The sequence below is a fragment of the Ixodes scapularis genome, unplaced genomic scaffold (genome assembly GCF_016920785.2).
Source record: "Ixodes scapularis isolate PalLabHiFi unplaced genomic scaffold, ASM1692078v2 PGA_scaffold2__306_contigs__length_199485367, whole genome shotgun sequence".
In the NCBI taxonomy this organism is placed as follows: domain Eukaryota; kingdom Metazoa; phylum Arthropoda; class Arachnida; order Ixodida; family Ixodidae; genus Ixodes; species Ixodes scapularis.
In genome coordinates, this window is record NW_024609857.1 from 74,977,247 (window position 1) to 75,121,425 (window position 144,179).

Here is a 144,179-nt window from a genome sequence, read left to right on the forward strand (position 1 = left end):
GTGACGTCATAGCGCCGTGGCAGACGCACTGGCGCCGCCGCGTGCCCAGCTGTGCGCCTCCGTTGCGCAGTAGCCAAGTATGACGCTGCACCGGAGCCGCTTGATAGCGCCTCTCATTAGGGAGTTTTGAATAACGTACGCAATTTTAGCGCACGCTAGCGCTAAATTTAGCGCTTGTATTAGCGCCCGCGACGCAAGAGAGTTTTAGAATAGCGTTTCTCCGTCGCGACGTAAAAGCCCAAGCATCTCGCACTTGCGACGCCACCAAGATACAGTTGCAATTTTTATTTCACACACGAAATGCTGTAACTTTAGAAAGAAACAAGTTTTTTGGTCCAGAGTACCGTTTTAGATTTGTTTAAACACGAGAATGCTACGCGAGCGGTTGACCGGTCGTGCCCGCTTGCGTCACTTGCGTCGCCTCGGCAAGAGAGGTCTCGTGTACTGACCTTCGCACATCGTACCTTCGCCGAGAAGTGTTCGCGCGTCGCAAGCATCATGTTGCCGGTGATTGTTGCCAAACCGAGTACAATTTCGTCTCGCATTGAAAATCGCAGGCGCGAGGATGCCGCCGACGTCGCACTCACGACGCCGCCAAAGCAGCCGCCGACATAATCCTGGAAGCCGCCATTTTTGCTTAACTCTGCTCGTCTTGGCTTTAGCCAACTTCTCATTATGAATCCTCCTTGGAGAAGCGCAAAGGCTCTTTGCGTACGCACGCTATTTCCGAGAAATAGCGCACGCTAAAATTGCGCACGCGAAGCGCAAAACCTGGTTTGCGTTCGGAGCATGCGCAGTCGCGACGACGCTATTCTTTGCGTGCGCAAAGCTTTAGCGTGCGCTATTCTAAAACTCCCTATTTTGTGCGCATAAGCTCACGCTACGTATATCCTGGCATAGCCGAGCTAAGCCACCGCAATTTTTTCTAGATTACTCCTATTTGCTTTTATCATCTACAATACAGATTCTTCAATAACAGCGTTTGCAATCTCAACGAAAACGACGCATTTTTATTGGTCACATGTCCTGGCTGCGAACAATGTTGCTCCCATCGCCGGAGATGATCTAGCTGTGTACGATCTTTGATTGCTTTTTTAATAGAAAAATTGGCCGCGCGTTGTTATGATTTATAGACGCTTTGCAGCAGCTGTGCATGGGCGCCGCCATAACTGACCTTCAATTTTTGTTTCCTTTTATTCCGTTCGCTTCACTTCACCATTGCCACAGCAGGCCAGGTTATTGTCACTTTAAGTGCTGCTGTGTCCTTCTCCCCAGCATAGGCCCTTGTGGAGACTCGTCAACGCCCGCTTCAGTGGCTCGGCACCTCGGTAAGACAAGAGAAGGGCGGCTATGGCGGCTCAATTTGGCGCGTGTGTAAAGCGTCTATAGATTTCTAGGATGCTTAGAGGCCGGCACAGTGAGCTATCGCCATATTTAGGCGATCTCAGAAATCTCCTCAGGGCACCTTTAATACTGCGACGCCAAGTTGTGCCAATCACGGGTCTTTTAGGCGACCTACCGCACTTTGCGAAAACATTTTGCTCCCTCTGCTAAACAAAGGGATGCTGAGTCATATAAACACGACGTTTTGTATGTTGATGTAGGTTTTCGTTTACCGTTGTGTCGAAACTAAATAACAGAATTTAATTCTTTGGTACCGGTAAGTAAAGTGGATCGTACAAACGATAGAAAAAAAAACGATATCGTTAATCGTTTCACGGCCTAAATTGTGCTATAGTGCCAGGACTACGCGGAATATATATTCTTAATTTAGCGGTTTATTTATTTTGGCTCCCCGGAACTGAAGCGGAACTGAACTAAAAGATGTGAACTTGAACTCGAACCCGAGCCGAACCCATAGAAACTTCGGTTGGACACTCTGATCGCAGCACATACGCATAACGCGAAAGAAATTACACCCAAAAGCCGCGTGCTCTTCCCACCGTTTCTTGCTCCTCGCAAACAACCCTACAATGAACTCCCGAGATGAAGTATTGACCGCATTTTTAGCTTCGAGTCTTCAACGACCCCTCCCCTCCTGCACCTACATAACCAACACCTCCTGTCACTGCAAGGCTGGAGGGCTGAAGGTTTTACGTCATCCGAAGAGGCAAACGCGGAGCACGTTTTGGACACTAGGGTTGCGTAAGAGTTCGGCTCGGACTCGTGTCTCATCAGAGACGACACGAGCCCCAGCCGAACGTGGACGCAGTACTCGTGTCCAAACCGCTCTTTGCGCTGGCCCCTTGATGGTGGCGTTGAAAGTTCAGCCCTCCGGTCTTGTTATCCATAGACAGTTCCACTGAGGGCTCCCTGGGCGGCGCCATTTTGTTCGACTGCAGCGCCTCCACATACATCCTGGCATTCAACTGATTTTGCAGGGTGAGAGAGAAAGGGCACGCAGGTGACTAGCCCAACTAGCCGGCTATTCTCCATGGGCATTTCAACCATTCAGCTGGTAAGAGAAGGAGAGGCCGCTCGCCGGTTCTCATCGTTTAGCAAATCGGAACTACCCAAACAAAGTTGGCTCAAACATGGAGGCCCATTTCCCACTCTCCTCTCACCCTAGTAGTATTACGGTGCCTGAACGCGTCTTCGACTGGTGTGTTTAGCGTCATATTCCGTCCATGCACCGAAAGTGGTCCGGAAGTGGCAACAAATGACGTCACAAAAGCCGGAGTGTCACACTGTCGGATATCGCGATCCTGGCGGTTGGTCGTAGAAATGCTGGCGAAAAGCACGAGCAAACGCGAGTGCAGCTGTCGACACGGCGTCCCAACTGCTGGCTGCCGAAGCTTCCGTGGACTGTCAAGCTGGACAGATATACCTGCAGCAGAACAGGCGTCTGCCACATCCACCACCGCTGCTGGGACGTCGTCGGGATCGCGGCCGGCAACAGCGTGACACTCCTATGACGTCATCAGGCGGAAATTGAGGGACCCATTCTTTGGACGCGGTAAACACACCAGTCGAAGACGCGTTCCAGACACCATAGTAGAAGGATGGTCCCCACCTCCGATACACCGCGGTAGGGACCACGTGTCACGGACATCGTCGATTACAATGAGTCGATGACCGCCAGCTTCACAATCTCACACGGGGTTCCGAAAATAAGCGATACTTCACACGCGCGGCCAAAAAAAAAACACGGGTCAGGGGTCGAACACTAATGGGCGAGCAGCAGTTTCCTGGGCGCTTTCTCCGGGACGGCGTGCCTTTCCCTCCGACACCGCGTGCGTAAACAGACTCGATCAGTTGTATTTCCCCGCCTCGTGGACAACTATAGAAGCGCGTCCGTCCAGCCCTAGCCCGTTCCTCCAGCCACTCCAGCGTCATCAAGCGGAGAAGAGCGAGGGAGCGTTGTCGGCGAGCCAAAAGGGACGCCCCATCGGTACGCAGAACGAGTCTCTGATGACATCAAGCTCGCGCGTCATTTCCCCCGGCCGGAGGCTTCCGGTTTGAGAAAGGGGGAAGAAGTGGGGTGTAACTGAGCGGCGCGTCCGTATAAAAACCGGCTCGCTCCGTTCCATTCCAATCTCTCGGTCGATGTGACATCGGGCAAGCGCGGCAAGACACAACCGTGATCATCTTTTCTGTGGCTACGATTCCTCCCGAGTTTGTTTTCTGACGCCAGGATCTTACCTGTAAAAGTTTCCGTTCTCCGAAAGGAGCCTGTCGTGCTCAGTTCGTTGTTGACAGTTCAAAGAGGCCCAAGATGACAACGACAAGGCCATCGTCTGCTAAGGTCATCTTCGCCCTGGCATGTGTGATATTGTCGCAGAACTTCGGCACAGTCCGGTGTTCTACGGACAACAACATCTACGACGTGCTCAGACTCATCTACAGGCTATGCGGTGAGTGGATTTTTCTCCCGCCATTCGCAACTCTCTCGTGCACGCTTTCGTCATCGATTGGCACCTCGCAGCGTGGAACCGAGTTCTCTGCAGCGAGTAGACCAACTCAAAACGTTTTACTGATAAAACCAAAATTCTGAAAGCGTCCGCTAAACATTGCATGCAAGTACAGATGCTCTATAATTGCATGTATGATTTCCGCGCGCTTCTCCATTCACAAAAAGAAAATTAATTTTCTTGCTTTCCAATGGGGATACGGTGTGCAAGCTTGAAACGGTCGCTTCGTCCAGCGAAGGCGTCAAACTCGGGGTTTTTAACCAGGCGCAGTGTTCTCTAACGGTTTTTTTTTTTTTTCAAAGCGTGTTCACGTGAGAAGGGCAGGCTTCACTGCACTGCCTGCCACGTGACCTGGGCATCCTGTGTAGCAGCGGGCTCCTTTAAAGAGCCGAATCGGTCTGCGCTAAAAGTGGATCAAAACATAGCTTGGTTTCAAAACCTTTCAATGCGTACTGACGGGTTCCTCGACATGAGTACTAACATTTCGCACCTATTCTCTGAAAATTATACATCACACTATCTGAAGAGTTCTCTTCAGCTGTGAGGAGTAGGAACGGATGTGAACTCGTTGCTTTTTTTTGTTTTTTTTCTTGCGTCAGTACTTGTGCGAGCGTAGCATTTTGGCGGAGCGATGTCACGCCACTGTCCATCTCAATCTAGACAGATGCATGCAGTGTAGTTCCATCATCAAATCACAACACTGTGCCCGACACCATTGGCCGAATTCCTCTTTAATCTGTATAGGAAAAAGAAATCGAGCATTTTAAGGTTCTGTGGCTATGGGGTCTCCAATGACCGAGGATAGAAGAAATCGCGACAAGACATGCCGTTGCACATTTCCATTCAAACATGCTCGAGGTCAGAATGTCGTATCGACGCACCACCTCAAACTTTGTATGTAGCGCTCATTTAGAGAACGCATTCCTAGGAAGTTGTAGCAGTGTTGTGTAATCACTACACTTGGGGAGAACTTTCTGAATCTGTGCAGTCAAAGCTACGTGCATACGTTAGCTCGTGCACCCTCAGCGCCGATCAAAGTTATACGCACGCGCACTCTTCACTTATTACGTCATCTCGCGGACTTGGAACAAGAAAGACACTACATATGAAAGCTCAGACAGGTAGCAGCGGAGGTTTCTTTTGTTTTCTTTGTCCGAATTTATCTATCCCGGAGTATCCCATGAGAAATTTAAAACAGCATTGTGCAAACTACTCCTTGGGATCGGTGACGACGTTGTGTATGGTGAGAACATTCCTAGTTTGCGACACACACGCACACACACAGATGTAGGATAAAGTAAAGAGAGGCGACTGCGCGATTGCTGCGCAGCATTGCTTTCCATAATGTCGAGAATCGTGTCAGTATCACGCGTGTTACGAGGCGCGGCTTACCGCATCCAGCGTGACCGCATTTATGAGCGTAGTGCGCCGAGGCGGAAAGCTGCCAAGATGCACGGGGACTGCCGCATCCGACGGCGTGATAGGTATGCCAGGAAACGAGGAAAGGAATGGAAAAGAAGGAAAAACGGAAAGCGCGGAAGACGCCTCGCCATTCCGGAAGACGGAGGGCGGGAGAAAAAAAATCGGGGGGATATTCCTACGGTTTGAAGTGCCAAAGCGACTACGAAAGGAAGCCGGTGTGGAGTGCAAGTAAGTTATGCCAGTGAGGCTTGGCGGAAAGGAAGTTCTCTCATCACTACTGGCCGGACATTCTCACTATCGTACGTCCAGGAAAAGAAAAATACTTCGGAGCAACGTATACTTATATGGTATTACTACCTGCAGGGGGGCTCACGATACCAACGACAGATATAAATTTGCCTACGCGCAGTATGAAATATACTGGTTGCAGATGTTGCTGGCGCTTCTGAGATTTTCTTGTATCGAACCGTAGTTGACAACAGAGTGAAGAAAATTCAATATGATTTAAATCGTGGCTTAAATCAGACCTGTTTTACAATGATGATTTAAATAGAGCCTTTGCCGCAAAAATCGTCGTGAAAATATTATTTTTATTTATCATATTTCTATAATTTGATGCTTCCTATGTGCATTTTGTTTTGTATTTAAAGCAATAAATCATCAAGCAGGGAAGAGTTATATAAGGCTGAACATAAACAAAAAGGAGTGCTCCATTCTGGACAAATCGGAGCGTCGGGCTTGATTTCTACCTTCCACTTCGTCAGTTGCGTAACATCGTCCTGCAACAAAATCAAAACACAAAACAAACAAAAACTAGAGAAAAGTAATGTCTTATCGTGAGAAGTCAGAACGCGAAATAAACATCATATATGAAGTTTCAGCTAACCAGAAAATGCATCAGTTTTTATTCTAGCATGGCAGGGATTTCACCAATAATAAATTGTTAATTAAGCTTTACATTTGCAGTAATTATTTATTCCGCAATGTTATCAGTGATCAGACGAGGTGATCAATCTGTCTGCAGTGTTGACAAATACATCTAGGGGTAAAAATTCCTATTTTCGAGCTACAGTGATTTAAATAAGATCAACGTCATTTAAATCCAATAAATCTGATTTATTTGATGTTTTTATTGTTATGATTTTTATCCATCCACCCTGGTTGACAATGAACGGGATATTTTCTTCAATATCGATGGGGACATCACAGTGTTTTCAGCATACTACATTGAGCTTTGGGTACTGATGACCGATTATTATTTTTCTATCAGTACAATATATTTTAAATTTTCGACAATTCTGTACAAATTTTTGTTCAGTAAACAAAGAAGTCAGATAACAAAGAAGGAACACGAAAGCAAAAGCATATAGTTTAATCTTTAAGTGATTTGCAAGTTCCCCCTCATCCCCCTCTTCAACCGCACAAAAAAAAAAAAAAAACACTATGCAAGCTAGGTGTACTAAAATCAGTGCCGATTCAACGATAACTCCCGTAATTACTGTACCATTCACTCTCCGACAGTTACAGCTTAAGTCCTATCTGCGCCCCTGTCGCCGACACGATCAAACCAAGGTCAAACACAAATTGGCACTCATCGAATAAACATGCGGCAAAGTAACCACCTCGCAGGAAGGCTTCTCAAAGCCTTAGCGCTCACACACAAGGCAGGCGCAGAACCTGTTCGGCGACAATGAGGCTTCACTAATCGTATAAACTTGATAGGGTGACCGCACGCGTATCGGTCCTCGATGCGATCTGATCCCGAGTTGACCAGTACAAACTGGAACTCCGTCGATGAAACCATCGACGGCTTGTGGGGCTCTCCCATACACGCATCTCGAAGTCATCGGGGGAGGATCTCCCAAAACAGGATGTCCCCGATATCGGGCGCGCGGATGCGAGGGGGACCTTGACCGCATGCCAGAGTCACGCGGCACGTCCTCGCGCTGTGAACTAGATTCGGTTCAAGGGCCACCATCGAAAACGAGAGAGGATTGGGAAGAAGCCGCGGGGCTGGAGCTTTCTTTCGGTGCTTCCATTTCGATCGCTTCAACGACCCCCCGCCCGCGCGCGCGACGTCGCAGAATAGACACGAGGAAGCGACGTTTCTGAAGGACCTGTCGGTGTCGGGAGGTTGCGACACTCTTGACCTCGTCCTCGCGGCTTTGAACAACGTTTGTGCCGAGCGCACGCGTCTTTCTAAATATAGAATAAATAATAAAAAAAAAAATCTAACTTTTTATTGGACAGGATGTCGGTTTGTGTGGCGGAAGGAAGGCGCGCGTCAGATGTGCTTCTGAGCTCAATAACGGAACCTGTCTGTTTTAACGGGCGTCGCGGTGGCTGAGGTTAACACACCAATTTGATTTCGGTTCTTGTTTCTTTTTGTGTGTGCGTGTGTGTGCTCTTGGCAAAGTAGGTAGGGATTACTAATATAATCCATCGACCAAAAAACATGACAAACAAAAATTTAGAAAAAAAAATAAAATAAAAATAGGCGGAGGCATTGCGGATGCGGAAGAGAGGATATCGGTGTCAACGTGGTATTGCTAACGTGCGGTTCCTTCTCGTCGAGTCGATGACCTAGATTTCCGATTCAGCTGCCGAAATTGACTCGCGACAAGGTCTCGACGTTTATGGCGCGCGCCGCCCCCGAAAACGAAAATGTCTTCATTTCTCGTGGTGTTCCTTCCTGTTGCTAAGGTGCCTACATGTCTGTCTGTCTCAGGGTGAAGACATCCATTGTTGCCCCGAATGTGCCAGCGCGTGACGCTCTCGCGCACTCGGTGCGTGACTTGGGCGGTAAAATGGCGTCTATGCATTAGCCAAAGCTACGCGCTCGAGCTGAGTGACACCGGATTGCGCGCACTTCATAATGCACAAAAAAACGATTGGGCGGAAAAATGGCTGAGATGTCACCACTCAAGCAAAAGCGCGCGTGTGTATGAAGGAACTCTACCTGTTGCTGTCTTCTTCTTTTTTTTTTTTTTTTTTTTGTGGAAGTTGGTCTTTTATTCATTGGTGCTTTCTCCAATGTGCATACAGGTCCACAGATGAATCCAGAGTTTCTTATAAAATATGCTTTTCCCTGCCTTCCACGACTGGGTGTCTCATACCGGACGCTCATTTTTGAGTCGACAGATAACTGAAAAAGCAGTTATAGAGTCGATAGATAACTGAAAATGTAGTTCTTGTGGCGTGTCCGTTCTTTGCTATAATGATCATTCATCTCCTCTCGGCATCCTCCAAGTTCTCTAAGCTTTGAAGAAAAAAAGGGCACGAGTGCGTGGCTTCCGACATTGCTCTCCTTACGCTCGTGCCTACATAAACAGAGCACTGTGTAAAGCTGCGTTCGAGAGCCTGCGCCTTTGCTGGTGCTTCACGCAACTATCGAGATAGGCAGGCGGAACCTTTGCGACAGAGGCCCGGATTCGTTGATCAGTCCTCGCCTGTGTCGCAGTACCGGGAGTTGCTTTGCGATGACAGTTCACAAGGGTGCCATTGATGTTTTACGAGTTTCGTCTTGATTTTTTTTTTTTTTTTGTACTCGCAGCTTCTGAACATGATGACATGCAAGTTGGCGTCAAGTGCCTGGACCACTACATGGGCGGAAATGGCGGCGAAGTAAGTTGGACTCGGTGACTCCATCCCAGATCTGTCAAGCTATCTGGGACGCGTACAGGAAAGCCGGGAGAGAGGGCTCGTCCTCCTAACCGAGGCATGCTTGCTAACAAGCGCCGAAGACGAAGTGAGGATGCCAGCGTTGTTGTCTAAACTTAATGTGCGGTAAAAAAAAAAAAAAAAAGGAAGCCCTCAGTACAAGAACGAGGTCGTTGTTTCATTCGCTTTTGGAGAACGAGGATTTATTTGATTCATTTTGTCTAAGCCGATTAAAATCGCTTCAATGTCATTAGCAAGCATGTAGGTTAGTGATGGTCGCTCGACAAGCCGTACAACCACTAACTTTTATCTTATCACTAAAAATAAACTATCAAATTTTTATATTACGCGGAGTTATCCTAATTCGGTGAGGCGGTGAACGGGAGTAACATTAGGGAGTTTTCGTAGACCGCGGTTCCCCTCCGCTATGCCCTTCGCAACGAAGAAGCCGCTACTGCGCCTGCGCGCCGATGGCCTTGACTGTAAAGTTCCGGGTATCGTAGCGGGTTGCGGAGAGCGTTGCGGGACGGCGAAAACGATCTACGAAAACTCCCCATTACTGGCGAGAATCTATCGAAATCTCTAGATGGCCCGTACGATAGTGAGAAATTGCGTAAAACTGCAAGACTATACTTCATATGCACACACAAAGTAAACTTTCGAGTCAGCCTAGGTTCATCACATGTCCACGTCCACGAACCACACAGACGTCGACAAAGTCTCACGAATTCATTTCTTCCATGCATATGCAGATGGCCGACTCGGCTAAAAGATGCATGCAACTCAGGGAAGGCGACTCCCCAGACCCGGTGTCCGAGATGTGTTCCCGATACACCGACATCAGCGAATGGCAAGCCAAGAACAAGCTCCCTCCTCCTTCTCTCACTGGGGTAAGCATCCCTTGAAACAAAAGACTCGAAGTACACCTAAGTACTTCGTATGCGTTGTGAATGCGAAAGCATGAATGTCGTTCCTCGCGCCGCGGCCGCTTCTGATCCTCTCGCCTCGGCGGCCACATAATGTGATCCTCTCGGCGCCTCGGCCGTTTCTGCTCCGGCGCGGACATGCAGCGCCATGGGGTGGCGCTAATTGAAACTGACGCGCGTCGGCTTCATATCATTGCCGTTTCGCGTGGCTTTTTGCGCGGTTTCAAAGCTGGGATGCCTCAGATCGCGGCTTCGGGAATTTATCTGCCGTTTGGCGCGGTGGATGACGTCGGCTCGCTCCATGGGACAGTTAATGCTATCGCATTAACAATCGATAGTACAACATGAGAACTACTCCCAAACTTTGTTTTCGATGGCTCTTCAGCTCTGCGCTCACAATGCCTCTATACTCCCTTCGCCCCTAAACTGACAGTGCGGTGAGAGCTAAACAATCGCCGGACCAATCAACCACCTTCCTCTCATCCCGTGACCCTGCTTTCCGCGCGTACGCCTGAGGCGGGGGCGTAATCACGTAACGAAAGTTAACCGTGCAATTGGTTCAACGAGTACGAAACTTTCATCGCACTGTGAGCTTAGAGCGAACAGAGCATTGTGCCTTTAATAGTGGCGACGATATATGTGGCTTGTATTGAAGTCGCATCAGCGGCCATTGTGGTGGTCTCGCCGTTGAGCATGCACATTTTACGGATTCGCACCACCGAAATTGTTCTCCTCGGCAAGAGAACAAGTAAGAATTGCTACCAGCGTGGCGAGATTACGTTACGTACATGCCACTTTGATGACTGAACTGTACTATCGCGGACAATATAAGCTGCAACACTCCTTCATCTTTTTTTTTTCTATATGTTGGTTTTTAAAAGAAATTTTTGGTTCAGACTGTTTGATATAAGGTAAAACTTGGGTTCCATTTTTTTAAAACTTATCTTTATGATAAACTGACAGATAATGGAAAGTTGTAGGGACTGCAGACGCAGAAGGCTGGGTTGGGTGTTGCAACTCATTGTCCACGGGGGCGCCCTCCCAGTCGTTAATTTGGCGGTTCAAAACCATGACAGCCTCCCCGACATTTTAATGGTAGATCAATAGCAGACGCCCTCATTCAATTTAGTTATGCCCAGTCTTAAGTTACACGTGTCCGTACGTAGGGTCAGACGACAAGTTAACAACTCCACGTGAGCGGGCGTCCTTTTTTAGAGTGCTTGACTGGTAGCTTGCGCTCGAACTAGTGCTGACGTCACGGGCTCGTCTACCTGAAGCAAACGGGAGAAGCCCATCAACACAAACTACCATTTATGAAAAAAAACAGTTAAAGTACAGGTGAGTTGGTGGATGTTTACCATGATGCAACTTGGCCTGAGACTGAGGTAAAAATAGAAGCTTAAAATAGAAGGGAGAGAAAAAGGGAATAGAACATCTCGATAGTGCTTCTGCTTTTAAGTTTCTATTTCATACCCCAGTGACCAGTCTCCGTTGCATCATGATACATCAGTCTCTGTTTACCATGATGCAAGTTCCATCATGGTAAACTACCGTTATAACTTCTGTATGCGTCAACGTAGCGTAAATAAAAGGAGGGAGAGGATTTCGGAAAGGCGAGCCAGTGTTGGGCGAGCGCGGCGGTGCGGCGAACACTCGTGCAAAAATCTTTTAAAAAAAAGGTTTTTTTTTTTTTCAGAGGGGGGGGGGGGGGGGGGGGGAAGGAAGGCAGTTCTTTGCTCTTTTATATATATTTTTTTCGCTCTTGATTAGTGTTTTATGAGTGCCTACCGTTCGTGACCTCGTGAATTCTTCCTTCCTTTCACTCAGACAACTTTGGCTCTGTCGTTTGTGTTGATACCCTGTTTCACATGGGCAAGCCGGTGACGTCAACACTAGTTTGTACGCAAGCCACCAGTCAAGCGCTCCTCAGAAAAATACGCCTGGTCGCGTGGAATTGTCAGCTTCTTGCCTGACTTTACCTGACCGTGGGAACACTGTCCGTTTTTGTAAAGGAAAGCTTCGTTTAAGTTCGCTCTGACCTACCCCGGGAGCGCGATGTTGGTAACCACGCTGAAGGCCGAGGCAGCGCAAATCTGAAGACAAGGGCGTGCGGCTCTCGAAAGATAAAATCACAGTATCCGACAATGCGGGCTCACCATGCGGGCTCGCCTTTCAGTAGGTAGGGACATAGTCCTCATTATCGCAGTCCGTCGACAGGGAATCTTGATCAACGTGATGACAAAACGCTACACCATATATGCAGACAAGCTCACACAATCTACAGTCGTGCGATCAAATAACGTTATTAGTAAACACGTACGACGAGAAACAATTTTGCAACCTCCGACGCCGTAATTCACCACCAAAGTATACGACTATGTGGTGCATTTGTTTTTGTTGAAATATATCGAAGCAAAAAGTTACATGCAAAAGTTAAAACAAAAAAAGAAAAACCTTTCAAAGCGGCGATAATGATTCCTGGAGACGGGGACCAAAGGACAAACACAATTCTCCAAACACAACTAGATGACTAGTGGCCGAAAAAAAACAAAAATCCGCCTGGTCCTGGTATCTATTCTTGTCCAGCTCGCTTGCACCTCTGCATTAATTGCATTATCATCATAGACTAAAAGCGTTTTTCGCGGGACAAAACAGGGAACGAAAGCGAAACCAGAACTTCTTCGCTATTGTTTTTGTACTCGTTAAACGGTTAAATCAAACGTCCCAAACGACCATACGGTCTTTTTGTTCACAATGGAACAAAAATAGCTGAACTTCCTGTTGGCCCGCTGGGACAATGTTTATAGTTGTCACTTTTGATTGCGGCAGGTTTGCTCTTTGGTGCTTATAAAACGCAAACGCACAACCTAGCCGCACGTTCGTGATAAATCACAACGTCGGAGCTTGCGAAACATATATTTTGAGCTTTATTTAGGGCATGTTAGATTTATTGTACGCTCGCTGTGCAGAGGCAATATATATATATGTATGTATGTATGTGTATGTGTGTGTGTGTGGACGTTCCACACCTTTCCTAGGGCCTGCGAAAGGAAAGGGACCCACGAAACGTTTTTGTACACGATTAACTTGAAAAGTGGCCGCGACACCAAGTGTGCGTTTAACCTTGGCGATGGCCGACAGACTGCCAAAATTCTTCAACATGCCCCATTCCCCGCGTCTTGTGCACAGTCTCCTCCACTTGTGGCGCTGCTAAGTTCCACGGCCAACCTTGCTTCCTTCCTTGCAGGTCATCAGTCTATCTGGACTCACGAAGATGATGTGCGTCATGGGCGACCTCAAGGTGCCCATTCCCACATGGCAGACGGCATTCTCCGTAAGTGGAGATTCTTGTCCGTTCCACACGTACGAGAAACCGCATCACTTGGGTGCTCTGCTAGACTACCAAACAGGAAATGGTCTTTCGCGGCAAAACACTTCACGTGTTCACGCCGTGAGAAATGTTACTCGAAGGTCGATCGGGCCGTGCTCCATTTGCTCCCCATGAGTCGCATTGCAAAACAAGCACGGCCAGTGTTTACTCCACAAGGAACCTTGACGACTTCCTTCGTGAAGTTGTGCTGGTTGTCCATACCGACAGCCTTGAGGACATGCAGTGCCAGCCGGAAAGGGCACGTTCTCTCCGCGCCGGGAGAACGCAAGGTCGCCACGAACGTCAATTTTTGTTTTTGACGGCACCAACTCGTCTTGACAGCACAGCCCTCCCCCCTCCCCACCAAAAAAAAAAAAAAAAAAACTTTTCTTGTTGGTGCGTTTTAAACATTTAGAAAGTGGAGACATAAGGGACGATTTTAGTGTAAATGTTGGCCTCCAGCTGTTGCGAAGCCCCAAAAGCGCGTGCTCACGGTATTCAATCTGGAGCTCAAGGACAAGTTGCAAGGCTTAGGCGGGAGGGCATCATTGAATCATTACGTTTGCACGAGCACTTGAGCAACAGATACGGTTTCTTAGACCACGCACTCAAGACCACGCCTCTAAAAACGCTGCACAGAACCCTTCACATAGTCCAGCCTACGATCTGGTTATTTTCCGCCCAAAAACTGAGAAAAAGAAAAAAAAAAACGATTTAGTTTTTAGTAATGAAATGCAAGGCATTTCATTACTAAAAATGTTCTCCTCGTTTTATCTCAAGTGTTCCCTGAAGGCATAACTTCAAATAGTTCCTTGTGCCAGTGCAAGTCCAAAAAAAGCGCTGTGCATTGCTGCGTTCTCATGCTCACGCCTTTCGTAAAGCTGCACACTGAAGTATTTCGCGAACTTGCCGACATTCACAATACTTCGCCGATTATGAGCTCAGAGTAGCATGCCCAGGGCTAAACGAGCAGTAGTTGCTGCCAAGTGCACGGAGGACTTGCTGAACTGCCAGTATGCAGTAGAATCCGATGGACAATTTGTCAGGGACTCTACTTCAACTTGTTTCTGTCCTCGTGTTTTCCAGAAATGCTTCCCCAGACACCAAGACTGGCTCGCATCACGGAAAGCACTGTAAGTTGTCATTAGCCAAAACTTGTTCATTATTAGCCTTGTTAAAAGAGACACCCGGCCATTATAAGAAAAAAAGTTCAATTGTATCGGAACATACATTTACCATGGAAATGAGGCGGCTTCTACAATTATGCTTTTTTTTATTTTTTGCAGGTGGTTCATTACAAGATACCTATTGTCCAAGTCGTGAGGTCAGCTCAAGTTGCCTGTTAGCACCAGCTTCTGACACACAAGGGTGCGTTAACTTTCTTTGCCTAATACACCAGAGTAGTTCCATGTGAAGCTGAACAGTGCTCACAGAAAAGCTCTGCTTAAGTACCCAACTATGTTCCCCTTTTAGCAGTTCATTAATATTTTCATCTGTGAAGATGGCCACCCAGACTAAGTTCATACTGTCTCTTCTAACGAGGTTAAGACGAGCATGAGCAAGCACTTTCTCTTGCATCATGCTTGCTGTCGTGACCTTGACATTGTTGCCAACTTGGTGAGGGGTGAGAGGGGTCAACTATAGAAGTCTTGAAGATGACAGGATAGGCTCGCACTGTGCAAATGCAAGCGTGAGCTTCTCCTGGCATTTCGAAAACTCCTCGAAAAGAGCAAGTCCCCCAAACCCCAACAACACACGGGCAACCCGCACGGGTCCATTTCTTCTCATGTGCTACCTGGGAAGGGTTGGACATTCCTGTTGCAATGGCAGAATTAGCACTGTGAATTGTGAATAATCAGGCTGTACCATCAATCAAAGAACCCAAAGTTTCACTATTGCATACAACATTTATTTCATTGTGTCAAACTGAAATCAAATATGTAGCTGTTTGCATAAATTCTGACTTCTCCTTGGCCGCTCGAAGGCACGCCTGTGTACAAATAACCGGCTAAAAGCAACAACCAAGAAGTATTTCAGGCACTCCTAGCTCCTCCCCCGAGCTTCGAGGAGTCTCGAGTGCCCGCGGGTAGGTGACTAGCCAGCTAACATCCATCTCTTCTCTTCTGTTCTTCCTACAGCTCCAAGAGAAAAGCCTGAGTCAAGTCTCAAGGACCTACAAGTGACAAACATGCCAAAAAAGTGAATGGATAGGATGCCACCCTCACCTGTAAATACCCATCGAGCCACATGTACTAATTTAATATTTATGCGAGGGCACTGTTAAACCTTGCATGCAGACTGTGTAGTTGCCAATAGAAAATGTTTCAAACAAAGTGACTCCATGTCTGTCCAGTTCTTTAGTCCCCAGTGGAGATTAATGACCACCAATATGACCAGTGGCGAACTCGTGACTTCACAACGATGTTTACACATTCTCTGCACATGACTGATGGACAGGACATGCAAGATCCTGGTGAAAAGCCTCCTTAAAGGACACATGCAAAGGAAAAAAACATTTTTTGTTTTAGACAGCTTAGATGGAAAAAGGATGTCATAAAACGATTTTACAACGAAGAAACAAAATTTTTAGAGCTATATTTACGGCGCTATATGAATTTGTAGTTGGCGCTCGCGGGAGCCTCCGCTGGTCACGTGGTAGGCCCGCACGCCGCCGCGCTGCGTCGCCGCCGCACGCTGAGCGTTGTGCGAACGCCGCTTCAACGCGTTTCTCCACGCCGCCGTCGCCGCACAAGTTCGTCTACTTCGGGGCGCCGCCGCCGTCGTCTGACCGGCGCACAGGTCTATCACGTCTGCTTGCGCTTTTTCAGGAGTTTCCTTTGGGCTCTAAAAGTTACTTATTCGTCTTGGCTTTTTGTTATACTTCAATACAAAGATGAATAAGTTACTTTTAGAGGCCATAGGAAGCTTCCGAAAGAGCGCAAGCACCACGTGATAAATAAGGACCAGTCACGTGACAAATACGGACCACTTTTCTGCGGTGCCCGCGGGCGCCAACTACAAATTCGTTTTGCGCCGTAAATATAGCTCTAAAAATTTTTTTTCTTCGTTGTAAAATCGTTTTATGGTGTCCTTTTTCCAACTAAGCCATTTAAAAAAAATGTTTTTTCCTTTGCATGTGTCCTTTAATGATAACAGCAACTTCCCTCAGTCGTCGATCCTGCAACAACTGGAAAGGGTGGCCTTCCCAGAGGGCCGACTTCGACATGCCGACGCTTCAAAACGAATGGCACAACTCTTCTTATTGCACAACCAATGTAAGGCTCCTGGCTGACTGATATAGAACATGTAACACTTATATAACCTCATGCTTCCTGAAGCTATGCTGTAAAAATATACTCTGTGCTTTCTCTTCTCCTCCAACAAGACACTGCTCTTGCACTGTCAACTTCAATCGCTATGTACACAAATGGGACACTATTTACAAAGAAGGGCTATGTACAACAAAGGTAATGCAGACAGCTTGCCATAGACTGCTGGACCAATCTCTAATAGCATCTAAGCTCATCAAGCCCAGATTTTTACTGACCAGAACTGGACAAACTTTCTGACCAAAAGAAAGGTTATCACAAAATGAATAGGGTACATATAGCCACTAGCAAGATAACCACTATGTAACAAGCTATGGCACAAAGGCACGGTTTAACACGGGCCGATTCTAAGCTCCCGTTAACTGCCGTAGAAACTAAATACCGACGCAACAAAACATTGTTCTCGAACATCAGTCTATGCCTTTCCAATGTCTATGGAGGCCATCCGTAAACTAATCGAATGCTAATGCATTCCAACAACAGCAAAACAGCTTCCTTTTGCCCCTTAAGGGTAAGAAAGGCTACACGAATGAAAAATGAGCTTGCTGTCAATGTGGATGGTCAAACTGCCCTGTAAGACAGACAAAGATTGCAACACACCAATTGTAACCTTCTGAGGATTTTGATGATGTTTGAATAAGCTTTGGCTCTGGAGAGAAGCATCTTTAGCACATCTCTCAGCGCTGTGTCCTCGTTCGAGAAAGAATGCTGCCTTCTTCCTAGAAACCGGAGACCCCTCGGAAGTAAAACACAAAGGGGGAAGCATGAAAGAGGGTAAGAAACCCAAAAATGGAAATGAACAATGATGCCCGTGCAACTAGACAAAAAAAACACCTTGAGCATGCAGCGGGGCAAGTCACTCGCTGCCCCAATCGAGCTATGGCTGTTGAAAGCGCTACTCTCGTGACTTAGGAAGACCAGTCCTGTCTCACCAACAGGCTCATAAGAGATCAGGCCGACAGAAAATGCCCCTTCGTCACCCGCCACAGGAACCAACCTATGTCAAGTCTATATGGACTCATAAAAAAAAAAAAAAAATGCCCCGTCGGAAAAACTTGCTTTTAAACCACTCGCACTTCCACAATTCAGAGGCGCGCCGCAAGCATGCAAGCAAATGCACACCCCCTCGCCCCAGTCGTGGCACCCGGGAACAGATAGCACATTGAACTAGACAAACTTTGAGGTTAAGCGTGCAACATGACTCCCGCCAGAGCCCTCGCAAGCTCATGCCCACACCTCATGGAAACCTTGCATTGTTCTTTCGATTTCTGGCGGAATCTTCGCACAATCCGCACACAACCCCTTTGCATCAACGTCCTCCGGGTAGTCCTCGCAAAGCCCGAGCACGGGAAAGGCGAGTGCTGCACCGCGTTGCCCGCAGCAGCGGGGGGTTCGCGAAGCGTGGCGCCCATGGAGACGAAGCACCGGGCCGAGGGGTCGAGGGGTGGCCTGGCGCCCCCCGTCTCGGCTATCCATGGTAGTCCATGGTGGTCGGGGAGTTCACGTGGGAGGAGGACAACAGGGGGTCGTTCGGGCATGCCAGGGGGTCGTTGGGGCATGTCACGGAGTCGTCGTCCATAATGTCCTCGTAGTGTCCCAGGGCGTGGCCGGGACTAGCGCTGGGCGCCGAGCTGAGGCCTGAGCTGGGGCTCTGGGATGGGCTGGGGGCCTCCGCCTTGATGCTGAAGTCCTCGAGCAGCTCGTTCAGCACCGCCTGTTCGGAGCCCAGAAGGGCGCTCAGCTGGGTGTCTGACGTGGGCTGCCACGTCTGGCTCGACAGGGAGATGCCGTGCATCCGAATCGTGTGCTCCAGCTCCTGCAAACGTGCACAAACGTAAATGCCACGTGCAGTTCCCTCGGGAAACATGGTCGCTATCAGTAACGGAGGCACGACCATGGAAAAGTGATGGTTAATGGCTATATGGAAATAGTAGTGCTCTTGTGCTGGTGGATATCAGCCTCAGCAAGCTCGCAATGTCCTCACAGTCAGCAAGGCTGTGTATTGAGCACCGTTTGGGATTACTTCTCCAAGTTGTTTCCACGTCAGGGGATACCCAGTGCCGTCTAAGCCTGATCGACAAAACCTTTAACATCCGCTATCCCGTTAAGCATCAGTCTTCAATGCTCACAACTCTATCTACAACGTCTATCTTCATTACAAAAGCACTATTCATGTCTAATTATATATATGAGAAGAAATTCAGCAAAAATATAAAACTGTCCGCCAATCACCGAGCGAGTGCTTCAGGCATCCAGCTCTTACTTTAACACCATGCTCGCTCACTTATTACCATAATTAATTGGCACCAGGAATAAAACTGTAGTTCACTAAATTGTAAAGCTAGATGAACTTTCTCCCGTTGAACTTCTGTGTCACCAATAAATAGCATGCTAGTGGGAGCACTTTTAAATATAGAGTCAAAAGCCTTCAGAATATTCCTGGCTCCCCTAGGACCTTCCACAACGCAAAAAAAAGTTTAACTACGAGGAGCAGAGGCACAAACCAGACTGAAACTTCAGCTTTAACTTATGGAAGGCAAGTATGCAACAGAAGCGAGTATGGCTGTGAGTTCAACGGCTACATCACTTTCCCGTTGCTTTTAGTTCCGACACTAACAAAGAAATAGCTTAGGGCATGTACTTCATACTCCATCTTGATGCCTCTCTTCGAGATTGTTCCCCCCTCCGAAAACCCACTCTAAACAAGCGCAACCTGCGACAAGAGGGGAGCCAGTTGGCAGTGAGGCATGGCACGCGGCCCACTCGCCTGTATCCTGAGCAGCAGCTCCTTGTTCTGCTGCTCGAGCACCCGTTGCCTCTCCTCCACCACGCTGATTTTCTCCGTCTCCTTCTTGAGGGTGCGCACATAGTCCACCGTCGCCTTCAGGATCGTGCCCTTGTTCTGGCGGAGGTCCCGCACCAGCTCGTAATGCCTGCAAGGAGACCCACCAGTCAATCTCAAGACTGGTCCTCGCCGTCCAGCTGTTTCCGCAGCACATCCGGCCGTTCAAATTGGTCCTTTCGTCGTAGGAATATGACGCCATTTACCGTATAGTTAGGAGACCCGCAGCAGAAGCAATTTTACCGTCTTCACCAGACCCGCAGCCTTTGCATCTGCCCCCAAGCACCGCCCGCAGATGGTTGCATCGGTCATACCTTCGTCCAATTTGCATCCATACGCCTTGCCACCAGTGGCATCACAAGGGGGTGCGGGGGAAGGGTGCCACCCCGGGTGCAGTGCTCAGGGGGGTGTCGCGGCAGGCCGCGAGAGCAGAGGGGGGGGGGGGGGGTGTCGCGGCTGGGCTATTGCCTCGCGTGCCGCTGACCCTCGTGACGCCACTGCTTGCCACCACCGCAAACACCCCCAATGGCACACGTTAAGTGCGCATCCAATCGGCAACCCACACACGAAGTTTACGTTAGACTTTTAGGCCTCGAGAACGACGTAACGGCTCTCCGAGGATCAAGGCCGAGGATAAAGGCCCATTTGCACACTTGCGCTTGCATGGGACTGAGCTCTTGCAATCTTACGAGAGGGCACGCCGAGACCCTGGAACTGCAATCCACTAGAGCGAAGGTTTTGGCGTATTTGCAAGATCAAATGTATGTATTGGGTGTTTTCACATGACGTTAATCCGCCATATTGTTGTTAGTTTGCTTTTTCAAGAAATTTACTGATTTTAAGGATTACGTCAGCGTGCTGAGACTTGTAAGTTTCTGTACTCCACAAATTTAGGGTGTCATAATTCCTTGGAATTCTCGCCTTCGGCACAACTACAACAACTCACAACAACAAAAAGGTGGGTGAAATTACATCAGCAAAAACAGCGCATACTATCTATCAGATATTATTATTTTATTATTTATAACTAGGGTTCAGAGTTTTCGGTTTAAACCGATAAAAACCGATAAAAGTAAGCGGAATTCATTTTTGGAAATTCGGTTTTAACCAAAAAAGATCAGTTTGTAAGTATGCTTGGGAGAAGAGCGTGTTGGTTTAAGTGATGGATGAAGAAAGAATAAAACAATTAAAACTGGGACAAAATAATCCTGTGAAAGATCTGGTTGTGTTGCCCCAGTTTTAATTGTTTTCTTCTTTCTTCATCCATCAGTTTGTAGGTTCGGCGTTTTCGGTTTAAATTGATAAAAGTATGTCTCTCTTTTCTAAAATTCATTTTTAACCGAAAAAGGTTAGTTTTCTAGGGCAGTGTCGAGGTGGGTGGGTGTTGGAGGGGGAGGGGAGAGAGGGCTTTGCAAGGTTCAACATTGTGCGACGTCTTTGTGATTCCCCTCTTGCAAGGTTCAACATGCAACAAAAGAGGTCTTGGATTGGCCTTCGCGGGACATTTGTGTCCTTTCTGTGATCTGGCTTAGTTTGTCAAGTTCCTGGTCCTAAAAAAAAAGTTTGGGTGTCATGCACTTCAGAGGACATCGAAGAAAGCCTTTAATACCTTTCTTAAAGGACACATGCAGAGGAGAAACTTTTTTTTTAAACAGCCGGGTTGGGAAAAGGAAGTCATAAAACAAACTTACAACGAAAAATAAAAATTTTTAGAGCTATATTTACGGCGCTACAGTCTAAGCTCGTTATAACAGACCTTGATTTTGTCCAAGATTCCGGTCTGTTAAAAAGAGTATGTTGTATGCAGATATGAAGTTGAGTCAATGGTATGTAGAGGAAAACCAACCGAACTTCACAAATTGGTATGTTAAATACAAATGTCTGTTGTAACCAGGTCTGTTATAATGAGCTTAGACTGTATACGAATTTGTAGTTGGCGCCCACGGGCGCCGCGGAAAAGTGGCCTATATTTATCACGTGACTGGCCCCTATTTGTCATGTGGTACTTCCACTCTTTCAGAAGCTTCCTATGGTCTTGAAAAGTTACTTATTCATCTTTGTTTGAAGCGCAACAAAAAACAAAGATTAATAAGTAACTTTTAGAGCCCAAAGTAAGCTTCTGAAACAACGCGAGCAGAAGTGATAGACCTGTGCGCCGGTCAGATGACGGCGGCGGTGCCCCGAAGCAGACGAACTTGCGCGGCGGCTCCTGCGGGCACCAACTACAAATTCGTTTTGCGCCGTAAATATAGCTCTAAAAATTTTCTTTCTTCTTTGTAAATTCGTTTTATAACATACCTTTTCCATCTAGGCTGTTTAAAAAAAATTTTTTTTTCCTTTGCATGTGTCTTTTAACACCCTCTCTCAAACTTCCCCGTGGTTAAAAACGTAAATACAATGGATTCTTTTTTTTTGCCATTCCGCTGGTTTTTGTATTTTCATCTCCTTAGAAGGCCATGTCGTCAGAATGGGAAGGAAAAAAGCTCGAGGTACACCTAAGCACTTCTTACGAGTTGTGAATATGAATGCGAAAGCATGCAAGCCGCTCGTCCACTCCCTTTTTCGTCTGCTGCATACTTTTCGTCGCTGGTCAGCGCGCGTCCCCCCCTGGGCACGCTGACCTTGGACGCTCCGTGTTAACGGCACGCCGATGGACATGGAGCGCCATGGGGGGAGTGTTGTGATTAAAATTTACCGTATCGCGTATGTGGGCGGCGAGCTCGTGATACGAGCCGCCCATCCTTTGCATGGGATACGAGATAAAAAGAAAGACGAAGCAGTCTTCTTCCGAGCCCGACTGAGAAAGATGTCGTTTCCTTCACCGGCGGGTCCCAGCTTTGAAATTACGCCATGACCCACGCGAGGCAGCCCAAGCACGTAAGTCCTCATCAGACGAGGCGGCCACAACCAGCCCAGGCCTCCGAGACACAACAGTGAGCAGTCGTGAAAACAGACGAGCGCAGCGGCCAATGGGAGCCCCGTTGATGCGCGCCAGCCAGTGGCACCGAAGGCGAAATCACGAAAACTAGGTGCCAGTTTCAAGCTTCAAACTGATCACGTCAGCTCGCTCCATGGGACCCAGTTAATGCTTTCGCATTAAAAAAAGCGCGCTCAAAATCATGCCCGCGAATTCCGCGATTTTGAGGTGCGTCCTGACGGAAGTTGTAGCGGAGACCACGTATGTATCTGTGCCGTTATTCTTTGAGTTATCACAAATATATCACAGCTACAAGGATCATCTGATCTGGTGCCCGATAGTGTTTCTTTAATATTCACCGAAAAAAACTGGTAAACGTTTTTGTGAATAAATATACACCAAAAAAAAAAAAAACGAAAATTTAATTTAAAAATAAACATTGAAAAAAGTATGCTGATTTTTGAAAAAATAAAAACCGAAAACGCAGAAGCTTATTTATAACTTTGGCAAAAAATTTGAGCCAAAAAAGAAAAAATCATGCGTGAAAAAAATGGTGAATGTATGGGAACTTGGAGTTCAACGTTCACCCCACAGATGGTGCCAGAGGTCTTAAGGCCCACAATCGTAAGTAGTCGCGAGTGCGGGAACCAGTCCTCTAGCCACATTTCACAGGCACTGGCACCAGACGTAAACACGGTAGCTATCACTGCAAGCATCGGGCAGATCAAACCAGTGGCTGAATGAAAACCTTCGCAGAGTGCTCGTCGTCTGCGAGGGACCAATGGGAGCAACCAGAAGATGGCGTGCTGTCCCAGAATGGCATTCCATCTTAGAGCATTAGAGCCTTTAGGGTTCACAAACTTGCGGCCCGGTTCAACGAGATAATTGGAGCAGAAAAGATATGTTTGCATTAAGCGTAGCGAGACGAACTTGCAATGCATGTCAAGCCAAAAGAGTCTGCTGCTACGTGCTGCACCGCACTGCCATTTCCCGACGTCGTGTCTGGACAAAAAGTTGTCACAGTTGGCTTTTAAATGCGATTTCGCGGAACGAGCAGAAGCTGGCTCGCAGTTGTCGCCTTCGCTGCGTTGTCAGCTAGAAGCTTCCCGAAATTAAGTCACAGTAACAACTATTGCAAACTCTTTCCACCAGGAAAAGGAGCAAACGCTGGTACAGCCCAGGTGGGAGCATCTGCGTCGCAAGTTATGGAGGCACTGCATGTCGTGGCTTTCCGCTGCGTTTGAACACACAACATGATGACTACTACTCTCCAAGAATATAAGAGGGTGATTACGTGTCTTTCTGGGTAATAAAAGGTGGGAGTTCTGAGCATGCCCGTGTTTACCAGGTGCCAAATGGGACCCTTTTTTTTTTTTAGATTAACTTGTTCCAACTTCGTTTAGTTCAAACCATTTTAGGATCCCCAAAAAATTTGAATTTACGAGCTTTTTCTGCATCTAGCTAAGGCTCTTCTGCATTGCCATGAAATAAAGCCCTTCCGAGAAGAAAAGTGATCGCCCTAGAAGCTTTTTGACATGTATGGTAGGGTATGAAGACTTTGAGGCACGCCTTGGCCGGTTCTCATGGTACCCTGACAAACCAGCACAGATGATGACATCAAAAAAAGATCTAAACTCCAAGCTCTCGAGGGAATGACGAGTCAGTTCTTTGTTCCCTCGAGAGCTCCAAGTGCAGGATTTTTTCGCACTCAAACGGGGCAGGCCGCCATGACCAACCAATTTCACATGCATATAGACCACATTTCCAGTTTGCAGGCACGTTTCAAATCTGTACCTGGGTAATGCAGTAGCTATAAAAAAGTAATAAGCTAAAACTTAGGAAAAAAAAAAGCCTTTGTTTTTAATTTAACACATTTTTTTGTATTTAACCAAATAATTTGTTGTTACCCTCAACCTTCTTGCAAACCTGAGCTCCTTGGCATTTATTGTCACATATAAAATTAGATGAATTAAAAAACTGAAACAAAACATTTATTAAGGCAAACTTGCACCCGCAACAAGAATCGACTAGAACTTTCCAGAATAACAATGATCGGTAAAAGAAAGAACCGGATCGAGCAGGGTACTAATCCCCATTCCTCTGCATAATGGCCACGTGGGTTGCCAATTCTGCCACTTGCGTGGCAATGTAACACTGTAGTGATCGCAAGAATGCGAGCCAGCACAACACCCATCCTGCAAGCACCACGGGTACCGGCACGACCCAGGAATGGAACTTGCCACGTACGAATCTGTGCAAGCTTTCACTCCACATGACGACAAGCTGCAGTTTGCAAACGCACTCAAGTCCCAAGTCTTGCCTGAAACATGTCAATGTGTGCCTGCAACAATTCTCAAAAAAGGAATGGGTGTACCTGTCGTTTGTCCTCGGAAGCAAGGTCCCCAGCTCCTTGATGCGATCGTTGATGTTGAACCTTCTCCGCCTCTCAACTGTTGAAAGAATAAACACCATGATGTGAACAAGCCATTTCAAAAATGCTACCCCAATAAATTCCCATGTATGAGGGAAGCGGCACTAATGCTTACTTTATGTGGGTCAACTCCTCCTATTATTAGTCACACAAAAAAAAAAAATCCGCAATAAGAATTTCAAAGGCACCACAGTAATTTTAAATCTGTTTAGAAATATTTGCGGAAACTAAATGTTTACAAACCTGTCATCATGCTGCACAAGCATACTTATCAAATTTACATTGTTTTAGGGGTGAAAGCAAATAAAGTCAATCACACGACTGCGCCAGTCCATATCTGTGCATGGCAGCCACTTCAAACTCTCAAGAACTCAAAACAAGCATGAAAAACAGGCAACTGGTGCAGCGACAATAAAGGGGGCTAAGAAAAGTAAACTTTGTCATTCAAACTTTTGTGCTCTTTCTTGATGTTACCCTTTAAGAATTATCAAACAATTTCCTGCTAATCAGACTAATCACATCAATATCCACGTATGCCGGTAACTATGGGTCGTCGTAGTATTATGACAGGCTTCCGCTCACCCATGCGAAATAACTGAATGCAGATTAGCAACTTCCACTTCACCTTCCGAATATCATGCACAAAACACTAAGTGTTTAATTTCACTGCAGGGCCCACCAAAGATTTAGCACTGCTTAATAAATTCAAATTCATTCATTAATTTTTATGTCCATTTATTTTCAGTGTCCCGGAACAAATTCGACATCTCTGTTCACAATCTTTGCAGCCTATAAAACTACAAGCGTGACAAAAAAAAGAAAGAAGATAACTTGCGACAGACTGGTGCTTTTCTCGTATTTAATTTCTCAATGACGCACTTTCACAGCTGCAAAGCTAGAAAGGAACACTGAGAAAACATTTGTCCTGCAATCACACTCGCTCATCACATACCAACTTTCAGAGAAAAACAGCAGCCTGCACAGAATGTGTTTTGTTTGCAAGATAACACATGCAAACTATGGCCCAGGTGTGGTGAAAGTGTATGCAGTAGGCATATAGCACTCATCTCACGTTTTTCCACATTTTCAAACTGGGTTCTTAGGAGTTCCCTAAGGTCCCATTACGGGTTTTCCAAGCTCTTCCTCAACTGCCCCTTACCCAAAGTTCAGCATTTTTGCAGTTTAAGTACTATTCAAGCAGATACAAGCCATCCATTGCTGCCTAACTATGTGCCACACCCCTATTTTGTGCACTATTGTTTGGAAGGTCTGTAGTCAGTATAATTTTTGTAGTAGCACTCTGACGGAATGTAGTGCATAGTCCAGTTTTTCATAGTAATGCCCTATACACCAACTCATGTTTACAAACAAACCGGAGCGCCCCTAGCGGACGCCACCGGCGCCGCGCATGCGCGATGGGGGTGTGGGCAAGAAGCTTGCCGTCGCCCATAAACAAACCTTTGAAATGCGATGTTGTCGGCGTCAGTGTGAGTCCCGCTGCTCTTTTTCGCATTCGAATTGTTGATTCTACGTCTTCCTGGCGATGCCTGACTACTTGAGCGGCGTCAGCGAAATTAACGAGGCTTGTTACACCGCAAAACTTCGCGTGAATAATGTGACATATCGCGATTCATTCCGCGTGGACGCCGCAGTATGTACGCTAAAACCTGATCCGCATGATGAGATTTCGCTCGCAATTTTCAGCCGCGACGCCGCTCGGGCTGCAAAAGCGTGAACCGTAGCTGAGATAGTCGACGTCGATACTGAAAATCGCAAGCAGAATCGGACCAAGTCAATTAGGCATAGCAAGTCAGTGACGGTCACTCGGAACAATGATCAACATCTCCTTGTATTTACCGTTTACATCGAGCCTGCTTACCAACCTTCAAACTTAAGTCTTTTGAGGCCTGCACTTACTTCGTATAGCAAGTACCGGGCCAACATTTGATCTACGGGCCGGCGTCGTCTAAGAGAGCAGACGACAAGCAGAAACGTTTGAAAGAGCAGACGACATTTCGAACGATCAGGCAGCCGTTTGAACTTGAAGACGCACTGAACGTAGTCCGCAGGTGGTCTGCACAACTTGATGGTTTTCTGGCGTTCATGTTGGAATAAAACAAATAAATCTGGTGACCACAAGTATCCCTGAATTCAACTCAAAGTGCTTCCCGCCCAAGCAATCGTCGTCCGTCGGCGTCTGCTTTTCCCTTTTCACGGCGCATATCCAGATTCTTGGATGAACCGAGCACGTGAAAACTGACCTTCAAATCTTTCTCGACTCTTTTGGTACAGCCCCAGTCCCAGGATTTTAACGAGAAGGCAGGTTTTTGTCTGGTTCCCTTCAAAACAACGCAAGAATACACATCAGGCATGGGGACTTCTGCCCACAGCCCCAGACCGGAAGTGTGACCGACACGCCACCACCGCGCCGTGATGTCACAGAGATGAGTTGGTGTATACTGTGTGAAAGTGAAACTGTTCAATGTTCTAATGTATTGGGTTAATGCTCTGGATTATATTTCTTCAATGTTCCAATATGAAGGCTTATATATGGCAGTTTTTGGACACTACTGTCAAGACCAGTTATAGCGAAGTCAACGGGAATCGGAAATTACTTCACTATATACACTATTTCGTTATAACCGACTTCGTTTAACGAAGTGCAAAAGGGAATGTGAAATTGTGATCGCTTCACTGTAGCCGCTATTTCGTTATAACCAACTTCATTATAACCAGTCTCGACAGAACTAGAAAGATTAAGTATTATGATTATTATTATTAATAATTTCATCATAGCCAAATGAGAGGGGTTCCTCAGTTGCTATGGCAGATAGGGTTCCTCGAGATCAAAACTTTTGAGACACCCTAGTCTACAGAAATAATGTGGCTTTCCTACTAGCATTGCCACTATTCAGTGGGAGGATTGAACAGTGACGCTCCTCTGGTCTGCCAATCTTAAAAAAAAACCAAAGGTGGTCAGTGGGGCAAAGCTCAAAGTTCTCTGAGCATGGCCAAAATCCTTGTTCCATTTAGGGGAGACAAATGTGGCCCAAGTCACATGCCAGAAACATGGTTTCAAAGCTACATCAGTAAAGGTACTGTGCAATTAGTCTATTTATAAAGCATGTTCTATAAACTAAATTTCTTTTTTTTTTTTTTTTTTACGTTGCCAGGCTATACTGTGAATTAAGAGTTGCACGGCCCAAAACGGCATGCCGGAAAAGAAGCATCCACATCCCTACATTGAAACAGTAATTCAGCTGACAGATGCTCAGACTTCATAGCGCTTCGTAGGGCAGGTGTCGTAATAAAAAAAGAAAAGACTGCATGCTACCCTAAGGACGGCAAGGATAGTTCCTTACCTCTCCCTGACACAAAGAAAAATCAGTCAACATTCTGAGATTCACCCACAACTACTTCTTCACTTTAAACATCCAACCACCTCAGAGTTACTTCAGACATATTTGAATGCATTACCCACATCAAAATGTTAATGCAAGCTGCTTTTATGCTTCTCATTATGTGCAACAAAGAGAAGCACATAAAAAATATTGAATCAATCTCTTCCCGTATGGTAGCCAATTGGTCCAACTGCCAGCTTCTGAATCTGCATTTATGTCCGAAACAAGCAGGCCCTCTGACTTCACCCCCCCCCCCCCCCCCCCCCATTCCCTCCCCCCCATTTAAAATAATGATACCACACCCAAAATCGCAAGATTATGGAAGTGGACAGTTGCTCAATTTGTCTTATACTCGTTTTATGTGCTGGGTGTCTGGGAAAAAAGATCACAGTGTACTTTCACTGAAAATTTAGACTATGCATTGCCGAAAGCTCAGTCTTTGCCCAAACGTAGCGCTAGCAGTTCAGACCAACTGCCAATGTTTTAGAACGTGCCATTATCTCATTTTTTTTTTAAATTTTTAGAAATTTTCAATGAGAAAGTGGTGATCAACGAAGCTCATAAATAGATGGAGGTGAATGGTGCCAGCTGCTTGGAACATAGTAAATTCCCAAAACTTGCTTTTAACCCTTTAGCAGTCTTGGGCGAGCTTAGCACTTCAACAAGAATGCGTCCCTAAACCGTTCAGGACGAGTATAGCTCTTCTGTCTTCTCCGGTTCATGCACTCAATCGTTTTAGACGATCGAGGCTCGCTCATAGCTTAGTTCGTGGCTCTGCCAAAAGATGGCAGCACCGACTTTTTCATCTTGCTACCATTCCGTTTATGGCTAGAAATATGATTTGGAAGGCTCCAAACACCATTATGAAGACAACATCCCCCAAACAAAAAAGGGTTAAGAGGTTAATTTTCGAAACGGGTGACAGCAAGCTCTGAAACTAAGGCACCTGGCCTGGACCGGTCGTCCTATGTGTGGGTGGAGACGGAGTGCTCGGCGAAGGGCAGCTTATTTTTGCGGTGACGAACATGCCAAACTATTTTGCCCAGATACCCTGTACTGTGGCCCATTCTGAAGTTACATCGGAAAGCAACACCGGCAGTGCTCCACAGCCGGCCGAGCAGGAGGCAGAAGAGGAGAAAGAAAGCCTCACTCATGTTGTGGTTGTCCTTCTTCTGGCGGTCCTTGGCCAGTGCCCTAAGGTCGTTGTCGAACAGCGGGAGGTCTTCCTCCTTGACCAAGGCCAGGTCGGGGGGACAGGACGATGACACATTGTTCTTGCCCGCACCCGGCCAGACGTCCTCGAACTCCACCATGGAGCCCGGAACTGTGGCATGGCCGCCCAGTGTGGTCAGGAAGTCATCGTTCTCGAAGTGCGAGATGTCGTCGAAGGCGTCGTCAAACTGAGCCAAAAGAGAGTGAGAGATCTTGTTACTCACCTGGCCAGCCCAACTAAAACTCCTTCAACACAAAAAAAAACAAAAAAACTTTGTTTATTGTTCAATTAAGCTCAAATTACACTCAACTCTCAAAGAAGCTCAGATACAGTATAAACCCCATCTAGTCATCAACAGTTTAGGAAACACAGGGTGCGGCAAGTCCCGAGAATCTCCTCATCGCTCCTGAGACAATGAAACTGCGGCATTATCTGGCAAGCATGCTGAAGAATGAATCACGAAGCAAGGATTGCGAATGTAAGAAGCCACGCCCTGCAACTCAAGCTGTCGGTGAGGCAGGCTTTTCTTCGGCACCGAAAAGGCTCAACCACCCCTTTGACAGTGTCCAAACAGAGCGGTAACTCAATCGTTACTGTCTAGTGTAATTCGCGCATAAGTGCTCTCACTTCGAAGTCGCACATGTGCTGTTCTGTTCCCCCATCTTAGTCGCACCTTGGCGCCATTTTGTGGGGATGTGATTACGTTTGCAGTTTACGCTTTGCAATAATCCTGTGCAAGTAATAGAATGGCCTGCCGACCTCAAAGCCTGGTCTCTGGCAAGATTTTTTTAATGCATAGGACAAATGCCGGACCAGGCAGACAATAAAGGGTCCATTGCCAAATTTTAAAAATTTACTGTTTGTTACACGCAATGGGCAAAGTAATGATGTGGAAATGGGTTTGAATATTTAACAAGGCGTAACAATTTATTAAAGCTGCATTGTGGAGCAGCATTGTGAAGCGGCAAACCATTTCTGGTCACTGACGACCTGATGGGGCAAGCGAAAGAATTCTTCTAATCTCGCAACATGCGTCCCCAAAGTTTAGAAATCATTACTTTACAAAATGATTACTAAGCGCTTCAGTTGCATGAATTGTTTTCACAATGGATACAAAAGATGGGGGCTGCTGAAATGGAAAACTTCTACGAGGGAGGTAATAAAAACTTGTGCTGTGATTTGACAAATCCCTTTACATTGAAGAGGATTACGTCGGTAGATTAAGGTATGCAGAATTAATTGAGCATTATCCTGCACATGTCATCCCGCTCTGAAGAAGTGTTTTTCCCAAACATACGGCTGCACAGTGGTGAAGCAAGATACACAAAATCGCAGTGTCTGCTCAGCGAGTCACCCTCGTCATTATGCACCAGTGCCCAGTGTGAAGCAGACTCAATGAAGCTAAATACTAGCCAGCTCAAACAGACCTCAAACAATGAGCAATATTAGGAAACCCGAGTACTCTCGGTGTTTGATATAAATGTCAAACCGAATGGTACTCTATTCAAATCAATAATCTAAAACATTTCAAGAATTATTAAGTGCCTACCACAATGCCCCACCAGTACAGCGGGAACAGAGTTATGGCTTTAGTATTGAGTCCTCAAAAACCATTATTTTGGGTATTGACGTTTGCTGCAAGGCTGGCACAAATTGCGCACATATTAGGAAATGCTGTCAGAATGTAATACGATGAGGAGTTTGGTGAAGCATTCGCATCACTGCATTGAATTCCTCAGATTTTAGCAAGAAACAAATTTCGCAGAACTATCACAATGCAAAGGTCCATAGTGGTAGTTCTGCAAAATTTGTTTTTTTGCTCAAATCTGGGGAATTAAATGCAGTGATGCATTCCAAAAGGTACACAAGGCATTAAATGCATTCCAAAAGGTACACAAGGCCATAAAAAGTTTTTAAGCTTTTGGCAATCTGCACACACACAGGTACAATCTCAAAATTAGTAAACAGTACTTGCAAATAAAAAAGCAGACACTGGGAGCGTTAAATAGCATCTCTCTCAACTCTAAACGGAGTAACTCAAATCCGAGTTCTTAGAGCATCTACTGAACGACAAAAAAGCAGAGCTCTTCAGCTACTTCTATGCAGTTTCCACTTCGTCCCCCATGGCAGACAGTCTCCGATTAAAATAGAACCCAACAAAGCCGAGCACGATGCTTTTATTTGACGCCAGTATCAAAAGAAGCCTCGACAAGGTCGTTAGAGAAAAAGCGAGTGACTGTAGACTGTAGCGAGTGACTGCGCCGCTGTTCGAAGCGTTCAGAGAGACCCAAAGCAATCAACCTTTCGCAGTGCGGTGCAAAAGGTGCTACTGTTACAAAAACCGTCAAAAACATTGTCAACACACACAAAATATGGAGCTTGGCAGATCTACGCCACCAAGCACGATACTTTGATATGGCCATATGTTTGTTCTGCACTTCTTTACAACTTCCTATAAAATGTATACATATGTACACGGGAAGTCGGCCGCGATTGGCGATCAAGGTTTTGTTGGCTGAAGCGAGCATCGGCCGTCTCTCGGGTTAATCGGGACGAAGTTTTGCGCAAGGTGCCCAGCCGCGCAACAGTCACATTCACACTCTGCCTCGCTCTGTTCAGCACGGATGGGACTATCGGCGATAATCACAGAGTTTCCGTGAAACGCGTTGATAAAAACACGGCATCAAATAAACATTAAAGTGGTTTATTAGCATATCCAAAACAAACGAAATATGCTCCAGGGCATTTTCTAAAAACAGCCCGAGTAGGAAACAAAATTCGAACGCATTATTCGTTTTAACTTGAGCACTTTTCATTACCAAAAAAAAGCAAGCAAACCGCAGACCCATGCCGTAGCTGACGCAGCTTATCCCGCCATATCGCTTGTTTTTTTTTTCTTTTTCGGCACCGGAACTTTTGTCAGCGATTTAGGAAGTCGCTTTTTGCCGTCAAGTGCAAGGAGCGCGAGCTCCTCGACTTTCGGAGCCGCTAATGAATGCACCCACTGCGAGCCAACAGCAAGCATCAAAGCTCATTTTACTAGTCAACTACCGTAAAATCCCGAGAGATGCCCCTCCCCCAAAAGGTAACCCACCCTATTGTTGGCTTGATTCGCTATTTTCTTTTTAACACCGAAAGATAGCCCACTCCTAGTAATCGTAGTGCTGGGATCAATGATGGCCTCGGCATAAATGCATCTATTTAGCTATGGCAGGATATAAGTGAACGTTGCTGACTGGGAAGTACAGTCATCTTTGCTTTATTGCCCCGCCGCGATAACAAGTTTGGCAGGGACACATGACCTTAAAATAGCATTTTTTTAAGACTTTTCAGCCCCACTCCTTATTTTCACCCCATTTTCTCTCAATTTTAGGTTGGCTATTGCGATATTACGGTATGCTTTATGTGGGTGAAGGGCAAGCTTGAATGCATTACTGTCCAATGCCGACTGCAGCCATGCTCCTCACACGTGTTCATACCGCAGCTCACAACGTAAACGTCATGTCCCAGGCACGAATAGGTGCTATCAAACCCATTACAAGACAGGCAGCCAGTCAAACGTGCCGGGGACATTTTGCTCTCGTTCCGGCAACCCTGTATATTCATTTACGATGCGAGACATCTTTCAAAATGGCATTCCGTCGCCAGCTCCCCCTTTACGACGGCCATCGGGCAGAAAGTGCTGCGTTTGGATCACGACGTCCAGGAGCCCGCAATCTCAAATGAGTGCCAATAAAAAAATATGCGCAAGGCGTCGCCGACCCAATTTGACCCGCCAGTCGCTTGACCTTGCACCTAAGCTTCGCCCGATAAAAAGAAGTTTCTCGTGGACCAGACTTCTTTTGCTTACCCAACACCTCAATAATCCAAAACATAAGTACAATTTAGAGACTACGAAATAGTACCCACAAGCAAAAAAAAAAGTCCCGTACAAACATTGTGCAACATTGTGCAAAGTGATATAGCTGCGTACACACGCGAAACACTTGCACAATCAGAATTCTGTTTCTCGATGGAAAACAAAAATCTGCCACTCAAGAAACATACAAACTGAAACGTATGCACAGGCAATGGAAACCAAAAACCAGGAAGCCGGGACATGGTACCCAAGATTTATTTAGCTTCATTACGATGCAGGAAGGTTGTATCATATGTATTCTCGACATCGCTAATGTTTGCCCCCGCGTGAGGGAAAGCAAGGCTGCGATAGACGAACCATGCAATGGAGCGAGCATGCGAGCCTTCCGGGCTCAATGGCGTCTTCTCTCTCCCCAGATAAAACAAGGCTGCCCTCGACATCTTTCCCTTTGTGCGTAAGAGCACATTGGCGAGATGCCTGCATCAAGCGTTATCTCACCGGGCAGTCCTGCCTTAAATCAAGCCCTCGCAGCAAGATGCCATCTTCCTAGCTAACTAACTTCGCTTTACCTTTACATCTAATGCGTCAAAGGCCAGGGTGCATGGACACATACCAGCACAGAGATTGTTGAAGTATAACAGCTTCCAAATTCTTCATTGGTTCAGTTGGCAAGAGTGCCTCTGCATAAATGTATGCAAAACTGCAAATTTCACAAAATTGTGACATTTAGTTGGCTACAACACTTCACACTGCTGCTTCTGCTGTGAAATGAAATCACGGTGTCTGCGAGAAAAGCGAACAGTGCTTTCAAGCTGGAAAAAAAAATGTTCCTTTTTCAAATTAGACAAGGGTAGGTCCTGAATCCTTGGTGTCTTATTCCAACCACTGGCATCAGGTTTGAGCAGAGACTGAGCCCTCGGTAGAGCACGGTTTATTTTTGGGGTGAGAAAAACACCGTTCTTTCCTCAAATACACCTAGCAAAGTGCTTGTGCTCATTTGCATATACATCCTTCTAAAAAATATTTGTAGAACTACAAATTCTCATTTGTAAAAAAAATTAATGGCTTCAACCGATTACTACTTCATAAACATGTAACATTCTTAAAAGGTCATGCAGTGGCAAATTTCAGGAAAATTTCTGCTACATTTACGTTTTGACATTAATTTGGGGTCAGAATTCTGGTAGACTTTAGATGTGCCGCAAGTATGCACTTCATGGCCCTATACTGACAAGGACAGAAAACCCACCCTCCTTAGAGTGCCACAGGAGGTTTCCTCAAAACAAAATTTGGGATAGCAACACATTTTTGCTGTCTTACTTAAGGGACAAAATATTAATTATGCCACAATCGTATCACAGAAAGGCATCTCATAAAAGAAGTTCACCAAAACAACCTTAGGATGCTTGTTCCTTACACTCTTCACAGATTGGAGTTTGCTTTGTTTAAGGTGCTGCATCTAAAACAAACTTTTTTGGAAGATAAAGGAAGCATTTAATCTATATACTCATTTCCTAAACCTTTAGGAAAACAACTGCTCCAAACTTGGATAGCCTACCACAACACAAACTCTCACACATACAAACACACACACACACAAAAAAAAGAGGCTTTAGACAGGAAATAAAAGTGGCCAGTCTTGTGAAACTAGATTATCCTTTGGGATCTCAAAATAGTTTTACTAGATAGTTCCGATAACACAGATAATGGTACCCGACAATCCGCCGACACCTTTCCTCATGCATTGTATTGTTATCGGAATGATCTACAAAAGCTCCCTAATAACCAATCTAAAAAAAATTGTCTGTTCCTTACAGCAACTTTTAAATCAACTGAGCCGAGAGCCGTGGCACTTTACACTCCGCTGTCCACATACACTCTCTCTCAGGCACCACTCGAAATTTTGCAAAGGTGCAAAGATTACATTGTCACATTACACCACTATTTCCTTGCTAAATTTAGCGGGGAGACTCCTCACCCAACGTCACAGTGTCAGGTGATGTCATGTGATGTCGTACAGGACGTCTGCCAAAACGACTTTTCCGAATACCCAGACGTTTCCGAGTTTTCCTTGACTATTCCATCAAAATTCACTAACCAATTCCTAAGGGGACAGGACATGTCTGAAGTGCAGTAAAAACGCTGGTATATCTAATGATCAATGGCATCACGGCACCACCGTCGCGCCGCAGTCACAGCATGCAATGTCTTGTACCTCGGCACAACCCCTGCTCCTCATCTCGATATGCGCAGCCTATGCTCCATTTCAGAATAATTTGGCAAACTGAGGAGGACGTGGCCCCCGCGACCCAATAAGATCACTGGAGCAAGGCACGTGATAACGGTCCATGGTTGAGGTCACAGGGGCTTTGTTACTGCAACAGCAACAGCACCGCCAGCGACAAAAACTAGTTGTAGGCTTCTTTTTTGTTTAACGGCAATTGAACTTGAGCAATTTCATCTCTATCAGGAAGATATTAAAAATAAAGAATAAATTTTCACAAATTTCTTAGTTTCAACTATATTTAAACCAAAACAGTGACGCCACATCCAATTCCACTCCCGATTTTTTTCTCCTCGTAGCGCTGTGGCCGTTGGCGATCACAGTCGTTTAATCGACCGCTTCTGCTCAAAACATTGCACTGGGCACTAGCCCCTGTCATTTGCGGATAAATTGAGCGTAGGGTAGTCTCATGAACTGTTCCCAAAGAGCTTGCTGCTTAAACGGACAGAAAAGTTGCGGAGGTGGACGTTCATCCAAAGCTAGTTGGTTTCGCAGGAGGCAACTCTTGGCCAGCACATGACAGACGGTTTCTCCAGGCCTCGCATTTGGCACATTTAGACACATGCCCCTAGTGTCACATGCTTCGCACCGAAGCTCCTATTGGGTCGCAGTGCCGTAGCCTCCACAGTTCGCTCAGTTATCATGACACAGAGTATAGAACCCTACGCTTCCACGGTAGCTTGAACTTCAAGATCATCTCACTCAAGCAGCAGCATCTGCGGGTGACCATCTTACCTATAGAAACAGTCTGTTTAGAAGTAAATGGAGACGCTCGAAAGACAAGCTCTTGAGTCGTGAAGCCATTCAGCGGAGGTGTCATTTTGTTTTGATGCTAATCTCTGGCTTCCACAACGTACTAGCTTGGGAGCCGAGATTTTAATTGGCACGGTGGCCGAGTCACTTGCAATGTGTGTCGTAACACGCACGCGTCTTTTGCTGTGTAGCTCAGTTTCCCCGACTGATGCCGACTGGGGTGGAAATTCTGCAACTTTTCCCAGCTTTTCAAGACTCTCCCAATTTCTAGGTTGGTAGACACACTGGACAAATTCGCGATTTCCCTGCTAAATTTAGCGGGCCATGACTCTGCACCAAATACACGCCGGAATCGACTGCGAAACCTCATTAAAATTTAACTGTAGCCGTAAAAAAGAAAGGAAGCTAATTTTGTTTTGTTTTTTACGAGGGAAATTACGAGGTAAATTAAGCTTTTGATGGCATTTCCTTGACTATGCGGACTCCCAGACGGACGATTATGTTGGAACGTCCCTCCAACCAAACTGCCAACTGCAGATTGCAAACGACAGCCGATATGCGAAAGGGTCCAGCCAACGTTATCTGTCTCCGACAGCCTTCCTTCGTGAGCCGGCCACACGTTCTATATCAGACCATTGTGAAGGCCACAAAGGCAGACAATGAAGCGTGTCCGCGAAGTGGATTACGACAGAAAGTATCGACGTGTGGGCACACGCACGACAATGTACGGAACTGGTCTCCAGCTGCCGTTAAAGAGTGTAATCTAGCACAATTATTAAATACTCATGCACGCCAAAAGTTGTGGCGCCCAACCCGATTAACCTCCCCTGCGAAGATAAGGTTCGTGATATGCTCGCCGTCTCCGAGAAGATAATCACTATTGCTAATAATTATAAGAGCAAAAAAAAAAGACTACAGAAAGTAAGAAGAACCTTGTATAGCACTTAACCTAGGCCTAATCAAACAAGCAGGTACAAGAACCATTAAAGAAAGAATTCGGTTCATTATGTCCACGGTATTTTCTGTTCTCAGCCAAAGACTAATTGAGTGTAACCAACTTGATTACTTGGAGGGTTCCTTAGACAGAAAGGCATGTGGTAAGGTGCAAGGGGTATGGACAATAAAGATAAAGCCATTTTGCTCCTTAAAGGGCAACTCCGCTTAATTTCAAAATTTTTGAGATAGTGGCCGATTTTGCTTTTTGAAGCACTCAAAAACAATACCCAATCTTTTGATTCGCGAAAAATAAAATATTTTTCGTGTAATTTTACTCTAGCCATGATCACAAACTGAAACCGAAACGGTGGCAAAGCCGGACAACATTGTATATTCGGCATCACTAAGCATGTACACCCACGTCCCACGTGATATACAAGGGGAAGAAGGAGCTCCCCTCTTATCAGGATCCTCCTTTGTGCCTCCTGGATTAGCACAGGCGTCGCTATTCTCCTCCCAGAAGATTATAGAAGATTAACCTGTCACTCAAAATTCTTACAAAAGCAGCTTCACTCTCCTCCTTCTACTTGGTGTTGAAAAGTATGCGATGTAACACAAGCCGCGCTCAACGAGGCGATCGGCTTATCAGTAGTATCAATAGTCGAGCGCCGGGCCGGCCGAGCGCGTCACTCACGTCTTTCACGGCGCTGGCGCCACCCGTGCTCTCCCCGGGAAAGAAAACAAAATTGAAAAAAAAAAGTAAAGAAGCTGTACATGCTTGATGACGTCGCGGACGTGCCGGGAGAAGGAATTTGGAGAAAGCGGAAATGCAGCCGGGCAGTGTTGTCTGGCCCGCACGTCTCATCCAAAACCAGCGGATTCGTGCTTGTCAAACTTTGCCAGCGATTTTAATAAACTTCTAGGCGGAATTCCGTCGTAATATTTGCCATGGGGGTTTTGTAGATGATAACAAAGAGAACTGTATAGTTTTGCACTACTGGAAAAGAAGCGGAGTTGCCCTTTAAACAAAATAGCTTCATCTGCTCTTCTTTCTTCACATTAATAATAAATATTTGCACATTGTCTTCGCACATATGTGTTACTAAAGATAACCAGATTTTGATTTTCTCCCGATAGGAAATACAAATACTTCACTAAAAAACCCATGTATTCTATTTTTGGAAAAAAAAAACACTAATTAATTTTCCTAAGATTCGATAAAATATTTGTCAACTACAATCAGTTCTTCCTCAAAAACAGTCCCTGGATTAAAGCAAAATGGGAAGAATATTCCAAATACTTCGAAATATGTCTGAAAATAGCTCTAAGATCTAGCGGCGGCATTTAGAAGCACCTGTCGTCCCATGGTTTCTCTGTCTCCTTTGCGCACCCTATTAAAGGATCTCAAGGGGAAAAAAAGCAACAGACTACTGCAGAGTACCCGTTTAAAAATGGCGACAACAAAAACAAACTGCATCATGAGTACGGCAGAAACAAAACTGATATGGGTCTCGCGATTGTTTTCTGCCACAAAGTATCTCCAAAACCAAGAATGCTCCACCCCGCGCATCATAACAAGACGCGTGCGTCACAGACATTGTCTCTAAAATCGCTGAATGGAGCGCATTAGAGCCACTAAATAGGCTACACTGAAGCTTCGACTAACGATGCTTCAGCCATCGTGGTGCTTAAAACCATTCTTGCGAGTCGTTCAAAGCCTCATACGAAATTACTAGAAATGCTTTTCCGTCCTCCAGAAATGTTAGGACACTCCAAGTCAAAGATGTAGCAAGGAGACATTGCCCCATCTTCCCGACACCGTACCTAAAGACGAAAAAATCACAATTTCAAATCATAACGATCACCGATTGCGTTCGCTCTGCACTCCGCACCAAAAGAAAGTGCCGATACTTAAGTGTAGCTTATTCTGTGGCTCTAGTGCACATTGCACCCAGCCCGACGCCAATGTCTAAGTCTAACCGTCGCAACGATTCGCGACCCACATTTTCAGATGGAAAACTCTCAGCTCGCTCCAAAGGCAAAACAAACCCCAGATGGACGGCACCTGCCACGGTTCGTCGTCCCCCGTGAACTGTTTTCGGTTCGCCAACGTACCATGTACACACCCCAAGAGTATGAAGTGTGAATACGAGGTCGCGTTTCTCAGTGGTCGTTGTCTTTACCTCACGCAAAGGAGGCGGCAGCGGCACGCAGCGAATGTCGGAGTGAAGGCTGATGTCACACATCTTTCAGTCGCACCAGCTCGTAGGCGTCGACGGTGCCTCACCTGAGCGCTTCATCGAAGCCCAGTCTGGTAACACTGGTCAGTATAGATGCTATTAGGCTATAATAGCCAAATTAGTAGAGCCCTGCATATCCGCGGATATTTGGAGTAAACTGGCGGATTCGGATAAAAATGAATCAATTTGGCGGATTGTGGATCGGATGCGGATGACAGGGGCAGCGGATGCGAATCGGATATCTGCGGGTCCGGATCCGTTTTTGCTGAGGCGGCCTATAAACGTGTGCGACCGTACAGTGTAGGGTGACTGAGTGAGTGATACTATGAAGTGCATCATCTAATGTATTGCAAATGCAAACTACTCTCTTAGATTTAAGGTGCCAATCGGGGAGAAAATTGTTCTTTACGCCAATAAAGATTTGCTTCTCCCTAAAGATTGCTTTAGGTGCCAAAAAATACTGTCCCTAGAAAAAGCAAAGAATGCAGGAGCATCGGTCGTCCCGGGAAGAGTGTTCCTTGCCAGGAAAGAGCGGAAAACGTTCTTTGGGCAAAGAAAGCTAAAACGTACAAGCAACAAGAAAGCAGAAGAAGCCTGCAAGTGGCTTCTTTGCCTACAAGTATATGTTGAGGAGACTGAATTCGATCCTCTAGAGTGGTGGAACTTCCGCCAGCACGAGTTTCCGTACCTCATTCTTGTAGCGCAGTTTGTGCATACCATCCCAGCATCAAGTGCACCAACAAAGAAAGACTTCTCGCTAGCGAGTATTAATTTAAGAGAGGCGGGCCAATCTGAATCCGTCTGAGTTGGCGATATTCTGTTTCTTCTACACAACGACCTCGACAAGTGAAATGTTGCGTGTGTGCGCGTTTTCTTTTTCTCGACAGTTGGCAGTGAATTATTTTTAAGTATATGGTTCTGAGCACGCAGTTGAGAGTTTGCATTTAAAACTGTAACCAATAGGAGGTGTTGCCATTATTGAATATTGTGATATTTTCCCAGTAGTGTACTCGCGCCTTTTCACATATACACAAGTATTTTGCTGCTGCGAGTGAGCACCTTTCCTCCCACTTTTTTACTGTTTTAACTTAAAAAAGATGACACAATGTTATTAGTCTGTCCTTTGACAATCTTCATGCTTATAAAATATCTGTCTGCTTGAAGTGGGCTCTACAAAGCAAAAAGGAAAACAAATTTAAATAATCTGTCTTCGAGCACATATACTGGACAGAGCGTGAGTGCCACGGACTCCCAAGAACTGCGATCATCCTTCAAACGATGCGAATGGTCTTTGGGAGGATGATCATTTCTTTTATAAATATGATCAAACAAAACACGATAAAATGACTTTCACTGTATTCTTACACGAAGAGTTCTTGTATAAAGGTAAGCAGACGGCTTATAGGATACCATCCAGATTTTTTTATTTTTTTAAGGTTTATTAACGCTTGATTTTATTATGTAGAATGGATGCGCAGATTGAGAGTCGGATACATTTCCGAATTTTGCGGATGCGGTTCGGGTACGGATACAAAGTCTGCGGATGGCGGATCGGATGCAGATACAATTATTTAAGAACAATGAGGATGCGAAGTCTGCAGATACGGATTGGATGCAGATGATCAAATTGTTATCCGCGCAGGGCACTACAAATTAGGTTAGTGTCTTGTTGTAGTTGGCATGGAACTTGCTAGGTGAATGGGGGGGGGGGGGGGGGGGGGGAAAGGAAAAGTAACGACGAGACCTACTTTTTCTCACAGTGCATTCTGGAGGGCAGTGGATGGATGATTTATCCTCCAAATGCCACGAGATTTTTTTTTTTCTCTTTTTTTTTCTTTCCTTTTCTGACATTGACCTTTCAAGCTCCGATTGAACCACAAACCATACTTGGATAGCAATCTAATTACTTCTGGGGTTGTTAGCAATTGTAATTAGTTACTTTTGACTCAAAGTAATAGTAGTTGCAATTGGGCCACAGCAATTGCAAAATTTCAATTGCAATCTCAATCACCGGGCGATTCAGATATCATACGAAGGGTGGCTGGCTGCAATTTCAAAATCATTCATTATTTTAAAATCTCTAGAGTATAAACGAAGGCATGAATATTTTGCCCCCCCCCCCAAAAAAAAAAAAAAATAAATAACACAAAAATCTATGGACACAATACACTGTAGAACCTGAAAGGTAGGGGGAGTAGCATTTATGCTCACCAACAGCATTGTCATATTTGGTAGTAAATGACAATATTATCAGAAAAAGTCCAATAAGCTTGAGAAGCAATGTGTGTGTGTGTAGGCAAATAGTCCTACATATTATTAGTCGGAAATTACATTGCACATATTTTATAAAAATTCTCAAACTTGGCACGGGACCGAAGGTACGAGCAAACAAGTCCATACCAAAATCCCACCCTTTTCCCATTTTCTTTTTTCATGTTTACAAAGTTTGTTTTTGATTTAAACCCAGGGACCACCCCCAGTTCGGTCGCGCACCAGTCATCTAGCTGTGTTTGGAGTTTTGCGTTCGTCATTTGTCCCCCTTGATCCCTTTCTGCAGGGATTATTTTAGTCATTCTTGTCCAGCTGGCTGTCACCTTTGCCTTATTTGCATTATTCTCTCAACTCGTTTGCCATGCCGGGGACGCATCAATGTAATCAGTAATCCGCTTGGAAAAATTACACAAATTAACCTCTCTCAAAAAAAAAAAAAAAAACTCAAAATTAGACAAGAATATGAAATAATGCAGGACAAAAAGAAAACGAGGTTTTATTTTTAGTTTTACATTATAATGGAGCGCGGAGGAAGCTACGAGCCACCAAAGCCAATCCAATGATATTTGAATAAACGCTTCCTCTTTCGCATTGAGTGCCTCGCGAGTGTCACGCGATCTTCGGGAGCGCGCGGGGCCACCTGGTCGCCTGACACGTCCCCCACCCTCTTCCCCCCGAGCGCTGGCTCGGCTGGGATGGCTCGTGGCACCCGCCGAGGTCCATAGGAAAAAAACAATCGCGGTCGCAAGTTGAGCGTTTTCTTTCTCCCGACAGCGCAACGGGGGCTCCACGGAGGCGTTGCCGGGAAAACGAGGGACGGCGGCAGACCGCGATGTCCCCCAGTCCACAGCACCAGCTGCGCCGAAACGACATCGCCAGAAGATTGGCGGCCTGGATTCCGTGGGCTCGGGCTTTGGCGGCCCGGCAGCGCCACACTCCAGCCACTTCGCTGTCGGAGCGGCGCGAGCTACGCACTCGCCGGACCAATCAACCGCCTTCCATTTTTCGGCACCCGAACCCCGCTCGTTGGGTATGGAGAAGGGAGCGTGATCACGTGGTCAAAGACAGCCGTGGGACCAGTCCTAACGAGCACCTGGCTTCCACTGCACTGTCAGCTCAGGAAGCGTGGATGATCGCACTGCGGCCGCTTCACTCGAACCTCGACAGTAGTGAAACGTGGCAGTCCACGCCAGTACAGCGCAGCCGAATTAAGGGAGCCGAAGAACGACATTCATGCTTTCACATTCGCAACTCATAAATGCTCAAATGTCCTTTTTTTTTTTCTTTTTTTTTTTTTTTGTAGCGTTTGAATTATGCACGCAAAATTCATGACGTCACGGAATGGTCATGCTCTTTCCACCTCAACAAGATGGTCATGCACTCTCTCCACCTCAACGTGATGGCCACAGCTTCTCCTCTACGCGCCCGAAGTACCGAGAAAATAAGTGGAAAGGAGGTAACTACCTACTAAATTGCGTCTCGCGCTGTCAATATTGCTCTCATTTTTTTTTTTCGCCTATAATTAATTTTTTGACCCGCGTGTCCCAATCAAACTGTTACTTTTTTTTTTTTTCAAAGAGCACATGCAAAGGAAAAAATATTTTTTTAAACAGCTTAGATGGGAAAATGATATCAGAAAACGATTATACAACGAAGAAAAACAATTTTAGAACTATATTTACGGCGCTTTTATCACGTCACTGGTCCATATTTGTCACGTGCTGCTTGCGCTCTTTCGGAAGCTTCCTATGGCCTCCAAGAGTAAATTATTCTCCTTTGTTTGGAGTATAACAAAAAACTAAGATTAATAAGTAACTTTTACAGCCCAAAGGAAACTCCTGAAAAAACGCGAGCAGAAGTGATAGACCTGTGCGCCGGTCAGATGACGGCGGCGGCGCCCCGAAACAGACGAACTTGCGCGGCGACGGCGGCGTGGAGAAACGCGTTGAAGCGGCGTTCGTACAATGCTCAGCGTGCGGCGGCCGCGTGACTTTGCGGCGGCGGCGACGGAGCGCACAGGCCTACCACGTGAGCAGAGGCGGCTCCCGCGACCGCTAACTACAAATTCGTACAGTGCCGTAAATATAGCTCTATATTTTTTTTTTCTTCGTTGTAAAATCGTTTTATGGTATCCTCTTTCCATCTAAACTGTATAAAAAAAAATTTTTTTTTTTTCTTTGCATGTACACGAGCGAGGAAAACGGGCGCCGTGCAGCCGTGCGGTGATTTGGGCGGGAGATCCAACTATGGGGGGCGCTCTATCGAGCTTCTTGTTACTTCTCGTCCAACACAACCCAGTGTTTACTAACCTGGAATAACGAAGAAATTGAGCCTCGTCATCTCCGATTTCTCTGATCAAAAACAAACAAGAAAATTCTGTTTCTTGTCCAAACAGCTCAAGCGCACCGCTCGAGGCGTGACTGTGACGTGGACCTATCAGAAGCCGCCACGTCATAATGTCTGCGTAAGTTGAAATGAAAACTCCTGCAAGGCGCTCATTTTTGTCGCCCAAGGCTCCGTTACTAAGTATAAAAAGCACGTAAGTGATTTGGCGAGAGACGAGACAAGAGACGGCGACCCGCTTCGCTGTCGCTCGGTCAGTCAAGCGACGACGCAGACCGCATGAAAGCGACGGGAGCGAGCAACCAAAGCAATGAAGACGTTTTCTGTAAAAAAAAAAAAAAAAAAAAAAAAAACGAGCGATGCGACGAGCGACAGCGAGAAACCTCCGTCGCTCGCCACTGACTCTCGTCGATGTCGCTCGTTCTACGGCGCTGGCGAGCAGGAACTCGATATCTGCGACCAATCAGTGTCTTGCGCAGCGCTGTACGCCGCGTTTCCTGCGCTCGACGTCGGAATATAACAAAACCACAAACCCAATAAAAAAAAAAGCTTTTTTTTTTTTTTTTTTTTTTTTTTAACAATTTGGGGTGGACAAGCGTGTCAACAAATAAATTTTACGCGAAAAAAAAAAATTTGGAGCAATATTGACGGCTAGAGATTCAGTTGAAATCCTGCGCGCAGTCCATGACGTCACGAAATGGTCATTCGCTCAACGAGATGGTAATTCGCTCAACGAGATGGTAATTCGCTCGTTCCACCTCAACGTGATGGCCAAGCCGATCCACCTCTTTTCCACGCGCCCGAAATGACGAGAGAAAACAAGCGGAAAGGAGGTTACACCAACTAAACCGCGTCTCGCGCCGTGAATATTGCTCTAAATTTTGTTTTGTTGTTCACGTAAAATCAATTTTTTTTAACACGTTTGTCCCGAGCAAACTGTTTAAAAAAAACACTTTTTTTTTCTTTAAGGCGGCGCGTCGGGCAACACCCGGATAAAGTAATTTGATACGTTCGTGTTTGCAAGCAGCGTCAAATGTGCACGTGCAGCCCTCGGAAGCAAATGGCGCCGGTGTACTGAAACGAGCGGCCCCTGGAAGCGGACGGCGGTGGAGCACTCGCTCGTGACACGCGCCTTGCGCCTTCCCACAAAAATGGTCGGCGGTATTTCTAAGAAACAGCAAGCGTGATTTTTAACGAGGGGCTTTACACCCTGAACCTTCGGGCGTCCTCCCCGGTCATCAAAACAATTTGCACACAGAAAGCAAAAAAAAAAAAAAGAATACGGTTGCGCTTGTCGCGTCGAGTGCGCTATCGCCCATCCCATCAGGTATACACATTTTATTAGGTGCAGACCTCGTTCCCCGCACAGCGGCACAAGGGAGCGACGGGGACAACGTTCTCGGTGAGCATACCCCCAGGGTCGACGCCGCGCCTGCTGCCCTGTCGACTGGCGCGGAAACGACGCGGGTCTCGTAAAAGGGTTCCGATGGAACTCAACGCGAGGTGCCCGAGCGGGGAAAGCGCGTTGCACGTACATTGCCCTTGCAGCTCCCCCACAACATAGCGAAAGCCTGGGATGCCTCGCACAATGTATATCACTGTAAAAAAAGATTAATGTTTATATATAACCGGAAATACACGAAAAAGATCGGTCAAAATAAAAAAAAAAAAAAAACGGTTCTGCTAGATTAATATAGACAAGCTTATCGGTAGAAAAAAAAAACAGGGCTTATGTTATTTGTCAAGAACGCAAGTTTTCGCTAAATAAACACTCCAAAGATAGCTGTATTATCGGTAAAAGCAATCGATATTAGGGAGTTTTAGAATAGCGCACGCTAAAGCTTTGCGTGCGCAAAGAATAGCGTCGTCGCCACTGCGCATGCTCCGAACGCAAACCAGGTTTCGCGCTTTGCGTGCGCAATTTTTGCGTGCGCTATTTCTCGGAAATAGCGTGCGTACGCAAAGAGTCTTTGGTTGCGCTTCTCCAAGGAGGATTCGTGATGAGAAGTTGGCTTAAGCCAAGACGAGCAGAGTTAAAAAAAATGGCGGCTTCCAGGATGATGTCGGCGGCTGCTTTGGCGGCGTCGTGAGTGCGACGTCGGCGGCATTCTCGAGACTGCAATTTTCAATACGGGACGGCAATGTACTCGGTTTGGCAGCGATCACCGGCAACTTGATGCTTGCGACGCGCGAACATTTCACGGCGAAGGAACGATGTGCGAAGGTCAGTACACGAGACCTCTCTTGCCGAGGCGACGCAAGCGGACACGACCGGTCAACCGCTCGCGTCGCGTTCTCATGTTTAAACAAATTAAAATGCTACTCTGGACCAAAAAAACTCGTTTTCTTCTGAAGTTACATCACTTCGTGTGTGAAATAAAATTTTTTACTGTATCTTGGTGGCGTCGCAAGCGCGAGATGCTTGGGCTTTTGCGTCGCGGCGGAGAAACGCTATTCTAAAACTCTCTCGCGCCGCGTGCGCTAATACAAGCGCTAAATTTAGCGCTAGCGTGCGCTAAAATTGCGTACGTTATTCTAAAACTCCCTATTATTACACTAAAAACGTCGTTTTTCCTCAGCTCTACAATAACGTCTCGTTGTCTGTAAGAAAACAGCCTATGCTATCCCTACATGTCAAACATTTTTGGTGAATAAACGAGGTAAACAAAGTTAGATTGACAATAATAATCCCCGGAGCAGGGGAACAAAGGACAAACACGAATCTCCAAAAACAGCTCTGTGGCTGGTGCGCGACCGAAAAAATCCGCCTGGTCCTGGATCGAACCGATCTCGTTTCTTGAGCTTCTCGGCGTTGCCGCTACGCGGCGTCGATTTCGCTGGAGTCGCCATTACGGCAAAGAACGCTCCTGGAGGCACCGCACAAAGCACTGGGTTTTCGCACAAGTACCCCGTGACAGCGGCGAAGCTGATCGAGCGACGTGGAGGCAATCAGCTCCAAAAAGTTCCCATATATATTGCCAGCGGACAACCAAAATACCGAAATTAAAGTTTAAAAAATAAAACGAAAAATAAAAAAATAAAAAAAAACTTCACTTTTTTTTACATTTATTGTCCGAGAACTTTTTTTCGTCGTCGTCGCAGCATACGACGGAATGCCAACACACGCCTTTACCGCCTTTCCGGTAAGGAATGCACGCCAGCGGTGCATTCCTTACCACTTTTTCTTTCTATAACGACTCTTTCAGCTGTCTGACCGAACTAAACTAGAACTGGCCCAAACACCGCAGCCAACCAACAAAACAAAAGAAAGAAGGGCAGAAAACGAGGGGACTGAAGGCCAGAGTCAGACCATCGCCCTCCACCCTCCCTCTCCTTTCTGCCAGCCTCTCAACTCGAGCCCCTGTGTCAGAATAGTTCACCCAGGGAATAAGGACTGTCGTCGCGCCGTGCCACCGCCTCGAATGTTCGCTTATCGTGGTCTGCTCGGAGCCAGGCAGCGTGCACTAACCACCTTTAGAACGAGCTGACGATTGGCTGATGACTTAATGCGACCGAGGGTCACATAAAAAATGAAGTCCTACAAGCAGCGCATTGCTTCTTTTGCTAAAGAGCGCTCCGATGGCCACCAGAGAAGAGGGGAAGGAGAAGCTCCCCTCTTACAGGGACCCCCGTTTGTGTCTTCCAGATTTGCCCAGCCGTCGCTAGTCTTCCCAGAAGATTAACCCGTCATTCGAAATTCCTTCAAGAGCAACTTCCCTCTCTCTCTCCTTCATTGTGGTCGAAAGTACGCGATTTGACGTTATACATGGGTTGCACGTGACGCCAGGGGCGGATGCAGGAATTTCCTGAGGGGGTGTCAGGTGTTTGTCAGCGTACCATATGTTTAGGAACCTCCTCCCCTCTCCCTTGTTTTACGCCCTAAATTTTACACATGTAAAAATCAAGAGGGGGGTCAGGACATCCGGACCCCCCCCCCCCCCCCCCCCCCTAAATCCGCCCCTGCGTGACGCCATTCAAAGACCGCTCCGATGACCACCAGAAAAGAGGGGAAGAAGGAGTTCCCCTCTTATCAGGACCCCCTTTTGTGCCTCCCGGATTTGCACAGGCCGTCGCTATTCTCCTCCCAGAAGATTATAGAAGATTAACCCGTCACTCAAAATTCTTGCAAAAGCAGCTTCCCTCTCCTCCTCTTACATGGTGGTCAAAAGTATACATAGGTTGCACTGACGTCACGTCGCATATTTTTGGCCTCCATGTAAGAGGAGGAGAGGGAAACTGCTTTTGTAAGAATTTTGAGTGACGGGCTAATCTTCTCTAATCTTCTGGGGGGAGAATAGCGACGACTGGGCAGATCCGGGCGGCACAAAAGGGGGCCCTGATAAGAGCGGAGCTTCTTCTCGCCCTCCTCTCTGGTGGTCATCGGAGCGCCCTTTGAATGACGTCACGTGCAAGCCATGTATGCGATGTGACGTCCGTCATGTTGGTGGTCATTTCTACTTGTTCTTGCCGAGGTGCGAAATGCGGCACACTTCGGCAAGAAGGTACGCGCTCAGAAGCAAGGTGACCTCAATGGCCGCTGGCGTGACGTAGGTGCGGGCCATGTCTTCGCCACTTTCACGACTTACAGGGGTCGCCCCGGAGCATAACCACAAATGGCTGTCATCTGGATTATGAACATTGAAAGGCAATACGAGGTTAGCTCTGTGACGCGAATGCAATTCCAGCTACAGTAGATACGAGCAATTTATTTACATTACCTTAACATTGCGTGTCAGGAAGGCCCAAGAAAGCGTCTTTATAATGAAGTTTATCAGTCACGAACTCGGGGAGCGCGATTATGACACCGCGGTACCGCTGAAAGATACGAACGGCGGCCAGCGGGAACCAGTCTACCTGGAACTGCGTGGCGCCTCCCATCCGGGCTGGGAGGGAACCGTCGAAAAATCCCCGGCACAATATTCTTCGGCAGAGAGAGAGGGAGAGCACAGCTGGCGCCCGCGACGCAGTACAGTAGTACTAGGCGGACGTGGGGCAGACCTCATTTCATCGAAACACTGCAACCTGATCCCCAGACCCGCACTCGCATGGCGTCACCATTGACGTAGTACGAGCGCGCCCTCGTATACGTTGCAGCCCATTTTTAGATAGCAGGATTTCTTTTTGTTGTCCTCGCAGGAAAATGCCGATAAATGGCAAACCAGAAGCAAGGGCATATCAGTTGCACTTTAAAAAGTCGCTGAAAAAGAAAAAAAAAAAAGCTTTTTAACAATTCAATTAAGACACAAATGACAAAAAAAAAATCTTACGCAAAAAAAAAAAAAGAAGCAATATTGACGGCGAGAGATTTGTTTGAAATTCTGCCTGCAAAGTCTATGATATCACGGAACGGTCATTCGCTCGACGAGATGGTCATTCGCTCTTTCCACCTCAGCGTGAAGGCGAAGCCGATCCATCTCTCCTCCACGCGCCCGAAATGCCGCGAGAAAACAAGTCAGCACTTTTTTTTTTATTATTTATTTCCCCGTAAAATTATTATTATTATTATTATTATTTTGACAAGCGTGTTTCTGCGCCATTGTTTAAAAAAAAAATGTTTTCTCTCTCTCTCTTTAGGGCATCTTAGTGAGCAGATATAGGGGTCTGAATTTCGTAAAAGTTTTTTTCAAAGGAATAAAGACCTTTTCATTTCAGTAGTTGCCTGACCGGCGGGTAGAGGGCGCTGGCGCACTCGCCGCCATTAGGTTGCTTCAATTTGGTCGGTTTCGGTTTCAACGTGCACGCGATTGTGATGCTGTTTCATGTCACTTTCGATTATTTTGCGATATGAATTTCTTTCTAGTAGCACACAGCGAATAAAACAATAGTATTGAGCCACTTGGCAAACCACGAAGTGGTTTCGAGCCTAAATTGCGATCTTTTTTTACGAACACTATATGCGTCTGATTCCGTCCATCGTTAATTTCGGCGCCACTCATTGGACCTGTGTAGAAAGCTGTTTACTGATTTGAAGCGATGCGCTTTGCACATTTTGACGTCGCCAGCTACTGAAAGTAAATCCCTATTCGCCGCCGACAACCGGCTGCACTCGGGTGATTTTCATACAGAACGATTCTTTTCGGCGTAGCATTTTGTGAATCATAGGCACTATCAAGCTGTCTGTGACAGTTTCTTACGCGGGAAGTTCAAATATTTGTGTTGAAATAAATTAACTGAAACTGCATGGTTATATTAAAAAAATGACTCAAGCAACTGAAAGACTATGAACATGGGACCAAGCACGATATACAATTCCGTGGAATTCTTAAATAAACCGATAAAGCGAATGCTTATATCACACATGCGATTAAGAACGTAAAACAGATATAGGTGTGATATTGCGAACAAACAAGTTGCCTAATGTTAAGGTGCCATTATTCCTAGCATAAAAAATAATTCAAACTAAATGTTTGTTCCCGCGTCTTGTCCACAAGTTCCCTAGTGTAATCAAAAGAAGCTGTTTTCGATCTGTTGTAACTACAAAACACCATGTTTGAGGAAAAACACATGGCTAATTACGCTGGGTGTTTTTATTAACTTCCTTGAAACCAATGCGCACGCATATATATAAGAACATTGGGTTTCCTATTGCAAATGTTCCGCCCTTATTAGTAACCAAACCTCAGTTCTCATAAGTTATTGATATTTGAACCCTCGAGGCTCTCTTCAAGTCATATATGTATTCAATGTGCGCAAGTGCTAACGCTGATTCCTGTTCCTATAAAATTTTTTCACACGTATCCCGCACGCCGACGGTAAAAAATATTCAAAACGTGTTACGAAATCAACTACAGAAGTTGCGCGCATAATGATGTAATGCGATTGCATGGTAAGTATAAGCATCGGAAGACACTTTACGGAGTAAAGCAACTTGCAAGAGACGCGGTGAAACGCGACGAAAAACACGAATTCAACGCATCCGCCAAGGCGCGGACGGGAGAGCGGAGCAACAAGTTGAAGCAACCTAATGGCGGCCGCATCACGTGATTCCAAGATGGCAGCGCCCATGCGGCGGAGGCTGAAAAGGTCTATAGTCGGTCACAGGCTAAGACTAGAGTGGACGCTCCTCCCACCTCTTTTCACTTTAGCAGAGCAAACGCTGGGGTCGCCTGGTCTCCAGCGTTCGCTCTGCTAAAGTGGCAAGGGGTGGGAGGAGCTTCCACTTCACTCTTCACCTGGGACCACGACACGATTTCCTATCGCACCTTCTTGAATTGAGGTCCAGGGAAGGGAGTGAAAGGGAGGGGGGGGGGGGGGGCGAAATTTTCAAAATTTTTATTTCAGAACATTAAGCTCCGACTAAAATAATTCGTGAGTAGACTCAAAGCTAGCTGTATTTGTCTCCACTCACTCTTCGACCGCGTTCGAATGCCGAACGCCGGTGTCCACGCTAGAACAGTGAGTCTCGACAAAGACAGAAACGATATTGAACAAACAAAGGTATCTGGTCCCGTTAAATGCATAGAATGAAAAGCCTAGGTTTGCTACAAACACTGATTCAAATACACAGAAGTGTTTCATAGTCGTATGGTGCTTACTTAGTCAGCATTGCAAAATAAGAACAGCAGGAGGGAGTGAAGAAACAGGGCAGTGTGTGTTCACTCGTTTAATCTGAAGAGAAGTTCAACGGAAACTGGGAAACTGTACGAGTGTGTGTTGTGCGCGCGCAATAAAGTGAGAGGCTACGCTAATCGTTCCGTTTGACGACCATTCTCTCTCTCAAGCACTTTTTTTTTTTTTTCGTGCGACTTTGTGCAGCATTTGGAGTCATCGGGGTTTTTGAGGGACGCACTATTTAGTGAAGTGAAGAAATTCTTGTATGTTATTAAATTTTTGAGTAGGCCTCTCATTAAAAATGAAGCTTTCTTTTAGTAGCAACTTTATTTTCAATATTTCCACGTTGTTTTATCATTTTTACCTCCTGCATAAATCCGGCCCGTAGAACCCCACGACTCCAGACATAAAGACGCCCTAGGACACCATTGCGGTGCCGAGTTCCGTTCAGGGCACATACGAGGATTCTCGCAGCAGCGAGGACGACATTAGAGTTTTTTTTAGTAGAGCCCGCCGATAACTCCGATAATAAGACCCAATACTCCGACGATGCCCTTGCACATGCATCGTATCGTTATCAAGTATCGTTATCAAGCATCATTAACGGAGTTATCGGTACAATCTACCAAAACCCTCTATTAGAGTGTCCCCTGTACCAATCCGCATGGCAATATGCAGCTCCAGATTTCGATCGCTGCACAATCATGAGCGAAGACGTGTCTCTGTTATCCGGGTTCGCAACCTAACGCCAACAGTCGATAAGAGTTCAGAACTTGAAGACACGCAATAGCGCCCGCGACTATCTCACTCGCGTTAGAGCAAAAAAAGAAAAAGTAAAATTTGGGGGTTTGCATTTGGCACGCCCCAGCGTAGTACTGGGGATTAATTTCGATTACCCAATCTTTCGACGTACAAGGAGGGAGAGGGGAAAAAAAGGGGGGGGGGGGGGTCAATAATTTATATACGAGTATAAAATAAAGTAGGAATCGTGTTCAAACAAGTATGGGCATGTTGTGACACGTTTAAGGCACAGTCGCCGTTCAGTGCGAGTCTAACATCCCAAGAGAGATGTGATCAGGAGGGTCCTCGTGTGAATCAACAAGTGCAACATTTGAAGCGACGTTTAGTGAATGAATTTCTCACGAAGACGGGAAACGGCCAAGCGAAATCCATAAACGCGTGGGGAGTCTGCCAGCATCATATTAACGAGTAAAATTTTGGGTTGAGAGACTATTGAGGATGACCCTAACCCTGGACGGTCTCTGGAAGCAACTTCCCCAGAATTGTGCGAGAAAGTCGAGCATTGAATTTTGTGAGACGGAAGAATTTACGCTTCCTGCATAGCTCAAATTTTAAAATTCTAATTTCGGCAGATTCAGTTGGAAAAATCATCCGTCAAAGTTGGGCATGCCAAAGGCACGATGGATTTCAACAATGCTGACGCCATGTCAGAAGGCACACTCTAGTGCTGTTGGTAGAACTTGGAGAGGCTCCGTGAAGACCAAGTGAGTATGTTTTCATCGTTTGGTGAATGGAAATGAGACTTGTGTCTATCACGCAAACCCGAAAAAAAAAAAAAAAATCTCCCACTCCCCTTTTTCCCCCTTCCCCCCCCCCCCCCCCCCCCAAAAAAAAAAGAAAAAAAAAGAAAGAAAAGGAAGCTCAAGACGGAACAGTTTGTAGGCAAAGTCACGGCAACTGTTTTCTCGTATGTTAAAGGACTTTTGCTCCTCAAGTTCGTGTCACAAAAGACAGCCATCACCGGGAAGAGTTAGGCTAACGCGCTGATCGCTGTATCGGAACGCAAAGATGCGCTCCGATAGGAAGCGTTGTTTTTTTATTTGTTTCCTAGAACGCCGTAAAATGCTGCCCGTGTTTTACCACGCTAAAATGAGTTGATCCGGTTGTTTTCGATGATGCTTAGCAAGTTTCGCATTGGTACCACGTGTTAACTTCACTAATTAAATTAATTATTTACCTCATTAGTATGCTTTCTAGCAATCCTTGACGTCCGCCGTGGCTAGCAATTCGTAGGCCGAAAAGGTTTTTATTATTATTATTATTATTATTATTACTTAATTTGTTTTTTGTTTTTTTAACTCGCGCGAAATTGGTGTTTTGCGCAGAAATGATCGCGTCTTCAGCGTCTCTGCGAACACCCGAAAGGAGGAGCAGTCCTCGCCGTCGTAACCGTGGGCCCATGTGCGTCTCTCTCTAGCGACAGGAAGAGGGGACAAAAAAAAGAGCGAAAGAGAGCAGGTGCAAGTCATCCGTTGCGCGTGTTCCTCGTTGCCTCGACATCGGAGAGGCGGCAAGCTTGCAACACGGCAAAGGCGCATTTCGGATCTCAGCATAGAGGCTTTCGAAGGAACGGACGCCTCTGCACAGCACGCGTTTGATGTCAACACGCACGTACTGGGCAGCTTTAGAGAAGCATACTGGGTTTCACCTAGGGAGCCTTCATGTGCGCTTTGCTAGGGTGATGCCACCCTTTGTAATACCACTCGCCGACAAACCAGCAGCCATTTTGTTCCTCGGTGATAATCCGTGGGACTTATAACCCTCCCGGAAACAAGCACCTTATCTCAGAAGTTCGGAGCAGTATTGTGGAACCCACGGAGGGAAGATTAGCATTTTCCCCCTCGGATGGGATTACCGATGGACACAATAGCCACTTTCCGGCGCACGGGGAAACAATGAGAGAAACAAAATGGCGGTGGAAGAGGGTGTGGGAAAGGGAAACAGGCAGTTGGCATCACTCTATGCGAAGCGCACATGAAGGCACTCTAGTTTCACCCAAAGTCGGAGCGCAGCCGACGATCAATCAGTCCGTCAAGCAGCACCAAGAGCACCACGGCCTTTGTCATCTTTCCACGCTCATCGGCTAAACCAATCGAGTGCAGTGAATGCTTCGTGGCCTCGCGTCGAGTGCGCGCGTTCGCGTTATGTTCTCTTTGACTGACTGACTGACTGATGATCCCAGACCCCCGATGAAATCGCAAATAGGAGCGCAGCAATCCTACCCAGGTGGGGGAGGCACCTGGCGCCCGACGACGCTCTGCCTCTACGCGAGACAACCCCACCCCCTCGCGCCGTATCAGCCGTTCCGCGACCCGTTCCTCCCGATTCAAGAACTCTGGAAACAAAGGCCGCTACAGATCGGTAAACTTGAGAGATGAGATATCGGAAACCGCTATCCGGACGGAGGCTGCAAGATGACGTCACGGACAGAGAGCGGGCCCACCAACAAACACTGCACGCAGTCTTGTCGACTAAACTCAATGCACCGCAGAGGACGCTCTGAGTCATCTCAGTCCATCACCGGGACGAGCAGCTGGCATAGAGATCGTACATACTAACTCTAGAGGAAAAGGTCCGCCATTTTTATATGCATTCTGGCTGCCGCAAGCGGCGAAGCATGCAGGCAGGCCCTCGGGGTCCCACACATTGTTACCAACTGCCTTCGATTTCCCGAATATAATTATATCGTCAGAGCATTTTCATGAACTTCAACAATCCGCGAACTTACTGATGGAAAGATATTCGCGTTTCTTTCGAAGCTTTCTTTTTGCATAGCGCGCAGATGTACGGCCTCGCATCAACGCTAAACTAAACCAGATAACTGTCCTCGTGGGCAAGGCGCGAGTGGGCGCGCCCCAGGAATACGAAACCGAGCTAACACCAGATTTCCGAGATTTTAACAGAAGGGAAGTTAATGCAGCGTAATGAGTATACCGCTTTTTGTAAGCGTTAGAATGGCTCAGAATTCAGTTTACAACGTTACATTATCACTGTTTATATTGCTGAGAGTTTTCAGTCTTCGCGATTACCATTGCGACTGCCGTCCTTCAGCTGGTAACATTGGTTTCTTTCTCTCGTGTTCTGTCGCTCTCTTTCGCGATCTTTCACTCGGGACCCAGGATGTCGGCGCGCGGGATTTGCCTAGGGAGCCTTCATAAGCGCACATGAAGGCACTGTAGATTTGCCACTCCTCCTCACCCACCTTTACCCCCCTGGCAGCTAGGCCCCACGGGGAGAGCACATGACACTCAAAAATAAAAAAAACTGGGTTGTGTAGAACTTGGTCTGCCTCACAGGGGCGACGAGTCTCCCAGCTGTAGATGAGAAATTTAGCCAGTGCGGTACAGCCGCTAGCCTGGGGTCTTTAACGTGCATCACGCAGTAGTGATACACGACCGCACGCCGGTACGATGCTCATCCAGATCGAAACGGGCAGGGGTGGGGCTCGAACCCAGGATCCCTGGGTTCTGCAGCGCGAGCTTTCGCTCGACGTGCTCCGAGCTGGTGTGCGCTAGACCACTCGACCACCGAACCCCCCCGTGACACTCAATCTGCGTTGGATTGGCTCGGATGCCCCGTAGCGTGCGCTGCAGTCCGTTGTAAGATGAAACGGGATACGGTGCACCTTGTTGGCGAGTCCGTTCCAGGCTTCAACGCCACCAACTGGAGCCCCACCTAGGGTGCCTTCATGTGCGCACTTGAAGGCTCCCTAGCCCCACCCACCCACTTGTATACATACATACACGACAGACACACGCACACATGCAGACACACACAAAAAAAGGGGGAAAAAAGGATGCATTGTGAAAGATTCTTCGGGGGTGGCCAAAAGGGCTCGTTTCGTTTCGCTGATGGATAAAAGTCTGCAGAGCTTGTGGACGAAAAAAAAACATAATGAGATACGACCTGCCCGAATGGGCCGGACGTACATTCGATAACAAAAGCCGGCCTTTCGTCAAAACGCGGGGACTGCCATCAATGAGACACTCCCACAGGGACATCGCGATGTCATCAGAACCACCCGCTTTACATGCGACCAATCGAATGCAACCGAACGCACGAGAACGCTATATTCCTGTATTCCCGATTTCTTCTTTCTTTCTCTCACTACACAACGTGCAGTTTTTATGACTTCTTATCGCCTCATAAACATTCAAACTCGAGCCCCACATGGCTCTAAGAGCAGAGTTCATCGAAGAAGAGCGATCGACCTTACCGGGAGGCGTTGGCCTCCGAAGTTTGCGCGTGACAAACACAAAGGCACGAGACAACCAAAATTAGTACCCGACGAATCGCGGTCGAGTGTGTTAGCACATATCGCAGCTCGCAGCACGTGGAGCGAAAGCTACCGCCGCAGAACCCAAGGGTCCTGGGTTTCATCCCCAACCCTACCAATTTCGATCTGGATGAACATCGGCGTGCGGTCGTGTATCATCGATGCGCGCTAAAGACACCAGGCCAGCGGTCGCACTGCACTGTCTAGATATATATTCAATACAAGTACAAATAACCCCCCACTCTGTCTCCAAGCGGAAATCCAGGGGCCTCAATGGAACACGAACCAAGTCTACCGATACAAACCGGGAAGAAACAGGAAAAAAAAAAAAAAAAAAAAAGAGCGCCATTTCGAACGGAAGTTCAGGTGGTCGGCCGAAAAACCGCGCTATGAGCACAAGTTGCATTCACGGGTCCGCATTGTCAAGCTATCTATCGGGGATTCCCGTAATAGTCCGCAGTTCTTATCTCAGGAACCGCCGGAGAGGTCAATGGCCGATTGGGAGCTTCCCCCGAAACGCCGCATGCCGAGCGTCGCTCCCGCAGCGGGCAAACTCCCGTGACGGAGCGCACGGTATCCCCCCTCCGAATAGACCCCTTCTCAAAATCCAGTCTGGCAGCATTGATCACTATCCTCATCTCCGTGCACGGCATCTGTGCCAAACTACTGGCCGCTCTCTTGAGGCTGACGAGGGAAGAGGAGGCGTGTTCGTTCGAGACGTCGATACAACAACGCACGAATTAGGTACAACGGGGACAGAAACAGCTGACACAGACAAGCCTCAAACGCGTGCAGAATGAGCGTCAAGTCTCTCGCGAAGGCAAGGCAATCTGTCGGTGTTCCCTTCGCGAGCACCGATAGACTGCAAGCCTGCCAAAGGCGTGCACGCTGCACCTGTTGGAGGTTCGTCGGGCTGGGCAGTTTCTTTTTGTCGCTTGAGTGGGACTCGGGCATTTAAGCGTTTATTTCGGAGTGCAATCAATATCTTGGCCCAAGTTTGGCTCCAAAGCCTTTCGATGGCGGATAGTTAATAGGGGGGCTAATAGTTCACCGCTTAGTACTGGTCAGTTCTTATGTTCACGCCATCGAAACTGAAAAAAAAAAAAAAAGAAAATCAAGAAAGTACTATTAGCTGATCGAAGAACCAATTTTCATCTGCCATTGACGCACGAAAGTGACGGTGGCCGATGAAATACAATTTCATGACCGTTAATAGCTCGCCGAAAAGGAAACCATAGTTTCGAGACAAAAAATCTGGCGTTTTTTGCCAGATTTTTTGTCGCCAAACGACATTGAGCCGCTTGGGGAGCAAACGGCTCTATGTTTCGAATGAAACGTTCGACGTCAACAGAAACTGTGGCCTATCAAGTTCTAGAATGGAGAACACCGCGTAAAGACGACTTTGCGAGGATACACAATCCCACCCAAGTAGACAATTAAAGGCCTGTCCTGCTCCGAACATAATTTTCGTCGTGAACGACAAAACTCGTGTTCAGTTTTCAGTGTGGACACCCCTTGAAAGCGCGACGGCGCGCGTCTATCTGCTCACGAAGCAAGCGAGCGAGGGAGGGAAAATACGTTTTGTACGAAAACCAGATCAGCCTTGCCGCCCTGGGGTACAGGTTTTGTCAAAATGTTATGCTAGATTTTCCCATCGGAAATAGCACTTCGTCTTTATTTATTTGTTTTCAATTCGGTCTCAGGGCACCGCCATCTTCCGCAGTGGGGTGCGCTTGGGCGCGGCAATAATCCGACTATGACGCCTTAGCAAGGCTTCACAATCGGATTAGGACGCGTCCAAGCGCACCCCAGCGAGCAAGATGGCAGCGCCCTGAAGCCGGACTTGCAAACGCGTATAGCCGATTCGATGCTTCGTTGATCATTGTAATCTGATTCTCCCTGGAGTTGTACACACAGTGCAAACTCGAGCACGGAGTGCCTGTTTGTCCCGCCCTCTTCGTGTGACCAAAATGTTGCCATCGAAACCAACAGAATAAGGTATGTCATGAATGGCGACATCAACCTGTCACAGTTAATGAACCTTTTCCGAGAAGAGTCGTGCGCATATGAGCACTCCTCCGTATCTGTTTAGGGGTTAAAAGCGCTAAAAACGACGGACGAGTAGCGCTCTGTGGTGTGTGTCTCTCCTACTCGTCCGTCGTTTTTAGCGCTTTTAACCCCTAAACATGTTCAACCAACTAGCCCAAATTCAAACCCTTCTCCTCCGTATCGTTTTGGAGGATCGCACGTGCTTCGGAAGAAACGGGGGCAGCTATTGGGCAGGAGGAGCTTTATCGAGCTTGTTGTCCCCACAGCACGGTGTTTACTAACACAGCATAACAAAGAAATTGAACCTCGCATGCACGGTCTGGACACGAGCGCTTCACTCTTACCAGTGCATTGGTTGCACGAGGAGCGGTCTTTGAATCGTCACCATCGATATCGCTGATCAAAAACAAACAAGAAAATTCGGTTTGTTGTCCCCACAGCTGAAGCGTGCCGCCAGAGGCGTGACTGTTCGATCTCCTCCCCAATAGTAGGGCGGCGGACCAGTGCGGGGTCACACGAGCGAATGAGACGCGATCTTCACGTGCCACTTCAGACACGGTGCACCATGTCAACTCTTTCAAATTTAGTCGTAGGGCCAAGTTTGAAAGAGTTGACATGGTGCACCGCCCATGGATGCCGCCTTTACTGGGAAAAGTCCCACTGCGGCAAAGCGGCCGTGCATGCCGCGCACGAAACGGGAACAAGACGCACACGATCCAGGGAGAGCGAACACACCACCTTGCCTCGCCGCAACTGGCTAGCGACGGTCACAGCCAACACTAGGGTGCCTTCATGTGCGCTTTGCTTAGGGTGGAGACATCTGGCCATTTTGTCTCACACTTTTATTTTTATTTTTCGTTCAGAAGCGCGTGAAAGAACGTGTCCCTGCACGCGCTCGTGGCGCTGACTGTGCTACGGCGACATTTTGTTTTCGTCGATTTCTTTGTATTTTACCCGTGAGCGCGTGCTGTCGGCATCGGGTACTACAAAGGGTGGCATCACCCTAAACAGAAGGACATTGAGGCACCAGCCAACACCACCTCTAGAGTAGGTGGTGCTGTCACAGCGCGCAGTAAACAGAGCGTTCAGCTGCAGTTGGAGCCACTGAATACGCTACGCTATACAGAGTACCGACACTCCATTTCCCCGAGTGTCTTGTAGGCGCCGCCATCTTGTTGCTCGGTGCTGCGTGGGCGCCATTAGCGATAGTTACGATTCGAAAATGCGACTTCTTGAACTTCCGACACGGGGTCAAGAAACTCGGCCGATATCGTGGTCTCGCTATATCACGCTCCTTTTAGCGTTTTTTTCGAGGACGCAAAAGCGCCTCCCCCGATTTCAGATAAACCTTCGGATAACTGGCAACAATGATTTTAACAAGATGGCCGAAGTGCCGTTACGCATTCCCTCGTTGAGATTGTCTTCTTTTTAAACAACGTCGTACAGACGTCGTTATATACCACGCAAAGCCCTCGGGAAGCCTATCAGCCCTTACGGCCCTATACGGGGAATGCAATCTGACAACCGGCCGCCTATCGGGCGCCCTATCTGAGCCTCGCTCAAACCCATTGTTCTTTCTCGCGGGCTCAAAGAAAAACGTAGTATATATATATATATATAAAAAAAAAAATCAAACTTGTCGCAGTCAGCGATACACTCACTATATGGCAAGCGAAAGTCCCCTGCGACGCCGGGCATGTCCCGCCGACGTCAGCGCTCTGTACTGCGATAAAACCTTGACGAGCCAAAAAGTGTACACAAACTTACTTTAAAAAAAGAAAAAAAAAAAAAGAAAAAAAGAAAACGGGGCTCGCTTGGGGTATAGTGTAGCTGCAAAGCACGCGCAAAGCGGTGGACGGCCTACGTTTCATTCAATATACTTTGACGATGACTACCGCCGTGCGTGTCAACTACATCATAACCGCATTGTGTTGTCGGAAAAACGTGCTCGAAAACGAGCATACCGAAAATCCGTCTGATATAACGTCAGGAGTTCTATTGCACGACGAACGGGAAAAAACAGATGCGGCCCAGTTATCTGGGAGCAAACGATTTGTTTCGTTTTTGTTCTTTCTCGAACAAACAATAATAGCCTCACTAAATCCAGTTATCCATTTGAACCGCGATACACGACAGCCGGGGTCACTGCTTGCCGACGGTATGCGCGCCCCAATAAGCAAAGAAAAAAAAAATCATATTCGAAACAGTTGCGACCTTTATCATTTATACATATCAGCCAAAAATTGACTCGTACAAATCTCGACGCTAAAAAGAAAGAGAAGAAAAAAGAAAAACATAAAAGCAGGCTTTGAAATCCGCACAGTTGCGGGTCTGCTCCAGAAGTAGGCTAAATACACACAACGTCAAATCTTTTACCTTTTCCATCTTTTTCTCTTTTTTGTGCTTTTTAGCCTCATTTTATGGTTTTGCTCTTTCCAAATGCTCTAATTACGACCCCGTTCCCCTCCTTTCTTCAATCACAGCAAACAATCAAAGACAAAAGTCCAAACTATTTGACAAAGCCTAAAAGAAAACACAAAAAAAAAAATACAGCATTCGGTTGTTCCCTGAGCAAACAGGTGGTCGCTGCTGGGGGGAGCAAGCGAGCAATGCAACGTCGCCTACATTTTCGTCCGGCAGCAGGCACGACGTACACACGCACGCATGTGCACACATACACGGCGGGGGCGCATGGGCGTCCGCCAGAGCGGCACGATGAATCGAAAGAGCGGAAAAGCGGGAGAAAGTGGTCCCGATATTAGCATCGGCATTCGCTCGCTTCGGTGATTAATCGAGCCCGCCCGTGTCGCCCGAAAGGCGGCCCAAAGGTCCTTCGGAACGCCGTCACCCGACCGCGTCCAAAGTTGGTCCAGCTGTGCCGCGAACTTTTTTCGAACCTTCAGGTTCGACTGGTTTCGGCGAACCTTCGACCTTTTAGGGAAGGTCGAGAAAAGTTCCGACTTCTGGACACTGTTATTCGACTTCTACACATACTTTTTTTTTTCTTTCTTTTAATTTTAGAGAACAAATAAACTAGTTCACTTAACACATAATAAAATTATTACTAATGCTTACGCCATATGAAAGCGGAACTGTACAATCCGCGACGCCCTTACCGCTCAATCACACTGGAAGCGGATCCGCGTTCGCAAAGCGGTTGCGAACGCGGTTGTATAAAGATCCAGTGCAATTGCACGCGCACTCGATGACATCAACTGCACGTGCATTTGTACTGGATCCTTATACAACCGCGTTCGCAACCGCTTTGCGAACGCGGATCCGCTTCCAGTGTGAATGAGCGGTTAGAGGGAACAAGCCATCGCCGTGCACTAACCCGACTGGTCAATCTTGACGCCCGCCGGGATCCTTTCCAAGTGAAATTCGACAAGACCGCGGAACTCTTATTCGCACCAACAGTGTCGCGCAGTGTACTTTCAATGTTTTAGCGAGTTTTATATTTTAAAACAATGAAAGAATACAGCCCCCGGTCTTTATTTTCGCGAGTTCAAATTGTCTCGAATTGTCGGAGGAAATATTTCGCGGACACAAACAAACTTTTGACTGGCGTGCTGCGTACTTATTCGTTCCCACGGGGACCTATATTCGCGTGATCGATACTTCCGCCACATTACTTAAAGGGACCATGAAACGATTTTTGAACTTCTTCCTCCTCAGCTATAATCCTCTACTCCTAAGCTAAATGAGAAATCAGGTCGTCGTCGTCATCGTGACGTGCTTTGGAACCGGAGGCGATATGACTGTTCAAGCTTCCACCGTGCTTTTTAGGCACACCATGTGACTTGCCATCCTCGAGTGATGGCAAATGCGGTCACGGCACTCCTTGGCCACGTACGCGAATGCAAATATTCGTCCACGAATCGACTGCATGACGAGCGCAATCGTCCGAGTTCCGTGGTGCTCGTGTCCAATGCGTGAGCTGGCTTCGGCTGATCGTGCTTAGGCACCGCGGATGCATCGCGGTGAAAAGGCGGAGAACTTGTCAAGAAAACGAGGTACGAAATAGTCCGCTATATTTTCAAACTTTCGTACCGAAAAGCAGGCTTTAGGCTTTTCACGCTCGTGTACCGTTTTTATTTTGGCGCACTAAACTATATGCGATTAGTAAAATCCCAGTTTATCCCAGCCGAAACTTTATTTTGTGGTCTCTGTAAGTCGCGAAACTCACAAAAATGGGGCCCTCCCGAAAAAAAATAAAAAATAGTAGCATTATTTTTGCTTAGAAAAAAGACACCTGACTAAGATTTTCAAGCATGCACACGGAAGTCGAATTTTCCTCGAACTTCGCGTTAGAACTTCGAACCGGGTCGAACCCGTGCAGGTTCGCGGCGACGACACCCCGCATAATAAGCGGGGCACGGATTGGATACACACGTGGTGTTTTTCCACACAAAAGTTCCCCAGAGTGCGTGAGCGCACACACACACGCACAGGCTACCACGGTGTACGCGTTCTTGCCGGAAGTTGGCGATACCGGCGATTACAGGCCCTCGGAATAGTGGGAACGCGATCCCAACTACCAGACTCGGGGAAGAGAACGTTGACCCAGCCGATTTTAATTCCCGGTCAGGAGGAGAGGCCGTTGGCTGCACCTCACGTCGACTAATGTAACACCCGTCCCCGGGATTTCTCGCACAGCCTGAACTTCGTCTGACTCAACGGGCGACTTGTCTTTCAGCTGCAGATGAGAAATTTAGCCAGTGCGGTACAACCGCTAGCCTGGGGTCTTTAACGTGCATCACGCAGTAGTGATACACGACCGCACGCCGGTATACTATGCTTATCCAGATCGAAACGGGCAGGGGTGGGGATTGAACCCAGGATCCCTGGGTTCTGCAGCGCGAGCTTTCGCTCCACGTGCTCCGAGCTGGTGTTCGCACAGCCTCTCCTATCCCCAAAACGCGACAAGCATACTTCTGCAAGTTATTTAAAACGGAAAGTTCGTTCATCCCGCATCGTTCGAGATTAAAAAAAAGAAAATTGATTGCAATTTGGCGCGAATTACAATGGAAACTTTAACTACATCGTACGCGCTGCTACAGTCACTGATAAGATGAGAATAACAGGGCGTCTCTTTCAAACGACAATTCCAACCCACTCGACTCAAAGGAACTTGGAAGGGGTCCGACTCCGTCAAAACATCGACCAACCCGAACAGTGTCGAACCGCGTACCGTTCGAACACGTTCAGTTCAGCTTCGGTATTAGTCACAGACGGGGTGAGAGGTGCAGGTCGTCTCTCCTAAACGTCAGGCCTCGAGCACGCGCTCTCTGCCTTCCGCCGTGCTTCCACTCCGCGTGCACGCTCGAGGCTCATGAGACACCAGAAGCATGATCGAAGGCAGGAAGGAACCTCGCGCTGGAGACGGGACGACTGAAGGACCTCCCCGCCGTTCTCGCCCCTTTCCGATGGTCGCGGTTCAAGAACGAAGACTTTTAGTAGACCGTGCGCTAGAGCTTCACTTTGCCCGCGGGACCTCGTGCCGTTAGTTCGAAGCATGGATTGAGCACGCGCATGTTGGGTCCCTCTTTGCGTACTGCAGCGTACACCATCTACTGAAGCTCTTTAATAATCTCAAAACCTTCCCGCGGTCTACGACAGACGCCCGAAGCTTGGAGGAAATGGAAACGCACGAAGAGGTGAAATCCAGCACGGTCATCCCCATTTTTACGAGCCATTTCATAGCAGCACCAGCGGTTCTAGCCTCAGTCGAGACGCCCGACGAAACTCACCAGCGACGACACCGGCGACGGTGCAATTTCGAGGACCAGCGGCGGTGGCTTCGCTTCCGCCGCCTTGCTACGCGATTTTCTAGACGATGACTTGGAGAACGACTTGACCGGCATCGCGGTGGCACCGCCGCCACCGCACCGATTCCGCTTGGTCACTTTTCGTCGGCGGCCGTTGTAATCCAAGAGCAAGTTCGTGGGCGACGAAGGCTGGGAGCGGCGTCGTGTCATTTTCGCCTCGTCATCGCCGAAAATAAAATTGGAAAAAGTCACAATTCGGCTTAGCGCATCGCCGCAATTCCCGACTTTCGGATCGGACGCCGTGCACAGCTGACGACCCAACGCGCGCGACGGAGCCGAATCGGCTGTCTGCTCGCGAAAAAGCCGCAGTTGCCCCAGCGTCGGTTCAATGGTGGCGCCATCTATGGAACCGCTTAGAAACCAACGCCGCGAAACCGACCGACACACGCTTCCGGTTTCGTGGCGTTCACTCGGAGAGATATCGCGCGAACCTACCGCGGTTCGAGTTTGCCAAAGTTCGACGTTTCTTGAACTACCAACTCGAAATTCGACGACTATGCGCATACGCGGATACTATGAACGAGCGGACGCCACTTGGCGAAGGGCGCAGTTAAGAAAATGACTAGATTATGATAAGCTAGACCTGTGTAATCTGTAACGACTGCCAATTATCTTGTAAAGTTTAAAACAGGCTACTTCATACGTACATTTTCGCAACATTGTATACGTTTTGTAGAAGTCGGACAGGTTCAGAAGTTTCAGAAATCGAACTTCGTCGATTGTTGCCCAAAGTTCGAAGGCTCGGCGATCCAGTCGAATTTTTGTTTGACAAAAGTTCGCGACATTCCTAATTACAGCCGCCACCACGGATTCCCTCGCAATGAGCTCGCTTTTGACTGTTCCAAAGGCGCCTTCCATCTATCGACAGAAATAGAAAGTAGTCTCGTCCTGTCCGACTGTGCCGCCATCTGTCGAAGCGCTGGCAACGCGGTTCTCGCGACGTCATCGTCATTCGCGCGAAGCGACCAGCCGCGCGGATAATTCGGTGCCTCTACGGTCGAATTATGTTGTTAGACCGCTAATCTCAAATGCCCGACAGAATGCTATCTGAGCACACCGAGTCGAGGAGATAACTTTGTCCGGAACTGCTTTTATCGCGACAAAAGTCCTTTATTGCGGCGTCCTCCAACGAACAACAAGAAAATAAAAAAAAATAAAAAACAGTTGCACTATGGTGGGCAAGCTCCGCAAGATAGCTCGATGTTCCGTAGAACAATCGGGCACACGAAAATTTCTATTGTTTTCGAGCTACGCTCGGCTAGAGCCACTAATTAAACTGCGCTTAGGTACCGACGCTTTGTTCCCCCATTTTCTTGTGGGAGCCGCCATTTTGGTTCTTCCCTCGTGAGTTTTCCACGTGTAGTCGGGAAGCTCGGGCGTTATTGTTTTGTTCTGTCGCGGTCTGTTTTGAAATTTCTGGGGGACGAATAACAGCTTGCTGCGATTTCAGATTAAGCTTAAGAAAACTGGCAACCATGATTTCAAGCACCAAGGTGGCGCAAGCTACCGCCCTTTATTAAAGGGGCCCTGCAATCATATTTAAGCGTCTACCTTTTATGCGGTTTCCACGTCTCTTTGGGTTCGGGCAAGCCAGCGGGCACGGAAAGAGTAGCTAAATATCAGTGCGCCATATTTTAACCGGACGACACGAAAACCTCCTCCACCGACGAGGGCGACCTACGGTACCGAAAGCGCGCAAAATGTGACGTCTTTGGACCTGGGCTTACTACTGGTCAGAGCCACTAAAAACTTATTTTTGGTCGAAATACAAAATATAAGTGGTGCGAACCGTTTCAATTATTTATAAAAGTAGTTTTTGTTCACTATTATAGATGAAAAAAAGAAAGAAATGCAGTTTATAAAGTAAGGAAACAAGAAATGACCCGTCAACATACCCGCCGCCAAGCGGCGGAAAAGGCGGCGCATACTATAGTCAGTTACAGGTTAAGAAGGTAGCGGCAAATGCCCCTCAAAAGGAATCGGATATCCCTCCGCCACCTCCGCATCCAATAGCGTCCCACCGTTTCCGTGACGTCGCGGCCAACGCGCGAGGAGGGTCTGGCCTTTCTGTACATATTTGCTTTATCTTTCGACTTTGACCTAGCATTGTGGAAGGCACGAGAGGGAGATTAGAGTTCTCCCCCACCGACGGAAACAAATACGACTTTCGGGGATTAGCTTCCCCCCCGATGGATACAAAGGCCGCTTTCAGGGGCTCGGTTCCCTCTCCGATGAATACAAAGGTCGCTTTCTTAAAAAGTGGGATCGGAGACAAGTGGGAATCCATTGAAGCGGAACAAGGAGCGTTTCCAGTGAACTCTTCTTTCGACTGCGGAGAGATTTGAAACGGGCGCATCACACTTGTGGGAGGAGCTTCTCCTACCTTCTTGATTTGTAACCGACTATACACGTTTGCAAGTCCGGCTTCAGGGCGCTGCCATCTTTCCTGTCTGGGGTGCGCTTGGACCAGTCATAATCCGATTACGAAGCCTTGCTAAGGCGTCGTAATCGGATTTTGGCCGCTCCCGAGAGCGCACCCCACTGAGGAAGATGGCGGCGCCCTGAGACCGGACTTGCAAACGTGACCGTTTTATCGTGGGTAGCGCCATTTTGAGAGCGAGAGAGAAAAGGGGAAAGGGCTACCGGCGCTTTCCCCCTTTCTGATTGTGTAGAAAGAGGGAAAGTCCCGGATGAGAGGCTTGGCCGGTGTTGGGTGTCTGCTGTGCCCCAACTTCTTTCGCGCTTTCTTTTCTGTTTTAGACTCGAAAACTTTATTAGAGCCACGGGCTTCGATGGCAACAGTCCCCCGGTCATCGGGACACCATTGCTCGGTCATAGGGTACACGAATAACGACAGAAAGCGTCAAATACCGCCCAAGGACCTCGTAGCTTGCATAGAATTCGGCAAAGCACGTGCGGCTGCAATGTTTTGAAGCTCCACCGCTTTCCGCGTGACTGGAAATGATGAACCATTCATAAATTTGTGCTTGCAATAGGCCCATTTCAACGCAGCCGGTTTTAGTAATGAACAAGCGATACACGAAACGGGAACCTCAATTAACTTTTGTAAACACCCGGAGCTGCTACATATCGTTTTGCTTCGCTGCTTTTATGTTGCGTGTCCGTGTTCTCATATTTCACTGTGGATGAACGATGAAGACGTTCTAGATGTGCTTATATCGAACCGCAAAAAGCGTCAAAGCAGCCACGAATTATTTTACTATTTGATGCAATATTTTGAGTACTAACCTCCAATTTCTATCACTGACACGTTCACTGCCGCTGTTCCCCCCGTTGCCGCACTGGCGGATTCCATGACTCGAACAAAGAAATTTACACACTAAGCTCGACGACGCAGATCGCAACACACGAGTCGTACCCTGGAGCCACTATCCAGCACTTCAAAGCGCCCAATCAACGGAAACAACCCAGAAAACCCACCAGCGGCACTCCAAGGAGCGCTTTTGCCGGCTCTCTGGTATCGCACAGGGGATCGCTATTCAGGAAAACCGATAGAACTACCTTTCCAACAAATTCTAGCCTCACCCGGCGGCGGAAATAAGCCTTCAACTAAGTGTAGTAAATGATGAAATTGGGTCAGTCACCACCGCAAATTATCAATATTGAGATAAATTCAGTTACAAAGTTTTACAAGCTGAAACAGCAATTATCACGAGAAAACTGGCACGCACCTTGCGAGCGTACCCCATGTTCATCGGCGGTACAGCGTTCGGTGCGCGCTCCATTCACAAGCTGTTCCGAGTACAGTCGAGAAGATGGTGTTGAGGAAATGTCTTTTCGGCTTACGAACGCAACCCACTGCCGCCAAGACCGGGTCATGTGGAAAGCGATGGAGCTTAAAGACATTGCAGCCGCTCTCGCCTTGCCGGATTCATTGCAAGCTACATAGGTCCTCGGACAGTATTCGACGCTTTCTGTCGTTATTCGTGCACCCTATGACCGAGCAATGGTGTCCCGATGACCGGGGAACTGTTGCCATCGAAGCCCGTTACTCTAATTAAGTTTGCGAGTTCAAAACAGAAAAGAAAGCGCAAACGAAGTTGGGGCACAGCAGACACCCAACACCGGCCAAGCCTCTCATCCGGGACTTTCCCTCTTTGTACACAATCAGAAAGGGGGAAAGCGCCGGTAGCTCTTTCCCCTTTTCTCTCTCGCCCTCTTTCAGTAAAACGGTCTATAGAAAAGAGTAGTGGGATAAGGCACCGACACGGAAAACTCCCGGATGTACGCGGTGGCGCTGCAGTCGTATGGACAGGAGGATCCGACCGGCTCCGAGCGTTCCGAAGGCCTTCCGCGAGAGGCTTTGTCTTGCGGTTTGGCCGTTTCGCGGTATGGCAGCGCGAAGTGGGCTCCCATTCTGAACTGATCTTTACCCCGTGTTTGCTGTCGTTTGTGGCCAATAAAGTGTCATGCCGAATTAGTGTTTAATCGCGCAGCAAACGCAATGAAAGCCGCTTTGGCTGCCCGCTACATACAGCCTATCCAGAAACATGCTTTAGTGGCGCCCTCTGGCGCGTCGACACGGAGTGCGGCGGCCGTGAGCGCTCGATGAGCTCACTATTCCTCCTCTAGTTCACGGCCACTCAAGCCAGGACCTACGACGTCATGAAGGAGGTTATTTTTTGCTTGTTTTTGTAATTCTAAATTGCCTATACCTTTAAAATAAAGCGAATTTCGCGGAAAGAAAAATTTCACTAAGTTACTACGTTCAGTGCGCTCAGGTTCGGTGCAAATTAAAAAAAAAACAGTAAAAAGTCCTTGCAGGGCCCCTTTAAGGATACATCCACTAGCAATCACCCAAGTGTCGTGCAGCCAGAAGCAATTTTCTTCACCTCCCTTTCTTTCTTTTTTTACGGAACACATGCCACGACAAGGACACGGCATTTCTTGCGTGCGTGCGTGCGTGCGTGCGTGCGTGCGTGCGTGCGTGTGTGTGTGTGTGTTTGCGTGCGTGCGTGCGTGCGCGCGCGCAAACGACAGGCTATGCTCACATGCGCAAAAAATAACCCCTTCAACGGAAAATATGTTTTTAATCAAGATTCGATTTTGTTCGGTGCCTAAGTAAACCGTAGGCTGGCAGACCGACACTTGTACGCACCACAAATTGTGCACGAAAACTGAAAACACGAAAACAACCAAGTAGAAAACACTAAGAAGTGCACGGCATGAATATAAAAGGGAAGAATTATTTTCCTTATCTCGATAGAATTGTTATTACAATAAAATAATAATAAACAGTGATGGAAGCGGTATTTGATCTTTCGTAGCAGGTTCTTTAGCAGGCAAGATACTGGTTTGCAGCAGCCACTGACGCTTTCGGAGCAGATGCACTCTAAGAAAAAAGGGAGGAGAAAGGTAGCAAAAGCGACTGTTCCTCCTTGTTGCGGACAAGTTGCCCAGAGAAGGGAGGAACGGCAGTTCAGATGAAAGGAGGAAGCCGAGTTCCTCCTTGTTCAGTTGGCGCAGGGGTAGAACATCGCGCTACTGACGAAGTGGTCAACGGTTCGATCCCCAGAGAAGTGGGCTTTTTTATTTTTTTTTTTTGTAAGGTTTTTTTTTTTTATTTTTGTTTACCAAAACACATATAAACAAACCCAGACCGATGAAAGGAAAATTAAAGTCCTTATTATTCTCCGAGACGTTTTCCTCCTCCAGGCAGACCGGAGAAAGCTTTCGCCCTCCCGACCCATCTTCTTTCGGTTTCGTTTTTCGAGCACATCGCGCACGTCGTTTAATAAATTAATGTTGAGTTGATTGAGCTTCAGCGGCAGCGAAGGCCGCCTGTAATTCCGTCTCCTAGTCCAAACGTGCAGAACATTTCGGTTGCATTGACGTTTTTACCACTAATTTTATCAAACGAGCTAACGAAGCCGCTAGAAACAGCGAAGTTCCGGAGCAGTGCCAGCAGCGCTACATACACTGGGTAAGACGGCCGTCGGGCCGTCTCCAATTTGCGGGACACTCGCGGAACTACAGCAGCGAAACCACGAGGAACTGTGTCGACGTTTTCGACGTTATGGAAATCACGGGAACTGCGTCCAAGGAAGGCAGGTTTTCCTGGCGGCTGCCTGGGTGCCTTCCGTGCTGAGTTCGGTTCCGTTGTCCCGTGCCGAGTGCCAACCGGCGTTCAACGTGATTCTTCTGTGTGTCAGCAACATCGTCAACGTGGTTCTGTATTTCTTCGTGTCAGCGACATCGTGATGGCAGTGTTGTGGGTTGTGAACAGAAGACTGGAATTATCGCCGATGTGACCGTGTGTTCGCTTATCAGTGGTGTAACGGTGTAACAACAAGATGAGATGACGTAAACTGTCGGGCATTGATGCCGCTGGTCGGGCCGTAATCGGAGGGGCCGGGGTGTCGCAGGGTGACATTCCGCTTTACATTAAAGAGTTTAAAACCACTTGAGGGATTAGGTGCAGTCGATCGACGTGTGGATAGTCATGTTGGAACGCTGGTCTGAACGGTAAGCTCCTATCGTACAGTGGCCAATGTGACTGTCGGTCCCCGAGAGCGATTGCGCTCTGGGGAAAAGACAACACTACGAAAGTATGACGGAAAGTACGTATATTTATAATGGAAGTTTAGCATAAAAAAAAAAGACAGGCAAAATCGAAAAAAAAAACAGAAAACGCTATCCTTTATTTTACTGTTTAAATATATTACGGTTCCTGTAGAAACTGCCCTCTAAGTGGCGCGCTGGGATGAGCGCTAGAAGTTTTCGAGCTCGCAACGGCGCAGCTCCGTACACTTAACAGTTGTCGCAAGTCGCGGCTTTGACTGCATTCAAGTTGATCGAAAAGCGATTTCTGTGCCCGTGAAGCATCACTTCCAGATGAGTGAATATCCGCTCTACAGAGATTAATTCAAGACGGCAATTGCAGCTTTGCGCGAATAGCACAAATAGAAAAACGAACACTACAATATAAATACTGGCTACGAAGGGCCATGCGGGAAAACAAACTCATGGCTTGGAACCACATTGGAGCGGCTCGATTTATTGGCTTTCAAATAATTATGGCATGATCGAGCGTCTTCTTTTTAATAAGAGACTCATCCCCTGAGCCATTAAAAATAGCCTCAGATGTATGACATTGCTGGAAAAAAATGAACATGTTCAGAATATTTTTTTTTTGCTTAGGGAGTCACCGAAAAATTCCGTACGTTCAAAATGACCACTATAAAAGACGGAAACGCAGGGCTCGGTAGTAGTGATTGGGGTAGTGTGCTGTTGTATTGATGTTTGTATGTGCGATGCCTGTGTATGCGTTCAATATATGTTGACCTGATGTTTCTAGTGTGCGCAACGTGTCTACATGTGTTAGAGATTCCGAAGAAAAGGAAACGCAATTGTGGCGTAAGGAAATAAAAATATTTTTTTGTAAAACATGAATTGGGCGGTATCTAGCGCCACCTAGCCTAGCTACGTGCGATTACTCTGCTTGACCCTGCCATCTGGTGGCAAGCGATTTAACATCCTTTTACGCTACGCGGCTACGCCATAATTTCGTGTTACCGTGCTGAGATAAGCCAAGAGGTTGCTTCGGATTTGCTTTTTTTTGAGAGCAACGTTTGGTTTTGCGGGCGAATGATTTTCACTCCCCCGTGATGTGCGATTGACGCAACGGTTGACGAAGGAATTGTGGCTCGAGGAATAGCAAAGGTAGGACATAAAGTGCGCGAACTGAGTGCCGGTTGTCTCCGTTGAACATCCCAGTGCTGACGATGAGAAGACTGAGTGACTGCATGCTTTCGAAACGTAAGTTTCTTTACCTGCAGGGGTAAAGAAACTTCGGAAATGAATACAGTTCGCGGAAAGCTCGTGTTACGTTTTTATTTCCTGCTCCTCTCGCTTCGTGCAATAGACTTCGTGTTCTCGTTAAGCCTTACCGAGCTCGATTTGCTCGATTCGTGGCCGCCATAATGAGATGCAGTCGACGGAGGAACTTTTCCTCCCCTGCTTAAGGGACGAAAGTTTCTCCCTTTCTGAAGGAACATATGTGTCAAGAGCGTTCCTCCCTTTAGGGAGGACTATACTGACCCTTTTTTCTAAGAGTGTGCCAACATCCGTTAGCACACGTCGCTCGAAAATGACAAAGTGATTGCATCGCTAAATGAGTTCATCTTTGGTAATGACTGAGGCTTCCTCCTTGATACTGGACCCTGTATTACTTACTTTTTTTTGTAATCAGAGCAGATAGGTGCGCGGAGCGACACACAGTCTTCTTTTTTAGAAATAAGATTCAGGTCGAGTAGGACCAATTTACAAGAGGTACTAAAGAAAATATGGTCGAAAATTAAATCACAGCGCAACACTTCAGTCGGGATAGAGCTTCCCTCCCCTCCCAGTTTCACACCCGGTAGTTTACTTACAATGCAACAAACATTGCAGCAAAATGACTGCCCAAAAACAACCATATCCGCTAAAGTACGCCTATAAATATTCGCCGAATGTATGGCATGTATGAACATTCGTACGAGCTAGGTGGGCAGTCGGAAAATTTGAAGAAAAAGAAAAAAACATGTTTTCGAAAGAACTATTTCGTCGATATCAAAAAATGTTTGTTTCAACACTGAACCGAAAAAAAGTCAACCTTTGATAAACGTCAGTTCCAACAGCAAACCGAAAGGTAACCGAGACCCCTGCAGGCACAGGTGGCAGTATTTATGTGATTCCGAGCCCGTCATAAAAAGAAGGAATAAAACGTCGCGCAGTGGCTCCTTGCTTTGTTTGTTTATCTCGCCTGTCCACGGAAGGTGTCCATCTCACGACAGGCGTGACAAGCTGCAGCTATGGGCAAGCGCACCGTGACCGGCGAACATGGCTACGCTGTTCACGAGGGGCTGTCCGCGGGCTCCAGCAGCCACGAGCAGAGCAACAGGTGTCAGTTTACAACTCATCCCAACAAAAAAAAAAAAAAAAAAAAAAAAAGTTTCATTTTGCCGAAAAAGGAGAACCGAAGACGTCAGTGGAACAATCCACGACAGCTGAGAAGCAGAGCGCAGCTCACTGCTCCGATACTACGAAAGGCATTCTGTGTCCATAAAACTGCCTCTCAAATGTTCCTACTTTTCCGAGTATTCCCCGAATACTTCCACTGAAACAAAAAAAAAAAAGGAAAATTCAAAGGATGAGGTTGCCGCGGCTGTTCCCGTTTAATCCGGTGAGTTCATCCTTCACAATCATTGAGGGTCCTCTATGGTGCAGGATCATCTAAGTTATTACCTTCTGTAATAAGAATAGATAGGGCGCAAAAGGAACGCAGAACCTTCTTTTTAGAAATATGACCTTGGTCAGAGTAAGTCCCATTTAGAATGAGTACCAACAAAACGAATGAAAAACGAGCGATAGCGCAACGCTTCAGTTGGGTAAAGGCATCTCTCCCCTCCCACGTCTACGCCCAGGAGATTATTTAGCCCGTATATATAATTTATGTAAAATGCCACCAAAATCCAGCATATCCGCTCGCATGTCTACCAATAAAAATGCTTCCACAAAGTTACTCTGGACTCTAAAACGAAAATTATAAACTGAAAAAAAAAAACCTGCAAATTTTAAAAACCTAGACTCGTATTTTCAAAGTGACTGCTCTTTAGCGGCGTTGGGACCAGAGTGAAGTCAAATTCACCACTCTTTCGATCAACAGCAGCACGGGAACTACATCGACTACGGTAGTCGATGTAGTTCCCGTGCTGCTGTTGATCGAAAGAAAAAAAACTGCTGGAAAAAAGAAAAAAAAACTACTAAAAAAAAAAAAAAAAGATTGCGGTTTTTTTTTATTATTATTATTGCAAAATCAATTAACAATCAAGACCAAAAAAGGTAGACCTGAAATAGTAATGAGCCTAATTTCCGAGCCTATCGCACTAAGCCAGGTCCTGCCCCATGTCAGCCGCTGCTCCTAGCACTCCGGTGCAAAGCGGTGAAGCTCGACGCGCGCACGCTGGTGCGAGAGGCGGCACAGACTCACAGAGGCATGCGGCTGTCGCGAGCAATGTTTCGTCCTTATCGCAATAGCCGGCATCCCACCGTTTCCCAATGCCTTCCCGCGACTTTTAGCTCCTGGCATCGCCGACATCGTCTGGAGCTTCAGACGATGTCGGCGACCGACACGCCAGCGCGGTTGCCGAGCAATCTCTCTACTTCGTTTCACTTCCAACGGGACCAACCAAACGGCGTCAAAAGGCGACATCATGGCATTCGTTCATCTTCCTGTAGGTGTTCTTTGATCGACTAAATCAATCAAGTGCAGCGAAGGCTCATGACTGGCGCTTTTAGTACGTGCCTTCGTGGTCGTTCGAACCCTCGACTGCGCTCTGGCCTAAGATGAAACAAACCATATGGTGAGCAGATGCCCTGTGAAATACATATTGGTACCACCACTTGTCCAAATATTAGGGGTCGACCAACCAGAAAATATAATTAAGCCCATCTCGGTGCAGGTGTGGCGCAATTCTTAACGAAAATGGCCCTTGGGCGCCAGATGTAGCAGACTTTCGTTCATGGCACACTTCGGCTGCAATGGCGCACCACTTTCATCACTGCAGTTGATTAAAAAGGAATCAACCAATTTTTCCTCTTTTCTAGACGCACTTGACTCAGTTCCCGGGCTAAAAAAAAAAAAGAAGAAAGAGAGCCCTAACGCAAGTTCCCTTTTGATCCTGCCCAAGGGGACAGGACAGTGTGTGACGGTCACGGGAACCACGGTGTCACGTTGCGGCGCCATCTGCCAGAAGTCAACAAAACCATGTCCTCGCCGCCGTTACCCTGCACCCGTGGCGAAGCCTCTTTTGTCTCGATCGCTCCCCGCGACCTTTAACGATGCTAAGCAGGTGCGCTGCTCTATTGTAGCCCAATTCGGACCTTAAAAAGTCGCAGTGACGTTTCCCAGTGACGTCACTGAACGCGTCACTGGAAAGACGGCGAGAGTTGAGGGGTCCCTCAACCTTGTCTTTTTTTTTTAATATAAAAATTAGCGAGCGCAAAAATAAAGTGTTTTTCTGTTTCTTGTTTTATAGCTGAGATAGGCTAATTCTCGCAATTAATTGGCCAGGAAAATCACATTAAAGGGATACTTCAACGAAATTTGAAATATTCCCGTCATGTTCAAAAGTAGGTTGAATATGATCCACAATATCCGTAAATGACAATCGCACGTTTGTATTTTGAGCCTGGTGGCTGTATATTTCGTTATAAGCGGCCCACTCTGACAAGCGATCGGAGAAGGCCCAGCGGAGACCACGTGACATCCAACGCAATCGTGACGTGGGTCGTCTCGGAACGAGCAAAGCTACGGCGAGGCTGACGTCGAGAGGATGGCCTAGTCGTTCCAGCCACAGAAGCGGCCGCTTTTGTACGAATTTTGAGTGACGGGTTAACCTTCTATAATCTTGCAGGGGGACAATAGCTACTTCTGCAACACACAAAAGGAATTCTCGGGAAGAGGGCAGTTCCTCCTTCCCCTCTTCTCTCGTCGTGGCCGGAGGCGAGACACTCACCGTCACTAGCTGTCAAGGTTCCTAGACGAGCATTACAAGCGAGGCGTTAGCGACATCCACCAGGTGCTCTTTGCTAATCGTTTAATTCGTTTTAAAATTCCTTTTTGTGACTTTTTTAACAAGATATTGATGTGTTCGATGTGATACTGCTCCTTTGAACACATATAGACCATAAAATAAGCGCCAAAACTTCGTTGTAGTATCCCTTTAAGGCTATTGGGGATGGGAAGAAATAAAATCAATACAGAAAAGAGGAACGAGTAAGAGGGGGGGCAAAGGTCCCAAAAGGAATCAGAGTGGACACACTATACTGCCACACTTTCAACCACCTTATCTATAAATGATGGCTCCTCTCTCTTTTAAACCTCCATAGTTGTAGTGACATTTACATTTTGTAACTTCTGCGACACTAGGGCTTTTCAGCACGTCTTCTGTCTCCTTCGGCAAACCCAACTGAACGAGTTCTTAAAGGGGCCCTGCAATCATATTTAAGCGTCTACCTTTTTTGCGGTTTCCACGTCTGTTGGGGTTCGGGAGAGCCAGCGGGCACGGAGAAAGTAACTAAGTATCAGTGCGTCATATTTTAACCGGACGACGCGGAAACCTCCTCCACCGACGAGGGCGGCCCGCGATACCGAAAGCGCGCAAAATGTGACGTCTTTGATCCAGGGCTTACTACTGGTCAGAGCCGCTAAAAGCTTCTTTTTAGTCGAAATGCAAAATATAAGTGGCGCGAACCGTTTCAATTATTTATAAAAGAAGTTTTTGTTCGGTATTTTATATAAAAAAAGAAACGAATGCAGTTTATAAAGTACGGAAACAAGAAATGACTCGTCGAGATACCCGCCAACAAGCGGTAGAAAAGGCGGCGCATACTAAAAGTAGTGGGATCAGGCGCCGACACGGAAAGTCCCAGATGTACGCGGCGGCGCTGCGGTCGTATATTTGGACCGGAGGATCCGACCGGCTCCGAGCGTTCCCGAAGGCCTTCAGCGAGAAGCTTTGTCTTGCGGTTTGGCCGTTTCGCGTAATGGCAGCGCGAAGTGGCTCCCATTCTGAACTGACCTTTACTCCGTGTTTGCTGTCGTTTGTGGCCAATGAAGTGTCATGCCGAATTGGTGTTTAATCGCGCAGCAAATGCAATGAGAGCCGCTCTGGCCGCCGGCTGCATACAGCCTATCCAGAACATGCTTTAGTGGCGCCCTCTCGCGCCGTCGACACGGAGTGCGGCAGCCATGAGCGCTCGATGAGCTCACTACCCCTCCTCTAGTTCACGGCCACTCAAGCAACCAAGAACATCATGAAAACGGTTATTTTTTGCTTGTTTTTGAAGTTTTAATTTGCCTACAACTTTTAAAATAAAGTGATTTTCGAGAAAAGTATCATTAAGTTTCTACGTTTAGTGCGCTCAGGTTCGGTGCAAATTAAAAACCAATAAAAAAAGTCCTTGCAGGGCCCCTTTAATTGCTAAGAGGTAATCCTGCTTTAGTTGTGTTTCACATGGAACTAGCATTAAACACGACCGTCCATCTGCAGGAGGATAAAGTAGCTGAGCTTAGAGCTTTGTTAATGCTCTTTAAGTGAAGGCTGGTACACGTCCATGTTTTAAATTCTTTTTTAAATATACGTATTCAGAGAACGTGCTAATCTGAAGCAACAAAAAAAAACTGGTGTGGTTAATTGATCTTGTTAATTCTCACAACAGTCATGGTGGGCGTCGTGGATGCCGCTGACGCCCGCCACCAGTGCTCGGTGATCGATGGAGTGAGCAAGCGCGATGGAAGTTTCTAAAACCATCCAACATTACGCGTAGCAACTGGATACTGCCAAAGTGAGATTTCCCATAACGCGAGTAATGTTTGAAAACAAGTCTTTCAAACAGACGACACGAAGATTTTCTCTTCGTCGCCTTCATTCTTGGTGGGATGCCAGGACTGCCCTCTTCGCTCTTTTCGCGCGGCACGGCCGACGGGAAGCCAACGGGAAGTCCCGACTTCCCTCTCCTCGCACCAAGAGGGGAAAAAAAGGGGGTTTTCCATTCTTCGCGCGCGCGGTGAGGACAATTCACCAAGTCGAAATCTCTGCAAAGTGTCGCCCTAAAAAGCAAAACTGCCCCGTAGAAGAGTGTTCAGCGCCGTGGTAGGCACGCACATGAGAGCACAGCTTCGGAAAATGCCCTCATTTCGCATCTGTTATACATATACACTATATACATTTTACGACGACACCTCTTGAATATAAATAAGCTCTCGCCAGTGTTGCCATATGGTCCCACCAAAAAACCGCCAAACGACTGGGAAATATAGCCCAAATATAGCCAAAGCCGTAAAAAGATATAGCCCAAAATAGCCAAGACAAAAACCATTAATTTTAAGCCTTATATTGACAATTTCTCACGCTCATACAATACATGTTACAATCTCTGTTTCAACCCTCAGATGCACCACCTTTTGTGTACATTATGTTGCTTGTGAATTTTTCAAGAAAAGTTTAGGAAGGATGAATATCCGTACAAAACTGGCTCTTCCTTCGTAAGTTTTCAGAAGTACAAAACACACAAAGACTGCTTTATTGTGAATCCCGGGAGATATGATCCTACAATAAAAGAACAAAATACAGAAGCAGAAAAGTAATAACACAGGGTGTTTCAAACAAGAGCCCCAATATCTCCAGGTCCTTACTGATATCCCCTCCCCCCCCCCCCCCTCCCCCGTCTCTTTTTCTTTGTGAAGAATATTAGCGTCCCCCATTCATGTTCACGCTATTTCTGATTGAGTTGTCCTTTCTTGGGGTGGGCAAGGACTGGAAGGTAGTCATTTGTTTAGCAGTGAAACTGCGGACTTCTCATTTTTACAAACCTGGGTTCCTAAGGATTCTAACAATGGGCACCAAAGCAGCATTTGGAGAGTTCAGTCTACGTCCGGGCAGAGCCATACGCGTCCGGGTTGAAGGCGCGCTACCGGGCCTGTGGTAATAGTGCAATCTGTTTGGTTTGCTCCACTGCGCTGTAGGGAGACCGCTAGAATTCTGCAAGCATTGCTTCAATCCATAAGGTGAAAACCCTAAAGTTTGTAGAAGTTTGAAGCCTTTCTCCTTCCTCTCCCTCCTCTCGACTAGCCAAAAGAGAAACTTTTTTATTTCGAAACTGATTAAAAGTTCGAAAATTAACTAGCCGAACCTCAAAGTTCGGCATCAAACCTGAGGTTCGACAAAAGTTCGCCGCATTCTTAGAAATTGCCCAAAATAGCCACATGACCAACCACGAAATTTTGACGCCAACTAGAAAAAAATGTCGCCCAATTTGGCTATATATAGCCCAATCTGGCAACACTGGCTCTCGCATGCCCGTCCTTCTGTCAGTGCCGCGCAACCCGGGAGCCGAAGCAGATACGCGCAGGCTTCCCCGAGATGAACGGTACGCGGCAGATAAGGCGGGTATCACTCTAGTGAGTCGATGAGCCAGGGTAGACAGTTCGTTATCTGCAGGGGCCATCCCCCCCGATAGCGTCAGCCACTCGTTAACGAGCCCAAGACGGCCACCGAGTCCTTATCGGGTTGAAACCGAAAGTCCGAAGGCTGCACACAATCCGCGTCAACATGGCGCCCATTGGTCTGGCTTATTAGAGGCTTGCCAGCAGGCGTTGTTCGTGGTGAAACAGCTGCCACATAAACCGGCAATCGGCAAAAGGTTGCCTGCCAATTATCACCTGTCACCCCACTTTTTTTTTTGTGGGTAGGTTGCAAGTTTGTTATGTTTGCAACAATCTCTGCACGTTCTTTATCAAATATTCCATCCTCTGCACCTGTCAAAAAGGCTAACTATTCCCAAGGTTGTTTGGAGGGGAATACAAGGTATATTGAAGTATCTCTTCCGATACGTTTAGGCTCCATTATTACAGCACACTAGATACTATCATATGTACGAACCTTGTACGTCGGTCTTTTGCTTATGGCCTCCAATGTACTTGAACCAGGGACAAAAGCAAGCTTGGACACTTTGTGACAGCTTCGGAAAAGCAAAAGCAGAGATTTTGAGCACTCGCATTGATTTCTCCATAAAATAGCAATCATATTGCGACAATTTCTCAGAGTGCAAAAGACAAATGGAAGGATGGAAAGCATACTCCTGCAAGTTCCATCAGCTTCGCTAACAAATGTCACAGTTTGACTTAGTATGTAGTAAGGGCCTACTCGAGTAGTAAATGTTGCAAGTGCCTACTCAAGCTAATATTACAATAATTCAATGTACTATGACAGCCTTTCTTAGTTTGTAACATGAGAATGGTGGCTACCCAAGGGGTGCCTCAATGCTACCGTTTGAAGCAATCTTATAGTTCAGTACAGTCTATTATACGATGCTGGTAGTAAGAAGTGACCAGGGAGCGGAAACAATTCGCGTATGACAGCTAACATTATCCATCATGATAACTTTCTGTATTTCTTCAGCAAAAATTAAAAAAAAAAATAATATGTGAAGAGCTCGATGGAAGACTACAACTCAACAAGAAGTTTTACCTCAGTCAAGCTGACCATTGTGTTTATATTTCCTCTCAGGACAAAAAGGTATGCCTGCTTAAAACAAAAAAAGAACGTTGCGTTGAGGTCTCCTCTATTGGGTTATGTTAACCGTTACAGGCAACAACCGTATGTTTCCTATGCTTCACTTATTTCTTATCAATTGTCAGTGATTACGTACCCCTGTAAGGGTACGTAATCCCAAGACCCATTGATCTCTGAATAATAAATGCATGAAACAGCTGCACCCATCTTCCTTTGATCTGGATAAGCATCCTACCGGTGTGCAGTTGTGTAATCACTGCTGCATTCTACAGGTTCAGGACCTACTGTAAAATACTGGGGGAGCGCCCACCCACTTTCTCTGAAAACTGGGTTAATCTAGACATGGGCGCTTGTCCGGTCAAAGCGGGCGCTTAACGTACGAGTTGCAGAATTCCCAAGTTTGGAAAATGTCAAAAGGGGCCGCTTGAACGAGGTGGGCGCTTCCACTGTATTTTACGGTAAGTTGCCGGGACGTGCAGCAATGGCCAAAGTGCCCATCCACAACATAAATACCAGATACGAAGCAGCAGACTAATTTCTCACCATCAAAACCTTCATACAACGAACTTCGTACAAGCCCAGGGGCTGATTTAGGGGAAAGAGGGGGGGAGGTGCTTGCCCCCCCCCCCCCCCCCTAAGCTCAACTCCCTCGTCCCCCCCCCCCCCCCCTTCCAAGGCCTGGCCCATAAATCCGCCCCTGTACAAACCTCAGGGGAAAAAAACAAAAAAGAAAGGGTGGCAGCTGTCGACCTCAGACTTCAAAAGAGCCTCCTAGCTTTCTCCACAAACCATTTGCGAAAAATTTTATTTTTGCACAAAACACACACATAAAGGACAGCTCTGATTACACAAGATTGTTTCCTCCCCTTGCTGCAATCGAGTCCCCCATCGATACTCAAAGATAAGCTCCCCTTGACGTCATTCGAGTTGTCCTTTGTTTATCGCTCAAGAAGCATGTCACTTTTAGTTGCTTTCTATTTTTTTTTTTCCAATTCTGAAAATCTATGGCTTGTGAGACTGCCCCTGTACCGGCCTCCATCCCCACTCAGCCTAGTAGGACACTCAACTTTTTTTATGTTATCTCCCAACTGATATGTTTATATACACACCCATAGACCCTCCCTCCTCCTCACTCCATATTTCTGTGCTCTGAACGCCCACACTCATACTCAAGAAGAGAATGGGCCTATCTTGAATATGTCTGGCTGCTTTGAATGACACTGCAATATTAATTTATTCTGACCTAGTTTATACATGGTGTAAGTATAAATGTTGCAACCAGTATTCACTGATTCAGAAACAAACATGTACATACATACCCTATGCACCTCAAATTGCTTTGATCCGATAAAAGCTTAATTTGTAATTTGTTCATTTAAATCAAAATCAGAATAAAGGTTGTGTGTTACAAACCCAACTAATTCAACGACAAACAGCATCTGCCAGACAGAACTCAAACTATCTGCCACTATCTTAGATTAAGACATGGTGCACAGCATGCAGTGGCACTTCCAAGACATGTCAGAGAATGTTAATTGAATAAGTTATCACTAGCCAGTGCCGTCACTAGGGTCAGCGGCACCTAAGGTGGTTGCCTGCCGCCACCTCCCCCCCTTCACTGCCCAGCTGCGCCCCTGAGCGCTGCACCCAAGGCGATCCCCCCCCCCCCCCACCCCACCCCCAGTGATACCACTGTCACTAGGTGGCGCAAGTAGCTACCATACTTCATAAAGAAGAGAAGTCTAGCCATGTTAGACTGGCTCTTTTTCGGCACGGAAAGTAGTATAACCGCAAAATGGCAGATTCCAGAGAGACGAAAAGTCGGTGTAGAAAGTTTAACAACAGTGTGTACCAGACAATGTTCATAAACTATTTTCCATATTTCCCAACTAGTTCATCGAGCTACTACGAGTAATCTGGAAAAAAAAAAGTCCCAAGCCATTGATTGATAGTGATGACAAAAGTGTGCAGTTGCAGAATCCTCCTCTAAGCTTAGAAGGAAGGACCAAAGCATGATTGAACCATTTGCAGGCAGTTGTGTGTTCGTAGAGTTACTGATGACAGAACTAGCAATATACCAGTGAGGCTACAGTCTTTGGCAAACCATTCGATCAAAACATACAACAAAGCAACATTTCTTGCAATTGCCCTGCCAATTCAAGGTGCTTTCAGTAGCAGACATCCTTCTTTTATAAATACTGTAGACTGTTGCCCTTCTAGTGCTACTTCATATTGATGTTTGTCACCGGTTGATAGAAGTGCCACCTTCCTTGCGAGGTGTGGCTGCTATTTGAACTGCTGGAAGAAGGATGGTAATGAACACTGAGAAAGGTGCCTTCTCCCCCTTCCCAGTGTTGGTTATTCACTATGAGGCTGTGAGTTCTGAGCAATGGGTTGTGGTACCTCAATCTGCAACAACAATGTCACATCAAAGTGCTTATGCACATCAGTGTTTTCTGGCTCTAACGGCAGTACTTCTATTTCAAAGTACCCTGCAACGCAGGCCTTCTGTGACCTTAAAAACCACATGCAAAGAAAAAGATATATTTTTTTAAACAGCCTAGATGGAAAAAGAATGTTATAAAACAAATTTATAACGAAGAAAAAAAATTTTCGAGCTATATTTATGGCGCAAAACAAACTTGTACTTGGCACCCGCGGGAGGCGCCGCGGGCCACGTGGTAAACCTGTGCGCCGTCGGACTGCGCCGCCACCGCCTCAAGTCACGCCGCCACCGCATGCTGAGCGTGGTGTGCCGCCGGTTAAATGTGTTTCTTCGCGCCACCGCACACAGGTCTATCACGTCTGCTTGCGCTTTTTCAGGAGCTTCCTTTGGGCTCTAAAGTTACTTATTCATCTTAGTTTTTTTGTTGCACTTCAAACGAAGATGAATAAGTAGCTTCTAGAGACCATAGGAAGCTTCCAAAAAAGCGGAAGCACCACGTGACAAATAACGGCCAGTCACGTGATAAATAGCGGCCACTTTTCCAAGGCGCCCACGGATTCATATAGCATTCTAAATATAGCTCTAATTTTTTTTTTTTTTTTTGCAAATTTGTTTAATTTTCTTTTTCCAATTAGGCTCTTAAAAAAAAAAGTACTTTCCCCTGCATATGTCTTTTAAAACTTTCAAAGAAAGGTAGATCTCTACTATTCACTGAAAAAACTAGAAAATCCCATGTGCATTTAAAAATTTTTGAAAATCAGAACTGAGGGGGTCAAATTATATTTAAAACCAAAGCATTCCATCGTCGACAAAGCCGAAAGAGCTGGGGTAATCAAGAACACCTCGGTTCGCTATGGGTTCAGCCAGTTGTACTCGTAGCACTGCAGGATTATGTGCACTTGTTTTACAATCTGCGCAAACGGGTATTGCGATTTGCATATCAGCGTGGAACATGCTGTGACGATCGGTGCACAGAACGAATGGCAGAGCGCCACACACAGCTAAGTTGTCTCAGGGGAAAGGGGGGGGGGGGACAGTTGATGCAAGTGTTACATGGGCTCCTCACAAGCCTCTGATGACGCGGTCGCACATTCTTTGCTTAATTGGTTTTAGCGGCATTGTGCAACCATGCTGGAGGGCCATATTTCTCTGTATTGGCATGCGTGGTCCGGGCTGCCTAGGGTTTCGGCGCTCATTCACGGCCATTTTGCGCGCGAGAGCAACAACTGTGCAATTGGATGCAAGTTCGGTGTCGCAGCAGGTCGTGTGCCAGTGGCATCTGCAACGACACAGGATCTTTAAAGGGGCACTGACACCCCCCAAAGTATTTTTTTTAATGCCAGAGCAATGGCAATGATGATGATGATGAGAAGACACATGATTTCAGTACCCACCGCGCCGAGCTTCAGATTCCCACCGCTGCCTCACCCAGCGGCGCAGCAGTCACCAGCAAGCCCAGGGATGCTTTCGTATTCACAACTCATAAAAAGTGCTTAAGTGTCCTTGGAATATTTTTTTTAAATTCTTTGCCAGGTGATTTAACATGGTGTCAGAAGACTACCTAATCAATATTTTGCTACAGCATCACATTTATTTTTAATAAAGTAAGAAAATGCAACAGCTTGAAACCAAAACTGGACTGGGGAAGAAGAAGAAATACAGAGGAGTAAACCGTTGCCGGAAGACGTGGCTGTGCAACTTCTTTAATGCAAAAACATTAACGGTCCCATGGAATGAGCCAACGTCATCAGCCGTGCCAACAACAGATAAATCCCCGAAGCCGCAATCTGAGGCATCCTAGCTTTGAAACCACGCAAAAAGCCACGCGAAATGGCAATGATATGAAGCCGACGTGCTTCAGTTTCAATAAACGCCACCCCATGGCGCTGCGTGCCCGTGCCGGAGCAGAAACGGCCGAGGGGCTGAGAGGATCACATTCGGCAAAGACGCCGAGAGGATCAGAAGTGGCCTTGGTGCCGAGGGGATCAGAAGCAGCCGCCACGCGAAGAACGACATTCATGCTCTCACATTCACAACTCATAAGAAATGCTTAGATGTACTCAACCTTTTTTTTTTTTTTTTTTTTTCAATTAACGTATTAGCAGTTTTTTAGAAGCCACAAATAATGGGTATCATATTTCTTTCTATATTTTTAATATTGAGTGTGTGCCTTTGATGACCCACGGTTTCGATTATATTTGGTGGTTGTGTCTAAACCATTCAAGGGAGAGTGCCGACGATTCTAATTAATTTTTTTAAATAGTGTTTTTAGGTTTTTTGAGAACCTAGCACACTGCCCAATTTTTATAGGACATTTGTGATGCGTATTTCTGTGCCTACGAAAAAAACTGAAGGAATTGAAACTAAATTACCTCCCTTCTCATTTCTGGGCCTCCAAAAACGGAGGTGAAATAGGGAGTGGCGTCAAGTGTGAATAGTTGGTATCGGTAGCATTAAGGAGATCAAGACTCTGGTTACCGTGGTAGGTTATAGCAGCGCGGTGGCGCGGTCATTCCCAAAGTAAACACGACACCGACATCTGAAACCAAAACGAAACGTCTCCCGCATGTTCCAAGCTGTGTACCTTTTTTATTTATTTTGTTTGAGCATAGTTGCTCAATGCCCATTTTGCATCCAGCGTACCAAAGAGAAAAATAATTATGCTGTTTTATTTATTGTTTAGTAATCATTTCCGGTCCGATTTATACTTTTCATGGTTATTCAAAAAGAAATTGAAACAGTTCATAAAAACCGCGAACCAAAACTTGACCGAGGGCACGTCTCTCGTTTTGACCAAAAGCTGACCCGTCCCGTGTGACGTCGCGCTTCTAGGCCCTGCAGCGTCATACAAGCTCTGCGTTTCCTGGCTTGTCTTGCAACTCTCGGGGCATCGCTGCAATCGATCTTGGTACGATTGTTACCGCGACTGTTTAATTGGTTTTGCGAGGCACACAAGCGCCGGTTTCAACTGAAATTCGGGCAACGTTGCCTGGGACGTGCCTGAAACCCAGTTCAATCGCCAAAAAAATATCCGGAATCGCCTTCATTGTCCCTTTAATGACGGGACGTGACCACGGAGAAGAGAGTGAGTTCAACTCAAACTGGCCAGTTTTCGAACGGCGGTTTATGGGCGAAAAGAAAACGAATTTCGAGCCACTAATTCCGTTCTGGTTAGTTGGGCTCTCATGTGCCATGTACAGATAAAACCTTGGCGACCATAATCACCCTGTCAGTGCCCCTTTAGCTGTGATGGCAAAAAGAAGACATTTCCACGGGCCGAAATCTGAATGCTTTCATGAATTCAAGCTTGCAACGCATATCACAGAAATGCGCGACCGGTCCCTGCCCGTTATGTGCAATGCGATCACCCAGCAAGTGCAGAAGATGCGGTTGCTTGTAAAGTTCAGGAGATTTTGTTGGACAATGACGTGCTTTGAAAACGTAGCAGTGATGACAATGGGAACAACAGCACCAGTGAGGACAAATTCTAGTTCATTGATTAAGAACTGTTGAGCTGGAATCCGTGTCCTCATTTAAATATCTTGGTGTTCATATCACTAACAACCTCTCATGGAACATTCATATTGAGAATATAATTAAAAACGCTAACCGCATGTTGGGCTTTCTAAAAAGGAACTCCTCTCTTGCCCCACTGTCCTTAAAACTACTTCTTTACAAATCATTGGTCCGCAGCAAGCTTGAGTATTCTTCCGCTATCTGGGACCCCAGTGTAACGCTTGCATTATCATTAGAAGCTGCTCAAAACCGTTTTGTTCGTTTCATACTTCATAACTATCATCGCACATCTAGCGTAACAGCAATGAAAACTACCCTAAGCTTGTCTGACCTCTCTCTACGTAGAAAAATATCTCGTCTATGTTTATTTCATAAAATTTGCCACCACAATGCAAATCTTCGTCAGCATCTGTTAACACAACCATCATATGTCTCATCACGTTTCGACCATCAAAATAAAGTTGGCATCCCTCAGTGTCGCACCTCAAGCTTTCATCAGTCTTTCATACCCATGACATCACTGGACTGGAATCGCCTTCCCGCACCTGTTGCCAGCATAGCCGAGAGTGCCGGATTCAAAGCTGCACTTTGCGAATATTTTTTGGATTTTGTTTGACAGTGTTTTGTTTTAACAATGTTGTTTTTGGATTTTTATGCTTACCTGCCTAATTACTGTTTGTCTTTGTGTGAAATTAGATGTGTGTGTCCACTCCCCTCTATAATGCCTTCGGGCCCTGAGGGAATGAATAAATAAATAAATAAATAACAGTTTGCCGTAAAATGCGCCCTAAGGTTTTTTGTTTTGTTTTTAATTGTTTTACTGACATGTGGTGTTGACTTACAATTGTGTAAATACAGAATCTTTTCACTTAATTAACATAGATTTTAGGGCATTGCAGAGATTCCCAGTTGTCCGAGCATGTGATGCAACAATTTTTCTAGCTTTCATTTTGCTTAGTTGGAACTTTGGGCATTGCTGAATTTAATAATCAATATTTTGCCGTACAAAGCAGACTATCTGCTACATAAGTATAGAATCTGACTTGTAGCCAGGTATTTCAATACAACAGATGGGTAGAGCGGTATGAAATATAACCCCTTGAAGCTTGCACAAAAGGCCTAAAAGAATTTTGTCAAGATGCGCAAATGATGTAAATAAGAAATATATGCTCATAAAATAGGTTAACACAAAAATCTCAAGTAACAGTTGTGCTGCGGTGCCAATAACACCTGCTTCCCTGCAGAGCATGCAGATAGTCAATCACTGTGATGTACTATAAAAGATGCAAAGAAAATTATGAGGCCGAGCTTATTTTTCCATACAAATATGCAGGGTATGCTGTAACACTGACCAACTCAATTCACATGTGCAGAGCCCAGTGCAAATTGTAGTTCTGTAAAAAAAAAAGTTTAAATAAAGGAGACTGCCATTTGCTTAAAATTTAGGGACTTTGCCATTTGCCTGTCTCATTCCATAAACTGCAGTGACAGCACTCTTTGGGGAAAAATGGGCGAGTAGGCCGTGTTGATAGACAATGTGTCTACCATAAAATACCACACAAGCGCCCTCCCAAAGTTTAGATATATAATTACCCAAAAATAAAGAGGGATCTCTTCGTCAGACGAGGACCTAAAATCCAAAATAGAGGTGACCAAAAATTTTAAAAAAGATGCCTAGCAAAAGTGAAATGATGCAGTTTTGCCTGCGCCGTTTTAAGATGCTAACAATATTCGATTAATGAAAAGATAATGTGCAGAGGAGCTAGAGGAAGCTTACCATTTATCATGGTAGAAAAAAAAAATAGGGAGAGACAATGTCTAAACTCAGCTGATCTGCTTTTTAATCATACTCCTTATATACACACAACCTTAATGCCACAAAACCGCAAAACTTTTTAAGGTCTTGCAGTTTTGCAAATTCATGGCATTGTAATTGTGTATATCTAAGGAGGATGACTAAATAAAAATAACCGAAAATATACAAACGCATGAATAAACCTGATTGAGTAAAATGAAGGTTAAGAGGCCATTCGGTCGGTATGGTGCATTCATCCGCATCTTTTTCATTGGTTCCTCTTCAGAGACCACGTAAAAGTATGAAAATGCCTCGAGGATGATTAAATGAACACCTTGGCGGAGTTCGAGACATGCCCAGTCCCTATTAATTTTTTTCTACCACCGTAAACTTTTTTTTTTTTCTTCTGCCCCAGTTTCAGGTAATGTCACTACGATCGTTTTAAATTACAGTTCAAACCGCAACACAAGTCTTCGAAATTTGATCCAAAAATGAGCTCCGGAACTCCTGTTCTCTGCTCAATGCAATCTTCAGTTCCATGGCACTGATGTCGGACAGCCGATCTTGCTGCTTGCCGTTCTCAGGCCCATTAAGCGTGTTCACAATGTCAAAATCTTTAAACAAAAATGCCATAGTTTTTTTTTTTTTTTTTTTCGTTTTGGGGCTGGGGTTCCAAGAGTGGCAGAAGTGTACTGGAGGTTAGGGGGTGACCAAGGTTGGAGGGAGATTTCCCTAGCATAAATTGTTTAGTAGAAGTGCCTCAAATGACTAAAGGGTGATCAGCCCCGTTGCAAAGAAAAGCAATGGGGCCAGTCTTTTCGCCCTTGTTTGAAAAGCCTGCCAGGCTCGGGTTGCGTCTTTGGCCGGGCCCACACATTCCGGCCTGAGCGCGACTCTGCAACGTCATGCTGAGTAAAGCCAGAAGAACTGAAAACCGCTTAGGCTCATTCGTGCACTTCTTTCATCTTCCCCAAAACTCTGTCTCCCAGCTTACTTAGTTCGAGACAAGTAGAGTGTAGCGCATCTGTAGGGCCCTTCGCCGCAACTTTCGTCGGGTACAGCGCGCACATTATACGCAAAAGGAAACTGTTGTAACGAAGGAATTAAACGATGGTGCATATTGACGCGAGTTATGGAAGCTCAGGGGTGTGACAGGTGAAACAGGTTTTGTGGAAATTATTCGAGCAGAAAAATCTGGCATTTGAAGCAGCTTAGAAGCACAAAATTCTCATTTCGAAGCAGGTTTATGCATTTTGGAGCAACTTCGAAGCACAAAAGTCGACAGTTTGTAGCAGATTAGGAGCAGAAAATGTTAGAGTAGCTTATCAGCAATTTAAATCATAAAAAATATAATATAAATCCCATAAATCAGATTTTTTTTTTTTATTGTTATTTTTGTCCACCCTAGTTCCAATAAGTTATCAGCGCCGTTACGCACCAAGATGAAATATGAAAAAAAAAAAAAAGGAAAAGGCAAATGTGAGTTTTATGAGCATAGATAAGGACCAGAAACACAGGCCTGCTCAAAGTTAGATGGGCACCAGGTATCTCAAGCTTATACGAACTAGTGCCAAAGTGCAATTGTAGTGCAAAACTTTTTAAAGTGGTGATTCGAGAACATGAACAGGGGAGCACGGTTTACTACAAACGGACATCGATTGGACGCTCGTAGAAGGTTCAAGTGGATAAGAAGAACTCCCTACATAAGTGAGTCACAAGGTAAATAGTGAATCGGAAGAAAAACTATGAGCACCAGATGCACGCTAAATAAGGGCGAGCGATCGATTCATTCGATTGTTCACGCACTAGAAGCAGGCGTGTGATAACCCAAAGTACTAACGGCGACGGTGCCGTCCATCTTGACGAGATTACGGACAGGAATGAACAATTACCCCACGGAGGCGCTCAATGGCACTTTTAAGAAAAGGTTTACTCTCAAAACGAAAGAAATACTTAGGTCTGCTCATCTTGATAGCCTGTGTGTCGTACCTCCCGCGGCCAGACAGCGAGATGCGTGACAGCACACCGTTAGAATGCAGTCACAAATGACAGCGGAAAGTAGTACGAAAATCGGGAAAATACCACATATCATAGGTATAGAAGGGTACTACAGCTGAAATCTTCGAATCCCGCGATTGAACGTTGCCAACCAAGCTCTTGTTTCCCGCCAAACCTAGCGTCGCCGCAAACTTTTTTTTTTTTAGTTTTTTGAGTGACTTTGGAACAGTGTGGCTCAATTTCAACCGATTTCGCGTTTTTGCCACAACTAGGCGCAGAAAATTCGGTTTGTATCAAAATGGCGCGATAGGCGCAGGTGTCACACCCCTGGAAGCTGCATTTCGACACTAACCTTGCCCCGGCGTTATTCGGCAGTGCCGGTCGGCTCGAATAGCCGAAGACGGCTGCAGAGACGGTCCCGTTCGTCGCGTCATCGTCGGGAGCACGCCAAAAACCGGTAACCAAAGGGTGCTGCTTACTTCCTGCCAGCACGGTGGCCTCAACGTGTCTTCGACCGGCGGGTTTAGCATCCACCGAAGCATCGAGAGTAGTCCCAAAGTGGCAACTAATCGGAGCCGGCGTGTCGTGCTGTCCGACGCGGCAATCACGGCGGTCGGTAGTAGAAACGCCCAAAAAAAAGGCGAGCGGACGCGGGGGTCGCTGTCGTTGCGACGTTCCACCTCGTGTCTGCTTTGGTTTCCATCGACCGTTCGGCTGCGCAGCAACCTACAACAAAACACGCGTCTGCCGCACGCACCTCCGCCCCCACGCCACAGACGGGATCGCAGCGGGCGATAACGCCACGCTTCTACGACGTCGTCGGGTGAGAGTCGAGGGACCACTTTTGAAGATGCGATGAAGGCGCCAGTCAAAAACGTGCCAGAGGCTAGAGTCGTGCGGGGCGAGCTCCTTCCTTCGGACAACCGTGCGACGGATGAGCTCCTGGCGCATGGAGGTAGGAAGCTCCTGGAGGCAACATAAGGCCACCAGAGGTGAAACCGCAAGTCGCTCCAGAAGCGGACAAACTTGCGCTCCACGGGAGTGCAAGTTCACTCGCTTCTTGCGCAGGGGTTGTGCCGGGCCTTCGAGGGTGACCAAAACAGCTGTTTGCAACAAGTCGGCTCTCCTTTTCGTCCAATAGTGTCCCTTGGTTTTGGTTGTCGTTGGGGCGTGTCCCTCCAAACCTCTGGCTTCACCTGTGGTGGCCTCGTGTTGCCCCCGGAAGCTCCCTACACCTGTGTCCTCACGCGACAAAAAAGACTCCGCAAAGAAGGGCCACTGACCTCCGAGTTGCTGGTGGCGGCCGACCCGCTGTGTGGCACGGAGGCCGGGCTTTCAGGGCTGAAGGGCTGGGCACTCCCCAGCTCCGCCTGGGCCCTGCTGCTCAGGAACTGCTTCACCTGCCGCTTCTTGCTCTGCTCCACATGGTAGCGGGTCGGGTTCTCCAGACGCGACTCGACCTGGGCACATGGGGGAGGCGACGGGGCGCTAAAGGACCGCGGGCGGACCGCAAAATGCCTCGAAGGACGCTGCACCCCCCAAAAATATGTTTCTTTGTGCCTGGATGGGGAATGTATGTCACAAATTTTCCTTTTTCTAAAAAAATAAACAAATTAGAAGCAAAATATTGAAACCGCAAACTCGTCTGAGCGATTCGGAAACGTGCACCTATTTTTTTTATCAAAATCTTGAACTAGAATCAAGTTTCCAAATCCCTCTAATGCAAGGCAAGCCTCGTAAAATAAATATTGCAGTTTGCTTTTCTTTTGGGTTTTCTTGGGAAAAGTTTATTTTGTGACACATGTTCTATTCTGCTAAGCAGACACTTAAAAAAACAATTGGGGGGGGGGGGGGGGGGGGTAGGTGCTTACTTACATTTTTAAGCTCAACTTTACGGACTGTACATGTTTGAAAGCTTCTTACATTTGTAGTGAGTGAATAAAGACCCATGTTTACTTTCAAATTTCAGTGTGCAATAGTGTGTTGTTTGGCATATAAAAAATTGCCCTACAATTTTTTTTTTTTACTGCGAACTATATTTTTTCGGGGTGTCCAAAATCACCAGGCTCTATCTAAAATGGGCCGTAAAAATCGGCGCCTGAACGTAGCAGTTTAATCTTTTCCTCAAAGCAGTATTTCAGAGGTCAGTTTTTTCATGAAACATTACAAGCGTACCTCCCTTTCTGAAAAAAAAATAGGGCCAAAAAACTTACCAGGGTCAACGGCGGGAGGCGTCGACTGGCAGGACGTGTTTGGCGCACGTATTGATAAATGACGCTATCTCTTATTGAGACTGCTCGCAACGACTGTGGTCTATTAATATGAACATAATTTTTTTTTTAATGTACCAAAACTTGAAGTAAAAAATAAAAGATGCGGTCGCATAACGACGACACTTTTGCTGCCGACGGACTATGTCTGCGTGACGTCTGCTTTAACTCGTTGGCCGGCTCTACACCTTCCGACGTTGCTCCCGACGCCATCTATTAATAAGTGAGCCAAACGTGCCCAGGCACTTGACTTGGCCGTTTGCATCGCCGCCCGCCGTTAACCCTGGCAAGTTTTTGGGCCCTATCTTTAACAGAAAAGGAGCTTCACTTTGTAATTTTGCACGATAAAACGGATCTGTGAAATACACCTTTGACAAAATGCTTAGATTGCTACGTGCAGGTGCAGAATTTTATGGCCCATTTTAGATCGAGCCTGGTGACTTCAGACACCCCATATATTGTGCGCTAAAGCAAATAACTATATTTTTAAATGGGTCTGGAAGCTGGACCAGCTGCCCATGTCATTTCATGTGCTATGAAATATTATTAATGATTCTGGAGTCAAAATTGCTGTCCCAGCATCACAAAGGAAGCGGTGTTCTTGCTTTTTCACACGAGTGGCAAAAATACAGTTAAACCTGCCTTTTTGTTCTGAGGTCAATTCAAATCTGGGCTGCAATGGCTTTATAAGCAGGAAATTATATGAACAATGGTTCCTTTATGATACTATGTTCTTATGCACTAACAGAATTTCATTCTGTTTACGAGCAGCAAATTAACTATGATTTCGTCGTCATACAATGTTCTTATGCCCTAAGAGGACTTAAAGCTTCAGGATTGCAGGTAGCTTCGAGAAGCCTTCTTTCTAAACCAACAAAAATAGGACTGTCGCCTTCCCAATAAATTATTGGTTCACTTAGGACAGCTGCAGGTGGGACAGCAGCGGTAACACAGCAGGACGTAGCTTTCCGAGTAACGAAATAGAAAAATAAAAACCTCCTTCAGCCATTACTCAGTTGCAAGCCTGTCAAAGAAATCTTTTGGTTTTTTATATGCCAAACTGACAACAGACTCAACAGCAGGTGGCTGAGGATTTATTTAGAACATCTGGGAATCTTTCAATGTGCACCCAAGCTGTATGATGTACTAACTAGCCCATCTGTCACTTTTAATTCAGTTAAAACTTTTAAACCCACCAACTGGAATCCCGTAGGCCTGACTCGGAAACACCAGGGCAGCAGCGTAGCAAGATCATCAGAGTGACATTGTTCATGATGAAAAACAAAAGGGTCAGCTTTTTGCCACTAGTGAGCGGCCACATCACAGCCTCCTCAATATGACTGCCTTCGAGGAAAACTGATGTGGCAGCACCACACTTCGTTCACCCTTAAGGTGAGACTGCAGCCAAAGCTACAAGCGCGAGCTAGCACACGCTTCTGGCTTTGAAGAGTGTTCCTAGCGCGAGCGCTCGTCCTACGGAAAGACGCTTCAAAGCAGAGACTTCGAGCTCTCGTGCTTGTGACATTGACTGCAGTCTCAGCTTGAGAGTAAATCAAGTATGCCGAGACTTTCCCATTCACGACACTCACCACGGTCCGCCTCAGTAAACAGCGGAGCCTAGAGTCGCTCAATGAGCTACGCTCCACAGTAACGACACTTCGGCCACCGTTGGTGTAAATAACTGTCACCAATTATCCGAAGCTTTACCTGAAATCACGAGAGGTGTTTGTCTGTCCTCCAGAAATGCTACAAGAGTCCACCACCGAGCACACCGACGTCGCCTTAGATTCCCGACACCGCATCCAATGCTCGGGAAGTTGCATTTTCAAACCTCAACAATCAGCAACTCTGCACCAGGCAACGAAATGGTGGTGCCCACGAGCCAATCGGGGAACGGAGTGTCAGCACTCTAAGCACGACCCATTTAGTGGCTCTGACAAAGCCCAGGAGCTCACCTGGAGCACTTGTGTGGGCACGAGGATCTCTGCGGGCATCCGCTCCTGGATGCCCGGCACGCAGATGGCCGACGAGGCCGGAGGGGTTCCCATGGCACTCTGCAGCTCCCTCTGGCGGCGCTCCTCCTGCTCCATCTGGTGGCGCATCAGCTGCTGCTTCAGGTTGGTGCGGCTCAGGGGCAGCGGGGGACGTCCCCCTTTCATGGCCGCGCTGCAAGAACGGGAAGGAGAGGTCAGTGCGTCCTGGAAGTGCTCCCCGCAGCAGTCCAGTTAGGAGTGTTTCATTTCTAAGCACGCAGTTATTTGCGGGTGTGGCCATCGACAAATTAGACAACACCGTACAAAGAGAGAGAAACCGGTATTGCTGATGATCATGCCTACAGTCACTGACAGAGTGAGAATGGCAGGGCATGTTTTTCAAACGCTCGGCCTCCAGCATGCGCTCATGCCTTCTGCCATGCTTTGGCCGCGCACACTTGTTGCCGAAACGTGCACGAGACGCCGAAGCATTGTAGAAGGAAGGAAGCTTGTGCTCGAGGCAAGACAACAGAAATTCCTCTCTGCTGTTCTCGTCCCGTCAGCAACTATAGAAGGTGTATGGTAGGCACATAGGGGGGTGTTTCTGTAAAGAAAAATTCACGGCGCTAAATCGTTCTAGCTACTCGGATAGTATTAGTACAATATTAGAGACTTTGATCAAATACGGCGATAATCTATTTGGCGTTCAAAAATTACGAATGTATGCACTCCCCCTAGAAAATACTAGTATTCGAGGTACTGGAAAACTGTCTTTCAGGAAAATCTCGGGCAACCATTCTGAGGCTGCCCAGAAGATTTCGATTTAGAGTTTCTCCTCTCAGCTTCAGTTACTTTTGTGCTTTGGGTTCGGTACGACCTATCTGCCACCGCAATAGAGGAGGCATTTGGCCTCCAAAGTTTCAAGAGAATACTTTCCTTCAAGCTTCATTACTTCCAGTCAAGGTAAAGAAACTCATTTTTATCAAAGCAATCGTCAGTTATATGCTCCAAAGCCTGCAGTCACAAATTAAAACAAAACTTGACATGCTGGGAGATACTAAATTGTTTCCATGTAAAAAGGCCCTTGCCCCACAAAGCTGCTGATCGGCACAATAAACAGCCCAAGGGTTAGTTTATCTCATGCCGTTTTGGATCTTCCAACCTTCAGGCTGATAATGGTAAAGTGGTTGTATAGCTTATCAGTCCCCACTTGCTTACACATACAAAATAAGCAGGGTAACGTCCATAAAACACTCGCTGCTAAACTTTACCAATATTCTGATTTATCTGAAAAACGATGAAATTCGAGCTAAGAATGACAAAAAAGAAGCTGGGGCACCTCACATTAGTCTGGGTAGAAGGCCCGACCCTACTGAGGAGTCAACCGAGGCTCATTTTTTAACCTTGGAAGATTGAGAAGGAAGGCTTGTTTTCTACGTCTGTTCAGAACAGCGGATCAGCGTTGCTGCGTTTCTTGGGCACGAAAGAAGCTAATCTAAGCCTGTGGATTGTACAAGTGACTGTTCAGGTGTTGAGCTTCTAACAAGGAGAAGGAGGGAGTGTTCTTATAATGGTGGGAGCTGCCACTGTCATCACTGCCCACTCAGGCTCATAGCCCTTCCGTTTACAGTGCAAATGCTGAAAAGGAGCTTTTGAATTATCAAAACCTTGCGAAGTATGTTTATCACAAGCTCTTTTCTACTTCCGGCACTGTTAAAACCTTTAACATGTATCTAGAGTTATACACTAGGGCAGATCACTTCTCTCTAATCAAAATTCTGGAGAATTATGAATTAATAAAATTAGCACATAAATTTCAACTTGCAAAGAATTAAAAATAAAACTTAAGCAAAATCTTATCAATGCCGAATTTATGATAAAAATTATAAACTTTTAAATACACCCTCCAAATTCCATCACAAAAAAAAAAAAAAAAAAAACTTTTAAGACGGGAGCTTGCGCTACCACTTTGATGCACGCTCTGAAGTGCGCGCCCACAGCAGTAGCGGGCCTTGGAAAACAATATACTGAAACTCCCTATTATACCATATGTCGATAAAACAAAACACTACAAATTGTGGTGCCATACGTTAAAGCCCATCTGACCATTGAACTGCACCATGCAAAAATATTACATTAATTTTAAGCAATCCTGCCATAACCCCGTTATCATTGGTAGTTGCAGAAACCATTGTTCGTGTTTTATCAATTATCGAAAAAGAAAAATGGGCACTGTTCTTCTTAACAATGAGTAAGCTGCAGATTGCTGTATTAAAAGTAAGTCCCCATATCTGTATTGTCTAAGTCCTTCACTAACTAGTAATAGTAACACCCCTTGAAAATGCTGCTGTCTGTAAAAAAAGTCAAAAGAATATGTGATTACAAAATTAAGCATAAACTTTCAACCAAAGCTCAGGAAAAAGAGAAACTAAATACTAAGGAAAGCTAAGCATGGATACCAGCTTATAAGTGGAAGGGAAACTCGCTTACAAAAAGCCCCAACAAGAAACTTGGCAATCAGCTACCGTAATATTCTGAGAGATAGCCCACCAAAAAGCAAAGGCAAGTCAGTTGTGAAAATAAGGAGTAAAGGCTTATTCCCACGATGCATCTTTTCAACGCGCCTCAGTTTAGCGAAACCAAGATTTCGCCAAATCGGCCTGTTCACACGTCGAGTTTGACGCGCGAAAACTATGACGTATTGACTCACGAGAATTTTGCCAAACCTTGTCATCTGCACCGGGAATACCAAGCGTTTCGCATTAAAATGATATTAAGTATGCACAGTGTGAAGAGACAGTCTGCTTTATAAATACCACTCAATGAACTTCATCAGATTCGGCTCACTGGGTTAGTCCTGCCAAACCCGGGAAAGACCGCGAAAGTCAAAGAACAGGCAGATGATCTCGAAGCATTTCGGACATTTTTGCATCGCTAATAAAGGAAGTTATCCCCACCCATCATGTTTATATGCGATGCTTTTACTTGTCGCGACTGTTGATGGATCTGCACTGCGCAACCAACCCGTACTGTAGGCGCCATTCACACACCTGCAACCGAGTAGGACCAAGACTCGTCGCCCGTACGCACCGCTTCTCCACTTGTCGCTCGACATGTTTGTTTGTTTTCTTTCGGCTTTGGCTTGGATACAGAATCGGCCGAAAATCAGACTCCTCCAAAAGCTCGCTCCTCCTCGAAGGTCAGACGTCATATGAAGTCGAGCAACCATTGGCAGCGTCCGCGTTTCTCTTTCAGGTGATTGACAGGACTCGGTGAGGTTTCAGCAAAAAATTGCTCCAGAAGCGAGGAACACAAGGAACACGCGCCAATTATTTCTGAGACGCGCCCCTTTTTCGGTCACGTTCAGACGGAAAATGCTTCCCGAAACCTAGTTTCGCGACACAAGATTCGCCAATAAGATGCATCATGCGAATAGACCTTAAGGGTGATTCCACGTCAGTTCATGCAATGATGGTCCGGGTCATAATTTAGATATTTTTGTTAAAAATATATATTAAAGCCATGTTCTTGGGAGGAACATTCAGCTAGATATGAACGCCGTAACAATTTTTTTCGCTGAGATATAAAATAGAGAAGCTTGAGGCGTGGAAATTGAGAAGATTTCACAATGCTACTTTGCACAGTCGTCATTTCCTTATCGAACCTTTCACGGCACCATAACTTTTTTAATAGGTTTTGCAAAGGTTATACAACACATACATAAAAAATTAAAAATATCCATAAAATATTTCAATGCAAACAAAAATATCAAACATGGCACAAAAACGTGTTTTAGAGACATATTCACAATTTTTTTGCAAACAAACCATCTTTCATAATACTTCACAAAACATATCAAAATGCGCGTATTTAAATATTCTTTACGAATATATAAAGATAATATGCCCACCCTTAAACATATTTTTGTTATCAACTCGGAAATTCGGCTGATTTCTCAAAATGTGGCAAGATTGGGCGTCGATATTTAAAAAACTCCATCTTTTATTTTCTTTAAACTCCCCTTGGCATTTTGCAGTGACTTGAACTAACCTGTGATGGCAAAAGATTGAGTAACATATGACCTCCAAGCGGGAAAAGCTACGACAAACCTTCACTCGGAGCGAGCCGACGTCTTCGTCATAGCAGCTTTGCCGCACAGCACCAAATGTTTGGGCGTTAGTTATGGCATGTATTTTATATTATTAAAATTCTTTTTTTATACGCAGTGAGTATCAGTGACGTGAAAAGGAACTTTGAGCTGGAATACCATTAATTAGCTTACAATTCACAGGAATAAAACGGCCCCACTCTGCAAATTCGCTACCTATGCATCATAGATAAGCTTAAAACTCTCAGTTGCGCGAATGGCCATGTATACATCTGGCCTCTCGGCATATGATGACTTTCACAGATGAGTTTCCTGGATTCCTTTGACAGGTTTTACGGTGGTCCACTTTGCTTGCTTCACCGCACAAAACTCTCGAACTCGAAGACAGTTGTGAGCACTGCGCAGAGTGGTTTGACGCGTTTTGCGAAGTGCTGAAGGCATGTAGTTCCCACCAGGAACGCAAGCGATTGTACGTGCTTCTGCCACCAATCATCCTGAAGAAAACAATATTGCGTCTGGTGTCGGGTGCGACTGCCTACATGATTGATCAAACATGAAAACTGAAGCGCAAAGGTGGTGTTTGGCAACCCCTGATCCCTACATGGGGAAAAAGGCGAATGCCGAAGACGTGGGGGTTGCAATTGAGTACTACACACGCGACGACCTCGCATGCTCTGTTCAAAGCCCCGACAAAAAGGACGTCGTCAAAGCCATGATCAACGACATGTTCAAAGACGTAAAAAGGTTTATGACCCACTCTATTAAAGGGGCCCTGCAATCATATTTAAGCAACTACCTTTTTTGCGGTTTCCACGTCTCTTGGGGTTCGGACAAGCCAGCAGGCACGGAGAGAGTAACTAAATATTAGTGCGTCATATTTTAACCGGACGACGTGGAAACCACCTCCACCGACGAGGGCGACCCGCGGTACCGAAAACGCGCAAAATGTGACGTCTTTGGTCCTAGGATTACTACTGGTCAAAGCCGCTAAAAGTTTTTTCGTAGTCGAAATACAAAATATAAGTGGCGCGAACCGTTTCAATTATTTATAAAAGAAGTTTTTGTTCAGTATTTTAGATCAGAAAAGAAACAAATGCAGTTTATAAAGTACGGAAACAAGAAAAGACCCGTCGACATACCCGCCACCAAGCGGCGGAAAAAACGGCGCATACTAGAAAGAACTAGTGGGATGAGGCTCCGACCAACGGCCAGCGTAAAAAAGTCCCGGATGTACGCGGCGGCGCTGCGGTCGTATACCAGCTCGACGATCCGACCGGTCCCGAGCGTTCCGAAGGCCTTCGGCGCGGGCCCTGCTGGCGATTTGGCCATTTGGCGGCATGGCAGCGCGAAGTGGCTCCCGTTCTGAACTGATCTTTACCCCGTGTTTGCTGTCGTTTGTGGCCAATGAAGTGTTATGCCGAAATAGTCTTTAATCGCGCAGCACATACAATGCGAGCCGCCCCGGCCGCCCGCTTCATAGAGCCTATCCAACACATGCTTTAGTGGCGCCCTCTCGAGCCGTCAACCCGGAGTGCGGCAACCGTGAACGCTCGATGAGCTCACTACCCCTCCTCTAGTTCACGGCCACTCAAGCCAGGACCTACGACGTCATGGAGGAGGTTATGTTTTGCTTGTTTTTGTAATCCTAATTCGCCTATAACTTTTAAAATAAAGCGAAATTTGAGAAAAGAAAAGTTTGATTAAGTTACTACGTTCAGTGCGCTCAGGATCGGTGCAAATTAAAACCAGTCAAAAAGTCATTGCAGGGCCCCTTTAAGGAAGCTTACCAGCTGTTTAGGAAGGACCATCCCCAACCCGAACTAGGCATCTCCAAATTTTATTCCCTACGACCAAAATGGGTAAAAAAAAAAGTCCCGAGCACGAGGCGTGCGCATGCATATATTGCGTCAATTTTCAGTTGCTTTTAACGGCAAAAACAAATGCCCCAAAGAAGACATTTACTGAAGACGACCTCAAGCGCATCTACCTCTTCTGCGCTCCACAGAACGATTACTTTCTGCGCCGTTGCGAAAAGTGCCCAAAAACGCAGAGCATCTCGCTGCAGTCGCTTCATCTCGACGAAGACGAAGAGATCTTTTTCGCGTTATGGGACGCTGGCGAACTCGTCAAAAAGGTTATGGACACTTCTGCCGTCCTGCGGCAATAGGAGAGCGAAAAGTATATGAGGCATTCTTACATCCTTGACCTTGAACGAAGCCTGATACATGACACAAGAACCGCCTTACCACCCAAGGCAGTGATGTTCCACTTCGATTTTGCGGAAAAATGGACAGTACTCTTTCCAACCGAAGTGCAGAGTTTTCATTGAAAAAAAACTCAAGTGTCTCTCTCCACAAGTGTGGTTACGTCCACGCAGGGCACGCAAAGCTTTGCCGTTGTCACCGATGGTACACGACGCATGACACAGCTCACGCTCTTCTAGCCACATAGGCCATAAAAGAGTATGTTAATGTTCATTTCCCAGTCTTTTTTTAAATAATTTTTGTATCAGACGGAGCGGCGGCGCATTTCAAGAATCGCTTCCAATTCCACGAATTGTCTCGGAAGCCGCACTCTTCGGCAAGATGGATCTTTTCAGCCACTGGACACGGAGAAAGCGCTTGTGATGAAGTAGGTGCAAGAACCAACGCTCACCAAGTTGAGATCTTCACTCAACTCAACGATTGCCACCGCTAAAGACTTTGTGGAAGTGCTACGTAAAAAAGTAACAAATGTCTGCATGTTCCACCTGTCTGTGGAACGGGTTCGAGAGTTTCGAGCGGTAAAGCAAGCAGAGTGGACCACCATAAAAACTGTGAGAAGAATCCAGGCTTCTCATATGTGGAAGTCATCATATGCCGAGAGGCCGGATGTATACCTGGCCACTCGCATAACTGAGAGTTTTAAGCTTATCTATGCATAGTTAGCGAATTCGCACAGTGGGGCCGTTTTGTTCCTGTGAATTGTAAGCTAATTAATGGTATTCCAGCTCAAAGTCCATTTTCGCGTCACTAATACTCAGCCCTTATGAAAAAAATAATTTTAATAATATAAAATACATGCCATAACTAACGCTCAAAACGTTTGGTGCTGTGCGGCAAAGCCGCTATGACGAAGACGTCGGCTCGCTCCGAGTGAAGGTTTGTCGTAGCTTTTCCCGCTTGGATGTCATATGTTACTCAATCTTTTGCCATCACAGGTTAGTTCAAGTCACTGAAAAGTGCCAAGGGGAGTTTAAAGAAAATAAAAGATGGAGTTTTTTATATATCGACGCCCAATCTTGCCACATTTTGAGAAATCAGCCGAATTTCCGCGTTGATAACAAAAATGTGTTTAAGGGTGGGCATTATATCTTTATATATTCGTAAAGAATAATTAATTACGCGCATTTTGATATGTTTTGTGAAGTATTATGAAAGATGGTTTATTTGCAAAAAAATTTTGAATATGTCTCTAAAACGCGTTTTTGTGCCATGTTCGATATATTTGTTTGCATTGAAATATTTTATGGATATTTTTAATTTTTTATGTATGTGTTGTATAACCTTTGTAAAACCTATTAAAAAAGTTATGGTGCCGTGAAAGGTTCGATAAGGAAATGACGACTGTGCAAAGTAGCATTGTGAAATCTTCTCAATTTCCACGCCTTAAGCTTCTCTATTTTTTATCTCAGCGAAAAAAATTGTTACGGCGTTCATACCTAGCTGAATGTTCCTCCCAAAAACATGGCTTTCATATATATTTTTAACAAAAATATCTAAAATATGACCCGGACCATCATTGCATGAATTGACGTGGAATCACCCTTAAAGGGCCCATGGAACGAATTTTGGGCTGGAATAAATCAATTTATATTGGGATTTTACTAATAGCACATCGTTCAGTGGGCCAAAAGAAAAAAGGTAGAAAGTAAAAAGCCTGACTTTCTATAAGAAAATTTGAAAACACAGCAGACTATTTCGTACCTCCTTCTCATCGTAAGCTCTCTGCTTTTTCACTGCGATACATCCGCGGTCCTTGTAGCGCGTCACCGGGCCCAAACGCATGTCACACGACACCGGACCTCAGTTATTTCCTTCAACCCTAAGCTGACATTGTGGTGAAAGCTACGCGCTTGTCGGACTAATCAGCCACCTCCCTTTCATCATCTGACCTCATTCTCTGGGCATGAGCATAAGTGAGAGAGTGTGATCACATGGCAAAAGTGTGGCTGGCCCAATGAGCACGTAGCTTCCGCAGCACTGTCAGCTTAGGGGTGAACGGGGTGGGGAAAGCAACTTTTGTCAGAATTTTGAGCGACGGGCTAATCTTCTAGAGGGAGAATGGGCTGTGTCCGGGTGCACAAATGACAGTCTGAGCAAAAAGGGACTCCCCCCTTTCCGTCTTCTTGAACTGTTTGGTACAATGCGCGATTTCTGAGTTGAGGAAGAAAGCTAAACAGGAAAAAGTTGGGAAAGTGTTTCATGACTCCTGTAAGCTAATTTTCAGTGTGTAATAAAAAAAGTAAAAAAAAATGTTTGCTTTAAATTTTGTGCCTTGCAAAGGCTTGCGATTGCAGGGAGGGGCGATGAATCAAAGACGCCTGCCCTTCCTAGACAGCAATGTTCGCTTATCTCTTGTCGTGGCCAGGTAACACCATTTCTGCCGAGGTCACCATTGGCTAGGGCCCTGCAATTACTACAAGTAGGCTACCTTTCCGAATTTTTGAAAAAATAGCAAACCGTGCCAAAAATAGGGGTATTACGTCAGTCACATACACGTCGATGCCCCTTTTGAAGCCTGAATGTGGTTAAGAGTGAAAAGTACCCCCTTAGGAATTGAATGAAATGGTCACTGAACACACAAAAGATGATTATATTTTGCTGCCACCACTGTGTGGACCATGTTGTGCACCACAAAATACAAAGCATGTGTCCATAAGATTGTTTTTGTCTTAAGTTTCAAATTTAACGGAGGACAGAGCATGCATAAATCTGGCTCAAGTAATCCAGCATCTTCCGTTTTGTCCCAATTACCTCCAAATCTTGAATTGGCATTACACTGGCATCTCACCACTTTTATAGCAAGTGAATTTGTCCTGTGAGATAGATGTTTGTCAGTCTACTAGAAATATCAAAAATAAAATGCATAATTTTTTTTAAGGGTCACTTTCTATTTTTTAAAGAAGGCAGTATAGAGGTTAGTGTAAAATGAGCTCGGAAATGATTCACTCTACTTATCAAGAGGAGTACTTTCTTTTTAAGGTCAAGCAGCCTTTTGCAAGCAGCAAGTGCCAAGACGAGCTCTGACTCACTGCTGCGAAGAGATAGGCACACTTCCAGACTGAAGCAGTTGTGGCCTCAGTTTATATATTTATAGCATAGACGGACAGCTTCAAGAATCTTAACAGGATGCCCAGTCAGATTATCACTCAGAAACCCCTGGCCTTTGCAAGTTTAAATACCTCAACTGAACTTTGGTAGAGCAATTGCACTTGAAACTACATAAAAGCGGCACGCCATACTTTTAAGTGATGCTTCCTGGTCAGCTGAAATAAATCCAAATTAATATTTGAGACATTCACCGTTGATTGTATAATTCTCAGGCAAATGAAAGTGGTTGTGCTATGTTTAAAACAAACTTTCATGCACGCGAAACAAAGGGACATAGCTTCACAAAGTTCCCTGACTAACCATTCTTTTTTCAGATACCTCGACAAATTTTAACTTCTACTGGACTACTGAAATTCTGCTACGATGGGAGAGTTCCGAAAAATAAGGACAATGGGCGACAATACAGTGAATGGCATTTCACCATCTCATATCACACAGATGTGAGCAGGATGTTGATGGACTGCTTCACTCCCCAATGTTAAAGACAAGACACAATGTCAAGATTTCATATGTGCTCTCACCTATTGTAAAATTTAAAGACTCAGAGATTAATTCATTACGGTAATAGACAGTGTGCCAAATCTTAAACGATACAATGGTATAACAAGCTCATGCACTGCAGTATGGATGCTGTGATGCCAAGGTGGTTCCAGCGATTACTGAAGTACAACAGCACGGATAGAGAGCCAACCTCAGGGAGCATGTCGTTCATCTGCTACCAGAGTCAATCCCTTGAAAGGCAACATAGATAGGTTGTTTGGCTTCCTCAACCTGAGCTAGTGTAAGCACCCAGGCCGCACTGTACGGGAGCACAAAGTGAGGAATCATTGCGTCGCAGTACTGTGTCACCGAAAAGATCAGACGTGACGTGACTGACACGATGAGGGCCTCTCCCACATATCAAGTGACCACTGAGGAGACAGGATTCTTCCATTTAGGTTTTCATTGTCAGCAGACATCTCCTGATGTTGCCTTCAGTTTGAAGCAATTATTGAGAAGGCTGGGGCAAAGTTATTCTGGCCAGAAACTAGCTATTATACTCATTGTCAACCCTCTGTGGCAATGAAGTCAAAGATAGAGAGCCAAAGCATGCCGTTTCACTGCGCAGATATAGTTCAACCAAAAATATTTGCTGGGTGTAACTTAAACAATTAAAATATAAATTTTTTTTTTTTTTAGCTTCTACTTCATAATGTTATGATAATATTAATCGGGAGGATGCAAAATTCTTTTTTGTTTTAACTCCTTCGGGTTTTTTTTTTTGTTTCAGTTAGCGGTAGGTTTTCTAGTTCCCTGTAAAACAAACATGGCATCTTTCTTGTATGCATTGATTCGTCGGTATTGCACATAGTTGGTACCTTTCAGGAGCTTGCCCCTTTGTTCGCCCCGCAGGATTTTCGCAAAGTTTGGCAACCAAAAGTTCTTGAAACGAACCAAGCAAGTAATATGCAACGTGTATGCCCAACTGTATACAGGTTGGTTAGCAAGCTCACCGGTGTAGGGGGGGGGGGGGGGGGGGGGGGGGGGGAACAGGCAGCTTTTAAAAGCTATTGGAGCGAGGGGAAAAGAAAGCATAACCCTGCAGACAACTTGGAATGTGTTACCAAAAATTTCATAATACTTTAAAGACATGTCATTTGAGGCACCCTGGAAATGTTTTCTAACCACTTTTGTAATGTAACAAAAAAGTAATGGCTTTACATTTTTTGAATGAACTGTAAAAATTTGCTATTCAATTTTATAACTCTTATTCTAAAAATATTACTTTCCCTCCCCAGGTACTTATAAATGTAACAATGCTACATTTTTAGCAGCAATGTGCCAACAAGTATCTAAAGTGATGGAGACCCTCGTCAAAGGGCACTTCAAGGAGGTCGGATCAGGATTCCCGGGTGCACACCCAACGTTTGCAGTTGGAGTTAAGAGCAATTAGCGGCGCAGGAGAAGAAATTCGTGCCGGAGGTTGGGATAGCAAGAAGACAGACAACGAAGAAGAATCCAGTATTGAGGCAACGCCCACAGTTCAAACTTAGGAGCCGGCACCCCTTTGAAGTGAGCAGTCCAAAGAACTTCGTGCCCCATCAGATGGATACTCAGTCATCGCTGTGCACGGAGGGTCACATCCCTTCCCCCGTCGTCTTTCTCATTTCTTGAGGGAAGCCGTTATTGCATTTTGAGATAGTTCCGTTGGAATGTATTATAATATATTTCGTTGGTAGGTTCAGCATCTGGCAAATCTCATAAAAAAACTGAAGGCAAAGAGCTAAAGTACCCAAATCAAACTCTCTGGGCATCTTTACCCAATTTTTCCACTCTGGGAGGAAGGTGAGCCCGACAGGCTAGAAAGTATTAATAAATGAAAAGCAGAGGGCAGCGCCTCCTCAGGTACGTGCACAATGACTGAGCATCCTCTGAGCTGTTCCGATGGCTTGCACAATGTAGCTCCTAGAGATTACGGCCCACTCTCAGTGAAAGGACGATAAGATCAGAGTCACGTCAATGGCACATCTTCCATATACAACTGTCTTTACAGAATCTCATAAAGATAAGTAGACTTCTCCACCCCATAATGTCCGAAGCATTGTAAAAAGTGTGTATCTCCACTCCCCTTTTTTTCTTTCCCCAGAGGATAACGACAAGAATGTGGTGAGGCACGATTTCTGATATCCTCCTTTATCGTCCACCAAACACATTCCTTCCTACCCCATTAACCGTCCGGGACAATCTTACACGTTTGTACATAGATAAAAGAGTGCTTAGGCAGATTTCATAGGCTAACAACACTCAAGTGGTCACATATCGAAACCCTTCCGAACTGATGGGCAAGCTGCAAGCGTAACAAACTGTGTCCATTTAAATGCACAAGAATCTCGAAGCGGTTGATTCCAAGGGACCAGGTAAAATGGTCCATCTTATCGAGAGTTCATGCTCATCAAGCAAATAAGAGGACCCCATTGAAGATGGCAGAAACCGAAAGGAGCCTTTGTGAAATCTTATTCATAAGTTTCCCATTGAAATCTCTCAGAGCATGGAACCCCAGTGACACAGTAGGCACGAACTCGGCATAAGCAAGCTTTCACATTTTACTGAGATGGGCTACTGAGGAACCCCAACTTTTACCGCCCAAGCTGTTGCCCACAATGACCATATTACAACACATCTTGTTTTGACAAGAGCTCTTCAGTTGTAAGAAGTAAAATAAATCAGCAATGACTAGTTTGTGTTTGCGACCATGTCACACACCGCCCGTAATGATATACCTGCACTGCTTAATTGCACAGTAAATTGTGCTTAAAGCTACCACGCTCATTAAAATCTGGCTATGGCTGAGCCATGCTTGCAATTTTGATTGAGCACTGCTACCAATTAATACAGCCTGTATGGCACTGATTTCTTACGCATCAGTTCAGAGCGCCATCAAACACCCTGATCTAAATTTTTTTTTCAACTTAACAAAATTAACAATTTTATAGGGTGTCCAAAAATGCTGGACACCAATTACAAATGCTTTTGAGGTTCCTACAGGAACAGCAAGTTCTGGTACATCTCCTTCGATGCTGCCAAAGTTTTCTGCTGCTAACTCTCGGCAACGCCTTTCTTTGTTGACCCAGCAACACTGAGCTCCAGGTGCTGCCTGGGGATGAACTTTGCCCGGAAATCGTTAGTCAATCTTCACGAAATTCTGCACAAACTATCACGAGTTGTCAATTTTAATATTTATTACTTTTTCAAGAATAATAGCGATTGTATCTACGCTGCAGAAGTTTGTGCCCGTTTTCGCCGGACCACAGACGTATCATCATTCTTGCCAAGAATTTAGAAGCGTATGCAAGATTCGTATATTACTTTTGATTATCTTGGCTTGACAGCCTCCGCCTTGTTGCTTATCGTTCCCCCGTATTTTCACGGCATGCGTCGTGGAGACGAACTCGACAGTAAAGTTTCTTTATTTTTTCATGTTAAATGAAGAACTAAGTCGCAAGTTGTGTCAGTCTCCGTCCTTCGAAATTAATGATGAATTATGAGCATAGTTGCCACCTGGGGACAAGACAACAGGGGGAAAGGAGAGGCAGCAAAAATACAGCACGGTATTTTCTGCTTTCCGCTGTCAAGCTTCTTTGCCAGGTACTTTAACACGGCGTTTAGCGTAGGTAGATGTCCCAATTCATCGACTATCTGTTTCCTCCCAACTACTTTACCCAAATTCCTAAACTAATTTAGAAAAAAAAATTTTGCGTGAAGCTATCAATAACTTTGACAGTCTGATGCGCCAGTGTAGACTATAAATTACTGTGGACACAGAAACAAAAAAAAAAGAAAAAAAGAAGCACTTGTTCGAACAAACTGATTGAAGCTTAAAAAGTGATGCTGTCATTTGAATATATCCGCAAAATATTGAACCTAGGCAAGCAAGTAGTTTTAGAATATACCGTAGTAGCCCACAAACTATGCACGTCGGAAAAGGCAATATTTTTCTCTTCAGGGACACAAAACAAATAAAAAAGCACCAGTGGAATTTACGTTGCAGAGCAGCCGATTGTCCCCACGACACCCTAGTGATTAGGCTAAAGAAAGAACCTTGTGCTTTTTATAAGCTCGCCGTTTTGCCATCTTTAGCATTCATTTGCATAAACGACTACTTTGGGCCCACACCTGACATTATTATATTTAAAATATAAACATACTGGCAGTTTTCAAGACAATGATAGCAAGCCTACCATTCTTGCCCTGTCAAACAATATAGGCTCAACAGGCATAAGACAATATCTCTCCATACAGCATTCTTTTGCTTTCCTGGCAGTTTTCATAGAAGCATTCTAAGAAAATTCTTGTATTTTAAGGTATTGTGTAACAGCTAGATGCCCGAGCTCTTTGGGAGTTGCTTCTGCTAAGCAAGAGCATGTGCAACCGGGGTGTCTTTTTGAGCAAGGAGATCGCACTTGTAGCCTAGTAGTGGCATTGCCGTTCTGGTTGATTTACGCGAGAAAGGGCTGAGAGGACATTATTTAGACGAAGCAATGCTCAGTCCAAAAGAAAACAGAATAGTGCAAAATGTGTGAACACATAATATGAGCAGAGTTCCTTTTCAAGCGGAAATGAATCAACGATATAATACTATTATTTAGGCCGCATGTAGCACTCGCACATAGGAACAGGGGCTCGCAGCCGCCGGATGTTCGCAGGCCGCGTCCCAGAGAGTCGCGAGCCCGTGGCGTGTTTGAGACCTTTGCTCTAGCATAACAGCCTCTTATTGAGGAGCTGTAAGATAGGCACCTGGAGACTGTTTAGCTTAGCAGATATATTTATTCCTTTAAGGTCCTCCCCTCAAGGATTCCAGGCATAAACAATGTATGATGTGGCATGATCTAACACAGTACCAAAAAACTCATGCCTAAAGAGCAACTATGACAAATGGATGCCAAACTACACTTTGTTGAGCCTTTCCCAAACTTTATCACTTTCTCTTCTCCCTCAGCTTGTAGTATCCTTCTCTCTTAGGTTCTTTTGCCTTACAATTAATTGTGGCAGTGCTTTAATAATAAAGAGATTGTAATAAACCAAACTTTCCAGCAAGAGCCAGCATTTAGAAACCGGAATTTGCGCATTTGTGTTATTTGATTTGTAAATACATGCTTATCTCATCACCATGAAAGCTTTTGAGCTGTTGGCAAGTGCAATAAGAAATTAACATTGACTCATTGATTGTAGTCTATACCACGGATTTTCTTCAGCATTACTTTTTTGGTGAATTTCCATTGTGGACTATATTCCTGTTGGGAAGCCCTATTTCTCTTTAGATAAGCTACTCGAATATGCATTAAAATAACATTAAACTTTTTTTTATCATTTTTAATTTCGAGAGTTTCTTCTGGCAGGGCCAAAATACTCCACTGGGGTATTCACAAAAGATGGTAGCAAGCAGGCAACAAGCCCGTAACTCATACGAAGTCCACTTCCAAACAACTGTATGTGGACGTAGAAGTGCATGCTTCACAGTTTTTGCCATTCCACTATCTTGCAATGTTTCAAGTGCTTCGGTATAAATGGCGATGAACCCTAAAGAGTAGCCCTTGAGCTCGTTTTACCGAAAAGCTGAGAAAAGCGCAAAACCTTAATTGGAGCCTTCCCTGAATGAGAAAAAGTAAAGCTTCACTGAAAGAAATAATTCTCTATAGACCTCTCCAGCGGCAGTCTCCAATGAAGCGATATACAGCTTGCGTCCCGGGTTTTGAAAGTGTATGTCAGTGTTGCCCGACTGTGCTGGGCTCTGGGTTTTCTCGTCAGTGGACTGTGGCAGCCTGCGTAGGCGCAGTTCCCGACACTGCTGGCAGCTAAATTAACGTCTTTTATTGCTTCTTTTGTGTTCTGTGGCAAATATAATTTCTCGAGGATTTTAAGTAAGCATTGTACTATTTTTGGGAACAAAAACAAACAAAAAGAAGCTATATTTGGTGAGTCAGTGTGCGACAGAACAAAATGTAACTGGAATGTATGCATCATTTTATGTTGATTTTTTTACGACACCATACACTCAGCCGTGTCAATCTACCTAAAACGGTCTCAGCTGTCTAAAATATTTGACCACATACGATAGCCAAAATGCAGGGGTATTCCCCGCTTACAACATAAAATTCAACAAGTCCCATCACTCAAACATATATTGCAGGGGTGGCCAGTCTGACCCGGCCTAAGAGACGCAAAGGAAACCACGAAACTTGTAAGAGCCGCCGAAAAGTGTGTGTGTGTGTGTGGGGGGGGGGGGGCAAAACGAACAGCGCTGCCTGGTTATGTCGCCGCCGCCGCCGTGTCCCCCCCCCCCCCCCGAAAGCATAAAAAAGCAGCTTGCGGATCACAATTGCAAGCAGGTAGCAATAACAATGAGATTGTTCCTGGTCCTTTGTCAACTTTAACATAACGTCTCCGACTAGTGGAATTTATGAATCAGGTCAACCCGGGCTTCAGCGACCTTCAAAAAGAAACAATATGGAGGGAACATTCGTTGCCTAAAGGGGACAAGTATCACCGGCGAGTGACAAAGGCCGTGAGACAGAACATTTCCTCGGCCCCAAGCCAAAGTGCATGCATGTTTTGACAGTCCCGGTCCTTATGCCTTTCCCCCTATCGTCCGGCAAATTCTCTCGAACAATGAAAGAGACAGGATTTGTGGAAACATGAGTGAAGAGCGGTTCGACTGTATGTATGGGGGCACAAGGCAGCCAAACCGCAAGCTGTTCTTTATTATGAAATACTTTCCTTCTTTCCTGGGGAAACGCGGAAAGGGAGGGGGGTCCCTTTACGAGGGATGCGCGAGCCACACTGTGACCAGCAAAGAGCCGCATGCGGCTCGCGAGCCGCGGTTTGGCTACGCCTGATATATTGTATGTACCGCACAGTGCCGCGTTATCCAAACAGGATTTGAAGAAGGTCTCAAATAACACAGCATATCCAATATACAGTGTCCACAACCGTCACTTCACGACAATAGGATGGAATTTGAATTGTTTTGGGGCACGCATTGAAGAGAACTGCTTTTTCTTGCACAGCACCAAAGCACATGAACGAACATGTCTATTCCCTCTTCCAGGTACAAAGCCAGGATTTCGTTTCAGAGGGGGGGGAAGGGGGTGCCGACAGTAAAACATTATAGATGGGGAGGTCCAAGCAAAACTGAGGATTTTGGGAGGGGGAGCCTGGGCCCCCCAGGCCACCTCCCTGGCTACATGCCTGCCGTCCACATACCCTGGACTCGACCCTATCAGCTATTTTTCGCAAAATTTGGGAACATAGCCAGGAAGGCTTTTTTAAGATTATTTCAATGGAAATTGATCCTCGGAAAACATTGAACGGCCTGCGTTGCGGGCTGCTATACGTTCGCTTTCTGCGAAGGCCGAGCAGGCTACGAGCCCTGGTGTTTCCTGGTTCTCAAAGTAGAAGATAACACAATAAGGGCAAGCATCCTGGACAGGCAGATAAAGCAAAAGCTTTCAAGAAAATTTGGCAAACTCCGAATGACAACGCAGGCGGGTAGTCACGCTGACCAAGTTTTGCACAGCTCAGGTGGGTGGCAGAAATTTCTGGCTGATAGGGGTCGCTCGAGTCGCAAAATGGCGGCGGCCAGAGGGCTCTTTTTGCAAAGGTTTCTAGAACTTTATTTTGAGTCGATCTGCAATAAAAGTCCTTAAAAGGGCACTGACACCCCAAAGGTCTATTTTTTTTATTGTCTAAAACGATGCAAGTTGCAGTCATATACACGCAAAAAAAACGCATCGCGAAAATAAATTTTCCTGCGCGTGTGCGCGCCTTTTTATTTTAGGCGTTTCGTTCTCCCACCCTCCGCCTCCTCGCTTCTTTTGATTCGTGACGTCAAGAATCATGAAATTTAGAAACTTTGTAGGCGACATCTCTATAACATTTAGTAACGGCAATCCTAAAACATGTTTCTTAACGCAATTGCGAACACACTACGGCCCTTCTTTTTGAAATACCAAAAATCAGGAGTTTGTTGTGGTGCCGTCTCCTGGATTTGTATCCTCCCACGGAAAACAAGCGACACCGCTCAAAACCGGTCCGCCGCCAACGCCGGCGCTCGCTCCTTTCCTCCTCACTTTGGGTCGCCATGGCAACAGCAGTGAGTCGTGAAAGAAAGTGGACTCTCAGGACTCCGCAATATTTGACGTCAACGCACCGGCGCGAATCGCGCGGGAACTTCGAATTCGGCATTTGGAAATAGTTTTTTTTACTTCACAAATACTGAATTCCCAAATTTCAAATTTTGAGGGTAATGTCCCAGCATAGTTTTCAATCGTTTTGGATAATAAAAAAAATGATTTTGATGTGTCACTGCCCCTTTAATGAACTGTCTGCAAAACTACTTCGTTCTTTGGAAACCTCACCTATTATCCCGTTTTCTTCTCTTATCGGTAATGGAATGTTTTCTAAGTATCCGGGTCGCGCGTATGCTCCCGAAGGTTGGAGAATCCCATGTCCGTGTCCTGTTTCTTTCAACATAAACCTCAAAAAACATCAATTCATTTTTTTTTCTGCAAATAGGCGACACAGAAAACACTGAACTGTAAAAAACAAACAATTAAAAACAATTTGAAGAAAAATAATTTTTAAAAAAACAAAGAACTTTGTTTATAGGCTACTGTGTTATTGTTTACAGAAAAATACAGGGTGACACAAAAGAAAATTTAAACAGTCTTTTTTACCACAAAAATAAAAACTAGGCATCGACGAACACCCATTCTCCGCCCAAAGGTAGAGCTAGAGGTCACAACCAGATGCCAAAGTTTTAGCCCGATCCGACAACTTAATCAAAAGTTATAAGTGATTTTCTGAAAATTTCAATGGGAAAATGGAGCCCATTTTTGCCTGTTTTCGCTTTCTGGTGCCATAAAGCCCCATGTGTTCAAAAACTCCGTTGGCCGCCATTTTCCCATTGAAATTTTAAAATAATCACTTGTAACTTTTAATTAAGTTATCGGATCGGGCTGAAACTTCGGCATTTGGTTGTGACCTCTAGTGCTACCTTTGGGCGGAGAATGTGCGTTCGGTGATGCCTAGTATATTTTTGCAGTAAAAAAGACCCGTGTAAATTTTCTTTTGTGACACCCTGTACAACTTGTGGAAACCGCCGGACTGAAACTTCTGCTGTGAATTTGAGAGGACTGAAATCAGACATCAGAGTAAAACTTTCGGCACAGGTGACTACACTCAGTTCAACGCTAAGCTGCGACTGCGGTGGGAGCGCTACGTGCACGCCCGAGTTTTGAAAGAAATTATGATTTCTTTTAAAACCCTGACCTTGGTTCTTAATTATCTCCAGACAACCTACGGAGTTATCTAAACTTAACTATATATCAAACTCCATTTCCAGGGAGTGTAGCTTTGTAGAAAATTTGGCTACCATACAAAACAAGCAGCAGATAGCAAAATCATAGTGCACTTTATCATTTTGCACCCCACCCAAAAGGGCTCCAAAAGCATCTGAAGCAAAAATAAAGTAAAAGGATAATATACTATCAATGAAGGCATTCCCAGTTGCCCGACTCACCAAGCCTTTCTTTGTCCCTTCTATCGGCTTGCAATCAGAAGGCAGACATGTTTACCAGAAATGAGAACAATGTGCACAACCCACGCAGGAAGGCCATTCCCTCCTTTGGTTGAACGCACTCCCCCAAAGGTCAAGCATGCGTCACAAACAAGAAGGCCCACGACCCCAGCTGTAAACATTCCCTTTTAACGCAAACGACTCAAGCTTCTGTTATTTTTTTCAGACAACCGAGTCTCCCTTCCTTTGTGGAATGTTTCTTCTAAAGTACAACACTGTTCAATCAGTATCTTGCAGTTTGGCAATAAACACAACATTATTTGTCTATTGATGACTGCATGAAGAATCCCGTGTCACAACAATAAATAAAATGTTGCTCCATTAGGTCATCCTGTGACTCACATTGTGAACTCCCATCTTCAGTTGACATCTGATGCAGAGGTTTAACCTCATAGTATTTAACTGTTAAGACATTGGGCATCAAACTGCAATGAAATAATTGTAACCAGAAATTATCAAGAAAAAGACATTTGATGAATGTCGATCTGTCTTTGAGGTGCGGCGACACAGGTTTATGCTGTATATAGAAATTATCAATTTAGCAGAACTGACCGACCACAGGCCACTTTATCGCTGTGTTTTCATCTTTAGATGCATCATTTGGTCAGGATTTTATTGCTCCGGAGATAAATTTCTACTGTTATTTAGGGGAAAAAAAAGTCCCAATTGATATGCCAATTTTCTGTCAATTACTAAAAAAGTTTTCTGCATTTTCTGGGCTTATTTTTCTTAAAACTGGAGGGTGTTTTCTCAGAGTTCCTTTTTTCCCAGCATTTTCAGTTATCAACATTGGGTGTCGGAAAACAAAACTGAGTTTACGGGGCTCATGCTGACAAAAATCAAGCAAGGGCATTGGAATTCCCAAACCTCCAGGGAACACACCTGCGACCTGAATACCTGAAAAATGCCTCCGCAGCGGTAAGAAAGAAATGAGATAAGCTGTGTGGTTCTGAAACGAGAAGAAGTTCCGAAGCGAGAAGCCTCACATATAGTTTGTCAAGGGGGGGGGGGGGGGGGGGCTGCATTCCCAGTCAGCACAAACTAAAGACATAGACAAAGATTGTCTTCCCATGATGCTCGGGCTTTTCTTATTCAAGGACAGCTCCCATTCGGGGTTCATCGGTTTTCCCCAAATTTCAATAAAACTCCTAGGGGGTAACATTCAGGGTTTATTGGTATTTACTGAAAAACCGGAACCCTAGTCCATAACACATGGCCGTTGCTGGACATCTTTGCTTTTCGACAACGCCCAGAAACCCTTTGATGATAATTTTGAAGGCAAAATATGCAGCTTACGGCTCGCTTTACGGGGGTATTCGACGACATGTGCAGTGATGTGATTGGCCTAAGCCGTTTTGGAGCACCTTTCGGAGCAGCCAAAACAGAGTATTGGAGCAGCCAAAGTGGCCTTTGGAGCAGCAACAACAGTGTTTTGGAGAAGAAAAAGTGGCTTTTGGAGCAGCCAAAACACTGATTCGGAGCAGCAAAGTGGTATTTGGAGCAGATATTCTTAGAAAAATAAACATGTTTTAAGTGCTGGACGAACGAAGGATACTTTGCTCGCTGCAATAAACAAATTATGGTCAAGTTAGACCACCTGGGAGTCTTTCAAAATGTAACTGAAATGCCAATGACATGATACATTTTGCAATGCTTCAATTAAGTGACACATATATATGTACCCGTTACAGATAAATATGAACCAAACTGCACATATCAAACCTGATTTGAAAATGACCAGCTTAGTAATAACTACCACAGCATTAGGATGACCAGTTATATAATACATGGATGCAGTCACTTGCTGATGAAACACATAACTACCGCAGTGCGATGCGAAATTGTGCAGAAGAGAAAGGTGCATTACGACTAGCGGGTGCTTTTCTTTTTGCTTTTCGAAACTTTCTGCAAGGCTGCTGCAAGCCTCGCTTTGCCTTCGGCTAGTAATGAATGTCCACTTGCAATGCCTCCAAAGAGACATCCCACAAGTGTACATATGTTGCCGTAGGCGTCGCCGAGCAATTCCGAAAAACCACTTCCCACCATCTTACCGGATCCCAACATGCCAGATTTTGGTCAAAAGTAAGGATATGTAGAGCAATGGACTGCACGTGCCCCGGCTGGTGCCTCTGTCGTGCATTAATTTTTGCATGCACATCAGGGCAACTTCGGTAGGCTTGCAGGTGCACATGCTTCGTCGCGCGAGCGGAGATGGCTGTTCGATCGAAACGGAAACCATGCCACTCTGCTCGGTTGCCAACAGGTTCTCAAAATTGTTTGCAAAATGTAGCTGTTCAGCCAAAAACAGTCCAGCAGCATGCGTTGAAAAAATTTTAAAAAGCCGCAAGACAAGACCCACGAGACGGCGAAACGAGAGACAGCGGGAAAAACCATGCAAGACCGGATGGACGATTGATGTAGGGTACATTCTGTCAAACGGCCGCTTGCACCACCTAGCTCACACATGCTCAATCACGGCACTCAGTTTAGTTTTGGTTTTGAAAGGCGACCAAATTGGATCTTTGGCGCAGGCTTCGCGCAGATTACCCATATTTTGGCAAAAAGTAGCAGGATGTAGCAGGGTTGGGCCCTTGGCACAGTTTGGCGCAGCAATCACATCACTGCATATGCACTGACCCAACGAGCCTGAACTAGCCTGGAACGTAATAGGTCGTCTTTGGCAATCCAAACACACACCATTCCCCCAGGATTGCTAGCTCTCCTACCTACGGGCAATCTGGTTACCTCGACAAAAGAGGTAGACCTCTGGATGAAACAGAAAATAGCGAGCAAACCAAATTATAAATCTAGCACAAGTATGATAAAGAATTTGCGGGTAAATTAATGAACAATGTGAACAGCGTATGTGCAACTGCCAGTCTCTGGGCCTGCACATGATGCACGCAATCCTTGCCACAGCATCTACTACACTCAGAGAAAAAGGGGCATTCAACACAGCATGCCACAAAGTCAACAAAGCGTTCAAATCCCCCCAACGACAAAGGCAAGAAAAGTACAAAGACTGTTGCGAGTAAAGACTGTTTCGACGGGTCCGTACGTTTGAAAGGACAAGCGCCGGCGGTCTGTCTGCTGAAGGGTACCCTGGCAATCCGTCAATGACAGCATCGGAACAGGCACCGCCTTCCAGATGGTGCCCCATGTGTCAACCCATGACATTTCTGCAGTGAATATCGCACGTGTTTGCCTTACGTCGCCTATCGACGCAACAGACCCCGTCAGCTAACTATAAGTCTCTCCTGTCGGTTGGATTGGCCCTTTCCATTTGTGCATTGTCGTCATTGCTGTAGTTACACCAAAGTGAGCGTATCCCACCAGCCAAGGGCTTTGTGCAGGTTCTCGATCGGTACAGCTATTATGAAACAACTTGTCCAAAATATTTGGGCAGGACTTTTGTCTTCTACACAGCAATCGAAGTAAACTAACGAGAAAATCTACGGCAGACAACCATGTGCCTCCTGCACAACAGTTAATACATAACAATGGATGAGAAACTGATTGCCATGTTTTGCGCAATTTGTCGTCTTTTCCCTCTTCCTGCTTTTTCCTGTACGCCGCCTTACTATGTGAAAATGCAACATTGATATTAAAAGGTGCTAGTGCCGCATAACTTAACTAAAACGGCTTGGTGGTCTAAGATAACACCCATAACACCCTCTGCCTTTTGTGAATTAGGAATACTTTTGTTAACAAGCCATTCAAAGGTCTTGACAGCAAAAAAAATATTCGTTATTCGTCGTGCAAATGTGTGCGCGTGCGTGCGTGCGTGTGTTTTGAGAGCTCGCAAGTGACAACAGGGTCGTATTTGTTCAAATACAACTTTTTTTTTGTTTATCTCCCTCTATGTAAACACAGCCAGTCCAGCGTTAGTTCAGTAATGAAGTTATGTTCCGCATTGCGCATGCTCCTTTCAGCGCGTCAAGGCTAGAAAACGCTGTCAGCAGTACTCACGGTATTTTACTCCGCATTTTTGCCAAATCCTAGTTGTCTGCGAAATCTGCCGAGACCGAAATTCCCAACCGGCACGAAACCCGCCGCGACGTCATGTTTGTACCTCCGGCAACCAACCCCGGCGCATCAAGCTTGACAGCTCGAGAAAAGACGTCAGCTTGCGGGCGGAGCGGGGGAACTCTCCCCGGTGACTCATCCGGCCGGGCGAGCCATCGAACGGAAGGACCGTCAACAAAAGCCTCGCAGCGGAAGACTTGAATTTCTCGGAACTACCAGCAGCTGACAACGAAACACACATCCAGGGACGGCTGCGCACGACTCCGTGTTAACGAGTCCGTGAGAACGCCAGATACGCAAAAGGGAGACGATAGCTGGCTCGAAGTGCGCGGTCATCAAACTGCGAACCGTGCCAAAAAAATAAAAATAAACCAATAGCAAACTTAAAAAAAAAAAAAAAAAAAGCGGGCTGTTTTTGTCAGTCAACAACGCCATGTGTTTTGCGAGCAGCCGCGTTCGCGAAAGATGCAAGTGGCCGAAAATTCGTGCGTGTCATTCGACAATGACAACGGGCAGCTGGTACGTTGCCAGTCATCGGTAAAATGCCACAAGCGACTTCGAAAGCCGGATGTCTAAGTTCCAATCGTAAACAGAACCCACCGAGCGAGTCAGATTGCGTCATATTGCGACGAGTTTCTTCACACCAGTCTCGGGGTAAACGCGCAGTATGACAACCGTCGCCCACGTTCGCGAAGACGCGACGGCGACGTTTCGGACACACGGCACAGACGCTTCGAAACGCGAGCCGAGCGCGATCACCGATCTCGCGTGCCGTAACACGACGGAAGAGGAACAGTAGAGGCGTTTTAGGCCTAGCACTTACCTCGCCTGTGGAGGCGGTAGCGACGGCACCACGGTGCGATTTTTCACCTCGTAGAAACTGTACGGCGACGCGCCGTTGCTCTCGTGCAGGCTGAGCGAAGAGGCCGCCATCATTTCGTCGAAATGGAGGTCCACGCCGGACTCCTTGAAGTGCTCAGACATGACGGCTCCGAGCGCGACATCCAAACACCGAATCTCTCCACCAAATCTAATCGTCGCCGCTTCGCTGGCTTCGCGTTGCCAGATTTCTTCAGCTGCGCGCTGCACGCTGCGACGCGCGCGCAAACGGCGCTCATTGGCTGTCGCGAGCCGTGACGTCACGCGAATCGCCTTGGCGTAGTTGTGGAAGGTGTTTCGTTTTCGTTTTGGCCGCGACGCCGCCGACGATGTCGCCTCGGGGCTCCCCTTTTTTCTGCGCAATATTTTTTTATAATTTTAGAACGGTCTTCGTGGCTTACTTTTGCCGTTTCTCGGGAGGCCATTGTGAGACATTAGGCAAGTTACGTTGAGACAGCTGCGTCTCCGGCGAATAGAAAATGACGCGCTGCTCGAACGCTTACACTGCGCACTTACAGTATTTTTACTAATGACCCACCAGATGAATGCGCTCTATCGTAGAATAGACGGGATGCACTATAGTGGGCGCCTCTTTCGAATGTCTGATTTCCAGCACGTGCTCGTTGCCTTCTACCGTGCACTGAGTGCACCGCAGTCTGTGCTCGGGTACAACTGCAAGATACGAACATCTCCCTTCGTTCTCATCTTGCCAGTCACTGCCGCAGCTCAGCGGTAGAACGGCTAGCTTCCTGAACAGCTATTAATAAGTACTGGATGTATTATACTTGAATTTCATTAGAATTTGTTGCGAGAATTTGAAGCTCAGGATGAAAATCTGCAATCAGCGTGTGGACCGCACGAGGCCAATTATTTTTCGACGGCGCTCTGAATTTTGTTCGCCTACCTTTGAATTTGGCACGAAACTAAAACTCATGTTGCGGAACTTTGGACTCCTTGGTACACTCCCCACCCGAGAGAGTCCTTCCTGTTTCAATCTGGTTGAGCACCGTACCGGCGTGCAGTGCGTCACTACTGCGTGATGCACGTCAAAGACCTCAGGCTAGCAGTAGTACTGCACTGGCTAAATTTCTCGTCTACAGCTCGGAGACAAGAGATGTTCACTGAGAGGGAATAGAGTTATTATTGAACGTTATATATATATATATATATATATATATATATATAAGATCGCTTTGTCCCAATGCGCGCGTGTCGCGATGCAAAGCCCTGTTATCAAAAACCCTAAAAAAAACTGCCTACCGAAAAAAAAATAAGTTTTTTTTTTTTTAGGGTTTTTGATAACAGGGCTTTGCATCGCGACACGCGCGTATTGCAACAAAACCAACTTCTCGCAGAGGTCCACCGATGGCCAGGAGGAGAAATGAGGTAGGGATAGCAGAGGGAATAAAATTAGAAAGGTACGTAGCATATATGCCTATCCTGGGAGGCACGGAAGTGCGTGCACGCCAGCCCACAAATGAACGATGTATTGATAAGCTATCGTGCTCTGCACGTCGTCCGCAACAGTGACTCAAATTATATTGTCGCGAACCTACTCAGGTTCGAGGTTGGATCAGATTCGACTCTTTCAAACTACTGTGGGAAAATTCGACAAAAGTTCGACTGAAGTTCGAGCTGACACCCCTGGGGGAGGGGGAATGCAAGAAATGAACTAAGCACACGTGTTTGCTTTTATATTGTGTAAATATTGGCATGCATTTTGTAACATGTCAAAGAACCTACTTTAGGCACAGACGCTTTTTATTTATTTTTCCCATTTTCTTGTTGGTTGCTGATGACGTTAAAATTAATTGGATATAAATATCGGTTGACGTTGGGGGCTCCCTCGCACATTTGCGACTGTTTACGACCGAGAGTGTTACGACCTTTTGTGATCTCTAACGAACAGAGCAGAACACACTGGCGCCGTCTATCGGGTAACCGTGGAACACATGCGTCATCCGTATTATTTCCTTTCCTTCTCTCCCGGCTTGAAAAACCTTCGACAATCTTATAAACGTCAATTTCTCACAGATATTAAGTACATTGGATTTCCCCGATAGCGCAAAACCTTCGCTCTAGTGAAAGGTAGTTCCATGAGCCCCTCATAAATGGGACCAGCATGCCAGTGGGTTTTCTCGTTGTAAGATATCACAGGGAAGTAATGCACTCGGTCGTGGGCGGTCGAACTTCGTCGAATTTCGTTAAAACTTCGGAGGTTCGCCGAACCAGTCGAACCTAAGGTTCGAAAAAAGTTCGGTAGACCCCGAAGGGTAACCCACAAGACGCTTTCATCTAAATCGGTGAAAACCAAAAAAACTCCAAGCATTATTTTGTATTCGTGAACCACGTCCATTGTAAAATTTCCTCCTCTTATGGTATACGGGAACGTTTTCTAAGTATTCGGTGAGCGCACATTTTCCTTCGAAACTGGGGAATCCCACGACCTGTTTTCTTGAACATAAGCCCCAATATAGACACCTATCACCACCAAAAATAAACACCAAATATTTTGTATAATAAATATAAACCCCGATGAAATGCCTCCGAAATCGAAGTAAAACACGGAACCCTAATTATAAAGAACCATAGATGGTCGCGTCAACCGATAAATGCGGCCATATACCTGGTTCGCCGGAGCTGCATGTGACCGCGAGTGGTGTCGGGTCCAGTTCCCGTCCTCCGGTTGCCTGGTTTCTGGTCCAGTTTCAGGACAACAGCGACAAGTGCGATGGGCTCCGGCGAGAGATGCCGGCCCATTCGGTGGCTGCTGGGTACTTGGTCGGCGCCCCTCTTACCGTTCGCGGCTCGCCTCAACTCGTATTCCATCCGCACCAGTCGGAATCGCAGGCGCGGATACACCCGGGGTTTATTGTTTAGTGGTGAATTCGGGTGGTCGCCTCTCTCCTCTGAGTTCTGGTGAATTCGGGTGGTCGCCTCTTTCTCCTGACCTCGATTCAGCAGAGCGACCCCTCCTCGCCGCCAGAGCTACTCGGGATCCTTTTCAGCCGATCACAACTGCTGGCTTCAGAGCGCTCTGGCATTCTCAGACCAGCTCGGAAGATTAAAAAAAGATTAAAGCGTACGGTGGACGATTGAGCAAAATTTACGCTTGTAACGTGATGAAATAACGGCTGTGACGTAAATTATTTTACGCATCGGCATGTAAAAAAAAAAAAAGAAAAAAAAAAGCAGCAGTACAGAACGGAACGAAAGCCAATGTTTGGGAAGAGTTGTCAACTCCTCGCGTTTTCGCCAGCGAACGCGCTGCGATAGCGGTCATGCGTACGGCAGAACAAGCAAATATAAAATAGTTAATAAACCGCATTTTTTTCCCATGGCGGAATACCCTTTTACTGAAAGAGGGCGAGAGAGAAGACACGAAAGGGCTACCGGCACTTTCCTCCTTGCTGGAGTGTTAGAAAGAGTGAAAGTCCCGGATGAGAGGCTTCGCCAATGTTGGGTGTATTCATCACCCGAACTTCGTTCGCGATTTCTTCTCTGTATTAAACTCCCAGATTTAATTAGAGCCCCAGGCTTGTATGGCGACAGTCCCCCGCTCGCCAGCTACATTATGTACTAATCTTGAAAATAAGAAGAATCTAGTCGGGTTGTGATGGTCAACATAGGTTCACGCCTCCCTGCTACAGCGCAGGAGATCGCGATTCAGGAAAACCGAAAGAACTAACTTTTCGACAATTTCCAGCCACACCCGGCGGCTGAGATGAGCCTTCAACTAAGTGTTGTAGATGATAAAATCGAGTCAGTGTCACCAATTCAAAATGTCAATGTTAAGATAAATTCACTTACAAAAAAGTTACAAACTGAAACAGCAATTATCACGAGAAAACTTCCACGCACCTTGTGAGCGTACCTCACGTTCATCCACGGTACAGTGCGCGCTCCATTCACAAAATGTTCCAAGTGCAGTCGAGAGGATGGCGCTGAGGAAACGTATTTTCAGTTTACGGACGCTTGCCGGATTCCGTACAAGCTACATAGGTCCTCTGACAGTATTCGACGCTTTCTGTCGGTATTCAGCAATCGCGTCCCGATGTTTGGGGTACTGTTGTCATCTAAGCCCGTAACTCTAATTAAGTTTGGGAGTTTACAGCAGAAAAGAAAGCGCGAACGAAGTTCGGGCAATGCATCCACGCAACACCCGCGAAGCCACTCATCTGGGACTTTCACACTTCCTAACGCACCAGCAAGGGGGAAGCTTCGGTAGCTCTTTCCCCTCTTTTTTCTCCCTCTCAAAATGGCACTACCTACGATAAAATGGTCTATAGCACATATCGCCATGTGACACAAATCACAGTGCATTATATTCGGCTCTCTTTTTACAACACAAACCTTTGAACGCACTTTTACCAAACCAAAAAAGTTCTTGAAGCAACCTCAAAAAACCGATAAAACAGCGGCGAGCTCTGCGAGCTGTTTCTTCGTCGGTTAGGTTTGGCTGATTCACCGCCGTGAGATGAACGATCTCGTGTAAGCACTGGGAATACTTTACACGTCGACTTTTCCTGTTACGTTCACAAACGAATGTCATCCCGTCCGTTGTAATCCTCGCACCGTCGAATGCACAAGCACTTTGTAGACCCAGATATCAATCGTCGTCATGCCGAGCCCCGCACACCACCACAGACCCACGACCGGTTCACAGACCAAAGCCGGCCATCGTCAACAAAACCACGTGATCCCGGTCCAAGTACCACGTGACTCCCGCGCCGCTCCGCACTCCGACGGCTAGAGTTGGCTAGAGACGCAGTGCTAAGGAGCGCTCTGAGAGGGAGGGGCGTCCTCGGAAAGAAACAGCCGATCAGGTCACCGCGCCCTCTTTCCATCACCCGATCTCGCGCGCTCTGGAAAGAGCGCTCAAGAGCGGCAGACAGAACCACGCGAATTCGCCCCAGGGCCGGCCCCAGGTGTGGGCGACCTGGGCTATCGCCCAGGGCGCCATCAAAAGAGGGGCGCTACCGGGCCCCCCTTTTGAATTTTGATGCGTCAGCGTTAGTGCCCTGGTACATGCGCTGACCTTGGACTGGTTTGGAGCACACGTACCCGAAGTTCGCAACGTCGCCTTGGGATGGCGCCACAGCCCCACTGGCTGGGGAAACTGGCTAGGAAACACCTTCTGCAAGCGCCAACAGATGGCGGCGGGGTGCACATTTGGACTTTTGGGCTTGACTTTGGGAAACGCAGTGCTATGCATGAAATCCGATGTGCATGCAAGACTAGAAATAAAACAGCGTGAAATAGGTAGGCTGACTTTGGGGGGCACATTGCAAAACGCCAAACCAGGGAGTACAAGGAGGGGATGGGCGTCATTTGAGGGCAGGGAAGCTGTGAGCAAGATAGAATTTGAGGATCGGTTGAGGCAGATGGATGGGGAGCAATGGGTGCACGAAAGGTTTTCAGCTATTTATACGTATGATGAGTATAGACATAAAGTGGAAGACAGCGCACTAGGAAATTAAGAGGAAAGTTTTTTTATTACGGAAGAGCAGGTCTCAGTTACGAAGAAAGTTAAGGAAGAGATCGGTGGCTAGAGGGAATAACATAGATTTAATAAAGTCATTGGGTTTTAGAGACAGCGAAGGAAAAGTGAATTTCAAGACAGTAGAGATTTATTAAAGGGTAACTCCGCTTCATTTTTGATATTTAGAAAACTATGTAGCCCTCTTCAGTTTCATATAGGAAGACCCCATGTCAAATATTACGATCTAATTCCGTCTATATATTTAATAAACTGGCTAGCAAACCTTCAAGTGAGCCAAGTCGCCGAAATCTGCCAACTCTAGCGTGCGACGCGAGGCGCAATCGTCAGCGCAGTCAATGCGACGGAATTGGAGCGGCAAACGTTGAGCCACTACGTCAGAGGCATGTGTACGTCATTCTCACGTTTTGTTTGTCTTTACTTCTCAGAGCGAAATTGAACGATGACGTCATGAGTTTCTCCTCCCGATGTTGGCTGACCGGGCGTTCACGTGGTCACCGCAACGCGGATGCGCTAGTTTGCGCTGCCCTGCGCGCTTATCGGTCTGTTTCTCCGCTCCCTTTCTCTTTCGTCTTCTCCCCTTCCCCCCCTCGCCCGGGCCGTCACCGTCCACGCCACGCGAAGCGACCTGCGCCAACACCTGCGCGCGTCGCGTGTCCTGTCCCTCGCCCCCCTCCCGAACGTCACAAGACCACGTGGTTCGACGTGACGTGCCCATGACTCTGACCAAACGAGACCAATGTTGCCTGACGCAACCGAAGTTTCGGTTTCGGTACCTGCTGGAGTTTAAATTAGGATTACACAAACAATATTTCACATTTCGCGAATCCGAAGACGTAGAGTTGTTTAGTAGTGCTTTGTGAAATGGAATCACATGTAAGCCTAAATTTTTCGGAATTGAGCGGCGTTGCCCTTTAAGCAAAGATTAGGTGAATGGTGGCAGAAAGCGAGAGAAAACTAGGTATTTTGGCAAGGGGGCTTTATAGCCTCACTTTCTTTTCAGTGCGGAGTGAATATAGTTTTCACATTTAAGTATTCGAAGCTTAAATGATAAGACAAAATGGCTAGGTGGCGTAAGCTACCGCCCGATCCAAAGGGCTCAGCTGGACTCATCCATCCATCCATCCGGAGAGGCTAGGCGATAGGACGCATAGCAACGGAGGCCGCACGGGCCTCACTTCTGCGTTTTAGACCGAGCGACCGTGCACCCAGCAATTGAAGAACGCCGGCGACGTCTCCGTGGGTGTATCGCTGGTTCGCGTGTTAACCCACCTTGGCCTATATGTGGCTCCACCACGGCCCCCGTTCACGCCACTTCGTGACGACAGCCTGCGGATGGCTCATTACAAAATATTAACTTTGGCCCACCCGTACACGCCGCTTTCTCGGCGCCCCGCCGGCGGCCCAAGAAATACGCCCTAGCCCCGCTATCCCCCACTGCCCTTCGGTTGCTAGGTGTTAGTGTAAAGTGGGGGTAGCTAAATAATGATATCGCATTAAAAAGAATATTAAAAACTTTCAACACGATCTTGATCAATACTGAGATCACTGCCACAGTGTGATTTGGTTGATGGATCAATGCACCACCAAAGCTTACCGGGCGCCTCACTTAGAAAATGTTTAAAGGGCAACTCCGCTCAATTCCGAAAACTTTAGGCTTACATGTGATTCCATTTCACAAGTCACTACTAAACAGCTCTACGTCTTCGGATTCGCGAAATGTGGAATATTATTTGTGTAATCTTAATTTAAACATCAGCTGATACCGAAACCGAAACTTTGGTTGCGTCAGGCAACATTGGTCTGGTGTCGTCAGAGTCATGGCCACGTCACGTCGAACCACGTGGTTTTGAGCCGTTCGTGGGGGCGAGGTACAGGACACGTGACGCGGGCAGGTCGCTTCGGATGGCGTGAACGGTGGCGTCCCGGGGGAGAGGGGGAGTGGAGAAACCGGACATGGGGAACAACTGCAATCTAGCATAGACACACCGATAAGCGCGCAGGGCGGCGCAAACTAGCTCATCCGCGTTACGGTGATCACGTGGACGCCGTTCACCGGGAGGAGAAACTCATGACGTCATCGTTCAAATTCGCTCTGAGAAGTAAAAACAATCAAAACGTGAGAATGATGTAGACATGCCTCTTACGTAGTGGCTCAATGTTGGCCGCTCCAACTCCGTGGCATCGACTTCGCTGATGATTGCGCTTCACGGCGCACGCTAGAGTTGACAGATTTCGGCGACTTGGTTCATTTAAAAGTTTGCTGGCCAGTTTATTGAATATATAGACAGAATTAGATCGTAATATTTGATATTCTAAATATAAAAAAATGAAGCGGAGTGTAAGCATTATATTGTAAACTCTGCCCTTAGATTCCTTCACAAGCCGCTTGATTTCTTGACTGATATGACGAACATATATATATATATATATATATATATATATATATATATATATATATATATATATATATATATATATATATATATATAATTCTTTAGTAGGTGAATTCGCCTTCCTCTTCCGCTTGAGTATTAATTGTGAATGAATAATTTACCGAGTTATTCATAAATTTTCGGCTTTTAGACGTTTTACTGCATCTTGGAATATAACGTTCTACGTACCGCACAGCCACGTTAAAAAAGAAGTCCCAAAACGCTGATCAGTTCTAGCGTTTGATTCATGAAGAAACATAAAATCATCGAACGACCGTTCCAGAAAATATAGAATGCTTACGTAATCAGGGGCCCTAGAATTCAAAACCGTCTTTCTAGAACGATCGCGAGAAGTACACCGGCTCATATTAATCACATGCGTCAGTTTATAATGAAAAGGACCCTGTCCCAGTTTCATAGCTGCTAAGAAAGGATTTCAAGCATTTGGAAACGGAGTTTGGGTCTAAACTGAATGAGTAGATATTCTTTTGTGTAATTTGTTACGACCTGCGTTAGATTGTAACAAAAAATGAGCTATAATAATTGTTCGCAACAAGCTGCTTCAATTGTTCCAGGATAATGTCTAATCCGGTCACCTCTTGTTGAATTAAAATCGCATAATAATATTATTTTATCTTATCCGCAGAGCAGACGACTTGCTCTCCTCACAGTGATTATTGATTATTAGATTTTTTTTAAACGTTGCAAAGTGATTGGTCAGTTCGTCTGATCACCGATAACACTGCGGAAAAAATCATTAAGGACCCTACGTAAATATGCTTGATAGAACGTTTGAATGTGTTTGACTGCGTTGCGTCGAGAAATGACACCAAGTCACATTTGTGTTTCGTATGAAGAGTGGAATCCAATTCAAGGAATAGCTTGGCATGGGACATAAGAAGCAGGGATGCCCTGGTTTATCGCAGTCGCAACACAGTCAAACACACTCAAACGCAACTGTGCGTAGGGGCCTCTACTGCTTTTTTTTTATCGCTGTAATGTACGCCATAATAAAACAAAAGCAGGTTGATTTTTCAGCTAATTAGAAAACTTTCTTTTTCGAATTTTGACTTTGTTGGAATAGAATATTACCTTCCTAGTTTTTGTTTTTTTGTCTCTTTCAGCTGACGAACGAAGTAGAAGGTTGAAATCAAGTTCAATGCACCGATTTTCTCAGAGGAGCACCTCTTTTTGCTCGCGTTCAGCCTCATATAAATCTTTCTTGCTTGATGACTCTTTCATCAAAGATACAAAGCAGGCTCATAGAAAGCACCAAAAATAATCAAACGATAAATAAAAAAAATGGTGATTATATTGCGGGAAATGTTTGATTTGTATCATCGTATTAAAACTGATCTGATTTGAAATCACGATTTAAATCATAATTGAAGTCAAATTTTAAATCCTACTGATGTATATCCTCCACCCTGTGGCCAACTATGGTCCGCGACACTGTCTTTACTTCTAGGAGATAAAAAAAAAAAAAAAAAAAGGGCTTAGAAGTTTTTAAAACAGCAAAAAACGTTTGTACGGGTCGAGGGCATCGTTGTTATAAAACAAATAAAGGCAATAGTCAGTGCTGCGAACCGCCCTTTTGGGTGCCAAAAATAAACGAAAATGGATATATGTAAAGCCTAAACCTCTTTAAAGGGCGACTCCGCTCAATTCCAAAAGTTTTAAGCTTACACGTGATTCCATTTCCCAAAGCACTACTAAACAGCCATACATGTTGGGATTCGCGAAATGTATCAGAAGATACCGAAACCAAAACTTTTGTTGCGACAGGGAACATTGGTCTCGTGTCGTCAGAAGCATGTCCACGTCCCGTCGAACCACGTGGTCCGAAATGTCACGTGAACCGCTAAGCGACGGCGGGCGAACGTAGAGCAAAGCGCAAGTGTCGTCTTCTCCGCACTTTTCGCCAACATAGTTTGCTACAACATCTAAAGACGTCTGCACCACTGCGGCCCCAGCTTGAGCTTTGTAGTATTTCAATTTTTTCATTTAAGTCTTTCTCGCCACACTAACCAGATGGCGCCACTGTTACACCATTGCCCGTTTTATCAGGGTTGCGTCCCCGTGGCGCTCAACCCCACGTTGTTGACCGTTAAATAAACAGTTACGATTCAACGTGGTGAACGGCGGGCCGGGGCTCCCGCGCCCGGCCCGCCGTTCACCTCTTCGGCATGTAAGACCCCTCGTTTTCCGCAGGCCCACGCAGGCACTGCTCAATTCTTTATTTTCTCGGGTGCCCGCATTTTCTTTTAATTACTGCATTTTTGGCGACGGGTATTTTCTTTTAATTACAACAAGCTTCTTTCCAAAAAAGTAAGTTTTCTTGAATGCATATATTTCGGAAGCATTTGTAGGAGCTGAGCAATAGTAAGAAACACATGCGTATGCACAAGCGTGCCACAGTCAATTTCCGAAAAAAAAAAAAAAAACAGCAAAAACAAAGGAACTGTAGCAGAGTCAACAGCATAGTGCTTTCGCTTGTCCTCACGGTAACGTTGATGCAATAAAGCATAATTACAACAACCATCGCACAACCCACGAAGCTCTGCTGTGTGAGGTGACGTGCCAAACTATCGTTCCCCCTACACGCCACAATAATGTGTCACCGAAAGTTTGGCGACAGTAAAGCTGTCGACAGGAAGGAACCATCCATATTATGAAGACACCGAGCGAAGGAAGTCGCTATGCGTACAGCGTAAGCTCATAACAGGGGAGAACTTTTTTGGCAATAAAGCCGGCTGTGAGCGCACGTGCGCTTGCGGATTTCCAGCGTCGATCAAAGCCGTGTATCGTACTCCTATTTTTTCGACATTCCACAAAATGTCTCGGAATATAGCTGAACCTGTGCAGCCCCTCAGTTGACGGGTGGGAATCTCGACGGAGGCGCCCGCAATTTGACGTGGACGCCGCGAAGGCGCCGTGAAACCGAGACCTCGGTTGCACGTCACAAGAACCCCAGGTGATCCAAATGAATCATCAGGTCTTCGCTGGGGCGTGCTAGATGCCCTTCGTATAGGTCTGGCACATAAGGCTCCAACTTCACATTTATTTTCCCGAGAAGAGCCGAGTCTTCGCGCCTTGTTTCTACAGGTGCGAGACATATATGCTCGTACAGTGGGGAACTCCCGGTGCGTAGTGCGACCGACGCCGTAGTCGTATACGACCGTGCATGTGTCTCCTGCTGTGTCTCAACGAAGAGATAAAACAAAATTGATAATGAGAATGACCGCTGACGAAACATGCACCACATAATGTCACAATCATGTATCGTACGTTTATTAAAAATGCTTGTTCTAGCTTACGAACACGGCGTGACTGCCACTTGGAGATTCATGCGGATTCGCCATCTTTCTTGGATGGGTCCGTGCGGCAAGAGCCGGCGTACTCCTAAAATTTCGCGTTTCACCGAGTTTTTCTGCTAACCGCGGCCAGCAACGCTACTCAACCACGAGCGCGCGGGTCTTTAATGGTTTGCAGACGGGTTCTTTCGTAAGGTCGTGCTTTCGGTCTCCTATACGGCGAGCAAGCTATCTAAAATGCATCTTTGGCTCATTAGAAAGCAAAGAGAGGCACGTCAATCAGTCTAGAGGACAGCATAGAACGCGAAGGAAAAGCATGATGACGAGGCGGCCATGCTTGCCCTGTCAGTGGTCGGGGAGAAACAAACGCACGGGGGCGCATTTGAGGGGTAAACAAACGCACGAGGTACGTACGTGACGAAAAGACGAGCTTGCATGCCGTGTTGTAGGCGGGAGCTGTGGGCATGCAGAATAGAATCGTGAGAAGTTGCCATTAGCCCTTCCATGGAATGGTCAAGGTCTCCACTGTGCTCCAGGCATGCAAACCGAGCTACCTGTAGTTCGTCGTCTTCCGCGTATTTTCGCGTTTTTGATGGCATGAAATAAACGTGCTTCACGGGACGGTTGCAAGCGGGGCACCTGGCCGCCGCCATGTCTCTGCTCGTGCAGGCAGGTGCGTACAATTACAATGGTTGCCAAATGTACGTTCACGCGCACGCTGCCCATGCTTGCACGCATGGGGCAGCCCTGAGGCGCATGCTCGCAACTGTCTATTGGGGTGCAAGTTCGTCCGCTCCTTGCGCCCCCCCCCCCCCCCCCCCCCCCCGGCCTTGACCAATGACGCTGCGCCCTTGGCTGCCTCCTCATCGCGCTTTTGCTGCGGGTTCTCTATGCTGCCCTCTGATTGGCGTGCTCCTCCTCGCGTTCCGATGCGCCGAAGACGCATATTGGAACACTTGGCTCGCCGTATGCATACCTATGGTGGCCAGCAATGACACCGTATCGAAGACAGAAGCTGCGGTCTCATGATACCATGCATCCAGTATAGGGTTTAAAAAAATCACATGCATGCATGCGTTCATTTCCCTTCTTGCTCCAACTTCTGCCAATCACAGTCGTCCCCAACTCGGTATACGATACGCTATCAGTATCATTTATGTAAACTCAACCACATGCTCGATAGAAGGCAGCCACATGTCATAAGCACGACCTGTGGGCAGTGGCGTAGGCAGAGGGGGGGGGGGGGGGGGGGGGGGGGAATCGAACTTTGCCCCCCCCCCCCCCTCCTCCCAACGCGGCCCGCTCGCTCTCCTGCTCACGGAGTCGGTTTTGCACGGGGCACCGAGCAACGGGGAAGCACGGACCCTCCCCAACTTATAGGCTTTCGGAAAAATTGTTTGTGGGGTAGAAAATGCTCAAATTAATAAAATATGCAATATTGCTGAATTCATGCTTATTCGATGGGATGCGGAACTTGATCTCAGATATATAGAGAACGGATATTTCGAAACATTTGTGGGGTGAAGGATGGCAGTTTCAACGCAAAGCTATAACAAACTAGCTTCACTGAAATACACAGTTCAATCAAACCAAAGTGAACATAATAAAACGGATACACGGTGATAATATAAAACAATGTCAGTGATGTAAGGAATAATAAATGAATGCTAAAAAAAAAATCGCACTGTAAGCAACGGGTGGCGCTGCGCTCACGCACACCTTTTGAGATCAGAATTACGTGCTTTCGACAAGAAATTACCGCGAATAAAAAAGTAACTGCGACTAGTTATATTAGAATGCAATTTACAGGTTCTCTTTATCATCTCATTTATGCCAAGTGCCTACATATTAAAATGAAGCCGCCTGCGTTTACGGGAAAAATCATCCAGGACGTCCTCCGCTTGAACTTTAATGTCGCGGTGAGCATTCAAAAGCGCTATACTTCTTTTCAGCTTAGGTCTAGACGCAGCCGATGCTACAAGCGCAAGCTCCGGGCTTTCAGCGTCTCTGGCAAGCACGCGCGTTCGTGCAGTGCAAGCACTGGTCAGAATCGCGAATGCTCGCTGTCAGCATCCCTATGCGCCGAGAAACCGAGGGAGAGGAGGAGACAAGAGGGGACGCCGAGCTCTGGTTGGAACGATTAGGGAGTAGACCCGAAGCTAGCCGCCTTTGTCTCCAATGAACTCGTCGAACGCGTGACGCCGGACGCCGGCGTTCCCCGTTCTAAAACGTTCGACGAGTGCAGTGCAGACAGCGGCGGCTTTTGTCTCACTCGTCGAACGCGTTCCAATGCGAAAGCCAAACGCCGGACGCCCGTGTTCCACTTTCTAACGCGTTCGACGAATGCAGTGGAGACAAAGGCAGTTGGCTTTATAGACCGACACACTGTTTACAAACAAGCCCGCGTTTGCCCACACCAGGTGTGGGCAGTGCGCAAGCGCAGAAACCAGATTCGCGTGAGGCGGAGCTTCTGCGCATGCGCCGTGGCGACAACAGCGCCACCGCAGAAGTGTGACGTCACGACCGCGTGTTGGTCTATAGGTCTACCTCAACGAGGTAGAGGGCCTTAGAGCGATAAACTGGCAGCTGAAAGTAATCCCCAATTGGCCGCCGCCATGTTGCACATTTTTGGCCACTAGACACGTGACCTTATAGTTTTACGTCTAGATTTTAACGATGTACCGGGCACAAATAATTTCGCATTGATCTTTGTTAATAGTGCCGACGACATAAGTTACGTCTCGTTTGTTTTAAGGCCAAAATGTGCTTTTACGACAAAAACCCGGGCAGCACGCAATGCCTCCGTTAGGTGCCGTCAGCCGCGGTGGTGTATTTTGGGTTTTTATCTGAGCTAGACACTGATCTATCTGGCTAAAAGCGTACAAAAAATAGTTCATCATCTTTTTTTTTACAGCGATCGCAATACAAATCTCGGCTCAGTTTTTCGCAAAAGCCTCAGGATTTGGTACGGTCATGTGTCTAGTAGTCAAAATTGTACAACGTGGCGACGGCCAAGTGGGGGTCACTTTTGCTTGGTGAGCGGGATATCAGTTTATCGCTCTAAGCCCCTCTATATCCTAGTTGGTCTACCCACTAACCCTTCAAACTAGAGCCACTAAATGGGCGCTCGGAGTATCGGCACTCTATTCCCCGATATTCTTGTGGTCGCCGGCATCTTGGCGCTTGGTACAGAGCAGACGCAACTGCTGTTCGTCATGATTCAAAAATGCGACTTCCTCAGCATTAGATTCGATGTTAAGAAGCTCATGTAATATTGCTTTCGCACGTACTGCTAACTACACGCATTATTGTGTGTAGTTAGCTCTACAAAATTTGGAAGAGCACTCGTGCCAAGAAACTTTCTAACCGCTACTTTCCTTGATGGATTTAGCAGTGACGACTGTTCTATGCTCGTGCCTTTAGTGCTGTAAATGCAAGCCCTCGCTTGCTCGCGCGATATAACATAATAAAGCGCTCCAAAACAGCTCTAAATCTACCAAAGATGTACCAAAACCACACTCTAGCGCTTGGGTCGAGCCAGACGCGAACTTAGGTTGACGTGCATACACATTCCTTCTAGACGTTTGCCCTGTTCTCAACGCCTGCTATCTGTATCATTTTCGGGAAATTATCTTTTGCGAATGACGTGTGGCCCAGAAAGAACTAAAAAAAGCAGATAACATCTCCTTTCCAAACTGATTAGGGTATACACGCTTGCAGGTCCGGCTTTAAGACGCCGCCATCTTGCTCGGTTGGGGTGCGCTTGGACGCGTCATAATCCGATTACGAAGCCTTGCTAAGGCGTCCTAATCGGACTATGGCCGCGCCCAAGCGTAGCCCAATGAGAAAGATGGCGGCGCTTTGAGACCGAACTTGCAAACGTGTAATCAAATTATCCTTAAAATGTTTTTTTCCTTTTCTTTTTCAAGCATTTAGGTTTTGGCAGTGTGACGACTTTGACTATATTCTCGAAGTGTTCACGATCAACAACTTTGAAGTACAATTCTATTGCTTTCCCTCTGTGCAAGTAAAGCTCAGTTGATTCCACAGCGTTGACAACCTCGCAAATCATGTAGGGGAAGAAATTATTTTATTTTAAAGTTGCTTTTCGCGCGTATCATACTAGTGCCTTGCCGAGGCCCTGACTAGAAACGCTTCTTTTCTTCTTTGAGGAGCGTGTGTCTTACCGCGAAGAGATTGCCTAAAAAGCGTTCACAGCGCAAAGTGCGTCTCGAGGAAATGCCTACTCGTTCCTCTAATGTAAACCAAACTGACAAGGGCAAACAACGCGCTGATGAAGGCCACCAGGCCAGAGGCCCTGTTCAACGTCCACATTCTGCAGCAGCTGATGCTCACCGCTTCTTTGCGGAACGAGTTTAGCAGCGCGTTGATGTGCTCATAAATGTCCGGCTGGTACGTGGGCAGCTCGGCCGACCGCTGTGCCACGATCACCACGGTGTCCCGAGCCTGCTGACTGACTCGATGTGCCGCTTCGGCGATGGCGGCCACAGCCACCAGCAGGCAACCGACGTTAGAGCCCACGGTGACCTTGAACGGGACGCACCAAATCTCGCCTAAGCCGAAGTCGATAAACTGGTTCGCGCAAGCCAGGATCTCTGTGACGCAGTGGAGGTACCAGAAGGGGACGCAGGCGCCGAAAGTTGCGTCCATGAGCTTGATCATCCTGCAGAGCATGTTGTGGGACTGTCTTAGAAAGCGCAGCTTTTCGTTGTCCAGCTCCTTGATGGGACAGTGGAACACGGCTAGGTTGAGAGCCTTCAGCTTAAAACGAATTCCGAGCAGAGTGTGGAACATGAAGAGCATACTCATCCAAATGGCGCATCGGAGCACAGGGTAGCGGATCGCCAGCTGCGTGATGTTGACCACGGTCGACGGAAAGGAGCAGATCGTGTCGTTGCCGCGAAGACAGTCTGCCGACATGTCGTCGTACTTGATTCCGTGGGGCTTCGTGTTGTGGCACCGGGATAGTTTGGAGGCGACCGCGATTCCTTGAAGAGCCCAGATACCGAAGGTCATGAAAAAGATTCTTGAGCCCATGTTGAAGACCTGGTTCACTGTTTCGGCGTGCTTAGGTGACTTCTCGCTTAGCTTTCTCAGCATCGTCCCCAACACTGCAGAGCCTCTGAAGATAGACAGGTTGACCCCAAGCGCAGTGACGATAGTAACGGTGTGGCTGATGGTGTCCAAGGTGAGGTGGTAGTCACCGTTAATGGCCAATCGACTCTCCTGTATAACGAAATAGCTGGCGTACACGAGAATAATTATGGTGACGAACGCTCGCCAGGCAGAATCGGGCGACACGTGACACTTGCCACGGCGTGGTTTCCGGTTGTCGCCGGTGTCTTCGACGTTGGAAACGCCGATTCCCAAGATCTTCATGCTGATCAGCAAGGGAACGAACTCTGTCAGTAGACCTTCGTCCTCTGGCAAGTCTCCTGAGTCGGTCTCGTGCTTGTCTTCGATTATGGTTTGTAAGACTTCCGGGCTTTTGGTGGAAGCAGGGTCGTCCACGTTGAGAGTGAACAGAGGAGCGATGGTCTTCGAGACATCTGGCCGAACAGTCGTGGCCATTTCTCTTCCCTGTTGTTGACCCACAAGTTACAAAGGTAGATTTGTTTCTTTCAGTAATCAAGATGAACCAGAGGTGAGACACGCTTCCTGTGGCTACATGCTAAACGGAACAAAAAAAACAAATGCCAGTGAATAAAAGATCGGAACACACCGGAGCGCTCGCTATTTCAGAGTTACGTAGCTCAGGCTGGTAACATTTTAGCATAGCGTTACGGCAGGCTACCGCATGGAGCGGTATTGCTACCTGGAGCTCGCGTTGTGATTTTGAAGCATTCTCGCTGCCATGCCTATGTGAGCCTGCGGTAACGCTACTCTAAAGCTACCCAATAAATCGCTCACGAAACCGGAAAAGCAGATTGCATTTAAATAGCCCATGGCAGGTCTACCGCCATTTGCATCGGCAGTGTCTTGTCCTGAATTGCTTTTTTGCACAATATGAAGTGTTGGGACGCAAATTCTAAACATTACATAAAAATATGACGTTCTTCAGACAAATATTGCTTATGCAGCACCTACCCTGTGGCTTCGCCAGGTATAGCTTACCGTACCTGTTTTCCGACGTTGCTATTGAAACGTCCAAGTATCGGAGACAATTCTACTTCATTTCAGGAAACAACCAACCGTTTGACACCCAGATTCCTGAATGAGGCTTCGCACGAACAGCGGTCAAAATAAATCGGTTCCTATGGCAATGTCGACTAGCTGGTATCGAGCGCTGCCATGTCGTGCCATCGAAAGACGTGCCACTCGTTGCGTGACTTGCTGAAATCGCACGACATTTTCCGCTTCAGTGTTGAACAAATGGTGCGTGCTGTCGCATCAACCGGCAGATCTATAGAGGCCTACACTGTACAATTTCGCGGCCCGTCAGTTGAGATAAAATGCGGGAACGACGGAGAAACATTCCGAAAAGATCGATGACATGCGCCTCATTTTTGTAAAATTTATTCCTCTCATTAGTAAAGTATGAAACAAGGAGCAAATCTCATTAATGTTGCACGATAGCTACATAACCCTGGCACTAAATATTAAACAGCCCAAAATCTATAGGTTTCGTAGCTCTGGTCGGGGCGCACGGGCGCATCTTTGATCGGCGCCCAAGCTAAGCAAGCGCATGCGATTTCAGCACCACTGGAAGTTGTTCCAAAGTATAATACCGCTCCCCTCCTTCCCGGAGCCAGAGATAATTGCACATCTGGATACCAAAAAAAGGGTCATGAAACTAAGCATTCGGTTTGTGTTGGCATCGTCATCAAATATCTGTACGAATAAAATTTCTATAACAACTTTGCTTCGCATTGCATACAGCGTGGCCCGCTGGCGTGATAGCCCTTTGGAGGGATAGCATAATATTTTTTTTAACACGTTGTGATTTTCTTTTCGACACACAGGTGCATTACATATTATTTTTAGCAAAACATCGAAAATTAAATTCGCTTCAGCAAAAAAAAAAAAATTTAGAGAGCAAGCTTAGTTATAGTGAAACCGTCAAATGACATGGTGGGCTACCGTGGTATTTATTTTGGTTATATAAAAAAAAATCATGTTTTTTTTCTTAAACTCTTCTCTCTTTTTTTTGTAATAAAGGTTACTGTAGCCCACCTTGCTCTCGGATAATGTCACGGAAAGAAAGCTAAACGTTCGTCCATGAAAAAATCTTATTTTTTCTTTCCTTCTTTGAATCACGAGAACTATTCTTTTCCCACTTTCAACTCATAAATGCAGCACATACGAAGGGTTACCTAAAAGAAACCGAAATTTATTTTTACAAAATCGTGTATTCATTTTTACACCTACAAGTTTCAGTCACCTTCGAAGTTTCCCCTCCACCTGATGCAATGCACTTCTCGAGACGTTTCTTCCAATGCTCAAAATAGCCTTTACGCTCGTCCATTTGGATGCTCTTCAGTGCTTCTGCCGTACTTTCTTTCACCTTTTCCACATGGGCAAAGCGATTCCCTTTGATAACTTTCTTTATCTGGAGAAAAAAAAAAGTCACAGGGGGCGAGGTGATGTATACTCGAACTGTCTAACTTACAACGGTGTTTGAGTTCTAATGTATGTTGGTCACAAAGCATAGGATATGCCGGTGCTCACTGAGCCTGACCTGGTTCGGAAGATGTTTGACTTGGGTTGGTTTTCGACATCGAGAGGTTCACTGTAGCTAGATTGGCAAAGAGTGTAACAGACAAATCCAGAGAAGTATATTTGCAATACTTGAAGATGTACTGAATAAATAAATAAATAAACATTTGGCATTGTTCAAGTAGGAGGGCTAACAAAAAGAAACATAAGTTAAAAGAGGTTATGAGATTTTCTGCAGCTAAACGCATCTCACATTTTACCATAACACTCCTTGCAGCCAACTCATGGGGCATGAACCCGGAGGAGGTGACCCGGCGGTCTTCACGGTAGGTGGCTCTGGTGCACCCGAATGTCCAAGGATCCCTTCAAGAACTTTAGAAGTTCCAGAAGAAGTTGCAGGAGAGTTTAGCACTCTAGTTTGTTGCAACACAAGAAACGCTGGGTAGACTGTCCCCACGAAGCCTTCATTCCCTCCACCACTTCCCTCTTGAGCAGAGCAAACGCCGGAGAGGAGGCGAGTGGAAAGGAAGATACCACTAATTATGTTTACCAGAGAGATTTGGAAAAGCGCCTTGGGCCGCGTTTCTTTACATGAGACAGACTACAGGTTAAACTCTTTTCTCTTTATTCATCTATTACATTTTTTATCAACACTACTTATACCCAAGTGGATATTTTATATAGTATTGGGCCAAGATTCCTTGTTTGTTCCTGCATTAGGAAAAACGTTTGCACAATTCATGTTCTAAGGGAAGTCGTAAGTTGATAAAAAATCATTCTATCATCTAGTCAGCTGGTACTAATAATTTTGTAAAGAAGTGTTAAGCATTTTGAGGCAATGAACACTTGGCTTTTCTTCACAATGTGTTCATTGTAATAGTTCAATACCATCAAAACTCAAGAATAGTTTATTTTCTCTTTCTTCGAATCTTTATGAATTTAGAAGCATATTTTCCTCTCGGTGCGTGTTCATATTGCGGGCAGCCACCGAAGTTCCTCGCACAAAGGATGAGGCATCAACACCGTGAGGAACTTCGGCTTCACCAACTACTATGTGCATCTATGTGTGACACAACAGGAACATGCAGATACTTTAACGAAACTGTACATGTTGCAGAAGTGGACTTGCAAAACCTGTTCGGTGATACAGCGTGTCCCCTAAGACATTTACAGCGTTTTTTGTTTGTTTCGTTTGTCACCGCAAAAATAAACTATGCATTGCCAAACGCTCAGTTTCCGCTCAAATGGAGCTCTTGCAGTTCGGGGCCAGATGCCTAAACTTAAGAACCTGTCATCTTATTCGAAAGCATGAGCTCCGGAAAGTGGCAAAATAACGTCCGTTCCTGTAAACTTATGTCATTCAATTTCATATATTCGTGGGCCGTCATTTTTCCATATAAAAATTTCCGAAAGTAACTTATAACGTTTTAATCAAATAACAGCAAGCTCTGAAATTTGGTCATGTGGTCCAGACTGCTTCCGCTAAATGTGGATGCAAACTGAGCGTTCGGCAATGATTGTTTTTCAATATACGCTACCGAATGCGACAATGATTCAGCGTGTGACCACCATGCGTGACCTTGGCGTTAGCGTTGATAGCCGTCTTTCATTCAAAGAACACGTCACTTCAATGGTGCGTACTTCCTTACGTGTACTTAGGCTGATTTCACGTATGACGCGGGAGTTTTCGAGTTACAGATGTTTGGTTCATTTGTTTTGTTCCTTAGTTCGACCAAGACTTGAATTCAGTTCCGTGGTGTGGAACTCCTTTCCTGTGAATAACTGCAACGTCTGGTTCGAATTGCGTACGATAGATACTTTAATCGTCGTCGTTATTATAGTTAAGAATCACTAGTTAAATATCTTAACTTACAAGAGCTAAGTAAACGGCGTACCATTCGTGATTTGTCGTTTTTGCATAAAGTCATCTGTGGTAGAATTGATAGTATTTTACTCTTATCATCTGTAAACTTTCATGTACCTTTTCGTACTCGTAGATTTCTTTTGCAATTTTACCCAAATACACCATACCATGCCTCGCCAATGTCTAGGATTCAGCACCTTTATAACGAGCTTTCTTTTCTTGATCTTGACATCTACGCAGACACGTTTTTCAAAATGGTGAATCATTTATAGAGTGTGAAATTTTGTTTGCGTTTCCAGCATTGTGTTTTCTTTTGATTCTAGCTCTTTATGTTATCTGTAGCGTCTTGATATGTATGTGTATTACGTTTGTTAATTGTGTGGCTAGCATAGATTAACCTGCGCCTCAACAGACAGATGCATCTTTAATGTGATGGTTATTTTGTTTATAGTGTACCAATAAGTAGGCCTTCGTGGCCGTTTTTGGACACTACCAGAAAATAAAGTATAGTATTATTATTATTATAGTTTATTTTTGCATTAAAATAGCACATTTTTAAATGGGATGTCTTGCGCAAAAGGTGACCGCACACTCAGGTGTAAAAATGGAACATGTGCTGAATTCGTTTCCAACAGAACATGTGCTGTTTTTGAACATGATGGCACACTTCCCGTAGCTAGCAGCAAACAGCACTTGTACCATCATAGTGGTGTAAGCGGGGCACATGCGTGCTAACCTTGTTGCCACAACCTGTCCCGTACAAAGAAATTGTGGCACATTCAATAATGCAGTGATATTTATTTATTTTGAAGATACTGTCGGGAAACTTTTGAAGGCCAAGAGGTGGTGTAGGCAGAACAATAAAAAAAAAGTCAGAGTACCAAATAAATATGCTTAAAGATTCAGTAAAATGAGTAAGTAGCTTAGACCTTGGAGTTCATTCTAACGAATAAAATTTCATCAATTGCACTAGAAAATGTAGCAAAAGAGACAATTCCCGTCACGCTGCAGAGCAACGCGTTCCACTCGCAAACGGTACGCGGGAAAAGGGAATCTTATAGATCGTCTTTATGCTACGAAACCCACTAATCAGTTTCTCGTGCTTCTGTCTTGTGTCACAGCATCAAACTTTAGACAAGTTTCGTTATGTATTATGCTATCTAAAATTTTTAAGCGCTTTACCCTCCCTCGACATGACAACTCAGGCAGTCCAGAGGCAGCATACAACGGAGAAACATGTGATTCTTGACCTTACGAATTATAAATGAACCTAATAAATTTTTTAACACTCTCCAATTGCTCTATATACGATTGTGAATGAAGGCCCCATAAGATGTCAGCATATTTTAGTAAAGTACGGATTAAAAATTTACACGTCGTTAGCCTCGTTTCAGGGGTGCAGCCTATCACAGTCCTTCGCAGCGACCAGTTTTCTAGACGCTTTGGCAATAACCTGCCCAATGTGAGAAACACCTACATATTTGTATTCATTAACTACTGCTAAAACATTATAATTTCATAATGTAGGGGGAAAAGGTGGTACCTTCTTCAGCGTTATTGTCATTTGCACGTATTTCTTAACGTTCAAGTTCATTTGTCACTTTTGACACCACAAAAAGATAATTTGAAGACTATCAAACATTTTTGATCGAAAACGCAAGCCATCTTGGAGAACAGTATGCAGACGTCTGCGAGAAATCGACACTGTTTTAAGGGCTTATCTACCGTCAAATCATTGATCAAAATTTAAAAAAAAAGGCCAATGGTTCGAGAACCGAGCTCTGGGGTAATCCAGATAGAACGGATAATTCAATGGATTCTGCTTTGCCCACAGACACGAGCTGTTCACGGTTGGTATAATAAGATTCTAAACATATCAAGAGGCAATCATTATCTAGTACCTGCTTTAGCTTATGCAATAATTTGCGATGCTAAACCCCGTCGAACTCTCTGCGAAAGCTAAGAAAGCAGCAGCGACTTGACCATCATCATCAATTACTGTATCAAAATTATGGACCTTGCGGAGACGTTGTGTCACTGTGGAGCACACTCAACGGAACCCGTGTTGTTTATCTATCAGAAGTGCTGTAGATTGTAGAAAAGTTTTGATGGGCTTGAAGACTAAATGTTTGTAGCGGACGAGCAAACTGTGGTGGTAGAAAAAGAAGAAGCGACACGCGGGCAAGGCGGCTCGAGACAGAACACACCGACGGGACAGGTCTGCGATGTATATTGGATGTAGATATTTCCTATTGTAAATAGTCTCCGCTGTAAATAAATTGAAGAGACCTTTGGTTACTTCAAGTGGTGACCCGGATCACGCCCGACTGACCAGCTTATGGCAACCTCTGAAGACCATCCACCGTCTGACCTTGCTGCCCTTCATCAACTACGCCTTCCGAAATTCTGGTCCTCTGATCCTCAAGTATGGTTCGCGCAAGTAGAGAGCCAGTTTATCACCAGCAAGGTTATTTCTCAAGCGCAAAAGTTCCATCACGACGTGGCCGCATTACCGCCCGAAACCGCCATGGAAATACGAGACATCATCCTCGACCCGCCTGCTGTCTCTCCCTACGACGTTCTGAAAGCAGAACTTGTGAAAAGGACTTCAGAGTCAGAACAACGTCGACTCCAGCAACTTATATCGTCGGAAGAGTTGGGAGACAGAAAACCTTCCCAACTACTTAGGCGCCTTCAACAACTTCTGGGCGCGAAGGCGCCAACCTTCGACACAGCTGTCTTGCGAGAGTTGTTTCTTCAACGGCTACCCGTCAATGTACGGATGATCCTCGCTTCTGCATCTGGGCTGGTTTTACCCGAACTTGCCCAACTGGCAGATGCTGTCATGGACGTCTCGACTCCAACGTCCACACAGGTCGCCGTTCTTCAAGATCAGCGGCCACACCTCTCGGAAGCGGCGCCTTGCGATACACCTTGCACGCTCGAAGGCATACGAGCGGAGTTCCATCGGGAGATGCAAAACCTCTCAGTGCGGATATCAGCCATCGCAACCCGCTCTACTTCACCACACAAGCGGCGCCTTTCAACTCGTCCTCGCCACGGGTCACCGGCCGCAACCCGGGCGAAACCACCGGAGACTAGGTTTTGCTGGTACCACCGAACCTTCGAAGAAGACGCCCGCAACTGCGTCTTCCCCTGCTCAGCCTCGGGAAATGCGTCAACCCACCACTAGAGGCGGCGAGTGGTGCCGGTAACCACCCTAGCCGCTTGTTCTTTATAACTGATCGTGACTCTGGTTTCCGTTTCCTTGTCGACACCGGTGCAGAGGTAAGCGTCTTACCCAGCTCTGGTGTCGCAAAAAGATCCAAGCAAACGCCTTCCACACTACAAGCCGCAAATAAGACGCCCATCGCCACTTACGGCGAACAGACCATGACTCTTAACATCGGGCTACGAAGAGTTCTCCGATGGATCTTTTTAGTTGCGGACGTCTCGTATCCAATGCTCGGCGCCGATTTTCTTCGCCATTACAACCTGGTGATTGATATACAGCGCAAACGACTAATAGATGCTACAACAAATCTGGTAGTGCAGGGAATCGCGTGCACCACTCCCATCATTGAATGTGTGGGGGATGCTTGACCCCTCAGTCTCCCTACCATAAGCTACTTCAAGAATTTCCAAGCTGAACCCGCCCAAGCAATTTCCAACGTCCTGTTAAACACGATATCACCCACCACATTGTGACGACTGTACCACCCACCCATGCACGTGCACGACGACTGGCACCAGATCGTCTGAAAGTAGCCCGCCAGGAGTTCGAGCACATGCTCGAGATGGGAATCATTTGCCCGTCCTCAAGTCCCTGGGCGTCACCACTCCATATGGTGCCGAAAAAAGAGCCTGGAGACTGGAGACCCTGCGGCGACTATACCGGGCACTCAACAACGCTACAGTCCCCGACCGTTACCCGTTACCGTACATGGCGGACTTTACAAGCTCCCTGCATGGCGCAACAATATTCTCAAAGATAGACTTGGTGAAAGCCCACCACCAAATACCTGTCGAACCGTCCGACATCCCAAAGACTGCAATTATTACGCCGTTTGGTTTGTATGAATATCTGCGCATGCCGTTCGGCCTCCGGAACGCAGCGCAGACATTCCAACGATTTGTCAACCATGTCACCCAAGGACTTGCTTTCTGTTACGCCTACGTTGACGACCTGCTCGTTTCTAG

General features: G+C 46.2%; 2 protein-coding genes across 3 annotated transcripts; one reads left to right on the plus strand and one right to left on the minus strand.

The window, feature by feature from the left end:
• The first annotated feature begins 3,450 nt into the window (after positions 1–3,450).
• Positions 3,451–15,626, plus strand: LOC8036918. Of its 2 annotated transcripts, XM_029968271.4 has the most exons (7): positions 3,452–3,854; positions 8,887–8,957; positions 9,746–9,883; positions 13,167–13,253; positions 14,376–14,422; positions 14,576–14,657; positions 15,428–15,626. In XM_029968271.4, the coding sequence occupies exons 1-6, from the start codon at positions 3,716–3,718 to the stop codon at positions 14,610–14,612; spliced, it is 519 nt and encodes a 172-aa protein (XP_029824131.3). In that variant the 5' UTR covers positions 3,452–3,715; the 3' UTR covers positions 14,613–14,657; positions 15,428–15,626. The 2 variants fall into 2 exon arrangements, with proteins under 2 accessions (XP_029824132.3, XP_029824131.3); XM_029968272.4 differs by lacking the exon at positions 14,576–14,657 and having other exon boundaries at positions 3,451–3,854.
• LOC8036920 (transcription factor E3) lies at positions 15,177–119,375 on the minus strand. Its single transcript, XM_029968270.4, has 7 exons — positions 119,134–119,375; positions 94,673–94,883; positions 91,731–91,907; positions 29,360–29,609; positions 24,752–24,827; positions 19,386–19,551; positions 15,177–18,434 (listed from the first exon to the last, which is right to left on the minus strand). Exons 1-7 carry the CDS (start codon positions 119,292–119,294, stop codon positions 18,087–18,089), a joined length of 1,389 nt encoding a protein of 462 aa, XP_029824130.1. The 5' UTR covers positions 119,295–119,375; the 3' UTR covers positions 15,177–18,086.
• Between the last annotated feature and the right edge of the window lie 24,804 nt (positions 119,376–144,179).

Bases quoted from the DNA above. Each gene is read 5' to 3' on its own strand.
- LOC8036918 (XM_029968271.4), top strand. From the start codon at position 3,716: ATGACAACGACAAGGCCATCGTCTGCTAAGGTCATCTTCGCCCTGGCA. The intron at 8,958-9,745 runs GTAAGTTGGACT...ATGCATATGCAG, and splicing joins TGGGCGGAAATGGCGGCGAA to ATGGCCGACTCGGCTAAAAG. The intron at 9,884-13,166 runs GTAAGCATCCCT...CCTTCCTTGCAG, and splicing joins CTCCTCCTTCTCTCACTGGG to GTCATCAGTCTATCTGGACT.
- LOC8036920 (XM_029968270.4), bottom strand. From the start codon at position 119,294: ATGTCTGAGCACTTCAAGGAGTCCGGCGTGGACCTCCATTTCGACGAA. The intron at 91,908-94,672 runs GTGAGCTCCTGG...CCATGTGCCCAG, and splicing joins TGCCCACACAAGTGCTCCAG to GTCGAGTCGCGTCTGGAGAA. The intron at 24,828-29,359 runs GTGAGGCTTTCT...TTCTTTCAACAG, and splicing joins GAAGGACAACCACAACATGA to TTGAGAGGCGGAGAAGGTTC.